The 128,621-nt window shown below is 43.6% G+C and overlaps 1 protein-coding gene across 1 annotated transcript; it reads right to left on the reverse strand.

The window, feature by feature from the left end:
- Nucleotides 1–8,302: 8,302 nt before the first annotated feature.
- DENND6A (DENN domain containing 6A) lies at nucleotides 8,303–77,507 on the reverse strand. The gene is made up of 20 exons (XM_088472686.1): nucleotides 77,244–77,507; nucleotides 51,271–51,309; nucleotides 50,277–50,319; nucleotides 48,460–48,572; nucleotides 46,674–46,754; nucleotides 44,867–44,972; nucleotides 43,266–43,345; nucleotides 42,022–42,084; nucleotides 41,680–41,735; nucleotides 38,995–39,117; nucleotides 35,876–35,971; nucleotides 30,816–30,910; nucleotides 30,042–30,107; nucleotides 28,642–28,706; nucleotides 25,124–25,213; nucleotides 22,990–23,043; nucleotides 22,794–22,903; nucleotides 18,145–18,247; nucleotides 16,563–16,637; nucleotides 8,303–15,445 (listed from the first exon to the last, which is right to left on the reverse strand). Exons 1-20 carry the CDS (start codon nucleotides 77,385–77,387, stop codon nucleotides 15,314–15,316), a joined length of 1,734 nt encoding a protein of 577 aa, XP_088328812.1. The 5' UTR covers nucleotides 77,388–77,507; the 3' UTR covers nucleotides 8,303–15,313.
- Nucleotides 77,508–128,621: the final 51,114 nt, after the last annotated feature.

A 128,621-nucleotide genomic window follows, 5' to 3' on the forward strand; every position in this document is an offset into this window, starting at 1 on the left:
ATGCTCTTACCTTCCTTATCATGAATTCATTGATGTTTTCAATGTGCTTAGTAATGCTCCCTCAAATGGAAAGTCATGAGCAATTAAGTCCAAAAAAATCTTCAAAAGCAACTTTTAATGCAAACTAATGGTGCATACACACAGTCAGATCAGACAATGATAAAGCTATCGTCTGATCGTCCTGCATGTGCTGGATGATCGATATCGAACATCCATCACAGCACCAACCCTCAAACGACTATAACGATCCGCGATCAAGGGTCCCTATAGTAACCTGCTCGATATCAACCAAGTTGACCAGCATGCACGGGCGATGGTCGTTATCGTACATTTGTGCCCGCGCATCGATGGTCATTGGAAGGGGCCTAAAATTGGACGTGTTTGTACGATAACGATATGAACGTTATCATTCAAATCGTCAAGTTTAATCGTACAGTGTGTACGCACCATAAGTCACCTGGAGCAGGATTTTTCTGTTTCTATACATCCGTTACCCCTCATTTTTGAACTGTTTGGCCATCTGGCATTACCTTCTGTTTACTCCAAAATAGATCTTCATGATCCTTCTAGTTTGATCCAGATTTAATGACCTATGAAAAACAGCCACTAATACTCTGATCACTATGAGTATCTTGCTAAGCTGAGGTTAACAAAACTTAACTTTTGGGTTATATAATCTTTCCTGAAGACTTTTTCATGGATCCAAGCTTCAGGCTATTCTTGATTGGGTTCAACCTACAAACCTTAAAAGGTTCCTTGGTTATTCGTAAGTGCACAAAAAACCTGATTGACAGGAGGGCACTAGGTACCCCACTGGATCGGGTTTCACCCCTTATGTGCTGCAATGAGAAGTGGTATGTCAACCTGCTGTTGGTCACACATTACACTAATAGTGCCTCTTCCCACCCCCACACCAATGTTTATGTTCAGTGTTGCAACAACGGCAAGCACCTTAGGGATCTATACACACAATACAGGGAGCTTCACAGAGATCAGTATAAAATTTCAAAGATTGCCATACAATTTACTTTAGGAGTAACATGGAGGAACAATGGTTAGGATTATCTCACAGCACTGGGGTCATGGTATCAATTACCATTAATTTTCCTCTTGGTACTCTGGTTTCTTCCCAGAGTCCAAAACTGGCTGGTAGGTTAATAGGATTCTGACTAAATGGACCCATTGATGTCCTTATTCTAGTCTACATCTGGCAAGTATACTAGAACAGGTATACATTATTTGTCACTATCTCCAACAGTGGGCTACATTGTCAGACGGCAATCACAAGGAGTGTGTATGCAAGTCACAGAAACGCTATTATAAGCAAAACCTGACAAGGTAGTGTCTAACTTCTTGAAAGTCGACAGGAACATTCTGTGAGTGTGGTGGGCCTGAATCTGCTTGTAATGTGGTGACCACACACCAGGCATGGAAAATAGATTTATGCCTAGTCCCAAAGTTGCTCATCGCACAAACAGTGACTTGGAGCTGGGGGATCTGTAAGGGATTGTTACAAGTAACTCCTTGTTTTACTAGAACATTGTTCAACATGCTTGTCTCTCCACCAGCATGGATTCTGAGATGTAGGTACTAGTAATGGGAAGGAGTTTTCTAAGCAGGGGCCTAAAGCCAAGCATCCCACTTAGCACCTGCAGGTGGTTATACATTCTAAGAACCTGCTGATGGTGAGTGCTCTTCTCCTGGTGAAAAGACACAGGGCCTGTGTCGATGTTGATCGACAGCTCGCCCCGTTTTGTAGGCGGGGTGGGGGGGTGGCTGGACAAACTGAGGCATTCCTGAAGGAACGCCTGCTGTTTGGGGGCGGCCCTACTGACATCACGAGTGATGTCAGTAGTGAGCTTCCGGCTATATTTGAGCTGGAAGCTCACTGGTGCTTGCAGCAGACAAGACCCTACCACAAGGGTCTCGTCGCAAGTCTGATGGTCGCAAGCCTTATGGTCGCGACCATCACCTGGCTGCTTGCAAAAGCTGTGGGTGGTCACGAGACCGGTTAAAATAAAAAGCGGACGTCCTGATTCAGAGCGAGCGCTCGCTTTTTGCGAATGGCTCTGAATCAGGCCCACAGTTCCCTTGAGAGTCTGAGATGAGGGCTGGTGCTATATGCACAAGTGAGTGAGACTTTTTTTCGTGCAGACAGCAGTATTTTGTTGGCTAGACTCAAGGCATCACAATGGTCTGTGTCTATTGTCATGTGTTTGTTAAATAATGGACAAGCATTGGGTTTATTTTTATAATTACGTTTTCATTTTAATCCTTTAGTTGGCAACCTGCACCTCCTAAAGAAAATCTTGCTGAACTGTGACTGAGTTATTGGTGTGTATATGCAATGTGCAAATGGTTTCTCCCAGGAAACTGCAATCCTGCAAAGTCTGTCAAGAACATTAAATACACACACGAGACCGATTATCTGTAATAATTGGGACAAATGGTTCTCCTCATTGTGGAAAACACTAGCTCTTAGGATTTGTTTTGTTAGAGACATAAGATCAATGCATCTCCATAATTTCTATCTCCCTCAGCGAGGAGCATAGCTTAAATGTGAGGTCTGATTTTAGTGTGGCTAGCAGTTGTCGCAAAGTTCAGACAGTAGGCGGACTATCTGGTTCCACCCTACTGGCAGTAGTATGTAGGAGTTCAGAATGGTAAAGGATGCGTTTTCTTTTTTTCTTCTGCTGGACTTGCCCCTGGTCTGAATAACGGTACAGGGGCAGTATATCACTGCTATCTTAGACGAAAAGGCTGAAGACAACTAGGCCCTGTAGGATGGTATGGTTAGAGCACCTGCATTAAAAATATCTTGGATAAGGTATCAACAATTTAAGTAGCTATTGCAAAGATGATCTTTATTTTCTTAGGAAATTAACAGAGAGCTGACCCACTCCAGCAGAACCCATTCCTCAGTAGTAGCATAAGAGGCCACATACCATTATATGGATGAACTGTTAACTGCCCATGGGTACAGGGATGGAAACTCGATAGTGTCTAGATAGTCAATAGGTTGACACCAGACGGTCGACATGCAAATGGGCAACAGGGTAATAAGGTCAACAGTTAGATTGACATGGACTTGGGTCGAAAGGGTCAAAAGACACAGAAAGGCAATGTTTTTTTTTTTAAGGATATTTAGGGTTAGGCTAAGGAAGGGGATGGTTAGGCACTAGGGAGAGGGTTAGTATCAGTGACGTCCCTCCACGCAGTGTCATCTGGTAGGGAGAGGGATGCTATGCTCGCGGCGTAGCCACGCACCACTGAAAAGGGCATGGTCACGTGGGAAGGGGTGAGGCTTTGTGGCCGAACCCCCGACTCCCGTGCTTTTTAATTGGGGGGGCCCAGGGGGGTGCGGACTGCCCTTTGTGCAGAGTCGGCTCCCTCACAGTGTCAGGAGCTGAGTGCTGCACTTAATACTACAGTGCAGGACCCAGCTTCTGTCACTGAGGGGGAGTCTGCACCTTGGCGTCACCCGGGTGCGACCCGCACCCCCCTTGCGACGCCACTGATTAGGATAAAGATTAGAGTTAAAATAAAAAAACAAAGTGTTGATCTTTTGGCAGTCTAACTTTTGAACTTGTCCGCCATTTGGTGTTGACCAATTAACTGTATATCTAAATAGTGTAGATCTTGCAATCCACACCCCTGTCCATGATCTGGTGTTCTCAACAAGAGACAGAAACAAGGTAATTTCAATCATAACTCAAGTGTGACTGCCAGAGGACAAGTGGGAAGATTTAAATTTAAGAGAATTTCAGATTCTGCAATATAAATTAATTTCCACAAAAAGTACTTTATTAATTTTAGAAAAAAATGGTTTCAACCATGAAAGTTAATGGTTAATTCAGAGATTCCCAAACTCCTACCATCACAGTCCAGGTTTTAAGGATATCCATGCTTCAGTACAGGTTATTTGCACCTCAGTCAATTTGATTTAACCATTGGGCTCAAGCACGGATATCCTTAAAACCTGGACTGTAATGGTGGGCTTTGGGAATTTAATTGATCCTAATTAAATATGGTAGTTTGAACATTTATTTGTCATTTTGCCATATGCATAGACTAGAGATTCCCAATCTTGGTCCTCAAGGCACCCCGACAGTCCAGGTTTTAAGGACTTGCTTGACCACAGGTGACTTGATTAGTGCCAGAGGTAATTTGATTTAACCAACTGTGCTCAACCATGGCTCTCTCTAAAACTTGAACTGTTGGGTGCTTTGAGGACTGAATTTGGGAACCTCTGCCACAGACATTGCCGATACCATTCAGATGAACTCAAGTAGGGTCTGGCTTCCTGGTGATATTGGTCAGACATACGTCTGCTCTGACATCTGTTTTGTGAGAATATAAAATGTATGGACCCAATTCTGAGTCACACGAGGCAGCACCTATTGGCGGTTGCCCGTTTGCGTCTTTATACAAATGCAGCTACAAACTCCTTCCCTTGTGTAACATCAAATCATGCAATGCGATGACAACTAGCCATTGCATCACAACATTTTGATTGTAGAACCATCGAGAAGGTAATACTTTAGTGCTAAAAGGGGACAGAGCCTGTGCGAAAGGGGGCAGAGCCTCACGGGTCCCTCATCCATGTCACAGTGGGGGCGTGCCCAGCAGTCTCCGAGATGCTGGGCTGTCCCCAGTGTTCTTCTACATTGTGAATAGATGCCATGCACAGGAATGCCGCTACAAACTCCTCTTGTGTTAGGAATGGACATCGGAAGCCGGGCTTCCAACAGCAAATAATGCAATGCGATGGCAACTAGCCATCGCATCACAACCATTAAATAGTATAACCATCGAGAAGGTAATACATTCGCGCTAAAAGGGGACAGAGCCTCACGGGTCCCCCATCCACGTCACTTTGGGGGCATGCCCAGCAGTCTCTGAGATGCCCCTACATTCTCCTGTTGCACACCTGCTGCTATGCAGAGCAGCGGTGTGTGCTCCCCCTCCCATAGCAATCCATCGGACGGGTATCGGAAAGCTGCATCCGATGCCTGGCAACCATCGAATGCCCTGTATTCGAGGGAAAAAGTATTTCCATAGAATCGAAACATCGATGGTTGATCGTTGCTAACCATCGGCTTCCGATGTCCATCCCTACCTTGTGTACATCGGTTTGGCCGAATATACAAGGACTGAGACGCCCACTACAGGCTCTTATACTGATTGGTGCGTTTCTAGACACCACCATTGGTCGCACCATCAAAATACTGCACCAGCCCTATAGAAGGTGCAGTTTCTCCGTCTTACCATGGCCTCCTATACTTGCGGCTGTGCGCCTGGGAAGGCAGATGCTGGCATTGATAGGCTCGCGACACTCCCATAACACGTCTACCATAAGGACCATTTAAGCGTTAATTTCCAGTAACCTTCCCTACCATTATTTCGAAAGGGCAAAAAGCATCCTGCCCCCGCTGAAACAGCCTGCAGGTGCCGTCCCCACCCGCGGGTCGCAGTTTCTCACGGCTGGGGAGAACTGCGGTTTAGCGGTCATCACCTATCAATGGATGCCAGGCACATGCACCCAGCATCCATTCACAGTGATAGCAGCACTTGGGGGCAGCCCAACATATCCGTAAGTGCCGGGCACGCCCCCAAGAGTGACGAAAACGGATTGCATCTTAAAGACATGCCCCTTTTTGGCGCGCAAATATGTGCCCTCTCTCTAGGGCCAGCGTCTTGCCCGGCGCTGAACCCAGAGTGAACACTTCCAGTCACTGCCCAGGAACGTCCATCACTTTGCGCCCACATTTCTGATACCATCTGATCCAATCGCAGCAGCACCTTTATGCGTGCACTATGTGTGAATGCGTCGTGAGGGTTTTCAGACCTCTTCGCGCATGTGCAATTGCAAATAATCGCTCAAGTATGTGACCATCGGAATTGTATGCAACTCAGCAACAGGCCCTATAGCTGGGTACACACTAGCCGATCAACTGATCGGCCATTATATTGTGCCCCCGTCGGCCAGTGTGTACAGACGATATGTCTGTGAACAATGTCGTTCACAGACATATCGCATTGGCTGTGCTGCACAGCCAATGGACAGATATGTCTGCAGACATATCTGTCCATCGGCAAATGTGTACGGGCGATCAGCTGAACAGGGGTGCAAAGAGAGGGGGGGAAGCAGCGAGCGGGTACTACTTACCCGGGTCCGGCACAGCTCCCCATCCACAGCAGCCCAGCACACGCTGCTGTGTCCGAGGCTGCTTAAGTAGCAGCCCGAGCAGTCTCCTATGCCAAAGGGGGGAGCGATCACGCTGATCGCCCCCCCCCATTGGCTGTGCGCTGGGCTGAGGGGCACATAGCGCCCCCCTCCCCAGCGCCACAAATGTTTTTTTTCCGAAGGGGGCATGGCCACGCCTTCCGCGATTAGGCCATGCCCCCCGGATCGGCTGCAGCATGCAGATGGTCATTCAGTGTGTATGAACGACCATCATCTGCAGATATACCTTTAGTCTCGTCTGCTGCTCAGAAGGATCTATAGATAGTGCCCTCTACCTGATTACTTATATAAGATTCCAGTCCTGCAATCTAATTGGTTTGCAGATAAATCATGCCCATTGGGACAATGAAACGATTGCTTGTGCATGCTTAATGTGTTATTTACTACATCTTACCCTTTTAAATTTAAACAGCAAAGTAACAAGGAACGACAATGATACACAAATAGTGTAACATTTCCAAAAAAGCTGCCTCTGGCCACATATGCTGATTTAGTCATTGTAGCACAGCCTCCTGAGTGGATGTGTAGCCAATTTGCTCAAACCGGTCTATAATTTTACAGATCTAGTCAGTTAACAGGCGGACCACAATGCTTCCCAGTCACAATACGACTTTAGACACAAACTGATGCACTTGATAGAACATTTTGAGCATCCTAAGCAGAATTCTAATCACCGGGATTTTGGACAGAGAAGTAATTTTCAGCATTTGCATATAGAGATTTCGATCCAATATTGTCATTGTCTAAAATAGTATTTTTTTTTTTTAAATGGGTGTGGCCACAAGAACGTTTATATGACCACAAGATAAATTATTATTGGGTAAGATTTATTTATATAGCATTTTTCTCCCAACAGGACTCGAAGTGCTTTTCTATGTTTTTTTAAAACAAATGTAAACAAAATAAACATAACTATTAACAGACTACAGAAAAGAGCGCTAAGCGTTTATAAATAAAAATAAAGGGGCATTAATGAAATGTGCGAGTAAACCGGCAAAACTGGATCCTGTTCTTGAAGGTTTCTAGAGTGGAGGCCTCTCAAGCTATAAGGAAGCGAGTTCCAGAGTTGGAGCAGCTAAATGGAGTATAGGAGTGTGAGGTTCTGTATTTTGTTGTGGACCCGGGGTGGTGATAGGAGCAGACACAGAAACAGACTTAAATGAAAAAGTGAGTTTTTTAATAGGTGACTTAGAAGACATGGGAATGGCAAATGAAAAGTCCAGGTATAGCACTAAAGTGCAGTTGATAATTGTAGTGAAGGTTAATGGGAAAATGTCCAGATAGTGACAGACAGGAACAGTCCAGTATACAAGCATGGTGAGCTGTAACAGAATGCAGGTATGATGAGCTGTAACGAGTGCAGGTATGGTTAGCTGTAACAAATACAGGCTGAGGTAATTCAGTCCAGCTGGGAGTGAAGGGAGGCAAGGTGCAGGGAACAGCGGGTTCAGGTACTCAGGCAGGTAAAAGGTATGTGGAGGGTGCAGGGTAAATCCAGCAACTTGGAGCAGGCAACGTTCAGGCTAGAACCGTATAACAAACAGGCAGGTAAGGCACAGGTACTCTCTCTCAACCGCAGCTGAGAAACACGTTGCACTGGCCAAGGAAGGAAGGCTCTGGACCTTCCTAAATACTCAGTGCCGCGCTGTGACTGGCTGGAATGATTCCAGGATTGGACAGCTGGAATCACATTCCGTTCCATGCCAATGGAACGGAAACACCGCCAGACCTCACCAGGCCTAGTGACAATGTGCCCGCACAAAACCACGCGCAGCCAATGCCCCTCGCCAAACACCAGCACCGCTGCCAGAGACCCCCCGCCATAACGACCTCACAGGTAATGCCCGGTGACTACCATGCCGAGAAACCCTGGCTGTGACAAGGAGACTTTAGGTGCTGCTCAATAGTCCATCTGCAAATCAAAGTAAACGAGTGGGAGGAATCAAAACCTGTTTCAAATACCTCGGAACCTGGATGAGTAGGGCTTTGAAAGTCAGTAAGCCGATCTTGGAGTGAAACAAACTGCATAGATCAATGTAAATAAAGTTAGGTCTTTATTCAGTTTTAGAAAAATACAATGCAGTGGCCAAGTTTGAGTAAGTGCATGTAACACGCCTTGTAGTATATAACTATACAGTGTTTTTAGCAGACAGTCTTCGTTAAAAAGTCGTTCTGTAACAAAAAAATATGTGCAGCCAGACAGGCAGTGGATGTATACATGTAGTTATAAAGCAAACATTCGTTAGTTCATAAATAAAATATACATTTGTTAAGAAAACTGTTGCTGGAAGCCGCATATTTGCATAAAAAATGCTGTTATTAAAATATAATTTGTTAAAAAAAAAAAAAAAGGTAATTCATAACCTTTCTGAAAATTCACCTAGTGTATCTAATGGTATTTTAATATTGTAATAGGACATTTCCTCGCAATTAAAAATACAGAATTAAGGGGGAGATGTCTCAAACCTTGGGGAGGGCGATAAAGTATCAACCAATCAGCTCCTAACTGTAATTTTTCGAACAGCCTGTAAAATGACAGTTAGATGCTGATTGGCTGGGATTTTATCTCTCTCCAAAGTTCGATACATCTCCCCCTGAGCAACAATAACTGGGAACAAGTACACCCTGATTTTAAACTGTGTTGCAACTTTTAAAAGGTGAGTTGTCACTTAATGAAAAAAATGTATGCTGCAGGATCAACCTACTCATTCAATGGAAACATTTCAGGTTTTTAAAACAAACAAACTCTAAACATGTAACTTTTTTTCTCACTGTATAAAGATAACACAACAGTGACACATGTAGTTACTACAGGCAAACAAGATAAAAGGTCATAGGGTACTTGTGTACTTTACCGACTCATTGCAGAGAGAACCCAAGTGTCCTACACTCATTATTATTATCAAGCATGGTAATGTCTAAATCCCCTTCACGGAGAGGACCCTGACGTCATCAACCAGTGTCCAGCGTCATTCCCTACCATCCAAGTGGGCATAGAGGGGGAATATAACCTTGTGGCGAGCCCGAAGCGTGGCGAGCCGACAACTTTCTTCTTTAGGTGGGGACAACTTTCAGTACTTGTGTACATAAAGTACGTAAGTACCACTTAAAACATTCATTCGGTTCTCTCTGCAATGAGTCCGTAAAGTACACAAATACCGGTCATAGATTTGTTCGTAACAGCTGTATTCCCTAACCCACCTTAGATGTTGTCTGCAGGAAGAGCATAAGAAGAAAAGAAAAAAAATACAAAAAACACTTGGCGGATATTAGCTATATACATAAAAGCCATATATTAAAACCAGTATGCCTATAATGCTTCGGAAACTGAATGACCACACTGGTGGTGTAAAAAACCTGTAGCATCCATAAACAAGTCTTATGTACGAACTGTCCTCCCTACTTCAGGAGCCACCACTGATCTGTGCTTCTAGAGCACAGGCTCTCAAACTCAGTCCTCTGGACCCCAAACAGTGCATGTTTTCCAGGTCTCCTCTCAGAATCAGTGAAATAATTAGCTCCACCTGTGGATCTTTTTAAAATGTGTCAGTGAGTAATTAATACACCTGTGCACCTGCTGGGTGACCTGAAAAACATGAACTGTGTGGGCTCCTGAGGACAGAGTTTGAAAACCACTGTTCTAGAGGACTCTGGGCCTGATTCAGAGCCGGACGCTATTTGCGCTCGCTTGTTCAGAAAAAGGGGCCGGCTATTTAAATTGAGCGCTCGCTCTTTGCGGTCTGTTGACGCCTCTATGCCTGAGCGAGCGAACAAAACATGCGCTCGCTATTTTGTAAAGACGCCCCCTGGCCGCTCGCATCCTACGTCATCTCCGCTATTTATTAGATTAATCGAGTACATCGATAGGCGTCTGAACTGCTCGCAGTGCTTGTGGTTGGATTTTCCTACCGCAATCATGCGAACAGTTCAGGCTAAGAAACAACCAAGTGACGTAGTCGATGACGCTGCTTTGTTAATTAATTATGCACACCCTTAAAACGCCCGTTTTGACCTTTTGGCACGCCTGCGTTCGGATCTCCACTCCCCGTTTTCAAGCACCTTCCCCTGTTACCACCCACAAACGCCTCATTCTGTCACTCAAATTAGCAGGCATTTGCTATTTTGCGAGCACACAATTTCCGACCGCAATGAATGGTTCGCGCATGCGTATTACAACCCATACGCATGCGCAGATGTGCGAACATCGTTCGGAGAGAACGAGCGGCCGCTTACGAGCGGCTCTGAATCAGGCCCTCTGCTCCTTCCACTATACAACTTCTGTCATCATGATACTAATTGCAGCACATGCAGAAATCTAGGGCCATATTCAATTAGCGGCGAAAACAGACGTATTTTTCGCCCAAAAAAATGGCAACATTTTTGCCAAAAAACAGGAGGAAAAAAACTGGAGAAAAGTTTTCTCCATCCCAGACCAGGAGAAAAAAATGCATAATGCCTATTTTTGGCAAAAAATGTGGGGATTTCTTTCAGGACCCTTTGGACATCCCCCTAATGATAAATTAACAAAAACATTTTTTTGTAAGTTGCGTACATTGTCGAAAAACAGGCGCGCATATTTTGGGCAAAAAAAAATAAAAATAATTTTAACGTATTGGTCTGATTTTCAGGGGGCAGTTTGGATGCATCAAGTGTTTTAAACAATGTACACGGTCGCAGCAGGCATTTTTTCTTACTTTTTTTAAAATTGCGGTTTTACGACACGAAAATATACTTGCACCCATTTTAACGTACCCCCAGTTTACGTGGAGCAGTAATTTCCTTGAAAAAAAAAAAATAGCTTTATCTTTCTTTCAACGATTTTTTGAAAGCTGGGTACACACTATATATTGTGCAATCTTGGCATTATCGACTAATCTGCACAACCATCATATAGTGCGTACGCTCAATGTATCATATTCACCCATTGTTCATTGCATCGACTCATCGGATGTTCTGCACATCCAATGGGACAATTCCACAGATGACGCCGTGTTGTTACATGAAGCATGTAATTATACATTGTTTCGTCGTACGGTGGATCATGTATGGCAATGCGATATATTGTTACATCCCCTGGACGTTTTGGTATGAACCTCGCTTAAAACATGGTGATCGATTTAGAGCAAGAAAGGGGGCACTTTGTAGCTCAACTAACGCTGGGCATATACGTCCAGATAAAATGCCTGTCAGACAGACAGACATTTTATCTGGCAGCCTGCCAGCCGCAGATGTCCGCCGCATATACACTGTGAGATTTCGGGGGAGGAGACATTTCCCTGTTCCATGGGAAAGAACACAGGAAATGTCTGTCTGTCGGCTGGGCATACACTGCCCGATGTGGCCGACAGTTACCTCTTAAATATCGCCTCAGATGGGCATGCTGGATAATCCGGCATGCCCGACCGAGTAATATTTAACCCTCGGTCGCCCGCGCACACGCTACAATTATCGGGGCAATCCGCCCGATATCAGCGGATCGCCCCGATCATTGTAGCGTGTATGGCCAGCTTTAGGCATTTGCACTCACTCTCCAGCTTTATTTACTCCTAACTCGGGCTACATTATTTCACCATATTTTGCAAATGTGCACTAATGTTATATAACCTATATAAACGGTTTAGGAAATAAAAAATTTCTGACTGGTTGCTACAAGTTACAGTATTTCCGCACGTTGTACAAACACCATACTTGCCTACATTTTACTGTGACTGGGCCCAAATGAGGTGTGGTATAAAAGATAGTGCTTAGACAGACAGTCAATAGGTCGACACCAGATGGTCGACAGAGTCAAAAGGTCAACACTTTGTCTTTATTTTAACCCTAATCCTCACCCTTAATCATCCCCTGGTGCCTAACCCTAGCCCTCCTCCTGGTGCCTAACCATTCCCTTTCGCAGCCTATCCTTAAACCCTCCACCAAATGCCTAACCCTACAAATCATGAAGACCCATGTGTCAACCATTTGACGCGAAGAACCCATTGCACCTGCATCTTCTCTCCGAGCTTCTCACAGAGAGGAGAAACAGCAAGGAAGAGACAAACGCCATATACAGTAACAAGGGGCAACGGAAGAGTTAAAGGGCAGGATTTAATTGTGGTCTCAGACTTTAATGCTGTTATTCAATCACAAACCCTTTTCCTTGCAGGGTACATCCGCGGCTAATGCTCGTTAAACCATAGATTCTGGATTAAATGCCAGAGCCATGGGTTATTGTGCTAGTGGCAGCCGTAGTAAGGGCAGAAAGCCATTATCACAGATTTCTGTTCGAGTCTCAGGAGGGGGTGAACAGAAATCCGCGTTAAGTGCAGCCTGTGGGCAGCAACTGAGTAGCCCCGGGCACTCCTACAAGCCTGCGGCAATTAGTGTGGCTAATTGAATCCAGCCCAAAAAATGTTACTTCTCCACAATTGTATTTGAATTATGTGGATATGGTTATACTGCTCTTTTTTCAACCATGATTGGTCTAAAAAATCCTCTCAATAGTGAGTGAAATACTGAGATTTTGCTGGAAAAAACTGTAAGAGGGATCACATCATGGGAGCTACTCAATCAATCAATCAATCACTACCAGCTCTTGAACAGCCAAACCCAAGTTTTAGAGAAACAAATGCTAAACAATAGCAATCTTCACTGCTCTGGAAAGCTGTATAAAAGATAACACTTTGTATGCTGGGAAATGGCCAGGCTACCAATAATGAGGCACTGGCACCTAAACTAAAACCATTTCCACATGAGTAAACCTGGAATAAAGGTTGAAGATTAAAGTCCACTAAAAACTAAAAGTTAATGGTGAAGGGGAATCAACACCGGCTCAGCCTGTTTTGGTTGAGTGGGGAGAGGACGACGGTGCGATACAGCTACGGCCAATGGGGACACTTGCAGATCCAACAAATGGCACACTCATGGTAAGTAGGACCAACTCTTTGGACCAACAAACTCCTTGTATTAGTCTTCAATGGTGCTTTGTTTTGATGCTTAGAAGCAAAGACAACAAATACGATGTCATTACCTACAAAATAGTCGCTCTCTATTATGTACAGTAAAAAGAAAAAAAAAACAACCTGCAAAAGACTTGATGCCTGTTTTAGGTCAACCACAAAAATAAGTTAGCTACTACACATGCAAAAGTATGACATGGCTTACAATGTAGACCACCCATTATGCAAGATCCATAATGCTGTACAAGGACAAAAAGAAAAGGAACATCCAACATCTACTCCTACAAGCTATACATAGTTTTTCTATATCTCCGCAGCAGAACCCGATTTGTCATGTGTTTTACATGCCTAACACATTATACTATAGAGAGAGGGGGAGTTAAGAAATTAGGTTAAGATGGTTATTCGTACTTATAATACTAATACCAAAGGCATGTTCGCTTTTCACAGCAAACTCAATAGCACATATAACAAATAGTGCTGGCTAGTGGTATTTTATTGCAGTAATAATGGGGAGTACTCTTCACAAATACTTTGTTGTATGGACAACAGTGTCATGGAATTACCAAATTTGCATCTAAAACATTGTTCCCAAACACAGACAAAAAACTTAACAGAACGTTAAAACATAGTTAATAGACATTTTTTTTTTAAAAGAAATTCTATCCATGCCTTACAGCTTCGCTGTGTAGAGAATGAAATTGTAACAGATAACACAATTATGGGAGCTTAAAAATAATTTATATTAGTATATCTTTAGGCTCTGATCCTGCTGGTCTGGTCCGTCTACACGTTTGCCCTGTACTGAATTAGTACAGTCTCCCTTTTTCCTGATCAGAGTGCATATGATAAATGATGGTGTATTTGTATATGTAACAAAAGGCACTAATCGTAGCATAATTGATCATCATCATTCGGATTTCAGCCTAAGCTACTTACTAACAATACTTCTAGAAGTTGGGGATAGCTCCAGGACTGAATAGAATTTCACAAGTTGGCTGTTTCCCCATCACATCTTAGTGTCCTATTCTCTGAATAATATTGCATCATTATACAGTGTATAAAATCTCTAACAAAGCTGTGCTTTGCCATCCTGGAAAGAAAGTCTGCAATAATTAACAGGTCCAGGTTTCCCTACTGCCGCACTACTCAACAGAGAGCAACACGATTTGTATACAATCCATGAAAAAGAAATCTTCTGGTGCCCAGAATGGCGGGCAGGCCTCACAGGTGCCAGCCTAGGGTGATTGCGGTAGTGGGACAGGAGCTCTGCAGAGGATCATCCCTGCTGGTACTGTCCCAGGTAAAGCTTTGTGCGCTGTAATGCTGCTGGGCTTTAGGGGCTTCTTAGTTTCCTCCTGCAATAATAGTAGTGCCATGGACAGGATGCAGAGTAGCATCATAGTGTTATGGTAATGACAGGTCAGGCATAATATCACTGCATCTTCTCAGCTCTACCAAGGTTATTACTACAGTATGATCACTGGACACTGAGCAATACTGAATCCCGCACATACCGGACTTATTAATCTTGACTGGCCAATGATTTTCAAATGATGACTGGTCCCTGCAGTAAAATCCCAGCCCGGATGTATTAAGAGGGGACTAGCAGCAAGCAGGAGACAGGAGCTTGAGATACAGGACCTGAGAAGACTAAGAAAGCCGTTGTGTCTCCGGTATAGAATCCCTAATTACCATTAGTTCAATTATTTGGATTTAATAGCAATAAAAAACAAAACAAAACAACTGGTATCAGTATTATCAATATGGTACCCGGAGGTCCTTAATATCCATACCACTTTGGACTACACTAATGTTGATACCAGCTTTAAGTTATTTTCTTTAGTACTGCTAACGACATAGTGGACGTGAAGTGGTAGATTTGGGGGCAGTAGGTGGCAGCACAGAACAAGGGCGCGAGGAAGTTGAATGTAAATCCTGACCCGCTTGTCTACAGCACACCATTAGAAAACTACGCCCTCCTCCTGTCTCATACCGGAAGACTCTGCAAACTACTGGCCTACAATTGTGTTACCAAACAACCGTAAGGGAGAACTGAATAATGCATTGCTGAGGCTGTGCTGCACACACGTGGATGGTGAATGTCTTTGTACTTTGCTCATGTGCATCACGAGTTCGTGGTTTTGAGTAAGATGCCCTGCAGGTCTTCAGGCAGCTCTTGTAAAATGGTGTCCACCTGTCCTTGTAGCCTCTGTAATGTGTCCACATTGACGGGCAATTGTTCTCTTTGTGTCAGAGCCTGTGAATAGCAAAATCAATCAGCTCTTATGAAGGACCCCATATGCACAGAAAGAGAATATATTGGTTTTCAAAATGATGGCACCACTGTAATTTGTTTGCAAACGCAACTGTATTGATATGCTGATCTATACATATTCTTAAGAAAAAAAAATAAGCCATTTGGTTTCTATGTGTACGTTGCAAGTACAATACATTGTCTATATTAAAGGTTTGTAACTCAAATATGATTTTGACAAATGTAAAATCATTATGCTGGGTATTGCAATATACTGGACTGTACGGAGAAGAATTTCAATACAGGAAAACAGATCAGTTAGAAAGTCAATCACTAGATATTTTACCAACTGATCCATCTCTGCTACTTACTAGGCTACCTAGAACGCAGTCACTACTGGGCAGGCCAGGTAACACAGGTGGCTGATATAATAATGCAGGTATTACATCTGGTCAAAGCCTCCTCAGCAAAAGGTCTATATAGTGGCATAACCAGACAAAGCGATTGTGCATAGCCCCCCCCTACATTCCGATTAGCAAAAGACAAGAGGCTTCCTCCAATCAGTACGCTACTCTGGCCACACGCCTATACCAGAGAAGCAGGTAGAGGATGGTAGGATGCTAGCTCTGATGCGTTTAAGACATAAATCAGACAGGATCATCTCTCTGCCCCTTGGCCACCAGGCACTTGTATACAGTTGGACAGAGTTAGGAGTAAATGAAAAAAAAAAAAGGAGCAATTTGCATCTTGACAAAACCATGTTGCGCTGCAGGAGGGGCAGATTTGAAAATGTGCTATATTAAAAATGAAAGCTGTCCAGCATTTGTGGGCTACATGCAATAGCAGTCAGTATTTTCCCTGCGTGCAAAAAAAGAAATGCATTTGCACCGCTTGCAATGCAACATAGTTTGTTCTAGGACCAAACCGCTCTTCTTTGGCTAACTCTGGATCAGGTCCTAAATGTGAGCACAGACAGCCTTGTTGGGTGGGGTGCATCATCCTGAACCTCCTCTGTGTCTACAGTTCACTCTTATACATGCTAATATAACTGGAACGCCTTTCCAATAATCTACAAAAAGGTGTATTCAATATATTAACAATTACTCCCATTGTTACTTACCAGTTTGTTTTTAAGCTTTAAAACCAGATCAACAGCTTCTACTTCACTGTGTTTCTGAACCCAGTTTAGCAAATCCTAAATACCGGACACAAATCAATAATGAATTATGTTCATAAACTCTACTAACATTATTACAACTCAACTCTCATATATTCATTACCTTTGCATTCAGGTGAATATGTGCACTAAACCTGGGCAACAATTCGGATATCAGAATTTATCTGTCTACGCCCGCTGTGGCTTTCAAATTTGCACCATTCATAACAAAAATCACATTGTTAATATAGAGAATTTTTGCAAGAAAAATCTTCTCTAACCTGAACACTTGTGCAAACAACTGTACAAAACTTTGTGATGGGCTAAATTTATGAAGAATTAGGTTTGGCTTCAATAGTAAAAACGCTGGACTACGCAGACGCATTACTTGTCAAAAGTACAGGATTTACCAACAATCGTATTTCAGCTTCTATTATAATGCGCCCACCCATAGTTTTTTTCGGTCTAAGATCCCGTTGCATTGTCCCCTTTATAATACTTTGCAGTGAAATAGAAGTATAAATCTGCAGCCAATCTGTGGTGGATTCAAAGCACTACACAGATCCCATACGATCTGCACAGGCTTTGTTACATCACAGTAAATAAATGGTTGATGATTAGAAAAAAAGGCGTGGGGTCTCTCCCAAATCCATAACCAGCCCTGGACCTCTCAACCTGGCATTGAAAAATTGGGGGGGGGATTTCTGGGGGCAAAGAGTGGGGTTCCCCCTATTTTCCAATAACAAGCACCAGGCTGAACCTGCCGAGGGCCACATGCCATAGCTGGAATCAATCAGAAAGTCGGGACACCAAATAATGCTGTCTCTCTCGGCTACTGCATTAGCCCCCTGGTTGGTTCAGCCCAGTGCTGGTTATTGGAAAATAGAGAGAACCATATTTCCTAATGCCAGCCAGGCTGAGAGGTTCAGGGCTGGTTATGGATTTGGGGGGTTATGGATTATCCTTTTGGATATATATCGATATTCAGACAGATCCATATAGCAGCAAGTGCCATTCAGCAAAGAGCTGAAAGAAAATAAAATAAATACAAAACTTGATATTTCCAATGACAATTAGTGGTAAAAATATTATTAGACCATCTGCATTCCACTATCGCGTGTCCTGGGATTCAATATACAATGGCACAACATAGCATCTGAAAATGCTGCATTCAGTGTTCAAGGTGAACGCTGTGGGCTACAGCTGTAAATGAAATAATCCTGTGACACCACAAGGAGCTGTCATACAGGGCAGGAAGGCCTGGGAAGATAAGTGGGACACTCTTCTGTTTCATCCATTATAAACAAAGTAAAACCAGCTGCTATAATAATTCTCATTAGAGCCGGTTAGCATTGGATCTGCAAATAATGGAAATCATCCAAAGTATGCAGGCCATGGTGCACAAAGCAGCTTTATTTTTTTATAACTTTCCAAGTACACAGAAGTATATTAATGCTGTCCGAGACGACTACAACTAGGAGGTACTAATGATAGTCATTTTATAAGCTTGACTTGAATATTCAAAAGGAGAAGATGATTAGATTACCTCGTTGCAAAGTGCTTCCAGTTGAAGAGCCTCTAGTTTCTGCATCATTTCTTTTCTGCGAGCTCTGAACCATCCGTCAAAGTTTGGTGACCGCAAAAAATGCCTTTAATTAAAAGAGAAAAGGGTTATGTTAAGCATGGGGGGTGTTCATACATTAACACAAGTTTCCCATGCTCAGATAATGGATATAAATCCTGGAATCTGTATGAAATACAGATGGACGGGATGCCGGCTGTCAGTACACTGGCAGCAGCATCCAGATGGTTCAAATCCACACTGGGGAACTGAGAGTAATGTTCCTCTGTCCTATTTACCCCATAACCCTCCTTCCCTACCCCGCACCCGTACTCTCCCAGTAAGTGCCTATACCTAGCCCTCCACCCTTAGTGCCTAACCCTAACCCTCCTCCCTTAGTGCCCAACCCTCCTTCGTGCCTTACACTAAACCTCCTCCCGGTGGTGTCTGAACCTAACCCCAAGCAGCCTAACCCTAAGTCCCCCTGGAGTGGCTAAACCTGACCCCCCCCCCCCTTCATGGCTGATAGTTACCTTTCCCGTCTCCTTACGATCGGGATGCCATCTGCTGGGATTCCGACGTCGGCATCCCCAGTAATGTCGGGATTCCGTTGCCGGTGTTCTCTCGGCGATCGGGGTTCCGGCAGACGGCATCCCGGTTTTCAGGATCTTAACCTCATCCCATAAATCCCCTTAATCAGAGACAGCAATGTATATATAGAGGATCACATGGCAACGGAGATCCTATGTTACTTCCGTGTGGTTTTGATTTACACTAGAGGCTACATAAATCCATATATTGTTCTCTATAGTGTGGATCAATGTACTATACCTTAGGATTCCCTACTGCCGTATCTGAGAATTTTACACTTGATTTGTGGCGCCAAGTTGTGTTCCCCTGTTTTGGCAGATGGTATCATGAATAGGTCAACGTCAAACTGCTGTGGTGGGGGCACAGAATGTAAGAAAATCTTCCTGGGCACTGAGTTAATAAATGCAATCTGCCACACTGTGAGCACACATCACTTACTGAGAGGAAGAGACACAGAATTGTCTCTTTGTGTACATGTGCTGTAAATTATCTCTTAAAAGGAAAATAGAACAGATGGCCAGTTTAATGTCCTTATGTCATCACTAAATATTCAATGTATATAATTGTAGAAAAAGGAAAGCAAAAAAAAGATCAAAGAAGAAAAACAAAATAACTGGTTAGGAGAGCATAAGGGCCAGTGTCAGAGATAGAGAGAGTGCAAGTGAAAGCGAGCGCAGGAGAATAAGAGAGTGAGTGATAAGAGAGTGAACGAGGGAGAGCGAGAGTGAACGAGGGAGGAAGAGTGGGTGAAAGGAAGAGGGAGAGTGTGAGTTCCAGTACAAAAGTACAACAACAATAACATCTCTCACTTTGAATCTGTAAAAAAAAAAAAAAAAAAAACACCTTAAAATGGCAAAGTAATAGATTTGTTTCCTTGTCAATTTCACAAAATAAAAAAACAGACCAAGAAAGTAAAAGCCTTGTTTTTATTCACTGTATAATTTACTGTGGGCCTGATCACAATGTGTTAGCGTCTGCTAAAAATATATATAAAAAATACATAGATGTAATTGTTCAGATCGTGCAACACACACAAACACACACACACACACACACACACACACAAACACACACACACACACACACACACTGAAAAGTAATGAGACCTCTGCCTCTGTTTTCCTGTCCCATAGATAGACGTGGCAACGCTATGCGCGTGTCTGTGAGATTATGTCAGAGATGTGTGATTGAATTTTCTGTTAAACTTGGAAAAAGCGGAAATGAAACTCATGAAATGTTACAGCAGCCATACGGTGGAGAAACAATTAGCCGTGTTGCAGTATTTCGGTGGTGAATGCACTTCAAAGAGGGTAATACGCGAGTGACTGATGAAGAGCGTTCTGGGAGACCATCCACCGCGGTTACAGATGTCATAATTGCCAAAGCTGCGGAGATGTTGTAAAATGACAGAAGGTAACTTTACACAAACTTTTGGCTTCACTTGGCTTCTCATTCCAACAGGTTCAGCATATTGTGACAAAAGAACTGAAAATGCATCACGTGTGTGCCAGGTGGGTACCCAGAAATCTCACAGAAGAGCAGATGGGACGACGAGTTGAATCGTGCAACGATATAGTTAACAATATCATTCAGTGACGTCACCTGCCACATCCCCGAACTTGCAGTGCCCGACGATATCATCAGGTTGTCCTGCAAGTTCGGGCAATGAAAGACAGTTATCGATCCGCGGGAGCGTACATCGTTAACGATATTCTGCATACACACTGGACGATATCAACGATAACGATATTATCGTCCATATTGTTCAATTTATTATCTAGTGTGTATGAGCCTTAAGGTAACGTTTGGAAAACAGGACCCGACGGGAGATGGCTGCTGGCAGAGAAGGTATTAGGGGACAGCGGGAGATTGGCGCTGCAGTCCTGCTGTGATTCAGAGGTGGGGTAAGTAAAAAGTAACACACAAAAGACTGAGTTCAGTCAGCACATAGCGACCATAAGTGACAGGAATCTGCAGCCTGAGTCCAGTCAGCACACAGCATCCATAAGTGACAGGAGACCAGTGTCAGCTATTCCAGAGCAGCAAAAAGTTCCTAGCTTACAGCGACAGTTACCTCAGGAATTAGAACATGGAGTTACATGCTACCCCTGTGCAGCTAAGAAGGACAACAGCAACGGAATCCCAACAAGGAATTTAAGGTGGTGTAGAAATACCGATGCCTATCTTAAGCCCGTCGCGCTGGCGAGACCCGAGTAACGACGGCCAAGCCGTCGCTATGGGTCTCGCACAAAAGGGGGCGTGCTGTCGATGGTGAGTGACAGCACGTCCCCTTTGGTGGGCGTGCCGGGGGCGTGGCTGCCCAGACTGCCGAAGGACACCAGCCCGGACGAGGTAAGACTGGGGCGCCCTTAGCGTTAGCCGTAAGGGGGGGGGGAGGTTAGGGTTAGGCACCCCTAAGGGGGAGGGTTAAGGTTAGGCACCACTAAGAGAGGGTTAGGGACAGGGTATTTACCTGCCCTGTCGGGGTCTTCTCCCTTCGGGCTGCCGGTGTTGGGATATGAACCGGCGGTTATTCAGACGCCGGGACTTCATACCCATTCCTATTATAGTAATAGTCCCCAGCAGTAAACTTTATAGGGACCACAGTTCCAGGGACAGCGACGCCTCTTTGGATAGCTTTACTCAGTAATATTTAATATTTCCTCTAAACAAATATGCACCGACAAAAGGCTGTACAGTGACGATAAGGGACAGTGGGCCTGATTCAGACCCACTCGCTGTTGGCCAAGTGCGCATGCGCACGACGGAGCCGGCTCCGTCATGCGCGAGACCCGAGTAACGACGGCCAAGCCGTCGCGAAGGGTCTCGCACAAAAGGGGGCGTGCGGTCGATGGTGAGTGACAGCACGTCTCCTTTGGTGGGCGTGCCGGGGGCGTGGCTGCCCAGACGGAGGCGTTCCCATGGGAACGCCTACCGTCTGGGGACGGCCCCACTGACATTACTAGTGATGTCAGTGGGAGTGCTTTTGGCTCTGATAGAGCCAAAAGCACTCCAGGGCTTGCGGCAATGAGACCCTACCGCAAGGGTCTCGTCGCAAGCCCGATGGTCGCGATGGTCACCCACAGCTATGCGAGCGGCCAGGAGGCCACTCTTAAATTCAGAGGGACGGCCCTGATTCAGAGCGAGCGGCTCTGAATCAGGGCCAGTGAGCACTGGACTTTTCCCGGGACATTGTACTCCTTACTGAGTTTATAGTGCAAACTTTATAAGCGCAGCAAGTTGCAGTGGTTAAGTTTATTATCCAGTTATAGATAGGCATTAGGCACATGTTTTAAACTAATGATAGTGTTACCTAAAACCTCTGTTGTGAATGCTTTGATGGTAATAATATTTGGTGCCAGAAAGGGAGCCTAAGTGAATTGACGCACTTTCCAAGAAATATATTTAGGTATATTCTGCATAGTATCGTTATTGCATGCTCCAACATTTATGAAGGTAGTCTTACTGACGAAGTGATCCAGCATAATAAAGCCAGTATCCCTTTACCTATTGTCTGATTACTGCAATGGGTTGTAGGGGAGATCTCAATCTCTGCCGTGGTGATAGTAGTCCAGAAGACAGTCACCATAGTGCCAGATTAAGGTCCATGTGGGCCTGGCGCTGACATTTTTGTAGGGCCTATTGCGTGTTTCTGTAGGGGGTGTGACCAGCATGGTGGGGGTGTGGTCTGCACAGGGGGTGAGGCTAGCGCCAAGGAGGGCATAGCTACTGACTACCATCAACCACTACAATCTCTCTCCCCTCTTTGCTTATATGAAGCATGCACTATTACCTGTTATATTATTGACCACTGAATTTTTTTTCCAACCAGACAGGTTGAACAGATAAATCTTCACCTTTAGGGAGCAGCTATGATTGCATTTCCACAGTGAGTCCTTAATACCCCAGTCCAACACTCTCCATCACCCACATCTAGGGAATTTAGACTATAAGCTACAGTGGGGCAGTGACTGATGTTATTGAATAGACATCATATGACAGTACAGTGCGGCGTAATATGTTGGTGCACTATAAACGCCAACCTGTATAGGCCAATCCAGTCTCCTTTTAACCGAGAGGTAAGCTGAGGTCCTGTCTTCTCCAATGTTTTCATGAACTCCTCCTGACTGAAGGGTTTGAGCTGTGGAGGACTCTGCAGGGACAATACACGGAGGTAGTAGGGAACATTAAGTGCTGGTAAAGGCACACAGTATAAGCGACAGCATAATCACAACCCACCTTCCATGCAGAGATACTCTTCAGCAGAGGCATCAGGCTCACCACATAGCGCTCCTATAGGAAACAAGCAATTAGCACAAATAACCACCTGCCTAGGGCATTATAGAGAAGAGCTCAGCCACAATCAGGGCATGCTATGGGAGATACCAGTGGGACATACTCTCCTGTCTCGTATTACTGAGAGCTAGAACTCCCCTTACATGCAGTGCTTTGGAGGCTGAACACTGGGTACACACCTGACAGATATATCGGCAGATGATGGTCGTTCATACACACTGAATGGCCATCATCTGCTTGTACCCTTTGGTCCCGGCGGACGGGTTGGGGGCGTGTCCTGCCCCCCTCCTCGCGGCTGCCGCTGTGTGTGTATGGGCAGTCTGCAGACCGCCCGTACACACCTGCCGATGGACAGATATATCTGCAGATGATGGTCGTTCATACACACTGAACGGCCATCATCTGCTTGTGCCCTCGGGTGCCAGTGGCTGGGGGAGGGGTGTCCTGTCCCCCTCCTCGCGGCTGCCGCTGTGTGTGTATGGGCGGTCTGCAGACATATCTGTACATCGGCTGTGAAGCACAGTCAATGGGATATGTCGGAGAACGACGACGTTCACCGACATATCGCGGGTACACACTGTGCGCATGAGATGTGATGGGGGAAAGACGTGATGAATGTCAGCCACATACTAGAGGAGGATAGTGAGAGAATAAGAGTGCACATGAGATGTGATGGGGAAAAGACGTGATGAATGTCAGCCACATACTAGAGGAGGACAGTGAGAATAAGAGTGCACATGAGATGTGATGGGGGAAAGACGTGATGAATGTCAGCCACATACTAGAGGAGGACAGTGAGAGAATAAGAGTGCACATGAGATGTGATGGGGAAAGACGTGATGAATGTCAGCCACATACTAGAGGAGGACAGTGAGAGAATAAGAGTGCACATGAGATGTGATGGGGAAAGACGTGATGAATGTCAGCCACATACTAGAGGAGGACAGTGAGAGAATAAGAGTGCGCATGAGATGTGATGGGGAAAGACGTGATGAATGTCAGCCACATACTAGAGGAGGATAGTGAGAGAATAAGAGTGCGCATGAGATGTGATGGGGGAAAGACGTGATGAATGTCAGTCACATACTAGAGGAGGACAGTGAGAATAAGAGTGCACATGAGATGTGATGGGGGAAAGACGTGATGAATGTCAGCCACATACTAGAGGAGGACAGTGAGAGAATAAGAGTGCACATGAGATGTGATGGGGGAAAGACGTGATGAATGTCAGCCACATACTAGAGGAGGACAGTGAGAGAATAAGAGTGCACATGAGATGTGATGGGGGAAAGACGTGATGAATGTCAGCCACATACTAGAGGAGGATAGTGAGAGAATAAGAGTGCGCATGAGATGTGATGGGGGAAAGACGTGATGAATGTCAGTCACATACTAGAGGAGGACAGTGAGAATAAGAGTGCACATGAGATGTGATGGGGGAAAGACGTGATGAATGTCAGCCACATACTAGAGGAGGACAGTGAGAATAAGAGTGCACATGAGATGTGATGGGGGAAAGACGTGATGAATGTCAGCCACATACTAGAGGAGGACAGTGAGAATAAGAGTGCACATGAGATGTGATGGGGGAAAGACGTGATGAATGTCAGCCACATACTAGAGGAGGATAGTGAGAGAATAAGAGTGCACATGAGATGTGATGGGGGAAAGACGTGATGAATGTCAGCCACATACTAGAGGAGGATAGTGAGAGAATAAGAGTGCACATGAGATGTGATGGGGGAAAGACGTGATGAATGTCAGCCACATACTAGAGGAGGACAGTGAGAGAATAAGAGTGCACATGAGATGTGATGGGGGAAAGACGTGATGAATGTCAGCCACATACTAGAGGAGGATAGTGAGAATAAGAGTGCACATGAGATGTGATGGGGGAAAGACGTGATGAATGTCAGCCACATACTAGAGGAGGATAGTGAGAGAATAAGAGTGCACATGAGATGTGATGGGGAAAGACGTGATGAATGTCAGCCACATACTAGAGGAGGACAGTGAGAGAATAAGAGTGCACATGAGATGTGATGGGGGAAAGACGTGATGAATGTCAGCCACATACTAGAGGAATGATGAAGCTCTGTGTCAGCTCCAGGAAATGGCGTCTGAGAATCGCATTCTGGGCTTCTGTCGGCCGTTTCTGCTGAACACCCTAAAACACAATGACACAACATAATGACGCAAACCCCAGCTCATGCCGGGAGAGTACGCCACCTGCACAGTGACCAAAGTACAATGAAAAGAGAATACATGAATAGTGTTAAGTATCAGGTATTTCATATTATATGATGCAGCCATTACACTCCACATCTTCCAAAGGGCATAAAATCATTCCCAGTTTATTAGAGCTTAATAACATATTATAATTAAAGAGCTCACGTAACCTATACACTGGGTAAGCAGTCACACTGAGAGAGTGGAACCTATCAATGCACTGGGACCCAGCAGCACGGCTAAGATAGTTCATGACAAGGAGGGATTGGTTAGTAGGTAATAGAGGTGTTTTCACTAAGTGGCTGCTTCCAGTGAGCAACAGATGCACTGTAAGTAAATAGGCATGCTAGCTGCCCCGTCATACTGCTGCAAGTTGCCATTTTAGTAATGTGGACTGTCTCCGCTCAGGGACAGTGCAGGAGCCTGAATGTAAGTGACATGCCAGTTATTTACAGTGCTATGCACAAACTGGCTCATAATAGATATACTATGCTTTATCATTAAGGTTTTTTATATTGCTAGATCAGTACCTTATTAACATCTCAGGGCTGTGTAACATGGGTTTAGAAGTTAATGACAGTGGTGATGGGAGATTTAGATATTTGCAACAGTTAAACTCAAATTAAAAACACATGATGTGCCCTAATACATCTAGCCTCAATACGCCCCACGGTGCAACTTGCTGGTGTGAGTGAGAAGACAAGTCCCGTGCTACTCTGCTAGCGCTTGTATGTCACAGATATATACGTGTCGCATATCAGATTAATCAGCACAGTCTGCTGGTGTGTCCTAGTCCCATCACAATGTGATTTAGATGTATTTTTGGTATAAAAAAAAAATAAAAAAAAGAAAAAGGACGTCTGGTGCTAGCAGTGTAACGGTACCTGGTGCGCCAAGAGGTGCTTTGTAGCGCAAATGTAGCAAAGATGTGTAAGGACCGCTTACAGGATGATTTGGTAACATAATAGTAATTAACTTATTTCAGCGATTCAGTTTATAATTGTTAAGAGAAGTGGGAGCTTCCACATTGCAAGCTGCGTTAGGATTAAATCAGCTACAACCAAATCACACTAGTAAGGCCTTCCCATATTTTGCAGTGAGAGAGTGGTTTAATTAAAATAAACCAGTGTATTTAAAAATTAAAAACAATCTCAATATAACAACACCTACACCACGGCCTACAGGTTCAATATTAACTCCTACTGATGACAATTTTTTTTTTAAATCTTTTATTCGAACATTGGGCAGAAAATAATTTTCTCTTGAACTGCGCAGGCGTTGGAGTACTACAGTACTGACAGCTGGAGGAAAGTGGTTAATCGTAAATTTTAAAAAACAAAACAAAAAAAAAAGTTCTTTAACTTTGGCTAGGTACTGGGATATACTGTGAGCAAAGCATCTCTTAGGCCTGAGCGTATATATTTCACTCTCCATGGTTATAAATTCGTGTTTTGGCAAATGGACACTCTGCTTGCTAATGCCATTGCCAGCCCTATAGGACCATGCATTGCACTGCGATCTGCACAATCTGTCACAAGCAGTCTGTTCTAGCATGGCGCCATCCTTTACACAGAGCTTTGCATTAACTTCTTGGCTGCAGACTGTATTCTCTGCTCTGAAAAAACAGGTCACGCCTGGAAGAGCCATTATAGGCAGTGATAACAGTGGTCAGTCCTAGAACCATACTGCCCTTCTGGCTGATTAACCAGCAGGGCACCAATCACACATTTAGCAAATGTTCTCTGCTTAAGCAAGTTCATAGTTCCTTCCTCGTGTTTCTTCATATTGTAGTCAGTGGTTTTGCTGTTACAGGAAGCAATGATTACACAGTATATAGAGAAGCCCTCGAGAATTCTTTTGTATTACAAAAAGGAGAGTTTCTCATCTTGTAATGATGCCAACTGGAAAATGTATTTATAAGGCTGACATTGCAGACTGATGTAGATAAATGTATGGTTTTTGTTGGCGTGTCATATCTAACGTATTATCAGCAAAACCCAACGTCCGCAAGCACAGGGCACTGCAGAGTCGTACGCATTTCAGTCGTGTCTAAGTTTACAACTGACGAGGTGTAACTGGTCTGTAATGGGGCGCCCTCACATAGGCAAAGTCCAGCGAGTGTGTCAACGCAAATGAGGACTATGAGGAGTTGAACGTTAACGTAAATACGCCCATTTTCATGTGTACCCTTTGCACCTAGTATAGGGTATGATAATAACTAGTAGCAAATTAAGTGTATGGATAGGGGATAGACAATTTTGCATACAGACGAAGATATGCAATATTTTCCTACATGCACAAAGCACAGGGGGCAAATACCCCAGATTCCCATCCACCTCTGCATCAGGCTCAAAATGCATAAATGACTGTTACATTAAAACTTTGCAGGCCAGATACTTGAAAGTATCTACTGTTATCAGGTCACTGTACATAGCCATGCAGGGTCAAGGCCCCATTCCCCAGCCACAACGGACCCTGGCTTAAGATGGCTCAGGGGTTAGCAATAGGAAGTAGTGTTTCCACCAGCAGAACTGGTGGGAAGGGACAGAGGGGGCCATTATGTAACAGGGATACAGACGTGTCCTCGGACATCTATCCTCAATATGCCACGCAGCGCAACTTTCCTGGCGTGAGCCGCGTGATAGCCTGTTAGCGCCGGACGTCTTTCTTTTGCAGAAAATGTTTATAAATCGCAATGCAATGCGACAAGGACGCACCAGCAGACTGAATAATTTGATATGTGACACTTGCATATCTGTGTGCACCGGAGTCTGTATATGAACCACAATGGAACTTGGAATGAAAAAAGCTGCGGCCACTATATTGTATACAGATTCCGAGACTCACACACAGATATACAAGTGTCACATATCAAATTAATCAGCAAAGTCTGCTGGTGCGTCCAAGTCGCATTTCATTGCTGGGTACACACTTAACGATGTGTACCCAGCCGAAGTATTGAGCTGGGGGTCCGGCATCGGCGAGTGCGTACACACTTACCGATGCCAGGAGCGACAGAGGGAGCCATGCTGCATGCAGGTCCAACAGGCAATGCCGCTGACGACGCGCAGTAGCGCGCATAGTCAGCGACATAGCGCGTACACACACTGCCCGATGTGGACGACTTATCTGATTTAGACATATTTTCGGAAAAAAAAAAAACCGCCTGGCGCTAGCAGAGTCTCACAGGAACTGGCGTGCCGGGAGGGGCTTCTTAGTGCGTGCCGAGAGGGGCTTCTTAGTGCGACTGCAGCAAAAATGTATAAGGACACATCTATAGCTAAATAAAAAGTCTTACTTGCAATTAGTGACCATTTCATTGAGCCTCAGCAACAAAAACAATAATAATACATTTAATAGAATTACCTTCTGCAGCTGTTTGATGATCTCTTCATCTTTGTTCAGATATGGCTTATACGAGCTATAAACTCCTATAGACAAAATAAAGCATACATACATAAAACACATAACAATCTCAGGGCCTGATTCATTACCGATCGCAAAACTAATAATTGTATTATCTGCGCTAATTAGGATGAAAAGAAGACCTGACTGAAAATAAAACACAATATAATTTGTCAAAATATAAAAGGAAATTTAATATCCTGAAACAACAATATGACTGGTCATAGAATATCACATATAAAACAATAATATTATTAACTACGGAAAATTATTATAAGCTAAATGAATCAATAATACACTACAATGTATAACAAAACCTAAAGTAGGTGGATCTTAAAAAACCTGGTATTACCAGTATAAGGATTGTATTGTGTGATACTCGAAGAATGTAATTTTACATAAATTGATGCAATATATGTGAAGTCCCGTAGCTAGTACAATAGAACTCAGTCAAGGTTCTGTGGAGTTCTGTGGACATCCGTAATAGCAATGCTGGCTTTGAGGTATAATCATACGCTGTGCACACAATATATGGACAGGGGGAGACAAAGGGAGGCACTTCTCCAAACGGAGGTACCAGGCATCAACTTTCTGTCAGATAAGTACAGTCCCGTAACTCAGGTGTTGTGCAGTACAATGTCTATGTCTCCAGGGCTCCACAATAGTCAGGTGTGCACGATCTTGTAGAATTCCTGATGTGTCCCGTTTCCACTGGGACAATGGCAGCGTGTCCAGCCGCACAGTAAATCAGCCGAATCTCCGGGTCTCCACAGCAAACAGCAAGTGTCAGTGAGTATAGTAGTAGTGAGTGAGTCCAGTAGTTAGCTCTGACATGTTTCGCACCACAGCATGGGAGCTTTTTCAAAGAGTCATTACCGATCGCAACTGCAAATACGCAAGCTATTGGCGACTGTTGCATTCCACGCATGCACAGCAGTGTGCGTGCGAGAACCGGCCACTCTTATTGGGACTGCGATCACAATGACCACGCAGACCCATCACAGAGTGATTGACAGTTGTGCCAGTGCATTTGATCGCCGTTCATAAATTATCCACTGCGATGCCATACCCAGCCTGAGGCCTGATAGCGTGCAATGAAGTACGCAATTCCTGAGTAAGGTCAGAGCTTGTGCAAGTGTGCGTGAGGCTATGATGGTACTCGATGGTTTTGCAGTCCTGCTTAAACATTAAGGATGTGTGCCAAGTAAAGTGGGCGTCCTTATGTAATGCAGCAATGGATTAGCATACTATCGCAGTTGAACTGTAGGCGTAATCGCTAATGCAAACACATCTGCGTTCCTTGCTGGAACAGGCCCTCAGACAGCACATTAAGCACATAGAAATAACACAGAGACTCTCACCAGGCTTAGAGTCCAATGTCTTTAGTGTTTTCAGTTTTTTCACCTTCACCTGTTTGGGAACATCTCCTGCAATATATATAATGAACAAGTGGTTAATATATGAATAAATTCATGTACATAATATCCATATAAACAGTGACTTCTGAGGTCATCGCTGATAACTGGCAAGTTCTATTATCACTGGAGAGTTCACGATTATTATTATAAGGAATAATGCGCCCCCTACTGTACATATAATAGTAGTGACTGTGGGTCCCAGAACTCATCGGTGACATGTTGTACTCCCTGCATACAAAGACATTATAGCGAGCGAGTGAGCAGCTGTGTTTTCTTCAAGGAGTTTTTTTGGCTCTTCTTCCTCCCTAAGATCAAGTGACAATATTCAGCTATATATAATATATACAGCTCCTATTTCCTCTTCCACAGACTCATTGCCCGTTATTTGCTTATATTGTCCTGTTGTAGCATCTCTCCAGTTTCCTCTTATCATTTTTAATTCACTTTTTGTCTCCTTATTTATCCCGCACCTGCTATGCACTACCAATAAACCCTCACTTAGGACTTGGTATATATAACAAAAAAGGGAAATATCACTCCTGATGCCCATAACAAAAAGCTACAATAACTTATCTACTATACTTTAAAAAAAAAAATGAGGTATTTCTAAAAGGTAATATTCCAATGTATTTGTGGTTTACCAGACTTGTGTACATTATTTATATTTCTTAATATAAATACAGATGGTTATGAGAGAAAATGATCAGGACATGTTACCTGCCAGTTTGACATCTCCAATGCGAATGATATGAGGCCAGTGCTGCAATGTTTTAGCGAAGAACGGATTGGTGACGCCAAAGATAACAGACGGCCTGAGGAGAGAGGCACAAAGTGACTACAGTGATATGAGAGTATAATGGTGGGTACCCGGGGCTGGTGATCAGGGAAAGCAGAAGAAGAAATGGATTATGTTTAGAAGATCGTCATGAACACTTATGCTCCTTGCTTCATTTACAGTCTGTATTAACTGACAATTTAAATATTTACATTTCAAAACAGTCACTTTTACATAATAAAATAACTTTTTCCTCAGATAAATTATATATTTCGTCCCATCGAATGGAGACTTAGGGGGGTATTCAATTAGGCTGCGAAAAGTCGAAATCGGAGATAAATTATCACCGATGATGTCATTTTCGCATGTTTCAATTAACCCCGTATTCAATTTCACAGACTTTTTGCAGGTTCGAAAAGTCTTTGAAAAAAAAACGGGGATAAGTTTTCACCATGTTTTACATGGCGAAAAAAAGTGCAGAATTGGGGTTTAGGGGTACATGCTTAAAAAAATTAGCCTGCACCCCTGCTAATGTAATTTAAAAATGAACTGTCAAAAAAAATTAAAAAAATTGGTACACCCCAAAAATTTTACTTTAATTTTGAGGTTAAAATTTTTTTTTTTATTTTAAATTATTAAATTAGCAGAATAACCTCAAGGGGGGTCCCCATGTATGCGGCAGGTGTTTTCTAGAATGCAGGTGCTAGCGGCAGGTGCATTTTTGCAGAATTTTGAAAAATCATTTTAGGGACTTAAAAAAATGCTTATCCCCATTTTCATGTACCCCAAATTTGATGGGATCACTTAAAAAAACGAAAAATATAACCTAAGTGCTCCTCTGCATCACTTCTTCAATGTCTGGAAAAAACACCTTGCGCCGGTATTTAAAAACCCGACTTTCTTCTGCAGGCAAAAACGGGGGTACCCATAGTGATCCCCGAGGTCTGGACATCTTTAGGGGGGGGGTCCTACAATTATTTCCCAAAAACTCCTGTTTTTTCCGCCGATCCCAATTTGCCGGGTCCAGTTTTCGCTGGTTTTAAATTGAATACTGGGTTAAAGTGGGCACGCGCCCGAAACTTTATCCCAGGAAAAGCTCCGATGTGGAGCGAAAAGTCCAGCACAGACTTTTCGCTCCCATATAGAATACAGTTCTAAAATTTCACCTGTAACACACACACAGGGTAGGCAGCCATCTTGTGGGCTAAATAAATATTAATTTACTATAAACCAGTTATATCACATAGGCATTTTAGGCCCAAGATGTGAGATACTAGTCCCTAGTGAAAGGATAAAATGCACTCTAAAGAATATTGGCCTGTATTGATTTTGTTGGTCTAGACTGGTCACCATCAGGATCAAAAAGGTGTCACCATCTCCAAAATACCACAGAATACAACATTCTAATGACAGAGTTCAAATTCTTAAGCTGAGTTCCACATTGCTCAAGGTGTGCACACTATCTTGCGTTCACGAGCATCGTTGGTCGCATCTTCTGATCTGCTGTGCATTAACGGCAGATCAGAAGACTTAGCGGCTGGTACCATACCTCTGCATGTGGTGGGGGAACGATGTATCGGGTGGTCATACACCAGACCGTGCAGTGTGTACGGACTGCCAGATATATATTGTGCCGTCGCTGGGTACAGCACATCGTTCAGTGTGTACCCAGTATAAGTCAATTCCTCTTTCAGTCTCTAGATGGTGGGGAATTTGAATAGGTGATTTTATAGTGCATTATTTTTACCTGCAAAACCCATTCTTCCAACCAGCACAGACAGAGCGAAAACTCATCCAGAGTGACGCCACAACTTATTTTTGGAGAGGTGATAGGTTACATTCCCACGTACAATGGTTCAGTCAAATAAAACGGCTGTCTCATCCATGTGTAAAGTCAAAAGCTCCTAATGAATTTATAAGCTGCATTTTATAAGTAAGACAGAGGTGTATAAAATGGCTGCCGCCGCCAACGTGTGTCGGTGAGGTTTGGTAGAAATGGTATAAACCAGTGATTTTCAACCTTTTTTAACTCGCGGCACACTACACAAGATTTTAAAATTGCCAAGGCACACTATCCGGCGATGCGGTGTGCGCGGACTATGAAAAAACACACTACATTAGTTCCCACAGGAACAAAACACACTACATTAGTTCCCACAGGAACAAAACACACTACATTGGCCCCCACAAGAATAAAAAACACACTACATTGGCCCCCACAAGAATAAAACACTCCCATTGGCTGGCCTAACAGAAAAAAAAAAAACACATTGCTCCCCACAAAAAAAACAACCATACCACATTGCGCCCCACAGAATTGCTCCCCACAGAAAAAGAAACCTATGGCTGGCCCCACAGAAACAAAAAACAAAACAAAACACATTGTTCCCCACTAAATAGGCAAATATATGGCTGGATAACATATGGCTGGTTCTCACGAAAAAATAAACTATGGCTGGTACCCACGAAGAAGAAAAAATGTCTGGTCCCCACAAAACCCACATTTCTTCCCCCCTTGTCACTCACACTGCAGCAGGATCGCGTGCGGGTGGGCTTCCAGGCAGGCTGCAGAGCCTGCCTGGACAGAGCGCGGGCTGGCTGATTGGCGCAGGGCGTTGGCTGGCAGAGCGGGCTGGAGGGCAGTGGACAACGCGGCGTGCGTGACCTGTGATGTCACGCCGCTGCATTTTTGCAGGTCACTACCCGGTCGCGCCTGAGTCTCCCAGAGGAGCTCAGCGGCCTGGGATGCTGAAGTACAGTAAAATGTGCCCGGTGGCTCCGACAGCCCCGCGGCACACTTCACAACCGGCCACGGCACACTAGTGTGCCGCGGCACACCGGTTGAAAACCGCTGGTATAAACCTTAAAACTTACCTAACTACTACCTAAATTTACTGAAGTGCAGATTTGCAAAAGTGGAGATGTCGCCCATAGCAACTAATCAGATTCTACTTAACATTTATCTAGCACCTTCTAGAAGATAATAGCTAGAATCTGATTGGTTGCTATGGGCAACATCTCCACTTCTAAAAACCTGCACTTTTTACCATTGTGTGAGTCATTCAGTAACAAAAAAAAAAGAGCAACTAACTTTTGTTCAGCATGGTGCTTTTTTTTCTCTTAAATTAACTCAGAAAATACTAATTAAAAAGCATTTGCCACAGGCCAAATTGAAGACCGATATATTGTGGACTTAGTTAATATTCAGAAGACTGCAGAGAAACCAGTGACTCATGAATATTAGCAATTAAGTGTCTCAGTGATGTCACTACTTACTAGTAAGAAGGCTGTATTCCCAGGAATATTTACCCCACCCAAAACATGGCTGTCTGCATTGTTTGTATGTGGCATGTTAGTGGTAGGTTCACTTTCACAGTGAGGCAGATTCGATTAGCCGCGAAAAGCCGTGTTTTGGCAAAAAGCGTTTGCAGGTATGAACCTTTGCGTATCGTGCAATATTATTGTGCAAAGCTCCATAGACAAAAATCAGTGAAAAGTTTTCACCATCTCAGAGCAGGTGAAAAATTGTGCAAAATCCCTATTTTTGTAAAAAAAAAAAAAAAATGTGGGGACCTGGTTTAGAAACCATTGGACACTCCCCCCTATTGACTAATTTGGCAAAAATTATTTTTTTAATTATCTTAATTTGGCCAATAATGAAATGTTAATTTTGGGGTGAAAAAAAAAAAAAAAGTACAGGTTGAGTCTCCCATATCCAAAATGCTTGGGACCAGGGGTATTTGGAATATCAGAATATTCCGTATTTTGGAATAATTGCATACCATAATGAAATATCTTGGGAATGGGACCCCAATATACACACACAATGCATTTATGTGTTATATACACCTTATACACACAGCCTGCAGGTCATTTTATACATTATTTCCAATAATTTTGTGGCTGAAGCAAAGTTTGTGTACATACATGAAATTCATTTCTGTTTCATATACACAATTATACACACAGCCTGAAGGTAAGTTTATACAATTTGTGCCTTAGACAAAGTTTGTGTACATTGAACCATCAAAAATCAAAAGGTTTCATTATATCAATCATGTCAAAATAATTCCGTATTTTGGAATATTCCGTATTTCAGAATATTTGGATATGGGAGACTCAAACTGTAGTGGAAAATGGATTTAAAGTACTGGGGGAGGTACTTTGGGGAGCTGTATGGATGGGACAGGTGTTTTAGGATTGCAGGTGGCTTTTCAAAAAAAAATAAAAAAATTTATCTGCACTTTAAAGACACAAAATTATATTATAACCCATTTTAAAATATACCCCCTATTTAACTACAGCAATTATTTTCCCCCAAAAATATTTCTTTTTATCATTTTTGAACACTTAAGCAAATATGTATATAACAGTCATTTGACACAATTTAAGAAGCCCAAATACTTTTATTAGGGCTTTACCACACAGTACTTTTATATTGATTTCCCATGTTACTTAGGCTTTGTATGGGGTAAAGACTGATTTCCCCAAAATGTGATGTACTCTCGTTGGATTCGCCATTCGCAGTTTTCGTACGTATGCATTTTCGCGTCTTTTGTAATAGGACAGGGCAAAAACAAGAGAGTGCATTGCCAATAGATGCGAAAAACATCGCACCAAAACTGGGGAATAGTGCAAAACATCTCCGGCGCTAAGTTTTCATTTTATTGCGACTAATTAAATCTGCCCCTAAGCCTGAAGACACTAACATTATAAATTGTGGGAACCTTGTCTGGTCACATTTGTGCTCCCAACATTTAAATGCAAACAGATCAAAATACATAACAAGCTACAAAGTGATATATTAAAGGGAAAGAATTAACAGTATAAGCACGGACTTTGAGGACTCATCACACAAACACATAAACGACCATCTTCAGCACATGACAATGAATAGTACGGCTTATGCTGTACACAAACAAGTGTAGAGCCACGACATAGATGTATGCCCAATTGGACAAGATGCACAATGCACATCTTGAAATGGAGTATGTATACGTACGGTGCCTGCGTGCGTGTTGTGTACTCCTTGAATTCTGCATCATGGATCGTGAAGTACGGTCTGAAATCACTGCAGTATTTTAACGGAGAAATACATCTGTACATATAAAAGATGGAAACATTAGAAACACTGATTTGGAAGCTCCTGATAATTACATACCATTATTTTATAACATGGTGTAATAGGAACATCATTTTTTTATTGCACTGCAGAAAGTGAAAGCAAACGAGATTAGGTTGCTATGTTATATATGTAACCATTGTAACTATGAGATTATGTTGCTATGTTATATATGTAACCATTGTAACTATGACATTAGGTTGCTATGTTATATATGTAACCATTGTAACTATGAGATTAAGTTGCTTTGTTATATATGTAACCATTGTAACTATGAGATTAGGTTGCTATGTTATATATGTAACCATTGTAACTATGAGATTATGTTGCTATGTTATATATGTAACCATTGTAACTATGAGATTATGTTGCTATGTTATATATGTAACCATTGTAACTATGAGATTATGTTGCTATGTTATATATGTAACTGAGATTATGTTGCTATGTTATATATGTAACTATGAGATTATGTTGCTATGTTATATATGTAACTATGAGATTATGTTGCTATGTTATATATGTAACCATTGTAACTATGAGATTATGTTGCTATGTTATATATGTAACCATTGTAACTATGACATTAGGTTGCTATGTTATATATGTAACCATTGTAACTATGAGATTAAGTTGCTTTGTTATATATGTAACCATTGTAACTATGAGATTAGGTTGCTATGTTATATATGTAACCATTGTAACTATGAGATTATGTTGCTATGTTATATATGTAACCATTGTAACTATGAGATTATGTTGCTATGTTATATATGTAACCATTGTAACTATGAGATTATGTTGCTATGTTATATATGTAACTGAGATTATGTTGCTATGTTATATATGTAACTATGAGATTATGTTGCTATGTTATATATGTAACTGAGATTATGTTGCTATGTTATATATGTAACCATTGTAACTATGAGATTATGTTGCTATGTTATATATGTAACCATTGTAACTATGAGATTATGTTGCTATGTTATATATGTAACTGAGATTATGTTGCTATGTTATATATGTAACTATGAGATTATGTTGCTATGTTATATATGTAACTATGAGATTATGTTGCTATGTTATATATGTAACTGAGATTATGTTGCTATGTTATATATGTAACTATTAGATTATGTTGCTATGTTATATATGTAACTATGAGATTATGTTGCTATGTTTTATATGTAACTGAGATTATGTTGCTATGTTATATATGTAACTATGAGATTATGTTGCTATGTTATATATGTAACTATGAGATTATGTTGCTATGTTATATATGTAACTGAGATTATGTTGCTATGTTATATATGTAACTATGAGATTATGTTGCTATGTTATATATGTAACTATGAGATTATGTTGCTATGTTATATATGTAACTATGAGATTATGTTGCTATGTTATATATGTAACCATTGTAACTATTTGTGCACGTTGGAAAGTATTACTAAATAAATTCAATAGTGAGTGTGAAATAATGATTAAGATCATTAATTGATGAATATCTCTATTTCTTTCTGAGACAAAACATGCCTTAACAGTTCAGTTGAAACAGACACATCTTTGCAATTACTTTTTAACTGTAACGCCATAGAAAACAGTAAATCACATCATTGTAGCGCGTGTGACTGAACGGTTACAACTTGTTTGCCATTTTACTATGTACTCTATATCTCATGAAACATGACAGCACAAAAGACATTACGTAACGACATTGGGCCAAGCTCCAACAAGGAGTGCAGCAATAACACAAATATTGTGCATTTCATGAAACTTCTCAGTATTACTTTAATCCAATTAGCGAAAAAAATGAATAAATAACTGGCTAGTTCTCCAGCTGGATATAATAATGTGTGTGATGTAAGGAGCCATATGTCCTAGAAAACACTGGTACAGTTTCTTCACTTATTTTAAGTAATTTTTTTTTATCCTCATTCACTTCTTTAATCTATTTATTCATGTTTATTAACAGGAAAGGTTCTTTGGTCACCCCTATTGCCAGCACTACCAGCAGCTGATGTGACAGTCACGGTTAGATCCAGCAGTGCTAGGATCTGGGAATATCTCCATTGCGGGTGCCTAGGGCTTCCTTTCCCATAGAGAAATCCTATAATGACCCAACCTATGCAGACATAGATGCAATGACGCCAACAGCAAGGGCTGAAACTGGTAGAATGGTTCAGAATACACATAAACCAGACGCGATTCAATTATCTGCGTTACTTACTGCAGGCTTGTAGCCTCTGATTTTAATGCCTTGAGTTATTCAATACCAAGCCCATTTCCTTGCGCAATAATCCTGCGGCTAAAGCCGTTAACCCATAAAGAGTTAAGTGGCCGGAGATGTGAGTGAGTGTGCTCGTGGTGGCCGTGGTAAGGGCAGAGAGCCCTACTTATCACATATTTCTGTCCGGGGCAAACTGAAATCCGTGGTTAAGTGCGGCCTGCGGGTTTACTGAGGCCATTTGACCCCGGCACTTTAATGTGAATTTCTGTGTCAAATGTGAAACATTTGCTTTTCTTCCCGCTAAGGAAAAATGGATATGTAGTGCTTTTTTTTTTTCTTTAAAGAAAGATTACCCCTGTTGACATAGTATGAATAGCAATGCTGTATTTGACTTACTCCCTGTGGATCAAATTAGCACATTATATCAATTTAAAAAAATTACAATAAAAACATAAAAGTTTAATTACACGTTTACCTCCATCAGCACTTCCTAAGTGAAAATTTAGGACTATAGTGTCTTTGAAGCACAGAAAATGTTAACGTACCATCTAGGAAAATCCTTAAATACTGCTTTATATAATTATGTTTAGAAATCAAGCTATATCTACTTTATAATGTGAGTTGGCAGCCTAGAATTTGTCAAGGGATATAATCATAAGACTATAATGGGAAACCTGCATCACCAAAAGTATTTGTTACAGATTACCTGCCTCATAAATCCAGTATTACAATTCAATTAACAATTCTTTTAAATGAAACGTACCCTACAAGAGCCAATACGGTCTCTGAAGACTGTGATGGTGATGGAGCCATGACCACAAGAGGTTCCCCCAATAACACCAGTTCCCAGAGCAGCTGGATGTGGAAGAAGACGGGCGAGAAGCACCTGGAAAATACGGTCATCTGTTTAAAAACTGGTTTTACAAAAATTTCTCGAAATGTAAAGCTAAAGAATCAATGAGCGACTATGGTAGTACATAAATGTCAAAGTGTCAGATGTTACATAACAAAAGTATAAGAAAAGTCACTAGTCCCTGTATGACAGTGTCTAGTTGTAGATCCTGTATTATTGTGACAAAAGCATTTAGACCACACAAAATACTTAACCAGCAGATTGCTTCAATGTTGGTATTAGGCACTCAGGGCGGTAAAGTTCATTAGATCAGCACCATATGTGCACTAATCTGTTTGGCAAGAATATGGTGAAGGACAATTGCTTTGATCACATTACAGATGTGTCCACATACATCTAGCCTCCTTGCACTTTAAACAGTCCTTCTAGTAGCACCATGCATTGGCATGACTTGGTAGCGCCAAGCGTCTTTTCGTGCAACTTTTTTCCCTTAAAATGTGTCTTATTCGCTTCTGCTGATTTACTTGATATGCGGCATGCCTATGTTCTGTGTGTGCCTGCGGCTGAATCTGCATGCGAAATGCTATGTTGCAGTGCCACAGCCGCTGACAGTACACTGTTACAGTGTCACAGCCGCTGATACTGTAACATAGCATTTCGCATGCAGATATATACACGTGTTATGTGTAACGCGACTTGTAGCGCACGGAGGATTGATGTATGTGGACACATCTGTACCTTTCTCCTCTGCATGGTATTCAACTGTCTGTTACCTATACACCACTAAGAACATTGCCAGGTGGAATGAGCAGTTTAACCACTTAAACCAGACAATGCTATCCTGGTCTATGTAGTTCTTGTTCTGTCTGCACGGGTCACCTGTTTAGACTTGCACTTCAAAATTAAGGGTGTGGTATATTTTGTCGACGTTCATCATGTCAGCATGGTCGGAATGTTGACATTGGACCACGTCAACATTCATCATGTCGACACTGGTAAAATGCCAACAAAACATCCCTGGTGTTCTATGGTGACTTACATGGAATGGCGGGTATGACAGCTCCAGTGGTGTCTCCCAGGTCAAGCGATGACGTCAGGATGACTTCCAGTGGATCCTGCAGCAAGTATGGATAACCTCTAACCCTAACCAAAACCTAACTTCTCTTCCCATAGCCTAACCCTATCTTTCCCTGTAGTACCTTACTCTAACCATCCTTGAGCGGGCCTTGCAGAATGTCGATATTGTAAGCATTCCAACATTCTGCAGATGCCGACAAGTTCAATACCTGTCATTTTGGTGTCGACATTAATGACTACACCCCCAAATTAACGATTGAATGCCTTAATCCTGGATTATGTGCCCCCGCCTACCGTGGCCCTTTGATATTTTTCCATAGGAGTTCTATGCCGACCTTGGGCAATATTGCTTGTGAGCTATGTGGTCACTGAACCTCCTGCCAAACGCTCCCCAACAATCGCTACTCTTTCAAATGCACGAAGGAGTGTTCTTCCTGCCATGCCAGCCATAATTATATAGCATCAGGAGAGTCCACAATTTACATACATGACCAGGTTGGGAGGTTATCTGCCTACACAACACCTGTGCCCATCCTGTGTAGAAGCCCTGGATTTTAACGTGGTTGGAGATCCTCATTTAGCAAAGTTCTTCCATTTTCTTCCCCACTACATACATGTATGCAAATATAAAAGTCTGTTTATCACAGGTTGAGAAACCTTTGTCTAGATTCAGATCTGTACAGGAAATCTGTGTAAAAAAAGACAAACACTTGCACAATCTAGTTGTGTTCGTATCTGATGAACCAGCGCCAGTTTGGGTGACCAGATGCAGTTTTAAATAGGTGTAAAACATAAAAAAAGCACAAAGTATACCTCCAACTTCAAACTAATGTAACAATGCCAATTATTTACAGTTGTAAACTAGATCCTCTAATCCTAATCCCACCGCTACATAATTGAATGGACTGAAAGTCCCAACACAACTGCAGTTAAAGGTCTTTGTCTGTAATCAGTATTATAATGGGCACCACTGCATTGTAACTGCCCACTACTGTATGCCTGTTACTGGCAGGGAGGGCGCCTGCTGTTAATAGAGGACAGCGACAGCCAAGTAAGTCATTCTCTCTGTAGAATGAGGTTTGCTGAATTAGTAGAAGTGTACGATTTCAATTCGGTCCTAAAGGGGAAATCTTTTTTAACAGAGCAACCCTGCAGTGACTGTAATAATTACATAAAGGGACATTTATAAAATCTATCCCACAGTTAAATATTAAGAAATGTGTTGATTCAACTCCAGAACATTATGCGAAAAAATTAAAAGACACGGATTGGTTGCTTTGGACAACACCACAGTTTTGAAAACTATACTTATTGCTGCAAGTAGTGCATCCTGGTGACCTGGCATAATGCAGAGGTCAGTAAGTTCTAGCACCACCAGCTACTTTCTGTAGAAGATTTGTGTCCTCTGCCCAATCACAATTAATGGCAACAGTTATATGTCAGTAACAAAGAAGCTGTGTAGCAAGGCTAATAAATCTGTATGCTGCAATCCCTGTCCACATTGTTTTTTGTGGTTACCTGAATAGATCAACTTCATGGATTGTTGGTAATGACACCGAGATTTGTGCGTCTGTCTAGAATAGAGTAGAAATAAATAATAATGTGATTATGAATAAATACTTATAATACATTGGGTGAAAGGGACAGTTTTGTATATGGTGACAAATTCACAGTGAGACAACTTATGCCCCATGGTCCACGGGGAGAAGGTAGATTTAAAGGGCAAGGTAACGAAAAGGTTTCATTTGTAAACCATATGCAGAGAACAGTGGAGGACCTGCAGAAACTTGCCTACAGGATTTATACATTTTATTGCCTACCACTAGGGGTGTAAAATGAACTCCACGTGTCATTCCATACCTGCTGTGTCATGTCCACCATTTGTATCGTCCCTGGCTTGTCATGTCGCGTTGGAATCCGCACCTAAGAAAAACATCAATATATCATCCGCACCAGCTGTGACCAACATGGGGCACAAGAGCCACACACAGCTCTTTGAACTTGCTCACAGATTTGTTTTCCGGGTCCCAGCAGCAGGTGCTCCGGCAGTGATCCCCCCCACCACCACCCCCTGCCAGTTGCCCCTAATCTGAATTAGTATGTGCTAAGCAGAGAATATGACTGATGGGGTGAAGCTTACTTCTGCATCAGGTGACCTCCTCTGCAAAGAAGGTGTTCATTCAGCACAACCAAAAAAGAGGAGGGAGTGCAGTGTGTTACCCCTCCATTCTCTGTGTCACAGAGTCTGCAGACTCCTGCTGTAAATCTAATTGTAGAAGGTGTGAGAAGAAATATAGGTGATGTGGGTGGGGCATGGGCGAACATTTGGCTGGCAACTGGAGGATGTGGGGAGGTCTGATGGGCATGTAAGAGGCATGTGGGGAGGTCTGATGGGCATGTAAGGGGGTATGGGGAGGTCTGATGGGCATGTAAGAGGCATGTGGGGAGGTCTGATGGGCATGTAAGAGGCATGTGGGGAGGTCTGATGGGCATGTAAGAGGCATGTGGGGAGGTCTTGTGGGCATGTAAGAGGCATGTGGAGAGGTCTGATGGGCATGTAAGAGGCATGTGGGGAGGTCTGATGGGCATGTAAGGGGGTATGGGGAGGTCTGATGGGCATGTAAGAGGCATGTGGGGAGGTCTGATGGGCATGTAAGAGGCATGTGGGGACGTCTGATGGGCATGTAAGAGGCATGTGGGGAGGTCTGATGGGCATGTAAGAGGCATGTGGGGAGGTCTGATGTACTTGTGGAGAAGTCTTATAGCATATGTTGAAATGTAGGAGCATGTGGGGAGGTTGGATGGGCATATGACGTGGTCTGAGTGTACGGCACACTGCATTATACAAAGATATCTTGTTGCCACTTAGACTGGATGGCCACCCCTGATATACACTGTTATTATCTACCAAATCTAGACTTCCTGGGTTAATGGGTCTCTGAACAGGGGAATTGCTTGCTCAAGATGTCCGCCAGCAAGATATAGGTGTTGCCAACTTAGGTATAGCCAGCATATTACCTTAATGTTTTCTCAAGACTACCAAAAATATTTTTTAAAATGTTGTAAATTGTTCATGATAACAAAGAACATAGAAACGAGGGTACCTTTACTACAAGTCCCATAATTGGCAGATGTAGAGTCTTCCCTGGCACAGGAGGGGGCCATCGGTCTATGTCACTACAAGCTGCAGAGAGGGGAATGACAATACAGATATTACTGTAAATGGCAATACTGTATTTAGAACAAATGAATATTTGGTTAGGTCTACCAAGTACTACACGCAAGAACGAAGTGTCACTCAATGAAGGGAGTGACCACTGTATTTCTTTTATATGCACATGCTCAGAATGGAGGCAGCTATTTTGTGAGCTGAACCAATATTCATATATACACTAGGAACGAATGATCTACTCTAGGCCTTTCATGGCTGGTTCCTTCCTAGTGCAGGTACGGTGTACAGGAGACAGGCGTTTCCTAAACAATATCATGTAGGGACCTGGGCTCTTCTAAAGAGTAGATATGGCGCCAGAGGCAGTGACTAGTTTAGCTGGAGGAGTGTAGAATGTGAAAGCATAATAAACCTCTGCACTCCGCTGTAACAGTCAGTGCGGGGCCGGTGTGCAAAGTAAAACAAAAAATCCACTGAGATGAAAAGTTCCAGATAAATCATGTTGCTTAACAATGTATTTACTGCCAGCTGCATAGTGCAAAATCAATCAGGGACAACGGCAGTGCCTTTATGCTTCTGCATTTAATGCGAAATTCCACCCGAGATAAACAGAAGCTCATTACTTATTTATATGTCACATGAACTGCTGCTCATTTATAGAATGTGAGGTCAGGAACAAAATGTCAACCAAAGTCTTATTGGAAATCACCAAGTGTCACTTCTGAAGAAGAAAGGCTGCTGCCTGGCCAGTAACAGGAGCAGACCTCCAAAAGACTGGCAGCAGGAAGAAATTAAATCAACATTATTTATTTATAAGGCACCACAAGGGTTCCATAGCGCCATACATGGGGGAAAACAGACAAGATACAGAAGTACAGACATTATATAAATTCACATAGATGCATGTATACAGGATACAGTTACTATAATTATGAAGGAAGGACTAAGGAGAGAGGGCCCTGCTCGCACAAGCTCATGATCTACAGGGAATATGGATGGACACAATGGGGAGAGGAGGGCAGGGACTGCACAATTAGAAGGAGGTGGGGGGGGGGGGCTGGAATGAAAAAGTGAGTTTTAAAGGTCACGCTGGAAGGCTGGGAAGCTGGACAGAAAAGTCTGATGGCAGTGAAGGAGGGCATTCCACACGTTAGGGGCAGCCAGGGAGAAATGCTGTATGAGCTTAGAAAGTTGTGATCCAGGAGTCTCAATGAAAAGTATAAGACACAGACAGAGTGGTGCTGTAAGAAATAACAGATGGCCCAAATAGTCTCTCCCATTTACGCCAAAGCTTATACCAAATAAGATGCTTTATAGTTGTGTTACCAGCTACATCTATCCCAAGCAAATAAAAAAAAAAAAATCACCATCATATGGCATCTATAACTACATTTCGAATATTAAGAATTAAAAAAAAAAAAAATTTTTGTAATTAAAAGGACCATTTAATGAGAATGTTTTTGGAAAGTCACTGCTCCAATGTAAATGGATGCCAGAATACACCGTCATACCATAAAATTAGACGTTGAATGTTACCTGCTTCCAAACACGGGTCACTCCTCTCAAAGTACTCAGGGGCAATCTGCTTTACCACAGTGTGGAAGAAGTTGATGTACGGCAGCTTACTGATCACAACTAAGGACTGACCAAACATAAAAATCAGTTAGCGTTTTCATTCCTCAAATAAACATTACTCACTATACATTATGTCCAGCTAGATACCGTTTTATATCACGGATTCCCTCTACCAAAGTGTCAGAAGCAGATCCAAAGCTCTGGAACCATTCGATTACAGATCAAGGTGTCCGTTACTATGGATGACAAGTGAATGACAGAAAGCTACTGACCATCTTCTACTTCAGGGCATATTCAATTAGCCCAGAAAAGTCGAGTACTTTTCACATGCCGGCCTTTACGCCGTCTTCACTGGTTCTCCATGCGAAAAAGTATTGCGCGCATCACCGCTTATCCCCGTGCAAGCGGCGAAAACGGCACCCGGCGAATTCTGAACCAGCGAAAAGACCTGTCAAAAATGGGGAAAACAGTCTGTACCCCCTGAAAAGCTGCACTAACATAGGGGATCACTATAGGGGTGTTCTAGTACCCCTAATAAAGCTAATCTGGGTTTTTTTTCTCCAAAAGCTTGCTAATAGTGTCCTTGAAGATGTGTGAAGAATGGCATTAGGCAATATTTGCACTGCAAAATAACTAGCCCCAGCAAATTTGGGGTACATGAAAATGGGTGCTAGCATATTTTACATTTGCTAAAGTGAAGTTTTAAAAAAAACGTTAAAAATCCACCTTCCGCAAGCACCTACAATCTTAAAAACACCTGGGGCATACTTGGGGACCCCCCTGGAGTTTATTTCGCTAGTATTTAAGTTTGTTCCCCAATTCTGGTTTTTTTTTTTTGCACCCAAATCGAAAGTACTTTTTTGGAGTGTTCTTAAGTTTTCTTAAACTTTTGACACAGTTTACCTTTGGGGGACTGTCCCAAGGGTGCATGGTGGTTCCCGCAGGTTTGCACCCCAAAACCACAATTCTGCACTTTTTTAGACAGCTTTTATAGGCGAATCTTTTTCGCCTATTCCAATGCATTGACTTTCCACACCGGCGAAACGTCTTTGGAATTGAATAAGGGGATACATTTTTGCCTCCCGAAATGACGCCACCGGCGAAACTTTTCAGCAGAAAACGTCTTTTCGCACCTAATTGAATATGCCCCTTAAAGTCTATGATAGGGAATGTTAGAAAAATATTTAAAAAAAACAAAAACCTACCACTAATTCAACATTAATCCTACATTATATAAACAAATTTGCTGTACATAAATGGAAATGTGTTTAAATCATAATAAAAACACATTAAACTAAGATTTCACACAAATTATCACTGGTTATTTCATCCAATTCTTCAGGCTATTTGCCATTAAATAAGCCGATTTGTTAGGTTTAAATTCCCATGTGCTGCTGTTATGGGGGCGGAGACCCACTGATTACTTCAGGACAGGTGTATGCAAATCCCAGATCATGTGACTTATGACAGAAACAGCAACAGTCGAGCAGATACTTTGGCAGTATTGCATTCTGCATAAGCCTCGCACCATGCCAGGCTGGTCGCAGAGGTTACCCAGCAATCACGCGTTTCAGATGAGTGGATCTTAGACAAATTTAGTCGTTTGGGTAAATGTAATTAACTTAATGTTTATCCTTCACTCCAAAACCACAGGATTCATAAAGTTGTGAGAATCCTCCAGCGCGCACAGCCAACGAGAGGTGATCTCAGGTTAATTGCATCCGCATGCGGAAAGACTGCTCGATGCAGCTGCCATGTTCATAATTACCTTTTGAAAATAGCCTCTTTTCAAAGACTTGTCTCTGACTTGTCGGAAATAAACGTAACCATAGAAACAGGATGGATCTTTCTGTTAGAGAGATATGAAACAACCATAGAAACAAAAACATCAATACTTTTTTCATACGTATAGAATTGTAGATAAATGTACAATTCAGGTCAATGCTTCCCGATGAAGGCAATTGCTTTGCAACTGAGTTTTATTATATCATTTGAAACTTGTTTGGTTTAGGAATGCTAACTTATTTGTCTGTGTATTTTTTTTTATTCAATATAAGTTCTTAATTGATTCTGAAGCCCACACTTTGTTGTCTATACATTTAAAATCTTATAACCCACTTCTTAATGGGATGGCCTATACCTGCCCATATTAGGTACTCATATATTTGGTTGTTGCAATAATGGAATGATAATTTATGGTGTAAATATGACCACATACAATGGGCTCAGATCAGACACAGACCCAGTGGATTTATCGATCCATACCACCCATGACATGGCTACATGGAACTTCCTTATTTCGGTTCTCTAATCACACCATACATGGATCATCAAACCACTGCAAACAGCTGAACTGGATTTGTTGTGGATCACACAAGACGTCGAAATAATTTGAACTAAATGGACCAAATTGGCAAACATTACATACATGTGTATTACCTTCCTAAGACTTCCAAAAAGAAAACAAACAAAAAAATCCTTTACGCATCATGTAATGCACTGAATTATAATTAGGAACTTTATAGTTGTATTTCAGGCTACACAATACATTTTGCATAGTGTGCTATTTAAGGTAATTTGGCTCAGATTTATCAACGAGTGATATTCTTGTTATCATTCATTACTAATCTTAAATGGTGCGCCAACCAATCAGCTCCTGCCATGTTTCAAACACATGACAGTTAGGAGCAGATTGGTTGGAGCACCATTTAAAATTAGTAACGAGTGATAACAAGAATATCACGCATTGATAAATCTGGGTCTTTATTCTAAAAAGCTGGAATGCACATTCAGGATAGTGGTTTCAGTTTCCCAATCCTCAGGAGCTGCTTAGAGATCTGGGAAATTGTTAAACAGATTAATAAAAGTATAAAGTGATAATAGAATTACAGCCCTAAACTCCTCTGCCAGTATTTTACTAGATTTAGGGATCAAACAAAAATGGCAGCTGCTCAATCAATCTAGCAGTACTAATCAGGTGCATGAAAGGGAGGGGTCATACTAAGCAGAAAAAGGAGGTGGGTTTAACCCCCTATTGTTCCTCAGCACACTGAATAATACTTGCAACAATATATGAAGACTATATGGTCATAGAAATTCAGAGATATTGGTTGCATGCATTTGCAAATATATGGGAAGCTGCTAGGCCACATCATGGCTTCTCTGTCACTAGCAGTCCCTAACACTAAGGGGTTCACGTCCGGGGCGCAGTGACGTGGCCTAGCAGCTTCCACTGTATTTGCAAATGCATGCAACCAATATCTCTGAATTTCTATGACCATATAGTCTTCATATATTGTTGCAAGTATTATTCAGTGTGCTGAGGAACAATAGGGGGTTAAAACCACCTCCTTTTTCTAGATTTAGGGATAGTCTTAAATGTATGCAATATGATGGAAAAGATATGTTTACAAATGGTGTAGCCACGACCTCACACACGATAATATCAGTATAACCAACAGGTCTTTACTCTAGGGTAAGAGCTGCTGATCAAAGCAATCACTTTTTAAACCGTTTGCTATTCACTTATAGTGCAATAATGCAGGTAATCAAACCTTTAAATAAACTGGTGAATCTCTGTCTGTCTGATCCAAGACACAGTGTAAGGACGATTTCCTGCCAATTGATTGACGAAATCTGAAGCAAAACTGTGTGTCTCCCAGGCAGCCTTTAAACAGAAGCAGTATGCACATACATTAGTTTACCCCAGTCATTCACTGTGTCATTTTCTCAAGAGTAAAGCAGCAACACTGCGTCTTTCAGAAAGCCGGCTAATAGAAAAATACTAATTATACAGTGTATCTTTATTTGCACTATGGAAACTGCACAGTTCACACTTGATATAATTATTTATGGCTTGATCACAACTCTCAATTTATTTTTAAAAGAACACATGAAAAGTGCATCAAAAAAGCAAGTAATAGCCATTGGCACTGATTCAGCCATTGCTAGCTAAAATATTAATGGCGAGTAGTTTTAGATTCCAGTCCTATTTCTCATTTGTGTACTCGAGCCCTTGAGGGTGGAAACACTTGCCTTGATTTCTCAGGCTAACGCACTGAACGAACTGTAGGATATTTGATCTTATGAAATAAGTCAGTGTGCCTAACGCACTCCATTTTTTACACCATTACGATTCCGACTCCTGCTCTAAATTAAATCAGATTTGCATGGGAGCTGATGTTGGGTAGAGGATACAAATGGAGCGGGAAAGAGTGGAGCACAGAACAGAGACTAGAATGTACGGTAAATGTTAGAGTGTATTTAACAAACTATTGAATTTAGGCAAGGCCTCCCTACTGACGAAAAATACATTTTAGATTTACTTAACAAGAACAAAAGCCTGGCCAGAGCTGCAGCCATTCAGAACATTTCTGCAGTAAAGGATAGGTATTATATTTGTAGAGGTACAATCAGCAGGTATTGGGTTAGAATACCATTCTGCATATATGACAGTCACTAGGATTTAATCCTTATTTGATAAATGTTTTTACTCGTTTGTCAATTTATGTATCTATAGAGTCATTGTAAGTCAATACAGGGTACAGGTTGAGTCTCCCATATCCAAATATTCCGAAATACGGAATATTCCGAAATACGGAATATTCCGAAATACGGAATATTTTTAGCATGCCTGAGATAGTGAGACCTTTGCTTTTTTATGGTTCCATGTACACAAACTTTGTTTTAGGCACAAAAGTATTACAAATATGGTATAAAAATACCTTCAGGCTTTGTGTATAAGGTGTATATGAAACATAAATAAATTTCATGTATGTACACAAACTTTGTTTGAGCCACAAAATTAGTGAAAATATTGTATAAAATGACCTGCAGGCTGTGTGTATAAGGTGTATATAACACATAAATGCATTCTGTGCTTAGATTTGGGTCCCATTCCCAAGATATTTCATTATGGTATGCAATTATTCCAAAATACGGAATATTCCGTTATCCAAAATACCCCTGGTCCCAAGCATTTTGGATATGGGAGACTCAACCTATAATAACATCTATTAAAAGTTAAGTCTTAAACTAATCATTAGAGTGCCCCCAAACAAGAGAATCTTCTTTCCCCCTTTACTTGTTGAGGGTTTCATCTAACTGAAGGAAAGCACCGCCGGATATATATATTTTGACATTTCATTGTTAGAAAGATAACAGCAGATACTTCTGACATCACCGGTTACATCTTCAACTTCACACCTATCCTTGTGTGAACACACCTGTGCACAGACCACTCCCTAGATACCACATGAACTATGTTTCTGTAACCTACCCTCCCCCCTCCCCACTTTAGTGTTTTCACTTTAAGAAAAAAATCATTAAAAGAATGGACCATAAAAATAAGCATAAAAGGAAACATATTTACCAGAGTTTGAATCCGGGAATGACAGGTAACATATGCTGGTTTTCTGCAAATTAAGATAATTACATTACATGGCATATGGATTATTTGAGCATAAAACAGTTATTTACCTATATGAATATAGGACCTTTGTTTTAATAAAGGGCTGGGACCTTCAGGTATAATATGTGTAGTAATTTAAGGGAGAAGTATGATATCACCCATCCATGTATAACAGGTCCTTGTGTCTAGGGTACCCGATATTGCTTTTGCTCCTATCAAATAATGTAATCTACAATGACCCAATATACTTCTCTTCCTGTACTATTACAGCTCTGACCAACATCCCTCTTATTCCTATTCCAAACTGCACTAGTAAAACTCTATTACAGTAATACTATTAAAATGAATGGGTTTTGCCTATAAAATGTCAGATTAGATTTCCTGCACTGACAACTGAAGAACTGCTACATGCAGCGTTCAGGGCCAACTGCAAAACAGATCGGGCAAAGTCTGATATATTTCCCACACCTACAGCCCTTGAGGAAAGACGGCTTTCATGTATGACTTTACTGAGTGTTTCCTAGTAGTTATTCTGCTCTGTGAAAACTTGTGTGTGACACCTCTCAAAATATTGTTCAGAATGAAAGAAATAAAATATATCCTTTATTTGGGCTTAAAATTGACAGTACTGTGTACAATATTCCATATACAGAGTTCAAGACAAGTAAAAATTTATTCCACCTCTGTGGGTGGTCCTGGCATAGTAGCTCTCTGTACGCTACCTATTAGTGATGTTGGCAAAGAACCAGTATTGCTAATCCGTCCTCTATATTTGCCAGTTCCTACTTTAGTGGCTATATTGTTAACCAGTGCTAATATCTACAAATAATAATCTATTATGTCAAAAACATTTCTTTCTGAGCGTTGCAGAGAAGCAGTAATGTTATTGGATGATCAGACACTTCCAGATATGAGCAACAAGAGCGGATTCAATTATGAATTGTATGTCACTCACCTCCTTGTCAGTCAGCTTGGCATGGGGGGGATACAAAGCCTGCAATGAGAGACCACAGTGTTTGTTAAATAATCATATAGCTTGGTGTACACTCTCACTAACCAACACATTTTTCAAATGACAGCAAGAAAGAATAACTTTTCCACACACCTGTAAGATCAGTATTACGGTCAGTCTATTAAAGGGATAATAGGACAGACCTTTACTTCTAAACTAGCAATGATTATGCTCAGTCAGGTAGACGTACACAAGTTAAAATGGAAACAGAGACACTAAAAAGGAAACGCAAGAAAATCATAGTTAAACAAATGACAATAATCCGAGCACACATTTTAATTTTAAATAGGCCTAAATAAGCTTGTGAGCAGGGCCCTCTGTCTGCCTGTTATTAACCAGTATTTCTATATTACGGTTTTGATCCCATTTGTAAAGTTCTACATAAATATATAATAATGATAATAATAATTACAATAATAATAATAGGCACATGAAACTTATAAGAGGCTGGTGCATCGTTTTGACCAAACATGGAGTAGGCAGCAGCTTGCTGTAGCTCCTGCATAAAATCCTGCATTACTCCAGTTTCCCTGGTGGACTAGGCCTGAAAATCCTCCCAGCGGTGCCTCACCCCCGCCAGCCCCTCCGGTGGTAAATTGGGTGAGAAGGAGGATATACTTACAGGCTCCGGTGTGTAGGTGACCGCTCCCTGGTCCCTGCCGCAGCTTCCGTTTCTTCCAATCCTGGCGTGCAGTGCGGTCCTCATCTCCTCCATCATTGTCTGGGGAGTTCCCTGCTGAAGTTTGCTGCTGTGATCCATACCGGGTCGCTCAGGCCGTCGATTTCTGCTGCCGCCATTTTTTATTCACCCCGCCCGGTTTTCCTGTTTGAAGTTAGGGCCAGTGCTGTGGCTCTATAACCTGCGGAGCCCTTCTATTTGCCTGTGTTTCTCTCCAAGTGCTATCCTGGGTTTGTAAGGTGGTGGCAGAGTGGTGGCCATTTTGGATTTACTCTCCTTACTGAACTGTGCCCTGTCAGTTTGGATACCCCAATTGTGACCCTATACACAGTTACAGAGTGCCTGGTGCATATATTTACCTAGGTAAAGTGCTCACTTTACCTTTTATTTTGGTCCAACGGGCAATGTTTTACAGATATTATAGGGAAATCTGGACATGCAGCTGCTGCTGCAAAGCTGCAAAAAATATGAGATATGGTAAGAACTTACCCTTGTTATCTCTATTTCTACGAAGTCCATAGGGTTCCACAGGATACCTTGGGGTATAGGTGTGACGTCAGTCGCAGGGCACCAAAGAGTTAAGCTTTCAGCCTCCCAGGATGCACTAGGTCCCCCTCCTATACCCCGCCCCCGGGCCAAGGCACCTCAGTTAGTTACCAAGCCATAGGCCGGAGGAGGAGAAGGAAGAGAGAGAACAAAGATCTGGACACATACAAGAATCACATTCTCACCAGAGGGAGACGGAAAACCGGTGACCAGAGCAAAGCCCATCTGCAGCACAGGTGCGACAGGGCGGGAGTCCTGTGGAACCCTATGGACTTCGTAGAAATAGAGATAACAAGGGTAAGTTCTTACCATATCTCATATTTTCTACTTCAGGGTCCATAGGGTATCCACAGGATACCTTGGGGATGTCCCAAAGCAGTATCCTTTAAGGGTGGGGACGCTCCTGTGCAGAAAGGAGAATCCGCCGCCCGAAGGAAGCATCCTGAGAGGCGAAGGTGTCAAACCTGTAATACCTCACGAAGGTATGGACAGAAGACCACGTAGCAGCCTTGCAGATCTGAACTGCCGAGGCACCACGTCGAGCTGCCCACGAAGGACCCACAGACCTAGTGGAATGAGCCTTCAGAGAAGGAGGGACCGGTAGGCCTTCATGAAGATAAGCTTCAGAAATAGCCATACGGATCCAGGCTGCCAAAGTTTGCTTTGAAGCAGGCCAACCCTTTTTACGGAAGCCAAAGAGGACAAACAAAGCGTCCGACTTCCTAAACAAAGAAGTGCGGTCAACATAAGTCCTTAAGGCCCGCACAACATCCAAAGAGGCCTCACCCACGGAAAGACCCGGTGAGTTAAAGGCCGGAACAACTATTTCCTCGTTAATATGAAACTGGGAAACAACTTTGGGAAGAAACTCGGGCGGAGTGCGGAGCACTGCCCTGTTCCCATAAAAAACCAAGAAAGGGGGTCTACAAGAAAGAGCCCCTAACTCAGAAACACGTCTGGCCGAAGCAATGGCCAGAAGGAAAACAGTCTTAGCTGTTAGCCCTTTAAGATCCACTGAGCCCAGTGGTTCAAACGGCGGTCCTTGGAGAGCCCTCAGGACCACAGCCAAATCCCAAGGCGCCACAGGTGGAACAAAGGGCGGCTGAATGCGGAGAACACCCTGCATAAAGGTGCGCACATCCGGGATTGTAGCAATCCTACGGTGAAACCAGACAGATAGGGCCGAAACTTGTACCTTCAAAGAAGCAAGGCGAAGCCCATGATCTAGTCCCGCTTGCAGGAAGGCGAGAATCCGAGACAGACGAAACTCCCGCGGTGCATAACCTCTCGGTCGACACCACTGGAAGAACGTATGCCACACGCGATGGTATATCCTCGCGGAAGACGGTTTCCGAGCTCGTAACATGGTACGCACCACAGAGCTGGAAAACCCCCGGGACCTCAGCATGGCCGTCTCAACAGCCACGCCGTCAAAGACAGCCGAGTCAGGTCCGGGTGAAGGCAAGGACCCTGAGACAGAAGGTCCGGTCGTAGCGGCAACCGCAGAGGAATGTCCACGGACAGACCCTGAAGGTCTGAGAACCAGTGCCGTCTGGGCCACGCGGGAGCTATCAACAGGAGCGTCCCTCCTTCCTGTTTGAATTTCCGGATTACCCGTGGAAGAAGGGAGACCGGAGGGAACAGGTATGCGAACCGGAACGTCCACCGGACGGACAGAGCATCCACCAGAGACGCCCCTTCGTCTCTTGTGCGAGACCCGTACACCGGCAACTTGTTGTTGTGCCGGGACGCCATGAGGTCGATTTCTGGAAGACCCCACCTGTCCACCAGTAGTTGAAAAACGTCCGGGTGCAGGGACCATTCCCCCGGATGAACGTCCTGGCGACTTAGAAAGTCCGCCTCCCAATTGAGCACTCCCGGGATGAAGACCGCTGATATGGCCGGAAGATTGCGCTCCGCCCAAACCAGGATCCGAGAGACCTCTACGAGAGCCGCCCGACTGCGAGTTCCTCCTTGCCTGTTTATGTAGGCCACGGTGGTAGCGTTGTCCGACTGGACCTGCACCGGGCGACCCTGGAGAAACCGCTGTGCCTGCTGGAGAGCATTGAAGACCGCACGGAGTTCCAAGATATTTATTGGAAGCTCCGCTTCTGTCGGCGTCCACCTGCCCTGGAACAAGTGTGGACCCGAAACTGCTCCCCAGCCCCGAAGACTGGCGTCCGTTGTCAACAGGACCCAATTTGGAACCCAGAACGGACGTCCCTTGTTGAGGTGGGTCGTCTGTAACCACCACGTAAGGGACAGGCGAACCTCCTGGGTGAGCACAATCGTCTGGGACTTCAGAGACTGAGTCAGCCCGTTCCACTTGGACAGGATCAGGTGCTGCAGAGGTCTGGAGTGAAACTGGGCGTATTCCACCATGTCGAACACCGACACCATGGAGCCCAGTAACCTCATCGCCGAGTGTAAGGACACCCGGCGGCTGTGCAGACAACTGCGCACCCTTGACTGTAAAGCAGAGATCTTGTCCTCCGTCACGAAGATCCTTTGCTGTCCCGAGTCCAATAAGGCTCCAAGATGCAGAATCCTCCGAGACGGGATTAGAGTGGACTTCTGCCAGTTGATTAGCCAGCCGTGCCGTTGCAGCAGTGCAATGGTCAGGTCCAAGTGACGTAACAGGAGCTCTGGAGATCCTGCCACCAATAACAGGTCGTCCAAATACGGCAACATGCGGACTCCCTGCAGCCGCAGAGAAGCCGCCATGACCGCCATCACCTTGGTGAAAACACGTGGTGCTGTTGCCAGGCCAAAAGGTAACGCCCGAAACTGGAAGTGGTCGCTGCTGATTGCAAACCTGAGGAACTGTTGATGGCGCCAAAGAATAGGGACATGCAGGTAAGCGTCCTGTATGTCCAATGACACCAAGTAGTCCCCAGGTTCCAGCGCCAGAATGATGGACCGTAGGGTCTCCATCCGAAACTTCGGGACCCGCAAAGACTTGTTGAGTGCTTTGAGGTTGAGAATCGGACGATATGACCCATTGGGTTTCTGTACCAAAAATAGATTTGAATAGAAACCCTGGCCCCTCTGGGAGAATGGAACCGCCACTATAACTCCAGCCTGGAGCATAGTGTGCAATACCTTCCGCAGCTCCGTAGCCTTGTTCCGGTCTGATGGGAGACCCGTGGTGAAGAAGCGAGCCGGGGGTCTGTGCCGGAAGGAGAGGGCGTATCCATGGGAAACCACCTCCAGAACCCAAGTGTCTGTCGTAGTGGTCGACCAACACTGGGCGAACTGTAGCAGGCGGCCTCCCACCCTGGGATCCCCCAAAGGGAGGCCCGGACCGTCAGGCCGCAGGCTTGTCATCTGGCTTGGGGGCCGGACGTCTGGTACTCCATGCCTGCTTCCGGGGCTTGACCGATTTCTTAGGGCCAGCCTGTCGAGGAAACGACTGTGGTTTGGGCCTGCCCTGGGCCCTAGATGACCGAAAGGACGATGGTCCCGAACCAGAAGGAGCAGCGGCCGACGGGAGACAGGCAGATTTGGCTGCCGCCAGCGTGGCCACAATCTTATCCAGATCCGGACCGAAGAGAACTTCTCCGGTAAACGGCAACGCTTCCAGACCTTTCTTGGAATCTGCGTCCGCCTTCCAGGATCGCAGCCACAAGGTGCGACGAGCAGCTACTGCTGCTGAAGAAATTCTAGACACCAGAGTACTAATGTCTAGAGCCGCCTCGTTGATGTAGGTGGCCGAATCACGGAGATTGCCAATCAACTCCGCCTGATCGGCCGGACAGTCGGATTCAAAAGAAGCCTCTAATGAATCCGCCCAGCGCTCCATCGCTCTGGCAACCCAGCAAATGGCCATAGCCGGCCGTGCTGCCCCCCCTGCAAGGGAATAAGCGGACTTCAGGCAGATTTCTACCTTGCGGTCCGTAGCATCCTTAAGGGAGGACATGGATGGCATCGGCAATGTGGCACTACGGACAAGACGGGTCACGTGAGAATCCACCTGTGGAGGGGATTCCCACTTCGCAAAATAATTATCCGCGAACGGATAAGCCACCGCCAGACGTCTCTGCGGCTGGTATCTTTTGCCAGGTTGTTTCCACGCCTCCTCTAAATGGTCCACCAACTGACCCGAAAGAGGAAAGACTGGCATCGCCCTTCACATCTTTGAAAAAGGCATACTTAGATTTAGCCACTGGGGGAACTTCGTCCTCAATCACCAAGGCTGTACGGACCGCCCGAATAAGTCCAGGAATATATACTTTGGACTTAGCATCAGCGTCCTTAGTATGGAGAGGTTCCTGATCGTAAGGATCTAGAATCTCCCCATCATCAGACGTCCCTTCGTCATCCTCATAAGGAGCGGACAGAGACGCAACCGGCCATTTATGAGACCGCATCACAGACTCCCCTTGCAACACATCCAACAAGTGCTGTACAGAACTCATCAGGGAGTTAACCCACGCTGGCTCCTGAGAACCCGGGAGCGGGGAAATAGGGAGACTGTGGGGTACCACCAATTGTCGTGGGAACCCCTGCATGGGTGACGACACCACAGACTGCTGGGACAAACCCATCGGAGTAAACGCGGGCTGCGGAGCTAACTGGCCCACTAAAGCTGTTAACGCCTGAGCGAAACAAGCCCAGGGCGGCTCCTGTACCGGTGCTGTAACCGTAATAGGCCGCGCCATGGACAAACACTGCCGGCAAAGGCCCTCCGCGCTACCCTCCCCCTCCGCTAACGGTACTTTGCACGTGGTACACTGTAGCCGGAGGGGAAAATCACTTTCAGACATGATGGCACCACGTATGTGACCTCTCTCACCAATTAAGTATTAAATAGGCGAGAGACCACCCTGCAGCACCGCACCGCAAGGGCTTTAGCAGAAAGAACAGGGACAGTAATAAAGCTGACAGTTTAGAGAAGAAAAGATTACAGGCAGCAGCGCTAGCACAGTCACATACAATGCAGAAAAATAACAATTCCTGCACTAACAGCGCTGATCACTCAACTACACAGACACAGGGCCTGGTAGGACACAGCGCTGCATACACAGACCTGACCACAGCGGAGGAGAGGTATGCGGGGGGACCCAGACCACGATGCTTCCGTCCAGCGCTTCCAGCAGCGTTCACCATGCGTTCTGGAGAAGATGGCCGCCGAGGAGCAGAGAGGAGGCTGGCCTGGGGGAGGAGCGCTGACACAGGACCAGTCAGCACAGTGCAGAGAGGGCTGTGTGCAGCGGGGGAGGCGCCGGCTGTGAGACAGGGAAGGCGCGCTCCCCTGGCATGCATTTAACCCCTGGGACGCCGCAGCGCTACCGCTCTGCTGCGGTCCGCTGTCCCAGGGGGTAGTGGAAGCGCAGGTTGGTCGCCTGGCTCCACGCTGCAGCCAGTCCCCAGGGAGCCCCCTGCCTGGGGACTTAGGACCATGTGATCAGCGGGGACCCACCGCGGGACCCCGCTGCTTACCTCTGTCCCCCTTGAATCCGGCCATGGTCCGGAGCATCTGGGGTCACCGCTAGCTGTGACCCCAGACGCCCACCAGCATCCCCGGATCAGTACCGGCGTTCTGGTACCGGCGGGGTGTAGGGAAGACAGCATGGACGTCATGACTGACTGTCCATGCTGTTCATCCAGTTGTGCAGCCACAGCTGCATGAAGAATAAGCTTCAGGGGCTCTTCTAGCCCCCACTCCAACAGGTGCACCCGACTCCGGCCGGGCACCAAACTAAACTGAGGTGCCTTGGCCCGGGGGCGGGGTATAGGAGGGGGACCTAGTGCATCCTGGGAGGCTGAAAGCTTAACTCTTTGGTGCCCTGCGACTGACGTCACACCTATACCCCAAGGTATCCTGTGGATACCCTATGGACCCTGAAGTAGAAATGTGCATGCTCTTCCCATTCCCCTCCGCCAGCGAATCCCATTGCTTCTAATCCACCCTCAACCCCGCAGTCCTCGGATGGCATTAGAGTGATTCCCTCATTTTACACAAGAAATCTTAACGGCTATTACTGCCTTCGAGCAACGTGTTGCAGATAAAATTGGGCCACCGCAGGTGGATATTGCCTTGCTTCCCCATGATATCCAGAAAGCCCGTGAGAGAGTGGGTAAAGCTGAACATAGTATATCAGACCTGGAGGTTCTTCCTTCTCTTATGAAAGACACCGTTGCTGATCTCTCATCCTAGATGGCAGCTGTTACAGCTAAGTTATCCGATATGGAGGGTAGACTAAGGCGTAATAATATTTGTTTTGTGGGTCTTCCTAAACGTGCTGAGGGATCAGCTCCAGAGAAATTTCTTGAAGATTGCTTGATTTAATTATTCAACAGAGACGATTTTAGTCCCCAACTTGCAATGGAGAGTGCTCATCATCTGCCCTCACAGCTTCCTCCACCTGGTGCTCAGTCTCTGACTTTTTTTGCCCACCGGTTACATTTTAAGGATGGAGACACACGTTTAGCTTGAATACATTGCCAGCCTAAATATGACAATCATTTTAGAATTTGTGCTGTAAGTACAAGATACTCACTCTTAGTTTCTACAGGTTAAAAGGAGGCTTTGTGATCGCCAAATTCATTATTCTATGCCACAGGTTCTCAAACTCGGTCCTCAGGACCCCCAACAGTGCATGTTTTCCAAGTCTCTTCACAGAATCACAGGTGAAATAATTAGCTCCACCTGTGGATCTTTTAAAATGTGTCAGTGAGTAATGACTACACCTGTTTACCTGCTGGGTGACCTGGAAAACGTGACCTGTGTGGGGTCCTGGGGACAGACTTTGAGAACCACTGTTCTATGCTATATCCAGTTCATAATGGCTCAACCCATGTTTTCAATAATACAAAAGATGTGGATGACTGGCTGGAACGCGAGCCTCGAACCCCGTGCTGAAAGGACTATTCTTAATCATAAGTTACTTCTTATTTAGTTTCATTTAGATTTGTTTCTTGTTACCAAAATGTGCCTTTCAGCATCCATCTTCAGTGTATGATGGTATTGTACTCCACCAGGGAATACATTATACTACGGGAGTACTATTCAAGCTTATCTTAGGGTCATTTAGTTCTTTGCCCTAGTCATTTATGTCATGTTATTATTCTCTATTTGGGTATGGGGGGATTAGGGTTTTAGGTAATTTAGAATAGTTAGTAGTCATTTGGGGGTTAGGGGATCCAAGTATACCTAGATAGAGATTATGTCATACAGGGTGGCGGGTTATGGGAAAGTTTGCTTTATGTTATGGGGGGAGGGGGGTGAACTTTAATTGTGTTTAGCCTTGATATTCTGGTGGATATTTTTTTATTTGTATATTTCATTTACTCTGATATATTTTATATACCCTGATATGTGATCATTTCATGATGGTTCTGTCATGTTGAGATTTATTGTATCTTGACCACACTTTGGTATGTCTTATCTATGACCTGCTTTCAATTAGCTCAGTGCTGTGTGGATCCAAATGGCGCCTTTGGGTGGAAGTTAGTATATCCATATTGGTCTTGAGCTGGTTGTATATCTTTGCTCCATATGTATGCGTTTTATTTTCTCATACCCATTGTTATTTTTACCGTCAATGTGGTCTTTATAGGGTTTCAAGTCATACTTTATATCTGGGCTATACTTTATTTTTGTCATAGAAAATGTTCAATAAGAAAAGAAAATAACAGATTTAAAAAAAAAAAAAAACCAAGAGACTGGTGCATCAGCTGAATTAAAGAGACCATCACGGCTGGTTAAATAATGGGAACCAAGTAGCTGATGTCTCTAAGAAATCACAGCTGGTGCTAGCTTTTGGGAGTATCTCTATTGATGTGGACTGATGTAATGTTCCTCTTCTATAAACCTGACTGACCGGCTCCTGATCCTGTTATCCGTCTCTGAATTGTGAAATTTCTTCACCACTCTCAGCGAAGATCAATGCATCGTGCTAGGAGAAAGTCTGGGTTCTTCATAGTTATGAGTCCTGGTGACATAATATAAGGACCACTGCGACAGACTGCAAAATGTTATCAGAGAGGTAATAGGAAGACAACTTCAATAGCAGACCTGGCAATCCCTATCTTATTGCTCACTAATGACACTAGAAATCATCAACCAGCCATCCCTCCCCTGACACACCACTTTAATACACTATTCATGTGCAGCTGCATAGCTATAATATATAGCGCTGTAGTAAAGGTTAAAATTAATTGGCAGTAGCATTAGCAACGATTAATAAGATGTCAAATGTTTGAAATGTCAGCAGTAGCACAGGCTGCAGAAGAGATGTTTAAGATGAGATAGAGGGAGTTTTATTAGAGGCCAGAATTACACTGCAATGCATATATTTATATTAAGTGCAAATTGTTTAAGCAGAAGAATTCTTATAGCATTAGGAGTCGCAAGAGTTCTAAAACTTACAGTATGATATACTATGCAATAAAGCATTATTTGCAGTAAGTATTGAGAACTATTCAACATCACACATTTTTCTGTGCACCTTTATGGTCTCTATCTTGCTGGATGAGTTGCTGTAGAAACAGCCCAAACGCCGGCAATACATGTCCAGGACTAACCCCCCCCATTTTTTATCTTACATATTTTATTTGAAAGCTCATCAGACACAAAGCAAAATAACGTGGCAATTTGGAGACACGTTATATAAATAGTCTTGAGCTCGAAGTATTCACAGCAATGGTATGCAGTCAGTAAAACAACAATCATGACACAAGAATGTCGTCAGTTATGACACCTGGGAAATGTCGACATATTACATGTCGACAGTGAAAATGTCTACATTAGTTTTAGGAACACCTTAAAAATGGATTGTTGGCATTTCAACAGTGTCGACATGGTCACTGTCGGTCTAATATACCAAATGCTCAGAGATAACCGTAGCAGTATTGTAATAGCTGAACAGGCCTATACATGAACGAGCAGACAAAGAAGGTAATATTTTGCAGTCTTCGAAACAGAGCAACAATAACATAACAGTTACCCACTGCTCCACGGTGCAATCATATTGGCTGTGATTCAAATGTTTTCCACACCCCCTTCTGGGCATTAATACAAATAGGTGCCCAAAGGGTCAATTCAATTGTTTCTCTGTTCAGGAGCCCATTAGTATTTACTGTGGCTACAAGCACACACGCTGTGCGAGGCTAAACCCGTCTAAAGAGTGGTAAGGGCACCCAAACGGGCTTTGAACACATTTCCTCATGCAGGTTAAGGCGTCTACAACAATTTAATTGCACCCATTATATCTATGTCACTAGGTCGACAGGTACAAAAGGTCGTCACAAAAATGGCCGACATGTTTTTTTAGGGTTAGGCACTTACCGGAGGGTTAGGCACTAGAAGGGATGGTAAGGGTGAAGCTCGGTACACACTGAGCGATGTGTACCCGTCCGACATATCGGATCATGGGTACACATTAGAACGAGGTAATGAAAGAGGAAACGATACCTTGTTCATGCCCTCACTACCTGCAATGGGGATGCTTGCGATATCGTCCGGTTTGTTGCAAGCAGCTGCGGGAGCGTACATATTGGCTGTACACACTGCCAGATATGTCAATCCGATTCGGATCCATATATTCCAATGGAGGAATTGACGAATTGTTGTCCCTATGATGTATATTTTAACACAGATAACCATCAAAGTAAAATCAATCCACCTGCAGAGCTTCCTAAACAGTGGGGGGCACTGATCCCAGGATCAAGCTATAATAATAATTATAAAGAATATATATATATATATATATATATATATATATACACATACATACATACACATTCCCCTGATTAAGTCCTAACGGACAAAACGCGTTAGTTTGAGAAGCTAGTCCTTTGGTCGGAAGGGAGATACCGGTTTATTGAAATCTTGCCCTATGTGGGTAATTAGCAGGACCTATATCATCATCTTCCTCTGTTAAACAAATTGAAGGCTAATTGTGTAAGCAGTTTTTATGTATAAGTTTTATGTAATTCTGACAAACAAATTTTAATAAATAATTGTCTACTATATCTAAAAGTGGGCCATTTTCTTTTGGGTGTTCTCTTTGGTGAGTGGGCCTTTTTTTAGAAAAATTAGTAATCTATAGAATCTACCATCAACATCTCTGAACCCAGTTTGGTTCATATCCAGGAGAGGAGTAATGATTTTTTTTTTAAAGAAATTCTGATTGGACATTCCATACGAACTTACTTCGAATCATCTGAAAATTTGAAATTTCCATCTACTACGAAATAAGTGTCTTACAAGACTTTTAAATAATTTGCGCCCTCAAAGTAACTATATCTCTCTCTCTCTCTATATATATATATATATATATATATATATATATATATATATATATATATCAGCCTTTAGCAGTTCCCTTAGCACCATAATGGGCCTGATTCAGAGGTGCTCGCTATTACAGCCACAACTGAGTGTCTTGCCGCAGTGTCTGTATGCTAATGTCGCAACCAATGGGATTCGTACAGACTAACATCAGGTCGCAACATCGTGCCTTCCATCAGCCCTATGGAGGCGCAGAATCTCCACCAAAATCAGTGCAACTGTGGCAGAAGATGTAGCCGTTGACCGGCTAGCCATCCTCGTTACCACCCAGTAACGCCCAATGAAATTGCCTCTGGGGCCAAATTGATTCTGTGACTTTCGGCAGTAACCATGACGCATGTGCAGTGCTACATGGACGTATGCGCAGACTGAAATCAGTTGCTTGTGCACGGCACCAACATTGCATGCACTCCCTGAATCAGGTCCAATGTGAGGGTAGTAACCTACACTAACCAGCAACACAAAAGAATTTGCTGACTGCACAGTCACAAATCAAAGGTCTCCAGGCACAAACGGAATTTCCCCTGTTCACTTTCCCAGCTACAGGAAAAAAACAAATCACATCTAGGATTACATAATCAAATACAGGTGAAAGTCCTCAGAGATTTCTGACTATGACCATGCAGAGTTCACCTGGGTACAAGTCACTTAACATAATTATAATTTCCCATTCGCCCTGACAAAATAATAAAGCAAAACGCAATGGGTGGGGCTCTCTCATAAAAATATTACACGACTCTTGCCAAAAATCTAAACATACAATAAAAGTTACAAAAAAAAAAAGAAGTTTCCCCGTTTTTCTTGATCATGGTTCAAAGTATTTTTTATCACATTCAAATGAAAAAGAGCAGCATGGAAACTGCAAAAATAAAGTATAGAAAAGATGCATTTTACCATTTGCAAAACAACACACAGCAACGTACATTTACTGCATTGTTTAAATGTTTTCAGTGCAAGAACAAAACCGTTACTGTATCCCTTCTTGATAAATTCCCAACGGGTCGTATATGAGATGCCGGCGGTCAGGATGGCGCTGATCAAAGTACAGTCAGTGGCATCCCGACAGTGGTAGGTATGTATAGCAGAACTAAACATAACCCTCCCTTCTCGGTGCCTAAACCTAACCTCCCCCACCCACACCCTAACCCCAAGTCTCCCTCCACGATGCCTAAACCTAACCGCCCCCCCCTCCTAGATGCTGGCGGTCGGGATACTGGTGCCGGAATCTAGACACTGTCGGGAATCTGGCACTGGTATTTAGACCCTCAGCATCCCGCATGCCGGTATGCTGACTACATCCCATTCCCAACAGGCAGAGGCATGTCACTGCCAAATTAAATCTATATCGCACAAATGTACATATTTGCCACTATAACGAGGTGCATGTGAGCTTTAGTTTAGAAGAGTCTCAAATGCCTGGTGAAATTGTACAGATGTGTCCTGCAGACACCTAGCCTCAATACATCATATGATGCCTGGCGCGAGTGAGCCGCACCGAGCAGTGTAGCATAGCGACCTTTTCTTTAAATTTGTGTCTTATTCGCACCACAGACGCAGTGAAACACCACTCAATCTGTACCAGAGACGTTGAGCTGCGACTTTATTCACGCAGAAATTTGTTTTAAATATGTACAAAGTCGTAGATGAGGCACAACGGAACTTAACTACGCTGCATTGTAGCACTTCGTATACAGATTCAGACTCAATCACATGCAGATATACCAGTGCCACTTATCAAATTAGTCAGTGCAGTCTCATTAAGCGGTTTTGTTGCATTGTTACTCTTGTGTGAAACAGACGCGAATAAGACGTCCGGCACAAGCAGAGCTACACAACACCTGGCGCACAGAGAATGGCTGTTTTGGCGTGACTGCACCAATAGAGTATGAGGACACATTTGTATAGTTGCTCTAGTTAATAGACAATACTACGCAATATTAGCACTGTCTGGCCCACTCTCACTTCACAGTTCATTAGGTCGCATACCAACAAGTATATAGCCAATAACACTGCATATCATAACTCTTACACCTGGGGTCAGATGAGGTCAATGAAAAACTCCACTGACCCTTTACCATTCTGATCACAAAACTAGAATAAATAGACAAAGCAGTATGTTACTATGCCATGGCTCCTGACCGCGGGCATCACTGATATGTATGTAGTCAATGGAGCCAACAGGTTCCATCCGCACCTTTCGCTTCACGTCAACTCCTTCAAAAACTGCTATCTCTGTGCTAACAGGATTAAAGTTCTAGCTGATGCAAGCAGGCTACAGGCAGCTTGGTGATACTGATTAGTGCTGCAGATGGATGATGGGATGTGTAGTTTATTACCCCAACCATTGTACCAGGACTGCATTTTGAAAGGAAAACTGCTATTAGGATTTACTGAAATACAGATTTATGGGGTTAGAATAACAGACCAAAAACATGGCAAATATTACATATATCACAGATACGGAACATTTTTATTTCAGGAATAGTCACGAAGGGTTCGTAATGGGATCCCCACACTTTGGGAGAAACTCACACTACCGCCAACTGAAGTCCCCTCAATGCTCCAGGATTCTCAGCCAGAAGGTATATGCGCTAACCAGAGTGTCGCCAAACCCGCTGATCTTTGGTGGCTTTGACCAATAGATAATATGATATACGGTAAGAACTTACCCTTGTTATCTCTATTTCTACGAAGTCCATAGGGTTCCACAGGATACCTTGGGGTATAGGTGATGACGTCAGGCATCGGGCACCATAGAGTTAAGTTTTCAGCCTCCCAGGATGCACTAGGGTCCCCCTTCTATATCCCGCTCCCGAGCCAAGGCATCTCAGTTACATACCAAGCCATAGGCGGGAGGAGGAGAAGGAAGAGAGAGAAAAAAGATCTGGACACACACAAGAATCACATTCTCACCAGAGGGAGACGTAAAAACCGGTGACCAGAGTAAAGCCCATCTGCAGCACAGGTGCGACAGGGCGGGAGTCCTGTGGAACCCTATGGACTTCGTAGAAATAGAGATAACAAGGGTAAGTTCTTAACATCTCATATTTTTTAATTCAGGGTCCATAGGGTATCCACAGGATACCTTGGGGATGTCCCAAAGCAGTATCCTTCAAGGGTGGGGACGCTCCTGTGCTGAAAGGAGAATCCGCTGCCCGAAGGAAGCATCCTGAGAGGCAAAGGTGTCAAACGCGTAATACCTCACAAATGTATGGACCAAGGACCACGTGGCAGCCTTGCAGATCTGGACTGCAGAGGCACCACGTCGAGCTGCCCACGAAGGACCCACAGACCTAGTGGAATGAGCCCTCACAGAGGATGGAGTCGGCAGGCCTTCATGAAGATAAGCTTCTGAAATGGCCATACGGATCCAAGCTGCCAAAGTTTACTTTGAAGGAGGCCAACCCTTTTTACGGAAGCCATAGAGGACAAACAGGGCGTCCGACTTCCTAAACGAAGAAGTGCGGTCAACATAAATCCTTAAGGCCCTCACAACGTCCAAAGTGGCCTCACCCACTGACAGGTCAGGTGAGTTAAAAGCCGGCACAACTATTTCCTCGTTGATATGAAAATGGGAAACAACTTTGGGAAGAAAAATCAGGACGATTGCGCAGCACCGCCCTGTTCCCATGAAAAATCAAGAAAGGGGGTCTACAAGAGAGCCCCTAAATCAGAAACACGTCTGGCCGAAGCGATGGCCAGAAGGAAAACAGTCTTAGCTGTTAGCCATTTAAGATCCACTGAGCCCAGTGGTTCAAACGGCGGTCCCTGGAGAGCCCTCAGGACCACAGCTAAATCCCAAGGCGCCACCGGTGGAACAAATGGCGGCTGAATTCTAAGAACACCTTGCATAAAGGTGCGCACATCAGGGATTGTAGCAATCCTACGATGGAACCAGACAGACAGGGCAGACACCTGCACCTTCAAAGAAGCAAGGCGAAGCCCATGGTCTAGTCCTGCCTGTAGGAAGGCTAGCACTCTAGACAGACAGAACTCCCGAGGTGCATTACCTCTCGGTCGACACCATTGGAAGAACGTATGCCACACACGATGGTTTCCGAGCTCTCAGCATAGTGCGTACTACAGATCTGGAAAACCCCCTGGACCTTAACATGGCCGTCTCAACAGCCACGCCGTCAAAAACAGCCGAGTCAGGTCCGGGTGAAGACAAGGACCCTGTGACAGTAGGTCCGGTCGTAGCGGCAACCGCAGAGGGATGTTCACGGACAGACCCTGAAGGTCTGAGAACCAGTGCCGTCTGGGCCACGCGGGAGCCATCAACAGGAGCGTCCCTCCTTCCTGTTTGAATTTCCGGATTACCCGTGGAAGAAGGGAAACCGGAGGAAAGAGATAGGCAAACCGGAACGTCCACTGGACGGACAGAGCATCCACCAGAGATGCCTTTTCGTCTCTTGTGCGAGACCCGTACACCGGCAACTTGTTGTTGTGCCGTGACGCTATGATGTTGATCTATGGAAGACCCCACCTGTCCACCAGAAGTTGAAAGACGTCCTGGTGCAGAGACCATTCCCCCAGATGAACGTCCTGGCGACTGAGAAAGTCGGCCTCCCAGTTGAGGACTCCCGGGATGAACACTGCTGATATGGCCGGGAGATTGCGCTCCGCCCAGATCAGGATGCGGGACACCAAGTGCAGCCTGTCTTCGGGTTCCTCCTTGACGATTTATGTAGGCCACGGTGGTGGCGTTGTCCGACTGGACCTGCACGGGATGACCGTGGAGAACCCGATGGGCGTGCTGGAGAGCATTGAAAATGGCGCGGAGTTCCAAGATGTTTATCGGAAGCTCCTTTTCCACCTGAGTCCATCTGCCCTGGAACAAGTGTGGACCCGAGACCGCTCCCCAGCCCCGAAGACTGGCGTCCATCGTCAATAGGACCCAGTTCGCCACCCAAAACGGACGACCCTTGTTGAGATGGGTCGTCTGCAACCACCAGGCAAGGGACAAGCGAACCTCCGGGGTGAGCACTATCGTCTGGGACTTGAGACTCTGAGGCAGTCCATTCCATTTGGACAGGATCAATTGCTGCAGAGGTCTGGAGTGAAATTGGGCATATTCCACCATGTCGAATACGGACACCATGGAGCCCAGTAACCTCATCGCCGACTGAAGAGACACAAGGCGACTCTGCAGACAACTGCACACCCTCAACTGCAAGGCAGAGATCTTTTCCCCCGTCACAAACATCCTCTACTGACTGGAGTCCAACAAGGCTCCGAGGTGCAGAATCCTCTGAGATAGGATCAGGGTGGACTTTTGCCAGTTTATCAACCAGCCGTGCCGTTGCAGTACTGCAATCGTCAGATCCAAATGGTGTAGAAGGAGCTCCGGAGATCCTGCCCCCAACAGAAGGTCGTCTAGGTACGACAACATGCGGACTCCCTGCAGCCGCAAGGAAGCCGCCATGACCGCCATAACCTTAGTGAACACACGTGGTGCTGTCTGGAAGTGATCGTTGCGGATTGCAAACCTGAGGAACTGTTGATGGCGCGTAAGAATAGGGACATGCAGGTAAGCGTCCTGTATGTCCAACTACACAATGTAATCCCCAGGTTCCAGCGCCAGAATGATGGACCGTAGGGTCTCCATCCGAAACCTCGGCACCCGCAAGGACTTGTTGAGTGCTTTTAGGTTGAGGATCGGACGGTACGACCCATTGGGTTTCTGCACCAAAAACAGATTGCAATAGAAACCCAGACACCTCTAGGAGAAAGGAACAGGCACTATAACTCCAGCCTGGAGCATAGTTTTCAAAACCTTCCGCAGTTCCGTGGCTTTGTTCCGGTCTGATGGAAGACCCATGGTGAAGAATCGGGATGAGGGCCTGTGCCGAAAGGAGAGGGCATACCCGTGAGAAACCACCTCGTAACCCAACTGTCTGTCGTGGTTACCGACCAACACTGGGCGAACCGTACCAGGCGGCCTCCCACTCTGGGATCCCCCAAAGGGAGGCCCGGACCGTAAGGCCGCAGGTTTGTCATCGGACTTAGGGGCTGGATGTCTGGCACTCCAGGCCTGCTTCCGGGGCTTGGCCGATTTCTTGAGGCCAGCCTGTCGGGGAAAGGACTGTGCTTTAGGCCTACCCTGGACCCTGTAAGGCCGAAAGGACGACGTACCTGAACTGGAAGGAACTGCAGCAGACGGGAGACATGCCGATTTGGCTGCCGCCAGTTTGGCTACAATTTTGTCCAGTTCCGGACCAAATAGGACTTCTCCATTAAAAGGTAAAGCTTCCAAAACCTTTTTGGAATCAGCGTCCGCCTTCCAAGATCGCAACCATAAGGTGCGATGAGCCGCCACAGATGCTGAAGAAACCCGAGAAGTCAGGGTACTGATATCTAAAGCCGCTTCGTTAATGTAAGTGGCCGAATCCCGGAGATTGCCTATCAACTCGGTCTGTTCAGCCGAACAGTCGAAATCGAAAGACGCCTCCAAACTATCAGCCCAGCGCTCCATAGCTCTGGCTACCCAACAAATAGCCATAGCCGGCCCGGCTGCCCCCCCCCCCGGCGAGGGAATAAATGGACTTCAGGCAGATTTCCACCTTACGGTCCGTGGCATCCTTTAAGGAGGACATGGAGGGCATGGGCAACGTGGCACTTCGGACCAGGCGTGTCACATGAGAATCCACCTGTGGTGGGGATTCCCACTTAGCAAAATAATTGTCCGCAAATGGATAAGCCACTGCTAAATGTTTTTGAAGTTGATACCGTCTGCCAGGATGTTTCCACGCTTCCTCTAAGTGGTCCACCAATTGACCCGAAAGAGGAAACACTGTGGCGTCACCCTTAACATCTTTGAAAAAGGCATATTTGGATTTTGATACCGGAGGTTCATCATCCTCAATAACTAAAGCTGTGTGGACTGCACGAATAAGGCCAGGTGTATAAACCTTAGACTTAGCGTCCGACTCTTTAGTACGGAGAGGTTCTTGGTCCGACAGATCCAGAATCTCCCCATCATCGGTCGTCCCCTCGTCATCCTCATAAGGAGTGGACAGAGACGCCACCGGCCGCTTGTAACACGTCTGACAAATGCTGCACAGAACTTGTCAGAGAATTAACCCACGCAGGCTCCTGAGAGACCTGAGGAGGGGAAATAGGGAGACTGTGGGGTACCATCAGTAGTCTCGGGAACCCCTGCATGGGTGACGACACCACTGACTGCTGGGACAATCCCATCTGAGGGAACGCAGGTTGCGGAGCTAACTGGCCCACTAGGGTTGTAAGCGCTTTAGCGAAACAAGTCCAGGGAGCTTCCTGTACCGGAGCCGTGACAGTAATTTGCCGCATCAATAAAAAACACTGCCGAAATAGCCCCTCCGCACTACCCTCCCCCTCTGCTATAGGTACCTTACACGTAGTACACAGAAGCTGGAGAGGAAAATCACTTTCAGACATGATGGCAAGTATGTGACCACTCTCACTGATACGCGTTAGTATAGTGAGAGAACCGCCCTGCAATCACCGCACCGCAAGGGCTTTAGCAGAAGAAGAGCAGGGACAGTGAAAAGGCTCACAGTTGAAAGTGAAAGTACAGGCAGCAGACGCTAGCAGCAGTCACAATGCAAAGAAATCAATCCCTGCACCATCAGCGCTGATCCTCAACTTCGCAGACACAGGGCCTGGTAGGACACAGCGCTGCATACACAGACCTATTCCAACGGAGGAGAGGTATGCCGGGGGACCCAAACCACGATGCCACCGATAAGCAGCTTCCAGCAGCGTTCACCATGCTTCCATAAAGATGGCCACCGAGGAGCAGAGAGGAGGCCGGCCTGGGGGAGGAGCGCTGCCACAGGGCCAATCGACAGGTGCAGAGAGGGCTGTGTGCAGCGGGGGAGGCGCAGGCTGTGTACAGGGAAGGCGCGCTCCCCTGGCATGCAATTAACCCCTGGGACGCCGCATTGCTAACGCTCAGCTGCGGTATGCTGTACCAGGGGGGTAGTGGAAGCACAGGTCCGTAACCTGGCTCCACGCTGCAGCCAGTCCCCAGGGAGCCCCCTGCCTGGGGACTCCGGACCATGTTCCAGCGGGGACCCACCGCGGGACCCCGCTGCTTACCTGCTGTCCCCCTTAAATCCGGCCATGATCCCAAACATCTGGAGTCACCGCTAGCTGTGACCCCAGATGCCTACCAGCATCCCCGGATCAGTACCGGCGTTCTGGTACTGGCGGGGGTGTAGGGAAGACAGCATGGACGCCAAGAATGACTGTCCATGCTGTACCTCCAGATGTGCAGCCACAGCTGCCTTGTAGAAAACTTCAGGGGCTATCCTTAGCCCCCCTCTAAACAGGTGCATCAGACTCTGAACCGGGCACCAACGAAACAGATGCCTTGGCTCGGGGGCGGGGTATAGGAGGGGGACCCTAGTGCATCCTGGGAGGCTGAAAACTTAACTCTATGGTGCCCGATGCCTGACGTCGTCACCTATACCCCAAGGTATCCTGTGGATACCCTATGGACCCTGAAGTAGAAATATAACAGCAATAAGATGTAAATGCTAAATCAGGCTAGCTTAATGTTTTTTCTATCGCCGTTTTAAAATGTATTGGTCAAAGCTGACAATGAAAAGCGGCTCTGTGAAACTGCTAGTCAGTAAATATAACCCATTGGAGCCTGAAATTAAATCCTAGAGATGCCTGTTGCCTGTGTGTCTTGTACCACCAAGAGTTTGCAATCTAACCCCAGGCTGTGGGCATCAGAACACTGCGGGGGCATGTTTCTCCTTATCTGTAGGCACCTTAAACATGAGCCAAGTTTATGCCAGTTGAGGGCTGATTGCATTTGGGTACAGCACATTTCTACTACTCACCGCATAATACATTATTTTAGACCAATTGTTTTACAGATCAGATTTAAACAATAGAACATTGCATTTCTCTGTACACTGATGAGTATGTACCCTTGTTGTCACAGCAATAAAGTAGTGACTGAGCATGGAGCCACGTCCTCTACCTATGGCCTGAATGCTAATATTTACTAAGCTGTCCTTTCTGCTACGTGTCCTGCAAACAGTAACAAAGAGAGATATCCTATTCTGCATGTACATAATGGGGAATATATGAGATCTGTGTTCCAATTTAGGGGGCAGACACTCAATCTAGTAACAGTAACATGTTTTTACACATATTTGTCAGGCTGCTTTCATGCATTTAAATTGTATAAAAAGATGAAGAACACAATTGTGAGAAATCTGTGAAATTGTAGCGCTTTCATTTAGAGGTATATAAAATAAATAATGGACAATTTGTAATTTATCTTCAACATCACAACTATACCACCAAAGGTCGACTGACAAATTTGATGTATACATTGGTTCAAACTTTGGCCTAAAATTTGGACCATTGTTTTAATAGTAAATGATGTGTGAAGTAGCCACACCCCCTCAGTGAAGTAGCCACACCCCATCAGTGACATCACAGCTCCTAGACACACCTCCAGTCATAGGAAGGTTTCTCCTTACATTCACCAATGCACATTATTTCTTTGTGCACTTATTAATAAATGTGTGTATAGTCTCAGTGACATTTTGTAATTAGTTTCTTTATAAATCATGTATCCATTTAACCTCACAGTACAGTTGTCGCCAACTAAGGTTTATTGATAATTATAAATCTTCCTTCCCATCCGATGCTAGATTACAAATTACAATGATTAAAAGGGAAGTTTCCACATTTTTAATCATATTCTAGATCTGATAATAAAATTTATTTCTTTATCCATCTCCCCTCCCCATACATGATAACGCAATATCTCCAGAAACATCACTGATCTCTATGCTCCATTCCATCATCGAATACAGAAACCTAGAGTAATGAAATGACAGAAATGGCTGCCTGCACATGGCCGATTCAGGTATTGTTTATTTTTTACACTGAGTGTATATGGTGACGGTATGGTTTGGGCCATGTGTACCCAAGGATGGCTTAGTGGGTGGCATTGTGACCCCGAGATCCTTCCTGTTTTAAGTTCAGATACATCTTTTAAAGCTTGTAACACTTTCTGCTATGTTACTACAGATAGGAGTGTTTATTTGACTAAATGCATTGTTTTACCTTACAACTGAGATTAATATGGGTAATGTTTGGCCCTTTAGAAGACTAGAGGACTGTATATAAGGGCCCTGTAGGTATCAGGTTGCCCATCAGGTCTATATATTGGGGAGGAGTGGGGGCTAAAACCAGAAGCTTGAGGTGTGGGGGTTAGATAGAGGACTGATGTGATGGACTGAATATAGGTGGGGATGGAGGGAAGGGAGTAGGATAAAGGGAGCATAAAAAAAGCATGGAATATATGCGTCATATTTACAAAAGTTAATTAACGCTACCACAAATCTTGCAACCTCTAGACTTTACTCACTGCAGGTCTGAGTTTTATCATTAACTTACAGATATTAATATACGTCAGACACAGCAACAGGCAGAACAAAGTGTAACAGAAGAGTGATTGTGGTTTTGTGCTATTATGGATGTGATCTAAATGTACCACCACATGGCAGATTGTAACAAGCTGTAACTCAACAAATTACAATCATTTTGATAATTAGATTATCAGTGGACATTGCAGCTTATTCCAATATGTTTTCATTAACACAGATCCCTATACACAGAAAGACTTTAAAAACAAAAATATAAAATGCATAGATTATAATTATGCTCTCGGCAAACACTATTTTAAATGTTTTGCCAACAAATAACAGAAATGTAGACTACCGAGGCCAGAAGGAAAGGGATGGGGTTTCAGATTGTAACAGGATAGATGTAAAATGTATATGAGGGTTAGATGTACACCAGTAAGATGTATATGAGGGGTTATTTGTCAAATGACTATTAGGGGTATTCAATATGGGTGCGATAACATCGTTTTTGCGTTAATATCACTTGTTTTACTTTTACACCCTATTCAATTTCAAAGACTTATCGCAGGTTCAAAAAGTCTTTGATAAAAAACGGTGATAACTTTTCACCATTGAATAGGTGTTGAAAAAAAGTGCAGAATTGGGGTTTAGGGGTGCAGGCTTAAAAAAAATAGCCTGCACCCCTGAGATTGACATTTAAAAAAGAACTGTGTCAAAAAAAGTTTTTTTTAAAAAAAAATAGGGACACCCCAAAAAATTAATTTAAAAATTGGGGTGCAAAAGAAAAAAAAAATGGGAAAAAATTGTTAAACAATAGGGAAATAGGTTCAGGGCTATTCTGCAAGTATGCGGCAGGTGTTTTCTAGAATAGAATTATAGCGGCAGGTGCACAAATGCAGAATTTTTAAAAAATTACTTAAGGGACATAAAAATATGCTAGTACCCATTTTCATGTACCCCAAATTTGATGGGACCACTTAAAAAAACGAAAAAAATAACCTAAGTGCTCTTCTGCATCACTTCTTCAATGTCGGGAAAAAACCACCTGCTGCGGCTATTTAAATCCCCGACTTTCAATTAAAGGCTAAAACGGGGGTATCCATAGTGTTCCCCCATGTTTTTACAACTTTAGGGGGGTCTTACAATTATTTTAAGGAAAAATTCGTAACTTTACGCAAATCCAACTTCGGAGTTTCCTGTTTTTGTTAATTTGATATTGAATACGGGGATAAGCGGGAGCGCGCACCATACCTTTACGCAGAAAAAAACTCCGATATGAAACGTTAACTTCACCAGGGAAGTTAACCTTTCATATTGAATACCCCTTTATATCTGTCAATATGCTTTAGCACAACATTAAAGAAAGAAGACAACAGTTTAAAGTATTATTATATATAATCTGCTAGTGAGTATTTAAGATGGGGCGGCACAAATCTGGGGACCTGGCAGCCAATTTGCCTACACAATGACTTCAGGTTGAGAGTCAGTTCTAATGATGCAGTGAATGCATATCTCCTCTAGCACCTTAAACATTCCTGCTGGCTCCTAAGGAATCAGCAATAGTTTGTCCACCACTGATCTAACTAAAGGTGACAGTTAGATGGGAAAGTTTTATTTCCAATATATTAAAGCTGCACTACCACTTAAAGTTTACTAACCTTGTAATTCCCCAGCAGTAGCCGCCGGGGACCGCTATATAACGCTTTTTTCCCGAAACTCCACCATTTTCTAACATATATCTGTCAAACTTATTTCTTTTGTCACTTTAAACTGGTGGCAGATGTGTGAGAGATGTAAGACCAACATAAACAGTAGCTTCTGAGTTGTTCCATCACTCAGTCCCACCTCCACTTTGAGAAAACAAGGGACCCCCAGTAAAATGGCTGCATGAAGCATCTCCTAAATGAATCAGCAGGCTAGGAAAATGAAGTATTAATACAGATTTAAGAGGGGAAAAAAAATTATTATAACGCACTTCCTAGTACATATTTGTTAGGCGCAGCTGAACTCTTGTAGTCCATTAAAATATAGGATAATAATAATACCTGTTGTTAATAAATAGAACAAAGGAAAAAGTATCCCAAGTGATCGCATTACAATACACAATTTGGTAACCCATTGTTTATAGGTGACAGGTCCACTTTAGAGCTGCTGACAATAGACAAATAAGCTCCATGCATGCACTCTCTCTAATGGGGGCATCCACTAGACGATTTTATCCCTGTCCAACCCCTTAACGATTTTCCCTTGAAGTTTCCCTTGAAATATGATCTTCCGCTCTGAACAATTTGCAAAAGATCTAACAATAAACTATGTTGTTTTAATCTGTGATTGAGAGCTTTCAGCTATAGTGGGCAGATAGTGGTTCATCATTTGATCGTTTAGCGTGAACGATGTGTAAACGATGTGTAAACGATTTGTAAGCAATCAAGTGAAATTGACCTGCATGTTCAGTCGATGGAGGAGACAATCAAACGACCAGCGGGAGCGCGCATTGTACAGCGTTAGAAACAATTACTGCACGATTTGCAAACGATGTTCGAACGATTATCAAACGATTTTATCATTATCGTTCAACTTTATTGTCTAGTGGAAACCCTATCCTGCACTGACAAGCCTCAACATATACAAAACAGTCTGCAACAGGAAATTCCATATCCACACTAGCCCATGTCATACTCTAAATGCTCTTATTTCGATATGACTAGAAGCACATACATTATTCTAAGCAGAACTGATTTCCATCGCTTTCTGTAGGGTTATAGCTAGGAATGCAGCCGTGTCAATGGGAAAAGAATATTTACACAAAGAACTACTGGTGTACAGTGATGTCCCATACATATGGTGTTTGTTGTGGCAATAAGCTATTATAATATTTAAGTAGATAAAATAAAATCATTGGAGTATTGAAATACATCTTTGAGACAATTAGCCCTTTCATCAGCCAGTTAAGATATATGCTGTATACCCATTAAGAGCCATGCAAAAACTTGAGGTTTTATCCTGTGGTGTAAACGCTTGCGGATTATCCTGCCTTATAGGGGTTGCACCTTCATCACAACTTCAGCAGTTTACAAACAAGCTGTCCCAGGTACAGTGTATAACAGAGGACTAGTCTAAATGAAGGATACATTCTGTCAGTAATAAAGAGCAATGTATTGCACAACTGTTAATAAGCATCACAAACTATGAAGTCTTTGAAACTACTGTTCTCCTCCAGTACAGCCCGCTGCTTTGTAGATAGCTGTTTGTGAGAACATGTGATGATAATTACTAAGCCATATCAAATGGATATATTCACCAGCACACACGAAACAACATGCACAACACATGGCCTGTGTTTCCCTGTAATAAAACTACACAAAGATTCCCAGTTCTAAGAGAGAACCACCACACATGACATATTCAGAATGTCAGGAACTCTGAATTTCTTTCACATTTGTGTTGCCAAACTTTTCTCTGGAAACTTAAAGTCACGTGAATCTAATGTACCGTGTAGCTCCACATAGTGCTTTTTCCATTAAACAAACTGTGCTTAGACCCATTCATTGCCGAAGTGCACAGACGAACAGGTACAGAGATATGCAAACGACTAACACAGGGGAAAACATGCATCACATCTTACATTCACATAATACCCACTCATACATAGTCCAAAATAAAACAAGAGCATTGGGGGAGGAAGGCGACAGTGACACATTATATTATATATATATAGCTGTTATATAATAACACATGCGGCACTCAATGAGTGACATTTGTATATATTGGAAACATATCACCAGACCAACGTTTCACGCCAGCGATGTGTTCTTTTTTTTCTCCATGATCACTATTGAGCATTTACACATACATACATACAAGTGTGTGTGTGTGTGTGTGTATATATATATATATATATATATATATATATATACACATACACATACATACACACACACACACACACACACATACACAGGGAGATACATAAAGATATAGAAGTACTACAATAACTTGCAGATTCCACTCTCACCTCTACTGTCTGGCCCAATTCCAGGTCGAAGCCCACCACACAGATACAGTGCAGCCAGGAGGAGAAGTGGTCCCAGGGAAGGGATAACGGGTCCCCACCAGCAGTGTGCAGCTCCCCGATCCCCTCCATCCCCGGCGTAGACATGGTTAGCTGCACCGAGCCTCCATCCAGCCGTCAATCAACAAAGAGCCCGCGTCATCACACAGCGCCGGCACCGGGCATCGCGCACTGGTGATGATGGAATCCTCTTGTGTGGGCTAAGAGCTTCCGCCAGGAAGTGCTACTGTAGTGTGACTGTGACCTCTAGTAGTAGTATGTATGCTGTAGTAGTGTAGTGTGTACATAGTGAGCTGCATTGTTATGTGAGCTGGTTGTGTTGTAGCTGCTATTATTCTAATATGATATTTATTAATACACTAAAATACTATATAACAGTGACTTTATAATACATGTATACTTGAATATTATTAAACAAGGAGTGTGCTATACATATTATACGCATAACTATTTCTGAAAGTGTAGCTGTATACAGTAGTCGTGACGGGTTCTGTTCTTGCTTTTCATACTTCTTTTCCAATTGCAATAAGCTGGGACTTTTTAGATGGGGTGCAAAACACTATAAATTATGAAATTTATTTCAGGCTGGGTGTGGATTGATAGGACTATAATGAAAAGGTAGACAGTAAATAGGTTGACACCAGAAGGTCAATAGGTTGACAGGGACATTAGGTTGACAAGTAACACTGTAGAACAATGAAAATGTTTCCGATGAGAAAATAGTTAATTCTAATTGATTTCAGCATGCAAAGAACGAATATGACATTTAAAACTCAGTTAGCTCTGAGTTCCAAGATATAACCCATGTATGACGATGTAGGGGTATTCCTAGTGAAGTGGGCAGAATGGAGAGAATCTTACCAGCAATCGGCGTTACACGCAAACGGGGGCGGGGCCTAATGACCCAATTAAATGAATCAGTTATTTGTCCCCTCCCCTATTCAAATAAATGTGATTCACGGGATTACCCACACAAGATAACTGTGGTGCACTGAGTGACAAGCATAGTGAGCGATTCCACCAAGACATTTCAGCAATGGAACAAGGATATCAGGGTAGGTGAATCACTACTGTTGGACAGAGATGCCCCAGAAGAGGAGCACAAGAGACAAGCAAAGAGAAAGCACCTCCATGAATAGGCCACTATATTAAATAGTACTTTTGTATGCTGTATGTTTGTTTCGTTTTGTGTTCTTATTTGTGATTGATTGAATTAAAACCACTGTTATTTATTTTCTATCAAGAAAATATCAGATTATTTTAAAATAGCTTTTCACTATGACTATATTACTAATGTACATATAGTATAGTGCACAGGTTCTCAAACTCGGTCCTCAGGACCCCCAAACAGTGCATGTTTTCCAGGTCTCCACACTGAATCAAGTGAAATAATTAGCTCCACCTGTGGACCTTTTAAAATGTGTCAGTGAGTAATGAATACACCTGTGCGCCTGCTGGGTGACCTGGAAAACGTGACCTGTGTGGGGTCCTGAGGGCCGAATTTGAGAACCACTGGTATAGTGCAAGTAGTGTAGCTAAAAAAATAGAGCTAGTAAAAACATTCTGAAATCATTTTAGTTTTTGTTGACCTCAAATTAGTAATGTATGACTATTTTTAGAAAGGAAACAAAATTAAAAGTATTAATTTGTTGTACAGTGATTGGTCGACAGTGTCTGTACACCCTGCACGATGCAGTGGACGACGGCGCACCGTGTAGTTCCATGCTGCATTTAGCAGCATGGCATCGTTCATCGCATGTTCCTATCTGCTGTGCTGCACAGCAGATAAGACGATGCGATGAACGACCTGCAGGCAGAAACGATCGGATGTACACACAGGACCTAATTCAGAGGTGCTTGCAAAATGCGAGCACTCGCTCTGAATGAGGGCAGCCGCATCTATTTTCTGACCCGGCCGCATCTATTTCTCGCTCCGGGGCTTGCGCACGCACAGTGCGGCCACTGCGCGTGCACAGAGTCCAACATCGACCCACTTGCGAGCGGGTCTGAATGAGACCCACTATGTGATCCGCACTATTTGTCGTTCCGATCCGCGTTGGACAGATATGTTGTGCAATGGATCGCATAGTGTGTACCCAGCATTAGGCCGAAATTCAAATATTTCACCTAAAGTAGACACATGATTTTGTTATTTTAACCTAACCCCAAAAATCATGAAAAAATAAAATCAATTTTTATAGTAGACCTATCCTGATACCTCTCAGGTTATTGTAAATAGAAAATAAAGGGTATATTTACTAAAGTCCTTGTTTTTCAGAAGTGGGGTTGTTACCCATAGCAACCAATCAGATTATAGCTATTATCTCCTAGAACAGTGTTGGATAACCTTGACACTCCAGCTGTTATGGAACTACATAACCCAGCATGCACTGCTACAGTTTTGCTATTAGGGCATGCTAAAACTGTGGCAGGGCATGCTGGGATATATAGTTCCACAACAGCTGGAGTGTCAAGGTTAGCCAACACTGTCCTAGAAGGTGCTAGATACATGATAAGTAGATTCTGATTGGTTTCTATGGGCAACACCTCCATTTCTAAAAACCTTTAGTAAATATACCCCTAGGAGAGAAAGAGCAGTAGAATATTAACAGCAACTGCCAAGTTCTGTGATGGTACTAACTTTTAAGGATTCTTAAATACTTTTTTTTTCCCCATGGAACTGTCCCAGATTTATTTAAATTAAATTAATAGAAATTAGTTGCACACTACCACTTCGTCATCATTGTTGAGGCAACACAAAGTTTGCAACAGACATTCAATATACTGTAACAAAAAGCAAATCATACATAGAACAACATATTTTAGTACCTGTTTTATTATGTATGCTGTAATAGTAAAATAGTAATAGTATTTGTCATACAACAAAAATGTATGTTGATAAAGACCAGTCGGACGCCAACGTCTGGGCAGCCACGCCCCCGGCCCGCCCACCAAAGGGGACGTGCTGTCACTCAACATCGACAGCACGCCCCCTTTGGTACGAGACCCGGAGCAACGGTTTGCCCGTCGCTATCCGGGTCTCGCGCATGCGCACCACGGAGCCGGCTCCGTCGTGTGCATGCGCACTGGGCCACCATCGACCCGCTCGCGAGTGGGTCTGAATCAGGCCCTCTGCCTCCTCTTCGCTACCATTATCAGTTGGAGTACCGCAAGGCTCTGTCTTAGGTCCTTTATATTCTCAATATATACCACCTTTCTTGGCAAACTAATCCGCTCTTTTGGATTTCAGTACCATCTGTATGCAGATGATACTCAAATCTACCTATCCTCTCCAGATTTATCACCATCTGTATTGGTTCGTGTCACTGATTGTCTTTCTGCCATTTCATCTTGGATGTCAACTCGCCACCTGAAACTTAATATTTCTAAAACAGAATTAATTATATTTCCACCAGCCAATAACAGTTACCAACCTGATCTCTTTATTACTGTTGATAACTCAACAATCCACGGCACCCCACAAGCTCGCTGCCTTGGTGTCATTCTTGACTCTGAACTGTCCTTTGTTCCCCACATTCAATCTGTCTCAAAATCATGTTACATACATCTAAAAAACATATCCAAAATTCGACCATATCTCACACAAGACACAGCAAAAACTCTAATCCATGCACTGATTATTTCCCGCATTGACTATTGCAATAGTTTCCTTACTGGTCTACCCAAAAACAGGCTATCGCCATTAGAATCCATTATGAATGCAGCTGCGAGCCTTATCTTCCTTGCCAAACGTTCATAGTCTGCTGCCCCGCTCTGTCAGTCCCTCCATTGGTTGCCGGTTTTCTACCGTATTCAATACAAAATACTGTTACTTACACATAAGGCCATTAACCAAACCACACCAACATACATCTCTTCACTCATCTCGAAATATCTCCCAACCTGACCTCTCCGCTCAGTACAATATCTGCGTCTCTCATGCCCACGCATTACTTGCTCCCATTCACGGTTACAGGACTTTCTTCGGGCTGCACCCACTCTATGGAATGCTTTACCACGCACAATAAGACTTACCTTTTAGTCTTCAATCCTTCAAGCGTTCCCTGAAAACTCATCTCTTCAGACAAGCTTCTCAGATTCCAGAATCGACCACATAACCTTCATAGCTTCCATGTCCCTCTCACAGTCCACACATAACCTCACACATTGTCTGTCTTTCACATACTCCTGACATTTGGCCGACATTCCTGTGTGACTGGATCATGCAGCCCACCAAGAAACTCTGCATTCTGGTTTGACCAAATTGCAATATATAGCACCTATCCTTGTGTATCAATGCCTATTTCCCTATAGGTTGTAAGCTTGCAAGCGGGGCCCTCTTATCCCTATGTCTGTCTGTTATTACCCTGTTTTGTTCTATAAATGTCTCCAATTGTAAAGCGCAATGGAATATGCTGCTCTACTTAAGAAACTGTTAATAAATAGTAAATAAACAGGACCCGGTGGGGGAGTCGGCATTGGCAAATGCATACACACTTGCCGATGCCGGTAGCTATAGAGCGAAAGCAGGGCATGGTGCCCGCTAACGCTATCCCCTATCGGTCCTGCATGCAGGGCCGACAGAGGATATCTCTGACGACACGCGGGTACACACTAGACGATGTGACTGATATGTCGCTCCGATCCGCCAGATCAGACAACTTATTTTCTAGTGTGTACACAGCATAACCTTTAAAAGACTGTGTACAGGTGAGCTTCATACCAGTAAACATATCTTAAGGTGCCCACAGACATAGCGATGTGCTCACAATCCGACTGGTACGATTTCCCCTGAACTTTCCCCGGCAGTCGTGGGCACGATTTGGTCAAAAAAGCTGCCAATATGACTTCCGATCTCACGATCTATTGGATCGTACGCATCTGAAGGATAAATCGTGAGTTTCCCAAAGCAACAGAAGAGGCTCTTCATGATTGGTGGAAAATGTAAATAATAACAATGGGAGGGGCTAGCCAGGGTGTATAAAAAGCTGGCACCATTTTAACCCTGTGCACATTCTGCTCTGCTACTAGTGAGGCTAGGTGTATACCTGCTGAACCCTGTACATTGCTACTGTGCTCTTTGTATTTGGCTTGCCTTTTACAAAGAGTCTTCTACCTGCAAGTGTGTGGAACTGCATTCTATCCTGTTCCTGAATTCTGTGCTGATGGGTCCCTATTGGTATAGGGTGTTGGTCGCCCAAGCTGGGGTCAAGGTGATCCAGGAGAGGGCCCAGCGAAGGAGGAGAAGAACACGCTGGACCAAGGAGTGGCTGCAGCAAAGGAATACTTGGTCTCACATGACGGAGATCAAGGAGAACAACCCGGACGACTACCACAACTACCTGCGCATGGATGACGCCACCTTCCAGGAGTTGCTGCATCTGGTGACCACCCACATCCGGAGGCAAGACACAAGATGGCGGAGGGCAATCCCTGCTGAAGAGAGGCTGGTGGCTACTCTAAGGTACCTGGCTACAGGAAGGTCATTTGAAGACCTGACGTTTGTGACACTCATCTCACCTCAGTCCTTGGGCGTCATCATCCCAGAGACCTGCACGGCTATTGTTAAAGTGCTGCAGTACCAGTATTGCAAGGTAAAGAAAAAAAAACACACTACATATTTATTTCTTGTCAAAGAAAAAAGTTTTCTATTTATTTTCTTAGTTTTTTTTTAAATGTAACTTTATCATAACTGTGACAGCCAATAAGGCAGCATTAACAAGACTGCTGCATAGCAGTCATTAACATTTGTGTGTCTACAACACTACATAGTAGTCACTTACATTTTTTTTGTAAGGGTGTTTTTTTTTCACTAATTCTAAAAACTGACAGGCACTGTGGCAATAACACTGCACTGTGTCAATAACAATTTTTCTGTGGTTTTTATTTAAACTCTTTATAATAAGACAGCCAATTAGGCTGCATAAACCAGATTGTGCACTGAACTGTAGGCAGTAACATCATTTTTAGTTATTTTTAATATATAAAATAAACATGTATTTAAATTGTACAAAACAGCATTATCACCAAATTTTATCAATCCCAATAGGTAGGCTGCTGTATGTTATATGGTGGGTGAGATGCCAGATTGAACAGGCCAATACACACATGGAACAAGTACAGATTGTGGCCCTGGCTTCCAGCAATCTGTACTTGCGTTTGGGGTGCTGGGTGGGGGAGTAATCTCCAACTGTTGCTAATTGTGTTAACTTTAAATTAAAAATGCATGTGCATTTTGCGTTAGGATCATTTGCACTCTTATGTTTGCAATTGCACACTGCGTGTTTTAGCCAATCAAATCTGACCTTATTTTTCGGGGCACATGATTAAAGGATTGGCCAATAGTGGTTTTTTTTGGAAACTGAGTAAATATTTTAGCCAATCATCTTTTTTTTAGCCCATGTATATTTCATGTTTTCTGAAAAATCGTCCATTGCCATCATGAGAGCTGCGGCCTTTACCAGGAGAGAATTATTGATTCTCGTCCAGATCATGGACAGGCGGATTACGACTGCACAGCCGCCCATTTCCAACCACATAAAGTGGGCGGCCTATGCGGAGGTGAGGCGAGCCCTTCGAAGTGTGGGATACAGGCGCAATATAGTGCAATTAGAGAGGCGGCGGTCAGATCTGCACCGCCGGTCGCCTGTCCTTTTGCGGAATTTGCGGGCGCGACTACGCAGACGTAAGTATGCGTTTGTATAAATGTAATAATTAGTGGACTGTTAAAAATGTATGTTCCTTTTCCAAATCTTTTAGTTAATGTAAAAAAAACCCTCCTGTATGTTGTCCCTATTGTCCTGAATGTGTAAAGTGTACTTGTATTGTGTAGCCGAAATAGAAAACTAAACTTTTTTTTTTTTTTAATATCTTTACATTTTAGAAACACACCTCAGCTTCCCCATCCACTCAACCCAGCCCTCCCTCCCCACCACATACTCCCCCAGTAACCCTCCCTCCCTCTTCCAATCCTCTCCGAGTATTCCTCCCTCCCCTGCCCACTCATCCCAAATGTCCACTCCCGTGGCCGAGTCCACATCCCAAATATCCCCTCCCTTTGATGTTTGCCACTCCATCTTCCCTCCCACCATTCCCCCAACTCCAAATTACTCCCCATCTCCTGCACCATCTACATCGGGGGTTTTGCTACAACACTCTGATGGTATGTGTTTTGTAATTTTTTTAATTTTTTTTGGTGTTGCTGTTATCCATTTTTTTCAAACATTTTTGGGCGTTTTTTTTTTTTGTTTAATTTCAGTATGGGTGTGCAGTAATGCTGTTATTCAAAATTTCGAGCTTATGTTTTGTGCCTGGGCCTTTTTTTTGGGGGGGGGAGCCCAAAAATGTATGCCTTTTGGGGTTTTCAAATTTTTTTGTTTTTGTTGTAAAAAATGATTACATTTGGAAAAGTATTTTATATTTAAAACAAACATGTCACAGAACTTGGCAAGGTGCTAGGAACCAGACTACCCTTGTTAATGTTGTGTACACTGTGTTTAAAATGTACTAAGATGTAACTTCATTAGGAAAAGTGATGTTTGCCATAGCAAACAAACACATTGTATTTTTGGATTATCAAGAACATTCTAGAAGTGAATACGTGCATTGTGTTTTAAGGATATGGCCATCATGACTTAAGAATACACATCCCATTATTTTTGACAGCATCATAGGGGTTTTTGGCTTATGCCACATAGTTAGGGTTTCCAATTGTTTTTACACCATAAAAGTATCAACATATTAATAATGTTGTGTGGATGAAACTTTCAAACACCCCCTAACATCATTGTGTTTAACCACTTTTTGGGACACTGACTAATGTGTAATGTTCAAATGTTGGTAATTTTTAATAAGTTTTTAAACTAAAAAAAAAATGTTTCTGTCCACAGATCTAACCCACATCCTGGTGCAAATTAGGGAGGAGCTGGCTGAGAACAACAAGTGGACATTTATTGGAAGCCTACTGCTGCCTCCAACGTATTGTGGGGAGTTTGGATCAATTTTAGTTTTTGTTTCTCATCTTTGTACATTTAAAAAAATATTATATTGCATTAAAGTTTTTGTTGCTCAAACATTTGTCCTCCTTTTTTTTTTTTTTTTTAACAAATTAAAGGGTGTAATTCAGAATTTCAAATACTTTGTGAACAAAGCTGGATGCCTTTCCATAGTGTAACAAATTCAAAAATGTTTTGGTAAAGCTTAAGAACATTTGCAGTGATGTTGTTGAAATTTTTTTTGGGGGGTGGGCCTACATTATCCACCTCAAAATGGCTTTCCCAAAAAAATTACACAAACCGTTTTTTTTAATGCAAAAAATGGATTAACAAACATGTTGACAACAGGCTTATACTCGTAAAAAGCATTTCATCACAGAATCACACATAACAAATGTCCTCAGGGTTTTGCCAAAGAAAATATCTGGCTTAGTCAGACATAAACAACAATAGTAAAAAAGAAACAGAAAATTTTTTGGAAAACATACAAATTAATAAAAGAAAAGGCAAATTAACTAAACATGTTGGGGTATATCCGGGCTAAATTTGTTATTTGTCCAAAAACAGTACAGGGTATTGCCAATGGGTTCCATTAGTTTTGCAGTTTTGGAAAGTGTTGTGATTTTGTTGGTAGGAAAAAAAAAAAGAAAAATTAGTTACACCTTAAAATACATTTGCACTAAGTGTAAAAAACAAATAAAATGTAAATATTCTTACCTAAAAAAAGTGAAACAACAGAATCGCGTCTGCCCCCCCCCCGACAGCATCACAACACCTTCCTCCAGGGGGCCATCCTCTGGCAAGGCATCCTCTGGCTGCATGGGTACTCGACTCCTTATTGCAATGTTGTGTAAAATCCCACACAGGACCACAATGCGAGAAACCATATCCGGCGAGTACATGAGTGCACCACCAGAGTGATGGAGACACCGGAACCAGCCCTTTAAAAGGCCGATACAGCGCTCCACCACCTGCCTGGTGGCAGTAAACGTGGCATTATATTGAGTTTGTGGCCCTGGTGTGGGAGTCAAATAAGGAGTCAGCAGCCAGGGCGTGCAAGGATATCCACTGTCACCTGATGGAAATGGGACACCAAAAGATACATAAATTGACCAGGAAAACATGTTTACACTATTACTATAGCTGCATACTGGATTTATACTTACCAAGAAGCCACGCAGTGTGCTTAATTTTGGCCAAATCCCTGAATGCTGGATCACGTACACATCATGGCTGCAGCCTGTAAATTTGGCATTCAGGGAGAGGATCTGGAGGGAGGCATTACATAGCACCATTACATTTAGGGAATGGAAATGTTTACGGTTCCTATATATTTGTTCCCTGCATGCAGGGGGCTGAAGTGCTATGTGAGTGCCATCCACTACCCCTATGACGTGTGGAAAGCCTGCAATTTCAAAAAACTTCTGCTTTACCACATCAAGGGCTTCCGTATCCAAAGGCATACTAATAAAATGTGCTATATGATTGAAGAATGCATCTAGCACACGCCTCAGGATCCGTGACAGTGGTTTGGAAGGACCCTCAGGCGCAGAAATGTAACACCGTACATTTCTGCGCCTCAGGGTCCTTCCAAACCACTGTGGGGCTGGTGGGTGGCCTCTCCCAGCCCTCATTTTCACGGATCCTGAGGCGTGTTACATTCCAAAAAATAAAACCACCACCCCAAAAAAATTAAAAAAACAACACCCAAACAAAATAAAAAAAAATAAAAAAAAACACTCAAACAACACACACAAGCAACGCTCAAAAAACACACAAGCACCACTCAAAAAACACACACAAGCAACACTCAAACAACATACACAAGCACCACTCAAACAACACACACAAGCACCACTCAAAAAATACACACAAGCACCACTCAAAAAACACACAAGCACCACTCAAACAACACACACAAGCACCACTCAAACAACACACACAAGCAACACTCAAACAACACATACAAGCACCACTCAAAAAACACACACAAGCAACACTCAAACAACTCCAAACAATGTAACCACTAACAATCCCTTCCTGCATCACAAATCACTCCAACTACAACCAACAAGTAAGTGAACATTTGGCTTTGCCTTAAATAAGGAGAAAAAAACACAATTATTGAATCATGCAGGCAAGGTGTGCATTTGTACTTAGGCAAATAAGGATGCACGGGTAACCAATCCAGGGATACGCTCACATCTAGCCCAACCCACGCAGTGATTACGGAATGCAGGAAAGGTGTGCATTGTATTTAGGCAAATAAGGATGCGCTCACATCTAGCCCAACCCACGCAGTGATTACGGAATGCAGGAAAGGTGTGCATTGTATTTAGGCAAATAAGGATGCACGGGTAACCAATCCAGGGATGTGCTCACATCTATAAAAAAAGTCTGCACAAGCAGTATTCTTCATGCTCTCTCACATGTTTGAAAAATGTCAAGTGAGGAGCATGGTGAGCAGAGGCCAACTGAGGCAGGTAAGTGTGAATCACATTTTTTAAACAACACAAGAACAGATCATATTTCCACAAAGGAGGAGGCGGGCCCAAGCATGCCAAGGCCAAGAAACCCTCTGTTTTCACGGATCAAGCTTGAGACATTGGTGACCATGACAATGGATAACCTTGTCCATGCCCCAAGAAATATGGGGGCTGGAGCCAAAGACAGGATTTGGGAGGAGATATCCAGGGCTGTTAATGCTGTGGGGACAACCAACAGAACCATGAAAGTCGTTAAAAAACGGTAAGAAAATGATATTGAGAGTGTACTGAAGTCAAAGCGAGATCTTATTTTAAAAAACTAACCCTTAAAAAATGCAAAATCACATTGACAGCTGGACTGATTTTAAGTACCAACTGAAGAGGAAGCTATGGAGTAGGGTGGACCATGCTGCATGGACAGGTGGTGGTCCCATCCCTGAGGAGCTGGCCTTGACGAGGTTGGAGACGTTGGCTCAGGGATGTGTGATGGAAGAAGAGATAGTCGGCATGTCCACTATGGACACTGACATGGCCAACTTCAATGCTCCACATGTGCAAGAATGTAAATATTTTTAAGACTCAAAAAAGTATAAAGCTAAAATGTGTATGCGTTTTTTTAAAAATGAAAAATACTAATGTTTTTTTCTTTTTTTTCCAGACTCAGAGGAGGTAGTGCCTGCTCCTGAGGTCAGGTCTGGGTCCAGCACAGATGGAGACTCTGCAGGGGAGGATCCAAGTACTCCATCTGGGGACCCTGTGGAATCTACTCCAGGGCAACCATCAGACCGAGCAGTGCCTCTCCTCAACAGGTTGGTCTCCCAAACTCAGGAGAACAGATGTGTTCTTCCGAGGATGGAGACCACTCTGGTGAGGGTGGCGGTGGCCCTGGAGACCATTGTTGGGGCCCTAGATTGTTTGGCCAATACCCAGGAGCAGGCAAACCCACCTGCCATGATGGAGCGAGACTCCCTTCCTCCCAGGACCACCACCTCTGGCAGCCCAACAGCCACCCCCGCAAGTATGGAGAGCCCTATGCCTAGGCCAGAGGAAATCCCATCTACCTCTGGCCAGGCTAGTCGGCGTGTTACACGCCAGTCGGCTGTCCATAGCTTACCTCTTCCTCCGAGCCGGCCCAAACGACGAAAGTAGCCCTGGATATCTCCTCCCTCACCTGTTGTCCAGTCCCCATATTTCTTGTCACCAATGTCTCAAGCTCTCTTATTTTATTTTTTTATTATTTAAATTATATGCAAATGTTACACTAACAATTGTTAGTTAAATTGTGCTGAAAGGCGAATTTCAAGAAAAAATTAATTTTGTTAAAAAATGTCTATATTTAACTATATCAATGTATACAAGGTTTAAAAAGTATGGTATCTGAAAAGGCTGCTACGCAAAACACAATGCTAGATGTTTAAGAAACTGTTTTACAAAAAATAAGTTAAAAAAGCACAAATAAACATTTGTGTTACGAATTCCCTAATGCACACGCAAGTGAAAACAGTTACAAGGTAATTAGCAGTGTTAATAGTTACAATGTAGCAATCTTAGCTGCTTGGTTTGTGTGGTTCCAATTAGAAACATCGCAAGTAACATTGGATTAACGATTGTACTGTTGTGGCTTACGGACGCTTCTTGCCTACCTTAGCCTGGATGATCATCCTGTTCGTAGAGTGACGTTTTCATGCATCCGCATTTCTTGGTCGTACGAAGCAGATAATTTATGCACTCCCCTAAAACGCCTGGAAACGCTGAAGAACGCCTCAGTTTGCAGACCACCACCCCCGTATACTCCCACAAACGGTCTTTCCTGTCAATCAACTTTAGCTATCCACTTCCGTGTCGGAAGCCTTACGACCGACAGTATTTTCCATCGGTAGAGCTCGTACGCACATGCACACAGCTAACCGTGCGCAGGCGCAGAAAGAAAAACATTGGATCCATATGACCGTACGGCCGCTACGACCGACTCTGAATAAGGTCCTGTATGTGAGATAAATGACTAAAGTGGACAATTGGGATTGAGCTACAAAAACAATAAAAGGTTTTGGTTTATGAACTGTGGGCCTGATTCAGACCCGCTCGCGAGCGCTATGCGCTCGCAAGTGGGTTGATGGTGGCCCAGTGCGCATGCGCATGACGGAGCCGGCTCCGCCGTGCACATGCGCGAGACCCGGATAGCGACGGGCAACCATCACTCCGGGTCTCGTACCAAAGAGGGCGTGCTGTTGACGTTGAGTGATAGCACGCCCCCTTTGGTGGGCGGGCCGGGGACGTTGCTGCCCAGACGGAGGCTTTCCCAACAAGTGATGTCAGTGGGAGTGCTTTCGGCTCTGGTAGAGCCGAAAGCACTCTAGGGCTTGCGGCAACGAGACCCTACCACAAGGGTGTCATCGTAAGCCCGATGGTCGCGATGGTCTTGACCATCGTGATCATCTTCCTGGCCGCTCGCCAGGAGGCCGCTCTAAAAAAACAGAAGGCCGGCCCTGATTCAGAGCGAGCGTCAGTGTCTCCTCTACTTACCAAAATTTCCTCGGACAGTCCACTCACTTCTGCCGCCTCCTCTTCTCCCTCTTGCTTGGCCATCAGGAGAACTGACTGGCATTGTGGCTCCTGTTCGCTGATGAAGCTTATGAGGTGATAGTACCACAGTGTTAGCTGGTACACGTCGTTGGTGCCTGCATCGGAGCTTTTTGAATCATCCACTTTTCTCTTTTCCTTTATGTAGATGGTACACAGGTTCTGGATTTTGTGGCGTACTGTTTTAAGGTCAGCATCCGCAATTAAGTTTTTGGTGTAGTCCAACAACACCCCCAAAGCTGCCAATTTCTGCGACTTGTTGTGGTACTGTCGACAGGATATCCGCCATAGACACTCCTTTGACTGGAGGATCTCTAGGAATCCTGTCACAAACTCCCATTCACTATCCACAGACGTTGCTAGGAAGAAAAAATAAGAAGGACATTTTATTAATCTACAATTGTGAATTGTTTTGTACATTTTTAATGTTTATTTTTACCGTTTTCCCGATTTAAAATAAAAAACATTTTTAAAGGTTTTTAATGTTTTTATTATGTTTTTATTTGTAATTTTATTTTTTAAGAGGAATGTAATGTGTTTTTATAAGTATTGTTATATGTTTTTTTTCAGGATATTAATGTATTTTTATTGTATTGTAATATGTTTTTTTTACAGGAATGTTGTGTTTTTATATGTATTTTAATGTTTTTTTTATTCAGGATTTTAATGTATTTTTATTGTATTGTTATATATATATATTTTTTTTTACAGGTTTTTAATGTGTTTTTATAAGTATTGTAATATGTTTTATTTTTGTTGTTGCAATGTATTTGTTTATGTTGACATACATTTGTTTATGGTGGTATATTCAAACATCATAAACAAATGTATCACAACGAAAACAAATGTTATATATGTATTGATGTTGTAATGTTTTATTTTTTGATGTTGAACTAAATTTGTTTTTGCAATTTTAAATTATTTAGAGTGTTTTATGATTTTGCAGTTATTTATTAGGTGGCCCGTGACATTGGTGGACATTGGTGGGTAGGTGGGTGGCACACATTGGTGGGCAGTGGGAGGTTAATGCATAACCCAGCCACAGCCCCCCCATTCTGGCAGGCAGTGGCTGGGTCATGCATTTATAAGTGGGTGGCACACATTGGTGGGCAGTGGGAGGTTAATGCATGACTCCTTTAATCCAACTCATGCTAGGTGTTTAGTGGCTGAGATCCTTGGTGGAAGTCTTACCATTAAAAGCCTGTGTGTAGGTGAACTTCAAACCAGGAAGCATATGTTAACTTTAATTCTAATGTGATATTAATTGAAATGCTTACAATTCTGAGTGATAGGATAGGACTTGCAGAAAATTGGTATCCCTTGAACTAAATTCCTGTGCAGAGTGTTATTGTGTATATATACTGTATATTGTAACACGGGGTATAGAAATGAAGACTCCAGACAGGCAGGTACTTGGTAAAGCAGTGGCTTTTAATGGCAGCAAACACTGCACCTTAGCATACGTGAGCATAGTCCCAGACACATACAGACACATAACAGAAAATAAACAAACAAACATAGAAGTCCCAGCACTCCTTTTGCTAAATAGTCAGCAGTGGCTTGCAGCCACAATTTGGGCATGCTTTCCCAGCATAGTCCTTGGACCCTGGCACTACAACACTGTGTCCCTACATCCTGGCTGCTACTCAGCATCAGGGCAACAAGCATCAGGTGTGTGAGAGTTTTAAACCTTTCCTGTGCCCTAGTGAATATTCCAGCTGGGTCTGTATAAATGTAAAAACCTGGAATTCCACACCTCCACTGCTAATGCAGAACGCAATGGTTTCACTCCAGCCTCCCTTGGAGGGAGCTGATTCCACCAGAATGTGGGCAATTCAGGTGAGAGACAACACCTCGGACCAGGAGAGGGAGGGCTCCATCCACAGGCATCTGGAAATGGCTGTGATAAGCTAGGTTTAGTTGTGGCTGAGTGTCTCACACCTGGGAGAGCAGGCTCGCAGGTTAGCTTGCTCTGAGACACTGTTTGATACTACCTGTAAGTACTGTGGACGTGAACTTATTTAGTCTCCTGATAGTGAGGGAATCTACTGTCTAGTTAGAGCCCAGACGGGCTAGGATGTTTGTGTTTTATTTTATTTATGTGCCCTGTACAATAAAGACTGGCTCCGACCAGCTTGTACGATAACCCCAGAATTGTGTCCTGTTTCTCTGGCTGCTGTGTGTGAAGGAGGGATCCCATCTACTCAGGAGAGGGACCCCTATCCCGACTGTGTCACAATATATATATATATATATATATATATATTGGATCCAACAAATACTGGGTCACCTCAGCAACACTATTCTCATGCTGTGCCCAGGCGCACAGTGCAGTGTTCTCCCCTCCTGATCTGTTTCACTTCCGTTGCGGCAGTGACATCCCACTGCGCACATCCATCTCAGGACATGCTTTGGTGGATTATTATATAGATTAGCAATGACCATTACATCAGCATTGCCAGCTTTAGTTGCAGGTTAACTGGTTGATTTGTGCAGGAGTAGGTATTTGCATGCGCTATAGATACAGCATACCCCACCTACTGAAACATAACAAAAAAGTACAGTAGCTGTGGAGCATTGCACACAGGAGATGGATGCCAGGTGTGTCACAGGCATAGAGTTTATAGGTGTGTGGTGAGGAAGTAGAATAATGGAGATGGTATTTGCTGCTAGGATGCAATGAAAAACATATTATGAGTGATCTGAGTATAGGGTGATGATGTTAGATAGCCAGTGAATATAAAGAGGGTGGTTAAATGATGGGAAATCTTTGATGTTTTTATTCCATTAACTTGTTACAAGACTTAGAACATTCTATGTAATGGACAAAAAAATAAACTATAGAAATACCAATGTATAGTAGGGCCTTGGGATACCACATGCAGAGCCAGGGATTAAGGGGGGAGTCCATGGGAGCACATTGCCCCGGGCTCCCCAACATGGCTAGAGCATTTTTTAATGGCCAGATGATGAGCGGGAGCGGGTAGGGTGAAAAGTAGAGGTGGTGCTGACAATAGGGGGTGGGCTGGAGGAGTTGGGCCAGGCCTCTCTGTTTTAAGGGTTGTGTATAGATCCCCTTCAGTAGATGTACCCCGACATCATCAGTTAGTATCCACGAGGACATAGTGGGAATAGTGACCTGTGTTGATCAAAGCAAGCCACCATGCACGAAGCCTGGCGAGCGAAACGAGCCTGCAAGGGTACAATTTTCTACTATTAGTGGGCAGATACTTAAGTTGAGACAAAATAACTTTCTGTCAGGGCATGGAACTGCACTTCCGCCCTCACTCCACGTCATGTTCACCACATTCACTGAAGGGGATCTATCCACAATCCTATTTTAAGTGCCTCTGACGTTCCTGACCACAAGTGGCCACGCAACTGCTGCCCAGTGCTTGCTGAACATAGGCAGAATTAACAGCACCCAGTATGAGGGCGGAGATGATCACAACAGGTATTGAATAAATCAATACTTGTCACAGTTACCTGCAGTGACACGTTTCCACCTATTGCCATTATACTGTGGCTGGCTGCTGTAGTCAACAAGTGACTTTACAACTGTTATAGAAGTCTAAGTAAGCGTTTCCAGGTAGCAGCCTACCAGTTATGTGGAGGGCGTACTCTCTGTATATAGCAGTAGGATTTTGTGTCTACTTAGTACAAGTACAGTGCAAGATTATGAGTTATGAGAGAGCAAAGTTTATGTGCAAGAAAATGAAATATTGAAGATGACACCTCCTGCATACTGACACACCTGGTGTTATTGTTGCCACATATGTTGGTTGTACTTGTTTGACTGGATTCCTCTCTCATTCACTGCCAGCTAAATATAAAATCAAATTAGCAACTTAGGTGAATATGTATTTCTATACATATCTCCTGAGTTTTGCAAAATTATATATACAATATAATCAAACCACTAAGTATCTATATTTGTTGTTCTTTCAATGTTTTAAAGACCATTGAATGACACTAAGATGCGTATTCCCCCTTCTCCACCTATCACTTTATAGCAGGAGGCAGTGGGTAAACACAGCGTAAATAGCCGCACGCTGCCTCATTACTACAGACAGTTCAAGGTGAGGTCTATACTACAAAGGCAAGTCACCCCTGGTTGCGAGCCCTGGAATTCTGGAGTTGCTTTCCCTCCTCTTTACACACCTGCTGATGCCTCCCCACAGGACCCGGTGCCCAGAGGCTAACATTTTTGTTGCCTTTGGGAGTTACGCCACTGCACTTTTCCCATCAATATATTATATTGTGCTTGCTGCAACTGCAAGCCTCTCTAGATGCAAATTTCATACTTATTCCTGAGTGAACTGATCATGGTGCATCTCCTGATATATCATCATGAAACAGGCTACCTGATATCTAGCTATGATTTTCTATTGTTGTTATTGTTGAGGAATTATTAACCCACTCTGTGTTTTCAGTATGTTTGCATGTGACCCTGACTCTTTGGCTGTCTGCCCCAACTTTTGGCCTTCACCTGAATATATCACAGTACAGTTCATCCTTAGGCCCCCATTTACTAACGAGTTTTATCACCAAAACGAGTGATAAATGTCACTGTGTATGATAAATGGTGCTCCAGCCAATCAGCTCCCAACTGTCATTTTTCTAACAGTTGACAGTTGGGAGCTGATTGGCTGGAGCACCTTTTATCATACACCGTGAAATATATCACTCGTTTTGGTGATAAAACTCGTTAGTAAATGAGGCCCTTAGTACACTAGCCTTATCTTTTCCTTTGTCAGCAGGTGCCTACTGGTGATAGCCTGGGAGGGTGCGCATCCCCTCATCAAACACTTCCTTTTAGGAGTCCCTGGTAAAATCCAGACTCCCCAATGGTTATATTTCGCTTTCATGATCTCAAACCATATGGACATACCCCAGGCCTCACTTGCTACTTGCATTGCAGTTTTAATATTGTGCATTACCACCTCTTAACAGTGGTAACATCCAGTTATTTATAGAGACTGCCTCGGAGTATACCAAACCGGCGTAATCTCCCTTCTCTTTCCTGCTTTGGCATTTCCACCATAGGAATATGATTATCCTCTATTAGACAATGCTATCACTTTTATTTCTGCCTTTTTGGAAAGTGCTTGGTCATTTCTCATCTGCTCATGCAAACCTACTTTGATTCCATCAAGTTAACATGATGGTACAGTAGTTCAGAATACAATTAATTTTCTGCTTCTAGCTAATGACCTTGGCTTTTGGACCAAATTGATAACATGGCAGCTCATAATATTCCAGCATATCTTGCTGAACTCATTAAACTATTATACATTTGTCATTCAGGTTAGAACATCAAGTTAGAGAAGAGACCTTGTTAATTGTAGGTGTAATCATTTTATCTTTCTGAATTAGAACATTCCAGCAACTGATCTCTTGGTCTGTGTATGCACTGTGATACTATGACCAACGTCCTCGGAGGCTGAGAAATGTAAAAGCCTAGTTGCCATAGGTAAATTAGCACCTTCCTATTTAAAATACAGGTTGAGTCTCCCATACCCAAAATGCTTGGGACCATGGGTATTTTGGATATCGGAATATTCCGTATTTTGGAATATTTGCATACCATATTGAAATGTCTTAGGAATAGGGCCCAAATATAAACACAGAATGCTTTTATGTGTTATATACACCTTATACACACAGCCTGAAGGTAATTTTTACAATATTTTCAATAATTTTGTGGCTCAAACTAAGTTTGTATACATAGCATACATGAAATGTATTTATGTTTCATATACACTAAATACACACAGCCTATAGGTCATTTTATACTTTATTTGTAATAATTTTGTGCCTTAAACAAAGTTTGTGTACATACATGAAATTCATTTGTGTTTCAAATAACACCTTATACACAAAGCCTGAAGGTAATTTTATACAATATTTTTAATCATTTTGTGCCTTAAACAAAGTTTGTGTACATTGAACCATCAAAAGTCAAAGGATTCACTATCTCAGTCAAGCTAAAAATATTCCGTATTTCGGAATATTTGGATATGGGAGACTCAACCTGTAAATATATTTATTTTATTATTCTTTAATGTTTAATTTTGTAATGATCTGATCTCTGCTAAATCTATTGGCACTGTTGACATTAATTTCAGTCAATCACCATTGTGGTTTGAGTTACTATTTGCAGGACATTGGTGTACTGTACTTTTTAATTGTGTCACATTTTCACACACTTTTAACCTTTTCAATGCTACACATTATTACCTTAATTAGTTACACTCCATCTCTATCCCTCACTATTTTTCCTTTTTTCTTCCTTTATAATTTAAGTAAAAAATTTAAAAAATATATATACACACACACACACACACACACACACACACGTAATTGACATCATTTTACTTAATATAAAATTTGCATCAATATGGTATTAACTGTTACCATTCCATCGAGATGCTTTTGGACATTATCATACCTCAGATGGCCTAGCCGCCTATGCCACAGTTCTATAGGCTGACTTGTCTTAGAAGACTGACATGACCTATCGATAGCAGAAAAGCAGGGGGAGAGGAGCTTCCAGTTCCTCTCTCAGCGATGGGCAATATCACAGCAGCTGCTGCCTCATAGTCTGTGTGGACAGTTGTAGGTGACAGGGAGAAACAGTCTGTAGGGACAGGTGTGGTGGGTTACAGGGTGAGTGAGTCTGCGGGGACAGTTGTGGTGGATGACAGGTTGAGAGAGTCTGTGGGGATGTGTGACAGGGTGAGAGTCTGTGAGGCAGGTGTGGTGGATGACAGGGTGAGAGTCTGTGGGGCAGGTTTGGTTGGTGATAATAAGAGGGTCTGCGGGGACAGGCCTGGTGGTGATAGGGTGATCCTGTGGGAGCAGGTCTAGTGGGTGACATAATGAGAGTCTGAGGGGACAAGTGTGGTGTCTGACAAGGTGAGAGAGTCTATGGGGACAAGTTGGTTGGTGCCTGAGGGAGTGGGACGGTGTGTCGCTGTGCATCCTATGATGTTGTGCCGCTGCATCACAATAGGTCACGGCCTGGGCCGCGTATGAGCCGCCCTTGAGCTGCACGGAAGGGGCCAGCGCTGCCTGGGCCAGGAGTTAGCACTGGTGGTGCGGTTGCTGCCAGGCCACTGGCCTTCTTGAACGGTCCGAGAGCCCAGCAGCGGCCGTACTGTGCCCACGTTCTGCCTCTCCACTGGAGCCAGCCCTTTGTGTATTATACTGTTGTCAGTGCACTGTTTCAGGTGGGGAGATAAGGTACAGATGTTATAGACACAGTCCGTGTGCCATGAGTCCGTGAATCCCTCCTGTCACAATTCTTTATCTAAGTGGCACAATATAATTGTCACTGACTTGATCCTAGGAAAAAAAAAGGGAAGGTTTACTTTGAAAACCGCAGGTAGCAAGCGCAATGACCTGCCGTCAGCCCTACAGCAGGAGATGATATGGCTGCCTGCACTGCCTGATTGGCAGCAGCTGAGCACCAGAGGGCGTGATTGTATCAGGTGCTCTGATTGGCTCCGTTGGGACTGGGAATATACGTCGGTGATGTGAGCTCAGCTGGATGCACCAGAGGTGGGCCCAATTGCAATGGCAACCTTTGCACTCATGATACTTATGCCCTTGGCTCCATCTGTCTGAGCCTGCATCAGAGCGGCTAGGAACATACTCTGAATGTCTCCTAGCTGCAAATTTTGCGCATGCACACCCGTCTGTGCCCACAAATAGCAGCAGGAACTGTGGTAAGCCACTGAGAGCATGGGGCATGGCCGTGTGCCAGCCCCGAGGGAAGTGCCCCATGCTCCCAGTGGCACAATCCACCCTTGCACTGTGAGTATTACTATGGGGCATCACATTTGTTTTGATTATTCTTTTTTTTTTATGTCATTGAATGGGATTGTTGGATATTATAATATGGTGTAGTGGTAACTATTATGAAAAACTATGATGAAGACAGTGAGGATATTTTTGCATTATTTAAAACGATAGTTTACAGCAAGCATGTATCCTGGGCTGCACTAGGCATGTCCACCCCGGTGGAGTGCTATGGAGAGAAGTCTCTCTAGAAGCTTTGGGAGCCCAAAAAGTTCAAGTTATGCCCCCGATCATCATTAACTGTTATTTGTACCTGCCCCTCATGAGACTGCAAACAGTTCAGCTCCCATAGATGTACATGTGTCTTTTTTTCCAGTCTGCATGTATTCGCAATGGTGTAAGCATGCCAATACTGTAGTCTACATTAGAATGCCCCCTCCTGCCATATTTTGCCAGTTAAGGTGCAGGCAGGCGTAAATCAGAATGATATAAATCTGAATGAGCACATATGCCTGTGGCCTAGTTCTGGAATACATGCAAGATGTGCTGCTACCAGTGTATGCATCAGCCCTTAATGTACAGGTCATACAGACCTCTAATTCATCAATTATCACTAATGAAAGGAGATTAGTAGACATCTGTTAGAGGAACATTATGTTAAATAAACTGTAACTTCCTCTAAAGATATACTGCAGTTTAAATGGAAACACATTTACCACCCACATTCTCTCTGCACTTTTACACTGCGAAAGTTAGTTCATCTACTATAAGTTTTTTATCCCACACAAGAATTACTATCAATATTTGCAAATTCATCATTTTTTAGCCTAAAACTGGGTACACACTATACGATCTATCATCCAATATATCGTTCATACAGAATCGGTATGAAATACAGTCGGGATCCTGACGATCAGAATACCGATGCCGGGATTCCGACAGGGTTAACATACCGTCACTTGTTGGTCAGTATGCTAACCCTCCCCCTCTCCCTACCCTAACCCTCCCTCTATGGTGCCTGAACCTAACCTCCCCCCCAGTGCCTAAACCTAACCTCCCACTCTCTGCACCCTAAGCCTAACCCTCCACCCTTAGTGCCTAATCCTCCCCCTAGTGCCTAACCCCTAAACCTTCCCCCAAACCCGTTACTTAACTTCGGCATCCTGGCGGTTGGGATGCCAGCACCGGGATTCTGAGCGGCGTCGGTATTCTGAAACCGGGATGTGGAATGCATACACGGATTGGAACAATATATCACATCTTGTACAAGTTTGTGTGCCCAATCCGTGGTTCCCGGCAGTCATTCTTTGAATCGGCCCATCTGCTGAGCTGCACATCAGATGGGACGATTCCACGGCCGACGCAGTGTTGTTACATGCAAAGATACATAGCACTTCTGTATGGTGGATTGAGTATGATGTGACATGATGTATCGCTAAATCGCACTGCCGCATTGCCGTAAGGTGTATACCCAGCTTAAGATAGAGTCTCGACTGACGGATAGGCGTTAACTACCTGTGAATCATTGGCTATGAACAGTACTGGTAGCAAGGGCCTGACTCTGAGATGGACGGAAAACCTGATCGTTTGCAGACTTCTCTATTGATTACTGATGGGCACATGCACAGGATCTGCACTGCGCATGTGCCGATCAGTACCTCCAAGCCATAGCATGATTGACATTCTGTGGCCATTTAAGGGAGAGGTGGGGGCGGTGATGTGGTCCATTTTACAAAATGATGTCGCCCCCATTTGTAGATGTGCCGAGGCCAGAGTCTGGGAAACAAGAGTTACGGCAGCCAGTCTGAGTAAGCTTAGGCTTACTCGGAAAGCTGATGACTGCGACCATTGCGACTGAAGAAGCAGCAGTTGGATCTGCGATGCTGGCAGGAAGCATCTTTTGGGTCCGATTCAGCGTGCACTGCTGATCACAGATTCCCAAAGGTCGGGTATCTGCACATGCTCCAGACCCAAATTGCGCATGTGGAGGACGTGTCTGCGATCACTCATGAAGTTTGGCAGCAGATTGTCAATGATTGACAGTCTGCTGCCGTTTCAGGGCGGCGATGGCCACCGTTTCCCAAAACAGAGGTGTGTCGCCACCACTGGAGAGGCCAGGATCTCCATCGGCTGACAGAGATTTCCTGGCCTTTTTTCAGCATCTGCTGCTGCTGGCTTGTGTGACCCCATGATCACTCAGCCAGCTGATGGTATTGCAGATGATCTGACGCTGCATCCTTGGACGCAGCTTGGTTCAGTAATGCATGCAGGAGGCAGGACACCTCCTGCTGCATTGCCATAATAGTGCTATCACAATTGCTACCATGTTGGTGCAGTATCTAGGTGCATAATAAGGGTCCACACACAGCTTTCATGTTAAATAAAATAAATGGTGCTTTACTGACAACGTACAGGAACAAAATAATACACAACCTAACCCCCCCCCAGGGCACTACAGCCTCAGTCTAGTCTCTCATAGGTATATAACTATATACACGGTCTCCTGGCCTGGCTTGTCTGCCGCAAAGTCTCTCTTGTTGTCATCCCTGCCTCCTGGCAAGTCTGGGTCTCCTGGCTTGCAGCTTGGCTGCTACAACTTCTTTAAATGTGGACCAAGAGCAGCAAAATGTGGCAACCAGCTACCAGAGCATTCTGGTAGCTGGTTGCCACATTTTACTGCTCTTGGTCTACATTAAAAGAAGTTTTTACGTTTGTTTGGCCCAAGTGTGAGACACCACATCCGAGACCCCATATATATGAAGGTTATGCCCATATCATTATACATTTGGCTTCCCCGAGATATCGTGGCATCAAGAAGTAGCCGAATGGGGGACTTCGCAATAATAAAATGTTTTAAACCCTGACCTTATAATAATTTAAACTTGAAATAACATGCTATATATTAATTCTCCTCTTCTTATTAGAGGCCCAGTCGTCTGATTATGAAAAAGCTGCAAAGTCTGTAGGATCTGGTTCTTTTTATACAGCTCCCAGATACTGTCCCCACTTGCAGGCTCCCAAAGTGGTAGGCCGTTTCTTGCCAGGTGGTGCACCCGCAAAAAAACAGCCTGGGGAGAACACTGAAACTGTATTAAATCAAATAAAACATTTCATTTGTTAGCGTCCTCTAAAGGCACACATCCACTTGCAGACATCAAAACAGTCTGTGCTGTGTCTACACTGAACGTTCAGTCGTTCAGTGTAGGCACATCAATCATCCACTACCATGCTGAACCTGCGCCATACCCGAACCGTTCCATCAGCCCGAAACAACTTGAACCGTGACTCATCGGACAACGCCACATGTTGACAGTCCTCCAGGGTCCAATTAGAGCGGTCACAAGCTCAGGTGAGGCGCTGTGTTCGGTGTCGTAGTGTTAAAAGGTGCTCTTTGGTGGGTCTTCTGCTACCATATCACATGGAAGCTAAAGAACCCTGCACTGACCTGCTGGATATGCGTCTGGTATCCCCTGCATAGAAAGTGGATGTGATTTGAGTCAGTGTCGCTTGTCTGTTACCACGGACATTTCTGGTCACGATCATGAAACACCCATGGTCAGCCACTGCGCTGTCCATGCAGGGTGGTAATGCCTTTCATGAGGTGTTCCCGGTACACAAGTGTCACCGTAAATCGATTAATGCTGAATGTCCCATCCGTCGGGCACCCACTATCATGCCCCATTTGAACTCTGACAATTCAAGTTGCCTTGCCATGAGCAGCCTAGCCGGTCCTCAAACTGACTCACGAGATGTCAGATTACAATAGATGCCAGGTCATGGCATTTCCAAGATGTCACAGTACTGTGATGTCACCTACCACTGCTGTCCCATGACTTTTGGCACTTCAGTGTATGTATGTATATATATAATATATATATTAAAAAAAACCCATAAAACTCAGCACTTACCATTGTTAAGGTGCCCACACACATACCGATGTCCTCACAATACGATTTTATGGCCAATTTCCTCATGAACTTTCACGGGAGCTCCCTTGCCGTCGTGATCACGATTTGGAGTTAAAAATGTCCAATCTGACTAAAGATCTATCTTGCAGCCAATGCATTGTATCCCAGATTGGCTAATCTGCCCTACAGCACGGCAGATCAGAAGATGCAATGTACGACGAGCGGGGACGCGCATCGGCATCATGCTCGTGAGTATAAACTCACAATTTGTACTTTTTTTACCCGATTCGTCGTCACGATTCGTCGAAATCGGCCAAATCATTTAAAATGTCGCTATGTGTGTGTGCACCTTAAGAATCACTCACAATAATATATAAATAAATAATGGGGTTTTGGTTCATGGATTGATAAATGCATTTAAGCCTGCAGCCCACATCACGGGACCCCACTTCTCTACAGGTCCTACACTATCGGTCATACTTATGGAAACCTGGTAGCTGCTATCACAGAGTTTAAACTGAAAAAATGTTAACTGGTTTAAAGCTCACCTGCCAATGAATTGCATTTAAAAGCAAGACAGTCACCAAACATAGCTTCTATCATACTACCAAAAAGGCAGCTGACACAGGTTATTATAAATGAGCTTGCACAGGGGTGCATGAGAAAGCTATGATCACAGAAGGTTAATTAAAAATTAACCAAATAAACAAAGTCAGAAATCCACTGTACTCGCCACTCCCGGGCATGGGGTGCAAGTGGCTTGTGAACACATTGCTTAAATAAATAAAAACAGAAAACTCAGCACTCACCATTGTTAAATCACTCACAATAAAATATAAATAAATAATGGGGTTTTGGTTCATGGATTGATTAATTCATTTAAGCCTGCAGCCCACATCACGGGGTATATATATATATATATATAAACAGTTGCCCGCGGCTTCGTCCACTATGAAATTGCTTCTGCCAACAATTTTTTTTCTTTGAGATGTTCTAGTTGCATTGCTTTGCATAGGGGCCCTGTCGCAATACAAACTGGTGGCGACAGCACCTTCACCCACCACTCACACCAATGTCACTGTGTGCCCTGTGCGCCCTGTGCATAGACTGCTATGTAGCCTATCCTATTCAAGTGAATGCAGGCACACATGGCACCTCTCCCCCCACCTCTTACCAGCCGCACACATTGTGCAGCATCTCTTGCAATGATGAGGTCAATACATTTTGTTTTTGTTATTGCTCAGCTTTAACTTGATGGATTGAGGTGAAACAAAGTGCAGGGTATTTCTAGGAGTTTCCTCTACACAATGATGCAGTTTTCATGAAAATCGTTTCAGTAGTATTTGCACCAACTTGGAACAGACAGACAGCATTCTAATAATATTAGTATAGGTAGCGTTTCCTGCAGCTTCCCTCGCATGGAAGACTGTTATTGCTCAGCAGAACTAATTTTACAAAGACAGTAGTGGCATCTAATATTGTGATGTATATTTTATATTGTAGACATGGATCACAAAATGTCTGTAAAAAAATATTTGCAGTTTTTCCTTCAGGGATAAACACAAAAAGATGCTTGGGGTTACTAACTTGTGAGCAAGCCACTTAACCTACAGTAACACTGAAAGGTAGCAAGTAACAGCAGCGACTTTATGATATGTAGTATTTGCCTTGGTGCATCATCTACTGGATTGACATGTACACTGCAACATAGGCATGTCTGGATTTACCACTAGGCAACCTAGGCAGTTGCCTGGGTCCCAAGGGGCCCTTGGCCGGGCTCCCCGAAATCTGGAACTGGAGAGAACCTGATGTGCTGAGTCTGACTGTGACCAGCTGCTGCTGGCAGCGGCTGGGGAGAGAGGACACACACACACACATTCTAGCAGCAGCACATCCAGGGCACTGCCCCTATTAGGCGGGGAGAGGAGGCTGAGTTGAAGGTCAGTGCCAACCCTACCATAGGCAGGGAGGGTACACAGCTGAGTAGAGCGCCATGGTGAGGAGGGCCCGCAGTACTCGCTTCATCCCATTTTGTGACAAAGTCTACTGGTGGTGCAGTGGGTGCCCGCCACAATGAAGGGACCTGCAGCTTGCAGCATTTTCAATACTAACAATGAGTCAGACTGACACTGACTCATTATATTATGCCGCTGTCAGCCGTGGGCTGTGAGGAAGAGGAGGCAGTTCTGCCAGGATAGAGGGGCCCTCCTCTCCCTGCCTTTGTCCTCCTCTCAGGGCTGTAGGGAGGGCTGTGTAGTTTGTGCTGCCCCAGCCTATGAACCTCTGTAATTCCGGACCAGGGGATCTGCAACGCAGGATAATGTCAGAGTGGCACGCCCGATTCCTCTGTCATTGGCTTCCCTGATTCCTTTAAAGATCCTAAGTAATGTTGCAGATATGATGTTATGCGCGGTTGGATACTAGAGTGAGAATGGAGGAGGAGGAGCCTGGTTGCCGAGACAGAGAGGAACAGACAGAGAACCAAAAAAGGTAAGTTAAATACCTGGGGGGAGGCACATAACTGTAAATACAGAAGCAGGGGGGGCATACTGCTGGGAACATAAAGGGGGGCACCCAGCTGGGAACACAGAGGGGGGGTACACTGCTGGGTGCACAGTGGAGTGGCACACTAGTGGGAGCATAGAGGGGGGCACACTAGTGGGAGCACAGAGGGGGGGCACACTAGTGGGAGCACAGAGGGGGGGCACACTAGTGGAAGCACAGAGGGGGGGCACACTAGTGGGAGCACATGGGGGGATATACTAGTGGGAGCACTGCTGGGAACACAGAGGGGGGCACTCTGCAAGGGAGCACAGAGGGGGCACTCTGCAAAGGAGCACAGAGGGGGGAACACTGCTGGGAGCACAGAGGGGGGGCACACATTACTTGGAGCACAGAGGGGGGGCACACTGCTTGGAGCACAGAGGGGGGCACACTGCTGGGAACACAGAGCGGGGGGAAAAACTCTGCCGGGAACACACTGCTGGGAACAGAGGGGGGGCACACTGCTGTAAGTGGGAACACAGAGGGGTGGCACATTACTGTCAATACAGGGGTGGAGTACATTAATGGCAAAATCCATCAGGCCATTCAGAGGGGAAGGGACTGTCGAAGCTGAATAATTGGCTAAGACAAGTTCAGGTTAAAATTTAATCGTGGCGCCGCCATCTTGCGACTGGCTGCAAGACGCCATCTTGAAAATTAGATCGCAAGACGCCATTTTGCGAATGGCCGCCTAAGCGCCATTTTAGATAAACTCACATTTTAGTACATGTAGCGATAATACTAATAGCACCATGCGTTTGCATCTTTCACCATTTCTCATACACACATTAATACACACAATTGCGCTGTTAACTAGTCGTATAGAAGCGAATGCATAGGACTTTGTATGAAACCGCTGTTTTATTAGCTTTATGCGCACGCATCTGCCCCAAGTTAACTAGCATCCTTATTTCAAACCCCGAATACCCACACATTATATATTCACACATAAGGTTCAATAAGCTCTAAAGTATATGATTTAAGTTGGTTCAGTTAGTTTAAATGCTGAGAAATAAAGATATTTGATAACTAAGGTATTATACATGCTAAACAAGTCATGTTTGGAGTTCTACTGATGCGTATCCTTTTTACAGTATTCCGGTGTTATCGGTGGGGAGATCGCATCATGCATTCCCGAGTTATAGATCGCACAGTCTACAAGCAACAAAATGTATATTTTAGAAACAACTGTTAGGATGCTCGAGAAGCGTGAAGAGGAAGACCCCCAGCTGTTAGAGGCAGGGAGAGTCTGTTTGAACCAGCCTGTTAAATTTGTCGTAACAGATGCTTCACCCCTGAGAACAAATGATATCAGCAACAGACTTCCCTATTGTCCTGTTTATTCTGGGGGGGTATAAATATGAGTGCACGAACGCTGGTTCTGGGTCTTCGTGCTGAATGCTGAATGACGAGGGGTCTCTTGCTGATGCCTATCTCTGGGTCCGGAAGCGCCTGTGTATGTATACTGTACTTGCGGTCTGTATAATTTCCTTTTGCGCCGAAATTGTGTCTTGATCAATTGCGTGTAACTGTCTGAACTTTTACCTGAATATCACTTGTGCTTTGGAACCACAGATTCCATGTCTAAGTCTTTATTTATGGCATGACTGCATACGCAAATTAGCGTCATCCTTAGAAGGTATAGGCAGGACATTAGAAGGTATAGGCAGGACATTAGAAGGTATAGGAAGGTGTGTATAGAGGTTCTGATCCAGTATCGTTAGTTGGGGGCTCGTAGTGAAGTCACTTACCTGCTTACACGGTACATACGGTCATCGATATTTCAGCAAAGGGTGGAGTGGCCACATGCAGGGTTTGCCTGCAACTGCTTTGTGCTGAAAGATCGCTATCCGTCTCCGTGTGAATCAAGGGAGCTGACTAGAATCCAGGGACAAGAGAGGAAAAAGTTTGTTTTCCTCTGTTGATAGAACCTTGCGTTTAAAGGGGTGTCGCAGTACTGAGTACGCGGCTAAGTTGCAGGTTTGCGCATAGCAAAGATGCACTTTTGCGTACGCAGTTAAAAAGCCATTATATGGTTGTGTGGTAGTCGCATTATTGTGTATGCGACTGGTCGCACAATAGCGTATACGTACTTCCGCTTGTGCTGCCACGTGCTTGAACAAAGCCACTGAGGTTTTCATTTTTTTCTATTACCAATATCTGGGTTAATGTTAATAATATAATGTAACCAGCGCTATTCAAATATTATGTGGAAAATATACTATTAATATACAAATGAATGTGTCAGAAAATTACCATTTTATTCAACCTTAAAAAGACATTTGTATAAAAGCTAATAAAAGTAAATATTCAATCAAATCCAAACATCCTGTGGGTAATTAATGTCTCTCCTATATATAGATGGTATAGGACTGGCTCCCAAACTGACTGAATATCTGAACACAGCGATAATTACCAATTGATGGATTGAAGTGATAACAGTCCTCTTAGCATGTCCTGTGCAAATTCCTGGGGCTGTATAGATTAGTCCACTTATATTTGCTGGTCCAAAGTCCAAGATGGAAGCCTGTTTAGTTGTCCAAAAAATGGTGTTGTCCAAAGGAGAGTTCAAAGTGTCCTGAAGTCCTTATTAACCTCACAGGTGTTGGTAAAAGAGTCTCTGCTTAACGCGTTTCGCTGGATCAGTAGTCTCCAGCTTCATCAGAAGCATAATGTGATAGAGCTAGAGGTGCTCTTTTATACTCTGTAAATTACAGGGATCTACAACACCTGTTCATAATCATTATCTGACACATCCGTTTTTTGTGAATAATAACTTTAAAAATTGAAGGAGACAATGTTACCTGAAAGGGGTATACAATACATGTACAATCATACCATTTCTCTTTATATTTTTCACTTTTATTAGTGCTAAACATTTGTATATATCCCAGCCATGTGATCATACTGCGGTCACATGGTGCGCAAAGGACCAATCCTGGGCTTTATTTATCCACATCCAGGTGACCTAGCCCCGAGTATAATGATGGTTTCCACATGACTACGGAGCTCTGATCACATGATTTCGCTAGTCACGTGACTGTAGATCTCTGATCATGTGCTTGCACTAGTCACGTAGTATGTGACGTGGTCCATCATTATAGGTTGCTTTGTTACCTGGCAACCACGGTGTTTATACGTGACGTGGTCCATCATCAAGGGTTGCTTCGTTACCTGGCAACCATGATCTTTGTACAACATATCAATAACCGCTACTTTTTAGGGGATCATATTAGTTTTTATTATTCCCTATTAGTTAGAAACATTAGACATTTTATATGTGGGCTATTTATATCCTGGATGTGGAGATTCCATAGCCACAACCTTTATATATGGATCGATCTCAATGTAATTTTCCTCATATCCTTTCAAGAAACAATCCATAACTTATATAGCATAGATCATTGTATATTATTTTTGTTTTTTCATACACAATGTTCTGATTGGATATCTAGAATTCAGACAATAATAATCTCTTTATCTTATCTATTAGGTAAACTATTCATCATTCTCCGCATATATAAATATTTTAGTATATGACAAACATATATGTATACATATCAATACACATGTATACATATACATATATGTGTCTCTATTGTCTCAGATAAAATTTTTCCTCACTATATTTTAAGTGGATATATTGCTTCATTATTCCAATACCTGAGATAGAGGGATAATCTGGATAAATAAATAAAACAGATATGAGGTATATCGCCCTATATAACATTTTGGTGGCAATTCTTTGAACTTAAGGTTTATAGATATATGTATAAACACATTAAACGTGATTATATATCATACTCAATATGATGTACATAATGTACATTTGGTATTTCTAATATTCATTATAAGTCAAATTAAGTTTGATGTGCTCCCGAGAGAAAAAGGTTAAATATTTTGAATGTTTAAAACTGTGGCAGCATGAAGGGGATGCGTGGCTTAACAATGTGCAAACGACGCAAACTAGCGTCGCAAGCACATTGTCAGAAAATACATCCACTACGCTAAATTGCAATATGGGCAAGCCGCAAAATGGCGCGCATGTGCGACAAGGTAGCGTCATGGAGAGTATTGCCAGCAGTTCACGCTCACCTCCCCCACCTCATGTGGATGGAGGTGCAAGTACAGTAACCAAAAATACCCATAAAAATGTAACAAGCAACTTGTACCCTCTCTTAAGCAACTATAAAGAAAATGTTCATGATGCGGATGATGAGCCTATTGTGATGTCTGCCATTTCCCATGCTGTGCAGATGATAGATGCTGCATCACCACAATCACGAGTGGTGCCGCCATCTCCATCGGTAACAGCAAGGGAAGTGTTAGTGTCCTCTGCACCCTTAGAGGAAGTTGTTCATACCATACGCAGCAGCAGCAGACTAAACCCTCAGCCAGGTAACCAGGTCAAAGGTAGCAGCGCTACCGGTCTGCATCCCATTCGGACAATAACTGTTCCAAATGGAAATGCAGACGCAAACAGTATAGTGCCCACGAGGGAAGTAGTAATGCATTGTCCTTGGACAAGACCAGAACTAAATTCCATCATAAATGATTTCCCCAAAAAGGAATTAGCCAAATGTCAAAGATTTTTGAGAAATTTGGGTAGTTCACATGAGCCCACTAATAAAGATTGGCATGCGGTGTTAAGGGCCTGTCTGCCACGCAATACCGACGTGACAAAATTTATCACGGATTGTGTATTGGATGGTGACGTTCCCCTAACAGACCAAGTAAACCAAGGTAACATTTCCCGCATTGTAACTCAATTGGGTATATATTTTCCAGTAGTAGTTAACTGGAACAAAATTTTCACCATCAAACAAAAAGAGAGTGAGACTGCAGAAGATTACTGCGATCGGGCTCTGCAGGCTATCACCCAGTACACTGGGATAGAGGATATTAAAGATAGCACTCACCACAGGGGGATGATAGTTATGGTACTTGTGGACAGTCTGAAAGAGAGTTTAAAAACTCGGGTTCAGACCTCACAGCCTGGCTGGCGGGGACTTACAATAGATACCCTCATAGAAACCGCCATTGAACATGATAAGAACATCTCCAAAAAGAGAGAAGCCCAGAGCGAGAAACTAATGGCTGTCAGTATACAAGCTCTGGAGGGAATGACGGTAACATCACAGCCAACAGACACACTTGCACTTGCACACACACTCACTTCTGAACAAGTATGTGCTCTCACTAACCCCACTCAACAACAAACACAACTCTATCCCACTAACCCGATGCAACCACAGGTCCCAGGCTATCCACCAACTTCTTATCCCCCACAATACCCTTACCCTCTCTATCCTTACCCATATCCACCACCTTTACCCTCTGCACAAACCTCACAACACCACGTCTTCATCTGAAACATGAACATGTTTTAACTATAAACAAACAGGACACTTAAGTAGAAACTGTACAGTAAAAGGAGTAGGGATCCCACATCAGGGAAGACCTAGATATCCCCATAAGGGATATGCACAGAGGCCAGCAAATGTTCAGCAGGCACCAGCTCCAATTGTAGCCGTAAATGCTTTATTGGAGAATGGTAGCCAATGCTAGGGGTCAGGTCATACCTGTAGTCTACAGATGGTCAGGTTAACGGGAAGTACTAGGGAAGAACCGGTCATGATGGTTGATGTAGCTGGTACTGAATATCCTTTTCTTGTAGACACAGGGGCGACCAGGTCGGTGATAAAATCTCCTGTTAATTTGCAGGTGACCAACGAGACAGTACCAACAATGGGTGTAACAGGTAAAGAGGAACATCCTTTAACAAAGTCCACAGAGGTTACTATTGGGCCGTTGCATACCAGGCATTCTTTTCTCCTGGCTGCTGCGGCTCCTACTAACCTACTGGGCAGAGACTTGTTATGTAAGATGGGATGTTATATATTGCACCCCTGATGGTGTATTTTTAGATATCCCAGAGAGAATGGTATACGAGGTGCGGGATATGCTAGACACTCCACAAAGGATAATGTATCACTCTACCGTTTTAAATGAAACTCCATCACAGGTAGATGAAATGTTGTCCCTAATTCCAGATTCCCTTTGGACTAAAGATGGACAGGACAATCTTTTCAACCTGCCAATGGATCTGTTCTAATTCAATATGTGGACGATTTATTGCTATGTTCTGACTCATTTATGTCATGATTGAATGATACTAAACTTTTGTTACTTCATCTCTCACAAACAGGACACAAGGTGGCTAAGGACAAACTACTGCCGTGCCAATCCAGAGTAAAATATTTGGGACACTGCCTAACCCAGGGGTTATGACACCTTACAACAGATAGAATCCAGGCCATACAAAACATGACACTGCCGCAGAATCAACAGCAAATTCGTACCTTCCTGGGAATGTGTGGATACTGTAGAATGTGGATACCAGGTTTTTCTATTTTGGCCTTGCCTTTACAGGAATTAGTCTCTTCCTCAAAGCCCGATCGTGTCATACACACAGAGGAATCAGAACAGGCTTTCCTCAATCTTAAGGATAGTCTGACAAGAGCTCCTGCATTGGGAATACCTGATTATGAAAAACCTTTTGATTTGTATTGTACGGAAGCCGATGGTTGTGCTGCAGGTGTCCTTACACAAAAACATGGTGATGCCAGTAGGCCCGTAGCATACTACAGTGCCCAATTGGACACAGTAGCAAGATCACTCCCCACCTGTTTGAGAAGTGTAGCAGCTACCGCTTTATTGGTGAGTAAAAGTGAGGACGTAGTATTGGGCCATGATATGATTGTCTACACTCCCCATGCTGTATCTGCTCTGTTGAACTCAGCTCAAACCAGACACGTCTCCTCGGCTAGGTTCACCAAATGAGAACTAGCTCTAATCGCTCCTGCAAATATTATGGTTAAACGTTGCAGTACGCTGAATCCAGCAACATACCTACCATATGTACAACATGATGTACAAAGGGTGGAAGGAGAGGAGTTGCTGGCGGGAGGTGAGTTCGGCAGACATAATGATACGCACGATTGTATGACACATCTGAATCAAACCTTTACTGCTAGACCTGACATACATGACACACCTTTAGAGAATGTGGATGTGACTTTTTATACGGATGGGAGTTGTCATAGACAAACAGACACAGGTGAATTATGTACAGGTTATGCTGTCGTAAATGACACAGACATCATAGAAGCTAAACCTCTTGGTCCTCCTCACTCAGCCCAGGTGGCAGAGTTAGTAGCACTGACTAGAGCATGTGAACTGGCAGCAGGCAAATCTGCTAACATTTACACTGACTCGAGGTACGCGTTCGGGGTGGTGCACGATTTTGGGGCTCTATGGCGTCTGAGAAATTTTATGACAGCAGCAGGCACACCAGTTGCACATTCCAGACACATAAAACATCTTCTAGAAGCAATCCAACTGCCCAAAGCAGTGGCAGTAATTAAATTCAAAGCCCACACATGTGAGCATGACCGGGTGTCACTGGGCAACAACAGAGCTGATGAAGCTGCAAAATGGGCAGCAGGGTTAAAAATGTTTCCTCATTTCAAACTATTGATATGCTGAAATTAATTGAGATGCAAAATTTGTGTTCAATTCAGGAAAAATCAATTTGGAAGTCCAAGGGGTGTGGGCAAGAGTCCTCTGGGCTCTGGAGGGACGGACATGGTAAGCCAGTAGCCCCCAAGGCATATTACCCCAGCCTGGCTGAGGCAGCACACGGTCTGACTCATCTGGGTAAACAGGGTATGTGCAAGTTGGTGAGGGCATACTGGTGCGCACCAGGTTTTTCTTCACAAGCAGAGAAGATAGCAATGTCCTGTCTGACCTGTTTGAGAAAGAACATAGGGAAAGCAATCCCTACCGAACCATCCCACATTCCACCGACTGATGGACCTTTCCAGGTGATACAAATTGATTTCATCCAATTACCACCCTGTAGGAACCTTAAGTATGTATTAGTGTGCACAGACGTATTTTCTAACTGGGTTGAGGCTTACCCAGCGGCCACTAATACTGCTGCGTTTACTGCTAAGAAAATAGTTCAGGAATTTGTATGCAGGTACGGTATCCCTAAAATCATCGAGAGTGACAGGGGAACCCATTTCACAGGTGATGTTTTTCAAAACATGTGTAAGCTGATGGGTATTAATAGCCGACTTCACACCACCTACCGACCGCAAGCCAGTGCCAAGGTAGAGAGGATGAACGGGACTAGTAAAAATAAGCTAAGTAAAATCATGGCAGAGACTGGACTAGGATGGCCAGAAGCTTTACCTTTGGTCCTACATAGCATAAGGACCACTCCTAGACCTCCTCTGAATCTGTCCCCATTTGAAATATTGTTCGGTAGACAACCTCATTTGATTATAAGTCCACAGGAAGATCCAAAGGGTAACAACAAGGTAACTGTGAAGTATCTTATATCAATGAGTAAGCAGTTAAAGCAACAGCAGCAGAAACTGAAATTGTTGTCTAATGATATGCCTGAAACGAACTGTCATGATGTTGAACCAGGAGAATATGTAATGATCAGAAATTTCTTGCGTTCAGGTTGTTTGACTGATCGGTGGGAAGGTCCGTACCAGGTGCTGCTGATGAGTACTACATCTTTGAAGGTGGCCGAGAGAGATACCTGGGTCCATTCCACTCACTGCAAAAAGGTCAATCAACCGGTGGAGAAACAAGTCGGAGACAAAGCTGATAGCGTGGACCTGTCGCTCGCGAGCTTGTTCCGGGAGGATTGAAAAGGTCGTAGTAAGATACCTGAACTGAGAGAAATTTGCAGGTCTTGTTGTGACAATGGACGGGCCTGCTGTGTTCATTTTCATATTCTCTTTTAGAGTGTTCACCATCCTGGTCAGTCAGGGGATATCCAGTGTCTGTGATGGGGGACCGACTGAGGAAACGGGAGCTGATGGCAGTGCTGATGGAGTGGAATCAGGAGGAGTGCAATGCCAATCAGGGGAGTGTCTTTTCAATCTTAGTACTGTTATTGTTAAAAGAGCTGTCATTCCGGATACTCGGGGAAGGTATGGAGGGTTATCGTCTGAAGATTCCTGTATTTGTGAGCTTTGTGGGTCCTTAGTTGATGAGAACTGTATCCAACGGTGCCAACCTAAATATAATCCGTACTGGGGTGGGTATCCTCTAGAGGATTATCATAGCATGGTAGGCAAAGTGTTAAATCAAACTGATTGCTGGGTGTGTTCACATGTGCCCCAGGGACAGCATAACGTAGGGTTGGTGCCATTTCCACTGAATATCATGGAAATTTTAGAATTACAAAAAGGGAAAACATTGGATGGAAAATTCCTCTCATCCAAACCACCTCATTTCAAACTCTATCAATTCCAACTAGATAGATCACTTTTGTGTTTAAACATAACCAACCCCAATAAACCCGGGAGTTGGGAAGTGACGGGGAATAATCAGACGATGACCTTCTCACAAAGAGCTGATAATGAGTCCATAAACCATGATCTATTGTGCTCCATTAAGTCTGGTGGGAAACATTTTATGTATCGGTATACATTGAGTTCCACCAAAGAAATTATTGGTAAGGTGCCAAATGGTTATTGTGCTAAAATAATTCAGCCAGAAACTTGCCTGTATCAGATGGAAGAACCAGAAATAGGATTGTTTGCAAGGGAAATGTGCTTAATGATAATGATGCATACCATTCCTTATGTTCTCCCTGATAATGTATATTTCATCTGTGGAAGAAAAGCGTATAAATGGCTCTCCCAAAGTTCCGAAGGTTTGTGTTACCTGGGAAGAGTAGTCCCAGAAGTTATGACCCTCACACATGTTGAAATGCTGGGTATACATAAAAACACACCGTCACCATATCTTCACACACAATATGAACACAGAGGCAAAAGAAATATGGTACCTGGTGATATACATAAAGCCACTCAGTTAATCAGTGAGACAACTGGCTTTCAAATTATGGTCGCATTCGACCCCACCAGGATCGCTCGGGGTACATTACATTTTAAATATATCAAGGAACTTGCTAAATTAATAGATAATATCACCGAGATGTACGATGACACATTTAGGTATACAGAGAAAGAATTGCAAGCGTACAAGAAAGAACTGGTGCAACACAGGCTAGTGTTGAATTATTTAACTGCTGTTACTGGAGGGTATTGCGTAACGTTAGCCACCCAATTTGGAGTAAAATGTTGCACCTATGTCACCAATGATACCAGCGACCCTAAGGAGGTGATAGACCGGAAGATGGATGAAATTCTGCAGCTAAAGTGGGAATTTTGCAAGAACCATAACGCTTCAGTGGCTGAAGTAGGGGAACAGATAGGATGGGTTTCATGGCTGAACCCAGTAAAATGGTTCTCACGTCTAGGGGAATGGGTCCAGGAAGTGATCGCCAGCATAGGCAAATTCTTAATCCTTATACTGATGGTCATCATAATAATTGGCATATGCGTCCGGTGTGTTCCTATTGTGTTGAAGTGTGGAAAATGTAGAAACAGAGTGAAACGAAAGAACGAAACTATGATGGTGGTCAGTAATGACAATATGTATACTGAGGTAAATATAGAACTGCATTACAACCCTGAACTAGGAAATACAATCGTTTGATGTATTATATTTAGACATGCATAGAATGTATTATTGAAATGTTATTCATAGAACACCTCAGATGATGTAAAGTCTCAAATTCCCCTTCAAGACTGCTATTATAAGACTGGTGCATTCCCACACCTTTCACATGATCTCCCAAGATCTGCGGTGTGCGTATAATAGTAGTTTTATGTTCCCACCCAGAGACACATTATTGATGGATAAAGAACCACCTTGTGCCATCCCATAACACCAAATAATATGTAAATGTAAGCCTAAATTAAATTCTAATAGCAGATTGTGATAGCATGTTGTTTGTTATCAAAGGGTGGACTGTCGAAGCTGAATAATTGGCTAAGACAAGTTCAGGTTAAAATTTAATCGCAGCGACGCCATCTTGCGAATGGCCGCCTAAGTGCCATTTTAGATAAACTCACATTTTAGTACATGTGGTGATAATACTAATAGCACCATGCATTTGCATCTTTCACTATTTCTCATACACACATTAATACACACAATTGCGCTGTTAACTAGTCGCATATTAGCGAATGCATAGGACTTTGTATGAAACCGCTGTTTTATTAGCTTTATGCGCACGCATCTGCCCCAAGCTAACTAGCGTCCTTATTTCAAACCCTGAATACCCACACATTACATATTCACACATAAGGTTCAATAAGCTCTAAAGTATATGATTTAAGTTGGTTCAGTTAGTTTAAATGCTGAGAAATAAAGATATTTGATAACTAAGGTATTATACATGCTAAACAAGTCATGTTTGGAGTTGTACTGATGCGTATCCTTTTTACAGTATTCCGGTGTTATCGGTGGGGAGATCGCATCATGCATTCCCGAGTTATGGATCGCAGAGCCTACAAGCAACAAAATGTATATTTTAGAAACAACTGTTAGGATGCTACGAGAGGCGTGAAGTGGAAGACCCCCAGCTGTTAGAGGCAGGGAGAGTCTGTTTGAACCAGCCTGTTAAATGTGTCCTAACAGATGCTTCACCCCTGAGAACCAATGATATCAGCAACAGACTTCCCTATTGTCCTGTTTATTCTGGGGGGGTATAAATATGAGTGCTGGTTCTGGGTCTTCGTGCTGATTGACGAGGGGTCTCTTGCTGATGCCTATCTCTGGGTCCGGAAGCGCCTGCGTATGTATACTGTACTTGCGGTCTGTATAATTTCCTTTTGCGCCGAAATTGTGTCTTGATCAATTGCGTGTAACTGTCTGAACTTTTACCTGAATATCACTTGTGCTTTGGAACCACAGATTCCACATCTAAGTCTTTATTTATGGTATGACTGCGTACGCAAATTAGCGTCATCCTTAGAAGGTATAGGCAGGACATTAGAAGGTATAGGCAGGACATTAGAAGATATAGGAAGGTGTGTATAGAGGTTCTGATCCAGTATTGTTAGGACATACAGATGGGGAGCACAAAACAGAACATACAGATGGAGGGTGCATAATACAGGACGTACAGGGGAGCACAATACAGGCTACAGTATATAGATTAGGAGGTGTGGAAACACAGGCCCTGATTTAGAGCCGGACACTCTGACAGAGCGCTCGCTCTGAATTAGGGCCGTCCGTCCTAATTTTAGAGCGGCCTCCTGGCCGCTCGCATAGCTGTGGGTGACCACCCACAGCTATAGAGAGCGGCCAAAAAGATGTGGTAGGGTCTCATTGCCGCAAGCCCTGGAGTGCTTTGAGCTCTGATTCAGCGCTCGCGAGCGGGTCTTAATCAGGCCCACAATACAGAACATATAGGTGGGGGTATCATAATACAGAACATTTAGACAAAGGGGGAGAGCTTTGTACAAAACATACAGATAAGGGTGGCTGAAAACAATATAGAACATGCACACATTGAGCGGCACATGCAAACATACGGAAGACATGTATACTATTTTTGCGCTTGTATTGTTAGTGTAAAGGCTGTCTATCCAAAATATCTAAAAACTTAAATTGAGGCTGTAGTCAGAATTGATAATTGACAATTGTTATTACTTGACCCCATTGACCTTCTTTATAAGATGTCCTGAGGTTTACATATTCAGATATGTTTGGTGGGCAGTGAAGGGACCAGGCCTCCTTCAAGTTCTGAACTTGACTCATAAGGGAGCCTGGGCTGTCACTGTGGGCCTGATTCACTATGGTTCGCAATTCTGCTTATAAGCACGCAACTGCGTTGCTAATGTCAGTGGTGATATATTAATGATTGCATATCACATTGTGTACGATGTCTTACATAAGGACACCCACTTCCCCTTAATCGCATCCGTATACTTGACCAAGATAGTGAAACAATCGGTAACATCGATTGACGTTGGACAGTTAGGGCTCGATCTAATTAGGTGCGAATTGCAAGTAGTAAGTTTGTTTCTTTAAACTCGCATACATCACCGTGAAGCGCGCTCCCAAGAATTCTCCAATCCAATAAAAAATGCCTATTCGCACTTCTCGCAGCAGAGGAGTGCGAATTGACTGCCAAATGAGATTTGCAAGATAAAATGCATGAAAATATGGGGAGACCATTCTGGAACTCCCAAAATGGATAATTTCGTTAGCAGGACCGTATAGAAGGCTGTTTGTGGGCATTAGGAAGGTAATGTAGGTTTTGAAATGGTGTCAAATGGCTGATTTGTGTTTTTTTATTTTTAAATGCAAGAAAATGATAAAAAAAAAACTTTTTTCATTTAATCTCAAGCGAATTAAACGAAAAATGCAAAAAGAAAAAAAAGTTGGAAAAAGGGTGATTTTGGGGTACTTTGAGGGCACCTTGAAAAAAAAAAGATAAAAACAAATTTTCAACTAAAAAATTATTGGAATTAACTTTGGGGAGCCTAAACTAACGAAAAATTTGATTTTGGGGCAATTTTAGGATTATTTTTTTTTTACCTCAAAAAGTAATTGGACTAAATAAGCTAATTAGAAGCTTCCAATTGCCTGATTGGTCATTAGGGGGGAGGGTGTCCAAGGGGGCCAGTGGGCCTGAATCAGACCCGGTCGCAAGCGCTGAGCGCTCACAACCGGGTCAATGGTAGGCCAGTGCACATGCGCACAACGGAGTTGGCTCCATCGTGCGCATGCGCGAGACCCGGATAGCGACGGGCACTCTGTCGCTCCATGTCTCGTACCAAAGGGGGTGTGCTGTCGATGTTGAGTGACAGCACGCCCCCTTTGGTAGGCGGGCCGGGGGCGTGGCTGCCCAGACGGAGGCGTTCCCATGGGAACGCCTACCATCTGAGGCCGGCCCCTCTGACATCACAAGTGATGTCAGTGGGAGAGCTTTCGGCTCTGTTAGACCCGAAAGCTCTCTGGGGCTTGCGGCAACGAGACCCTACCACAAGGGAGGTGCGAGTGGAAAGTTGCGAATTCAGTTTGACTGATGAGTGCGAGTTGCTAATTGGATAGCAAAATGAATTCGCTATGCGAATTTGAAATGAAAATCGCAATTCGCACCTAATAGGATTGACCCCTTAGAGTAGCCCAGACCTCACTCAGGAATTGCTTACTTATGCGCATGCTATGACGCCTCAGGCGGCATCTGGTATCACAGTGGATAATTTATGCACGTCCCTGCAAAGGCGTTGACCATCCCCCTGTAACCACCCACAAATGGCACTTCCTGTCAATCACTCTGCTCTGGGTCTGCATAGCCTTTGCAATCACAATTCTGTTTGCAATTGCTAGTTCCGGCACATGCGCACTGCAATGCATACGCAGAACACAACAATCGACCGATTGCATGCGTCTTTGCAACTGCGATCCGTGATGAATCACGCCCTGCATCTATAACAACCTGAAGCTGTGTGCATACACACATATATCGATGATAAGATGAAAGGTGTGTATATATATATATATATACACACACACACACACAAATATAAATAATGTGTATGTTCATACATACCTGTGAATGTTCTCGGCACTACCAGGGTGCCCTCCTTAGTATTCATAGTAATACAGGTTCCAAACAGTAAAGTAAAGATGGAAAGAAGCAGGCAGCACACCACGGATGTTAACCAAAATTTAGGTACATTGCACATACATAGCCGACGTTTCAAGGACGTGGCGGACCTTTTCTTCAGGGTGCTGTACAGGGGCATGAATAAGGAATGAAAATATAGTGCTATGGATTGCTTGAGGGAGGGGGCCCCCAAACTGGTATCTTGCCTAGGGCCCCACGAGGTCTAAATCTGGCTCTGAACATAGGCAAAACTAGACATTTGGAAATGGGTGGTCCAATTTCTAAGCCCCAAGATTACTATAGAGGTAGCTTGACCAAGCACAGTAGTGTGGCTATTTTCACTTAGAAAAAGATCCACTAAGAAGATTTTGCACACCACCGCAATACAGCAGCATTGAGGAGGGTGTTCATCTGCCTGTATGGCTGGTCTAGGTCCACCCAAACAGTAGACCCAAAGTTCACATTATGCCAAATAGTAGTGCCCACAGTTCATATTATGCCGAAAAGTACTGCCCCATTCATAGTATGCCAAGCAGTAAAAGAGCACTGCCCCTTTTATATTATACCAGACAGTAGTGCCCACAGTACACAGTATATCATACAATAGTGCCCACGGTTCACATAACAAATAGTAATATGCTCAAAACAGCAAGCAGGGCCGTAACTAGGGTTTTGTGGCTGGTGCCACCGCACAATGCGCAACAACCCTGAGGGCGGAACCGGCCGCTCACCGCAATCTGTCCACCGGGCGCCAGCTGCTTTATATATTAATGGTGCGTTGCGCTCAGCTCACTGAAGTAGCAGCATTGCCCCTGCATGCCACTCATTTACTCTCTGTCTGCCTCCTGTCTCGGTCCCACACCGTCTGCTGGGAAATGAAAGATGTCATGACGTCTCTCTGCCCACAGTTCCTAGGGAGAGGAGCTGTTAGGTCAGGTGCGGCATCCAGCACTGCAGGTCCCACCCAGTCACAGTGACAGGTCCAGCTGCGGCGGCATTCAACACCAGCACGTCATGGCGGCGGCAGCATCCAGCAGGTCCCAGTCACAGGTCCGGCGCCGGCATCCAGCAGGTCCCAGTCACAGGTTCAACAGCGGCATCCAGCAGGTTCTAAATACAGGTCCAGCGGCGGCGTCCAGGTCCATAGATATTTGCAAGGTTAGCTCCTCCTACTCCTATACATATTAAATAGCCCAGTATATCAGTGGGGTAGTTTGTTTAAAGCTAGAAAACTAGGAAGTGGAGCACGCTTTTAGCATTACAGACACCGGTCCCGTGCTGACCGCCATTGAGCTGGTTTTCACCTGCTATATATGATCTGCCTGTTAAAATGTATACTAGTGTTGTTCAGTGCTGGAGCTGTCTGAGGGTTTGTGGAGGATTTTTTGGCATGCTGTCTGTAAAAGCACTGCCCTTTTAAATATCAGATGTAAACTCAAACAGAAGTGTTGAGTACAGAGCCGTAACTAGACTTTTTGGTGCCCTGTGCCAGAAAGAGCATTTGCGCCCCCCTCATTTTTCAAAAGGGACATAATGCACCCAAAAAAGGGCCAGGGACAAGATAGGGGAGGCCAGGGGATACTGGGGATAAAATAAGAGGAAGCTACAAGCAAGAATGATAATAAACAGAAATTTCACAGGCCCAAACAGCGCCCCCTGACCTGTGGTGCCCTGTGCGATGCACCGGCCGCACTACCCTAGCTACGGCCCTGGTTGAGTACTTTGTACATAAACCCCTATGCTTACCCTCTAACAATATTGGATCAGAACCTCTATATACCCTGCCTGTACCTTCTAAAATCCTTCCTATAAACCTCTAAGGAAGACGCTAATTTGCGTACGCAGTCACACCATAAATAAAGACTTAGACATAGAACCTGTGGTTCCAAAGCACAAGTGATATTCAGGTAAAAGTTCAGACAGTTACACGCAATTGATCAAGACACAATTTAGGCGCAAAAGTAAATCATACAGACCACAAGTACAGTATACGTACGCAGGCGCTTCTGGACCCAGAGATAGGCTTCAGCAAGAGACCCTTCGTCATTCAGCACGAAGACTCCCAAATAGTGTCCGTGCACCCATACTTATACCCCCCCAGTATAAACAAGACAAAAGGTATGTCTGTTGCTGATGTCATTGGTTCTCAGAGGTGAAGCATCTGTTACAGTGCATCTAACAGGCTGGTTCAAACAGACTTTCCCTGCCTCTAACAGCTAGGGGTCTTCCTCCTCACGCCTTCGTCAGCATCCTAACAGTTGAATCTAAAATATACATTTTGGTTGCTTGTAGGTTCTGCGGTCCATAACTCGAGAATGCATGATGCAATCTCCTCACCGATAGCACCAGGAAACTGTGGAAAGAGTACGCATCAGAACAACTCCAAGAATTACGTGTTTATCTTGTATAATTCCTTAGTTCACAAATATCTTTATTTCTTAGCATTTAAACTAACTGAACCTTCTTGAATCATACACTTTAAAGCTTAGTGATCCTTATGTATGAATATAAAATGTGTGGGTTTGGTATAAAGACATATTAATGTGTGTATGAAGATGGGTGCATTTGATTCTAACATTTTAGCAGCGTGGCATGCTGGGCTGGCTAGTTCTACATGTCCTGTCAGCAAGCCCCCCCCCCCATCTTTCCTGTGTTCAAAGGAAAGATACCTTTTTTGTCCTCCTAGACTCTTGTGTGAAATGCAAATGTATTATCACCTCAAGCTGTGAAGTTTTGGGACCATCCTGTCTAGAGTTCAGGCAGATCCAATTGTGTATATCTAATGCCTGGATTATACTACAATTGTCACAACTTTACTTTATCTGCATCCAGGGATTCCCAATTTGTATGTAAAACTACCCATTGTCTATTTCTATTTACTTTTACTCAGAAAGCTTGTTTTTCCAGTTGCCCTTGGTCTTAGCTCCTGAGTTATAACTTGAAATGACGTTGGTCATGAAATGGCGTCTTGCAGATTCTTGTTTCTAAAATGGAGTCTAGCTGCCATTTGCAAGATGGCGTCGTGCACGCTTCAATTTTAAACTGATCTTGTCTCAGCTAATAATCCAGTTTTGACACCTCCCTATTTTTTCCAGCTCTCTATAAAAGTTCAAGGCTGGTGTGAACTGGAAAAGGTATTTTAGACTTAATACATTTTAAACTTTTTTTCTCCATATAACATTGTCATCAGATTCTTTGCATGCTGAAGGTTTTTTTTCACATCTCTCTGAATAAGTGAATACATTATTTATTAGTGAATTAAAAAAAAAAAACAACCTTCAAACACTGGTTATTTGCTATTTTTAGTGGTAACCTGCATGATTTTGCTATGCTAGAATTGGTTATAAATCTCGGCAGATTAGACAATGTAAGAAATATGAGCACAACTCCACTTCCTAAAACCCACACTGTAGTAAATATACCCCCCTGTCTCTGTGACAGAGTTATAGCTTGTAGAGCACCTTCATTTAACTAGCCTGAGTTCTGCTGGTGCTCCATATTGGTAATGTTGGAGGCCCACTCTAGTCTGGTCAAATTATAATCATATGGGATTTGACAGTACCCCTTTATTGTACAGTACATTACTATTAACAATTCACTTTAAACTCCAGGCCCTGCGTTCAGTAACCCCGCTTATGGTTTCTGTCACACTCGCACAATCTCTACACTCTTAAAAAGAATCACTGAGAGACTTCTACTTAGAAAGGACATACTTGTGGTCAGCAAATATTACTCGTATATATAACAATTGTCAAGTACGACTTTATTTTTTTTCCTTTAGGGTTCAGAATGATCAAAACCCTTCCAGGCCCCTGGAGAGATCTAGATGATTGAATCTGGCTGGGGCTGCCAAGTTTCAGTGCAATTGTTTTGAATGGAAGCCAGCTCCTGGCTATGTGCTATATTTTTGTTTGTAGGAAGCTGCACATCATCAGGCGAGCCATGGCACAATTTACACTTCTCCACTCACTGCCAGTAGCCTGAGCATTTCCCTCTAGAATTAATTAAAACGGTTTATTAAAACAAACCCCCAACAGTCAAAACAGTTTAAAAAGGAAACAATGTCAATCAAGTGCTTGCACAAATTAGATGCACTTTACATGTGTTCATAGATGTGAACACTCTTTTTGGGTGACTTTGATGTACAAATGATCAAACCTTCAATATAGCTTAAGGCTACTTGGTACTCCTATGGTCAGGAGGCTATCAGAAGCACTTTCCCACATTCTTCAATGTACCATGTGTAACAATGCTATTTTGTATTTAACATGAAATGCATCCCTAAAAGAGCTGTGATGACCCTACGGATGTCTTGCTGGGCAGCCTAAGCACTGAGACCTTTTTCCCTGGTGAGCCCTGGCCCAAAGCACGATTGGTATTGTAAACAAGGATGAACGTACAGTAATACTAACCATCAAGATGCCACCAGCGGGTTTAGAGCGCTACTCCTTCCAAAATACACTCATAAGTTAACTCAAGGAGGAACACCGAGCCCTCGCTACCAAAAAGTACTCATGAGCCTTTGTTCCGCATATTCACTATCCTATTGTACGGTACTTAACTCCTGACACATTTGAACCAGTTTCAGCAGGGTGCTTAGGGTAGAAGTGAGCTGAGACTTGTTCCCAGACTATAGCCACTCCAGATAATGGCCACCAATCTCCAACAGACCAGGAGATTTAACTGTACAATACTGAGAACACTCCAAAGTGGTGACTGGGAAGGTGCATGGAAGGATGCTCACAGTTATGGAGAAAGATCAAAGATGGAACTGGCTGTGGGTTACCATTTCCGCTGCACTGTAACTACTGCAGAAAAAAAGTATGGATCTCTTTCCCCACACCCAAAGTCTTTAAAACTCACCAAATGTTCTGTAGTACCTAGAATGAACTGTTTACAATTCACCAGTAAAGCAGCAATAGAGTGGAACTTCTTAAGCCGAGTACACACTAGACAACATATCGTCCACATCGGGCAGTGTGTACCCGCTATGTTGCTACATGCTCCCTCTCGTTGTTGGTGACACTGCCCGTTGGATCTGCATGCAGGTCCGACAGGTGATATTGTCAGCAGGGGCCATGCTGCCGAATGCAGCATGGCCCCCGCTGTCGCACCCGGCATTGGAAAGTGTGTATGCACTTGCCGATGCCGGCATCCCCTGCCTACGATATCGTATTGGGTACACATCGGCTAACGTGTACCCAGCATTAAGGTTCTAGGTTTGGTAAGTGTTTTCTCCATTGTAGTATCTACTGTACAGCACGGTATGGCTCTAATATTTTATTATTTAAAGTAATGATTGTCTTTTAGAAATAATATTATAAACTTTCCTTCAGATACAATCCTAGGTGTGAATACTTACCCATGTAACAGTACTGGGGACAAGGGAATAAGGCTGCAGCATAAGTGTGTCATCAGTGAACAGTAGTTACGGTAGTCATCCCTATCTGCCACTCAATCACAGACATAGGGTAATTAGCCTAATTTCATAGTGACAGTCTACCTCATAGCGAGACCATTTTAATGGAAAAAGGTAAAATAAATGCTAATGAAGTGGTCTTAGAATACTAGGGGGTCTATGTACTAATCCTTGGAGAGAAATAAAATAGCAACCAAGTAGCTCCTGTCATTTTTCAAACATTGCCTGTAAAGTGACAGAAGCTGATTGGTTGGTACTTTATCTCCATCCAAGACTTAGTACTAACGATACTGCCTTTGAACCTCTATATACCCCTGCCTATACCTTCTAATATCCTGCCTATAAACCTCTAAGGATGACGCTAATTTGCGTACGCAGTCATACAGTAAAGACTCCAGACCTAGAACCTGTGGTTCCAAAGCACAAAGTGTTATTCAAGTAAAAGTACAGCAGTTACATGCTCTGATCCTCATATAATCTTAGCGCAAAGAGATTATACAGACCCAAGTACAATTATACATACGCAGCACTCTCTGGTCCAGATGTCAGGCATCAGCAAGAAACCCCCGTCAATCAGCATTCAGCACGAAGACTAGGAACCCAGGGTCAGAGCACACATATTTATATCCCCCAGGAATAAACAACACAATAGAGAAGTTTGTTGCTAATACCATTGGTCCTAAAGGAGAGGGCATGTTACAAGGCTTTTAACAGGTTGGTTCAAATAGACACAATCCAGCCTCTAACAACTGGTGGTCTCTGGTTTCCCGCCTCATGCAAATCCTAACAGTTGTTCATATAATGTACATTTTGTTGCTTGAAGTCTCTGCGGTCCATAAGTTGAGAATACATGTTGAGATCTCTCCATCGATATTACCGGAATACGGTTGAGAGAGTACGCATCAGTACAATACCAAGCATGGCTTACTTATCACGTATAAAACCTTAGTTACGAAATAACCTTTATTTCCTAGCAATGATAATAAATGTGCATACTCGAATCTTATACCTTTAAGCTTATGGAACCTTGTATGTGAATATGTAATGTGTGAGTATGTGGGGTTTGATGTAAAGACGCTAGTTAACTTGGGACAGATGCGTGTGCATGGAACTAATATTCAGCGTTTTCATACAGGGTCTTATGCATTCGCTAATATGCGACTAGTTAACAGCGCAATTGTGCGTATTAATGTGTGTATGAGAAATGGTGCACTTAAACTCACAGTGATTACGCAATTATAGCATGAGCCTCTACAGGCACGTGAATTCATTAGAGCACAGAGATAACGCTGATCTGAAGTCTTAGAGAATCTGTGTGGAGGGAGACCACCATAGACCAACATGGGGAGCACTTCTTCGCTCTCAGCTATCCCTAGAAGTGAACACCTAGCAGTGTGGAATGCTGAGCATTATAGTTCCATGACTTGCTCATGTCCCAACAGCCCTCACCCTTTTCAGGCTCCAAAATACTGGTCTTTGTTCTCCCAGGGCCTGTGTAGATGCAAATTAGCACAGCTACAAGACCCAAACCTCAGATAACACTCTTGGCTTTGAAGGTATTTTATTGTAGGAAGCCTGCTAATGTAAGGTGCTACAAACGACCCTCTTGCTGTATTCGAGCAGGGCCACCTGGAGTGAGAGCAGACGTTATGTCCATGAAGCTTGTCTTCACAGGCTAGTTGTCACGTGGCCATTTGCTCTGTTTAGCTAATGCAATCCAATTTTGACATACTGTACAGCCATTTCTGAAATATATCCTTTAGGGGAATTATAATAATATACACACTTTATCCAGAGCACCCAAACTACGTAAAGTCATGAAATGGGCTTTTGATGAATTGCCATAACTTATGGCGATGATCACAGATGCAATCGCATGATGCTAATAGTAATATCGCCACATGTACTAAAGTGTGAGTTTATCTAAAATGGCGCTTAGGCGGCCATTCGCAAAATGGCATCTTGCGATCTCATTTCCAAGATGGCGTCTTGCGGCCAGTCGCAAGATGGCGTCGCAGCGATCCAATTTTAAACTGATCTTGTCTCAGCCATTTATCCAGCTTCGACAGTACATAGACACCTAGGCCACATAGGTTAAAGTAGACGATACCCTACGTGCAGTTCAGGGTGACATGATTTCATAATAACAGGCACAGAACCAGTGTAAATAATGCTGCAGTGAATTATCAAAGTAAACAATCTTTTAAAAATGTATAAGTTCATTATAAGTAATTTGTTTTTAAGCAAAAGCAGTATAGAGAGACGTGTGCCACTACAATGCATTTGCTGGAAATCGCCATAACAGAACTGTCAGACACAGAATTGTCCTACACAATACATTACAGTGGTGAGAGTCGCAGTACGGTATTTGGTGGAAGCCCCTGAGACGGTATGAATGGTGTTCCACTACGTCAGAGTGGTTCTGACCATTGTGCATTGTCTAGGTGATGGGGGTTAATTGTAAAAACTCACATTAAATGCATTGCAGAAGAGGGAGGTCCTGTTGACCATTTATGTGCTATTGACTGGTACAGTACACATCTATGGGGTCCACAACTATAACCACTAGGGCATGCCTTTAATAGGTAGCTTATGAGGTATATCATGCCTATGTAAGTTAAAAGTGGTGCCAATAATTAGCAAGTGAAAGATTGAAAACCAGAAGTAATTTGTATTCAAGTTATTTTGAGATGCTGCGGACGCTTTGACCATGGACAGCGACAATGATGAGTGACAGACAAAAAGAGCTCGCTTTTTAGAGTCCTTCTCATAGCAAAAGGCATCAACCAGCTTATGCCCAAAGCTATACCAGGTTTTACGGAACAGCGATAAATTATGTAACGGATTATGAACTATAGAATGTTGTCAAGACAATGGGGGAGATTCATCAACCTTTAAAAAGCACAGGTGGAGCTGTTGCCATAGCAACCAATCAGATTGTACCTATCAAATACCTAGTACATTCTTTCAAATAATAGTAATGAATCTGGTTGGTTGCTATAAGTAAAACCACCACTTGTCCTCTTTAGAAGCTTTGATGCCCCTCTTAAAGAAAGCAGAGACCATTAGTCCCAGCCTCACTTACTGCCAGGAAAAGGGGAGAGGACAAGGTCGTAACTAGGTGTGTTCGACTGGTGCCATCGCACAGAGAGCAAGATCTCTGTGGGCTGCACAGTCACTGGCCCTGGCTAGCAGGGTGCCTGGAATGGCACCCCACACCTAAGATTCACATATGCAGTGCCGCCTGGGGTGTCCTGTTAATGCTCCAGACGGGCACAATGCGGTCTATCCAGCCGACTTCAGGACGCCTGGTCAGAGCTGCACTTACTGGTGCTGCCAACACACCCTTCTTCTGTAACGTTTTGACGTCATGCTCGCTCAAGGGGCAGACGGGACCAGCATTTGTGCCCTGTTACAGCCCTGGGATAGGAAGTCGGTGCGTGCTACCAGATTCCAATATGAAACAATGGGATCACAATTCCCCAGCAGAGGACCGTGCAGAGATCTTTATCCAGCCTCTTGTCTACTAACAATGGGCTAGATGTATTAACCAACGAAGTGGTATCAGCACACATTATGTGCGCTGATACCTTTCTCAGGTATTAATGTGGGGCTAGGCGGTAAACGACATGGACGCTACGCGCCCCTGTCATTATGGGTGCAGCTAAGTTGGTCAATGTTTAAACGTTCAATTTGTCTGAGCGTTCCAACAGCTGCAGCTATTTAGATCGACAGCTGCAGCTGGCGTTGCCCTACCACCGCAGCAGGGAGAAGCATTGTCCCTGCTGCAGTGGCTGCCGGCTCCGGGGGGGCTGCATGCGGGATTTCGCAATGCTTCCGAGATCAGGTGCATGCCCAGTGGAGCCGGCCGGGAGTGAGACACAGTGCATCAGCACTAGCGGGGGATTGCTGGAGGGGGGAGTTTTCACTTCCCTGCTCTGGCAGATGAGATGTCCTTACACCTCATTAGTGCTTCCTGCGTCACCTCGGTAAAGAGGCCAAGAAGGAGGAGTTATAGCCCCCATAT

This window comes from Taudactylus pleione, unplaced genomic scaffold (assembly GCF_031769625.1).
Source record: "Taudactylus pleione unplaced genomic scaffold, aTauple2 ptg000128l, whole genome shotgun sequence".
NCBI classification, from domain to species: Eukaryota; Metazoa; Chordata; class Amphibia; order Anura; family Myobatrachidae; genus Taudactylus; species Taudactylus pleione.

Excerpts from the sequence above, each read along its gene's own strand:
- DENND6A (XM_088472686.1), bottom strand. The coding sequence starts at position 77,387 with ATGTCTACGCCGGGGATGGAGGGGATCGGGGAGCTGCACACTGCTGGT. Across the intron at positions 44,973-46,673 it reads AAAGAGGCTATTTTCAAAAG|TCCTTAGTTGTGATCAGTAA; the intron begins GTAATTATGAAC and ends ATGTTTGGTCAG. Across the intron at positions 42,085-43,265 it reads TTATGGGACTTGTAGTAAAG|GTGCGGATTCCAACGCGACA; the intron begins GTACCCTCGTTT and ends TGTTTTTCTTAG.